The 121,896-nt window shown below is 43.9% G+C and overlaps 3 protein-coding genes across 4 annotated transcripts; all 3 read left to right on the forward strand.

Moving 5' to 3' along the window:
- Positions 1-44,973: 44,973 nt before the first annotated feature.
- On the forward strand, positions 44,974-79,065 carry LOC115168642 (RBBP8 N-terminal-like protein). 2 transcript variants are annotated; one of them, XM_029724098.1, is made up of 14 exons: positions 44,974-45,123; positions 66,819-66,963; positions 67,453-67,494; positions 69,593-69,688; positions 70,597-70,709; positions 71,892-71,967; positions 72,050-72,240; positions 72,366-72,418; positions 72,536-72,627; positions 72,726-73,542; positions 74,827-74,935; positions 75,039-75,097; positions 75,272-75,383; positions 78,776-79,065. In XM_029724098.1, the coding sequence occupies exons 4-14, from the start codon at positions 69,606-69,608 to the stop codon at positions 78,844-78,846; spliced, it is 1,776 nt and encodes a 591-aa protein (XP_029579958.1). In that variant the 5' UTR covers positions 44,974-45,123; positions 66,819-66,963; positions 67,453-67,494; positions 69,593-69,605; the 3' UTR covers positions 78,847-79,065. The 2 variants fall into 2 exon arrangements, with proteins under 2 accessions (XP_029579958.1, XP_029579959.1); XM_029724099.1 differs by lacking the exon at positions 75,272-75,383.
- Positions 79,066-85,261: 6,196 nt separating this feature from the next.
- On the forward strand, positions 85,262-99,969 carry LOC115168643 (tyrosine-protein kinase HCK). The gene is made up of 13 exons (XM_029724100.1): positions 85,262-85,562; positions 89,238-89,368; positions 90,579-90,618; positions 91,076-91,172; positions 91,404-91,499; positions 94,781-94,884; positions 94,971-95,120; positions 95,771-95,923; positions 96,325-96,507; positions 96,755-96,831; positions 98,214-98,367; positions 98,711-98,842; positions 98,986-99,969. Exons 2-13 carry the CDS (start codon positions 89,249-89,251, stop codon positions 99,186-99,188), a joined length of 1,509 nt encoding a protein of 502 aa, XP_029579960.1. The 5' UTR covers positions 85,262-85,562; positions 89,238-89,248; the 3' UTR covers positions 99,189-99,969.
- Positions 99,970-101,217: 1,248 nt separating this feature from the next.
- Positions 101,218-119,245, forward strand: LOC115168645 (transmembrane 9 superfamily member 4). The gene is made up of 17 exons (XM_029724101.1): positions 101,218-101,298; positions 103,815-103,928; positions 104,213-104,312; positions 104,515-104,671; positions 104,772-104,904; positions 106,753-106,876; positions 107,473-107,591; positions 107,915-108,097; positions 108,333-108,465; positions 108,654-108,735; positions 109,036-109,111; positions 109,217-109,300; positions 110,513-110,688; positions 110,848-110,911; positions 115,852-115,971; positions 116,180-116,269; positions 116,379-119,245. The coding sequence occupies exons 1-17, from the start codon at positions 101,263-101,265 to the stop codon at positions 116,526-116,528; spliced, it is 1,941 nt and encodes a 646-aa protein (XP_029579961.1). The 5' UTR covers positions 101,218-101,262; the 3' UTR covers positions 116,529-119,245.
- The last annotated feature ends 2,651 nt before the right edge of the window (positions 119,246-121,896 follow it).

Genomic DNA, 121,896 nt, shown 5'->3' on the forward strand with positions numbered 1-121,896 from the left:
CAACTCAACTACGCTAAACTCAACTATGCTAAACTCAACTATGCTAAACTCAACTCAACTATGCTAAACTCAACTATGCTAAACTCAACTCAACTATGCTAAACTCAACTATGCTAAACTCAACTATGCTAAACTCAACTCAACTACGCTAAACTCAACTATGCTAAACTCAACTCAACTACGCTAAACTCAACTCAACTACGCTAAACTAAACTAAGCTAAACTAAACTAAACTAAACTAAGCATTCACCAGGCATAATTTAAATTAAATTAAAACAGCCTGCCCCTCAAAAACAGAGATCAACTTTCGATGGAATAGTTGAAAAGCTCCATATTCCCTTGACATGGCCTTATTCTCTGTCAGGGCTCTCGTAAGGCCCCCCAACACTGTGACTGCTGCCCTGTCCTGCTGCCCCCCTGCCGCTAATGAAAACACAGACACACATGTTTGTGTTAGCAGCTCTAGGGGGCTCTCCTCTCCCTGTGACTCCCATTATGTTGTGATTTATAATTATATTCCCTGATGTGCTCCCTCCACGCCTCCGACCACATGGCTGCATGGGCATACATGTCTCAGCTCTATGGTTATTAAAGTTAGGACTTTAGAATCTTCAGTGATTGATAGTTGTATATTATCTTTGTTTAAAACAGTATAGATGCATTGTGTGTTTGATTGAGAGAGTGATATTAGTGCTTTTCATTCCGCCAGTTGATTTATTCCACAGTAGATCTCATTTCTTAACATCTCTGTGATCCTGCTCTTTGCTGTCATAGGTCAGCCAATGTTTCCTTAGTTGTGTACATTACTTATTAGTAAGTGTTTGTTTAGTCACTAGTGAGACATAAAACTATCCAATTGGAGTAGCTCTGGGGGGCGATGCACGCACCAGCAGCAACAGTACAACTGCTTGTGCCTTCAAGAACCCGAACTCGCCTTGCTAAAGGTCGAGGAACGTGCGGTGCAAGGGTCGTAATACAGCAAAGGCCCCATAAACCAAAGTGCATCTCCCCAAGGGGGCAATAACTGCACACGAGGCAAACACACACACACACACACACACACACACACACACACACACACACACACACACACACACACACACACACACACACACACACAGGTGCTTAGTCCTTGGACAGGTCCACTTCACAGACACTGAGTCTGATGCTTCAGTTGGCATTTATAGTGTTGATGTCAGTTATATGGTTACAATATGTGAGTTATATGGTTACAATATGGTCTATGCATACTATGAATACATTATTACATGTTATATTTCTAAAGCGAAATAGGTGTGGTATGTTGACAGGTCACTGTCACTCAGGTCACTGTAGATGACCCCTGGGATGGGTCATAGGGGTGTCTGATGTGACAGCTTCTCTGTCCTCCCACAGAGGTGAGCTTTTTCCTCTGCTTGACCGTGCTACCTCTCCCACCTCCTTCAACAGCCCACAAAACATACAGCTATCTCTAGAGTCAACACTAGTCACCTTGATACAGCAATACTGTATCAGCAGAAAATGCATCGAGAGAGAGATAGAGAGCAAGGGAGTGAGAAATAGAGAGAGAGAGGGCAAGGGAGAGAGAAAGAGAGAGAGAGCAAGGGAGCAAGAGAGAGAGCGAGAGAAAGAGAGAGAGAGAGCAAGGGAGCGAGAGAGAGCAAGGGAGTGAGAGAGAGAGCGAGAGAAAGAGAGAGAGAGCAAGGGAGCGAGAGAGAGAGAGAAACAAGGGAGAGAGAGAGAGAGAGAGAGCAAGGGAGCAAGAGAGAGAGAGTGAAAGAGAGAGAGAGAGCGAGGGAGCGAGAGAGAGAGAGAGCAAGAGAGTGAGAGAGAGCGAGAGAAAGAGAGAGAGAGCAAGGGAGCGAGAGAGAGAGAAACAAGGGAGAGAGAGAGAGAGAGAGCAAGGGAGCGAGAGAGAGAGAGAGAGAGAAAGAGAGAGAGAGAGCGAGGGAGCGAGAGAGAGAGCAAGGGAGTGAGAGAGAGAGCGAGAGAAAGAGAGAGAGAGAGAGCAAGGGAGCGAGAGAGAGAGAGAAAAAGAGAGAGAGAGAGCGAGGGAGCGAGAGAGAGAGAGCAAGGGAGTGAGAGCGAGAGAAAGAGAGAGAGAGAGAGCAAGGGAGCGATAGAGACAGAGAAAGGGAGATAAACAGAGAGAGAAAGAGAGAGAGGGAGCAGGTAGAGAGCATGTCCACACATGTTTCCTGTGAGCAAATGAATAATGTACTACGTTTATATTATTAGCAAACGACCAATTTAGTCCATTCAGCTATTTTCTCCATTTCTACAACACAAAACCCTCCAAACAACAGGACGTGCAGAGAAAGCACTAAAATAAGACAACTACGCTGTGATGGATGACACGGAGACATCTGGAACGATGACTTCCGTCACCACCGGTTTGATTGTTTCCTTGAGAGAAAAAGAACAGGAAAAAGAGGCCTCCCCCATCCCTCCCCAGCACTAGCTATCCTCCCCCATCCCTCCCCAGCACCAGCTATCCCTGTGTCCTAACCATGTCCCACACACACACACTCTGACACACTGGATGTATGTTCCCTGAGAGATTTGACTCACACCTTAAAACAGCTTAACATAGAATTAAAAACATAGAATTAAAAACGTTTTATCGGATATTATTAATCATGATCAGATAGGTTTTTTACATGGACGATACATTTACCTAACGTGCTACCTTGTCCCGGACCTGCTGTTTTCGACTCTCTCTCTACCGCACCTGCTGTCTCTAACTCTGAATAATCGGCAATGAAAAGCCAACTGACATTTACTCCAGGGGGGCTGACCTGTAGCACCCTCTACAACCACTGTGATTATTATTATCTGACCCTGCTGGTCATCTGTGAACATTTGAACATCTTGGCCATGTTCTGTTATAATCTCTACCCAACACAGCCAGAAGAGGACTGGCCACCCCTCATAGCCTGGTTCCTCTCTAGGTTTCTTCCTAGGTTCCTGCCTTTCTAGGGAGTTTTTCCTAGCCACCGTGCTTCTACATCTGTATAGTTTTCTGTTTAGGGTTTTAGGCTGGGTTTCTGTATAAGGACTTTGTGACATCAGCTGATGTAAAAAGGACTTTATAAATACATTTGATTGATTGATTGATTGATAATACAAGACAATTACTTGACACAACAGAACACTGAAACATCGAAGGAATCAGGCCCAGTCATTCATAGCAGATTTTGAAAAGGCCTTTGATAGAATTTATATATAAATGCCTCAACTATTTTAATTTTGAAGAATCTGTTATACAATGGTTTAAAGGTATATACAGCAACCACAGGTGTGAAATAGTAAATAATGGTTACTTCTCAGAAAATATTGAACTGTCAAAAATAGTTCAACAAGGTTCTCCACGGTCTCCACATAGCTATTTGTTATGGCCAGCTATTAAAATCAGATCCGACAATAATATCAAGGGGTTAGAAATAAAGTGACAACATATGCCAACGACTTAAGTTTCCTCTTAAGTCCGCAGTCTGTATCACTGCACAGTCTTGTTGAGGATCTAGATAATTTCTTCAGCCTCACTGAACTAAAACCTAGTTATAACAAGTATGAACTTTTACATTAACCTGACGTTTACCAATAAAATGGTACAGCATACTTGGTGTTCATATTCCTAAAGATATACAATGCATTTGGAAAGTATTCAGACCCATTGACTTTTTCCACATTTTGTTACGTTACAGCCGTATTCTAAAATTGATTAAATTGTAACAGGCGTCGTAAGGATCAGACCAAAACGCAGCGGGAACGTGTCATCTTCTATTTAATGTGAAGAAGGAAAAACAAACAAATCAAGTATACAAAACAAACGAACGACACTAACAGTCCTATCAGGTGCTCAGACACTAAACAGGAGACAACTACCCACAAATACCATAGAAAAAACACCCCTCTTAAATAAGACCTTCAATTAGAAGCAACGAGGAGCAGCTGCTTCCAATTGAAGGTCAACCCCATCAACTAAACATAGACATAGAACGACTAGAACTAACGTAGAAATAAACTAACAAGAACATAGCCCAAAAACCCCGGAACACTCTAAACAAACACCCCTCTTACATAATAACATAACCCAACAAACCCCGAACCACATAAAACAAACACCCCCTGCCACGTCCTGACCAAACTACAATAACAAATAACCCCTTACTGGTCAGAACATGACATAAATTCTTTTTTCTCATCAATCTACACAATACCCCATAATGACAAAGCAAAAACAGGTTTTATAATTTGCAAATGTACAAATATAAAAAAATAGAAAAACATTAATATAAGTATTCAGACCCTTTACTCAGTACTTTGTTGAAGCACTTTTGGCAGCGATTACAGGCTCAGGTCTTCTTGGGTATGACGCTATAAGCTTGGCAAACCTGTATTTAGGGAGTTTCTCCCATTCTTCTCTGCAGATCCTCTCAAGTTATATCAGGATAGATGAGAAGTGTCGCTGCACAGCTATTTTCTGGTTTCTCCAAAGATGCTAGATCGGGTTCAAGTCCGGCCTCTGGCTGGGCCACTCAAGGACATTCAGAGACTTGTTCCCGAAGCCACTCTTGCGTTGTCTTAGCTGTCTTGGCTGTGTCACTGTCCTGTTGGAAGGTGAACTTTCGCCCCAGTCTGAGGTCCTGAGCGCTCTGGAGCACGGTTACATCAAGGATCCCTCTGTACTTTGCTCCGTTCATCTTTCCCTTGATCCTGACTAGTCTCCCTGCTGCTGAAAAACATCCCCACAGCATGATGCTGCCACCACCATGCTTTACCATAGGGATGGTGACAGGTTTCCTCCAGACGTGACCCTTGGCATTCAGGCCAAAGAGTTGGTTTCATCAGACCAGAGAATTGTGTTTCTCATGGTCTGAAAGTCCTTTAGATGCCTTTGGCAAACTCCAAGTGGGCTGACATGTGCGTTTTACTGAGGAGTGGCTTTCGTCTAGCCACTCTACCATAAAATCCTGATTGGTGGAGTGCTGCAGAGGTGGTTGTCCTTCTGGAAGGTTCTCCCATCTCCACAGAGGAACTCTGGAGCTCTGTCAGAGTGACCATCGGTGTGACGATCGTCGTAAGGAGTAGACCAAGGTGCAGCGTGTTGAGTGCTCATGATAAATATTTATTTTTATACTCAGAACACTATACAAAAACAATAAACAAAGAAACACGAATGTCACGTTCTGCAGGCTTTACAGAGCAAAAACAAGATCCCACAAACCCAGGTGGGAAAAAACCCTACTTAAGTATGATCTCCAATTAGAGACAACAAGGCCTCTAATTGGAGATCATCCCAAACAAACCCAACATAGAAATAGAAAACTAGAACTTGAACATAGAAATACAAAACATAGAAAAACACCCCCTGTCACGCCCTGACCAGTCTACCATAGAAAATAACAGCTTACCATGGTCAGGACGTGACAATCGGGTTCTTGGTCACCTCCCTGACCAAAGCCCTTCTCCCCCGATTGCACAGTTTGGCCGGGCGGCCAGCTCTAGGAAGAGTCTTGGTGGTTCCAAACGTATTCCATTTAAGAATGATGGAGGCCACTGTGTTCTTGGGTACCTTCAATGCTGCAAAAAAAAAATTGGTACCCTTCCCCAGATCTGTGCCTCGACCCAATCCTGTCTCGGAGCGCTACGGACAATTATTTCGACCTAATGGCTTGGTTTTTGCTCTGACATGCACTGTCAACTGTGGGACCTTTATATAGACAGGTGTATGCCTTTTTAAATCACGTCCAATCCATTGAATTTACCACAGGTGGACTCCAATCAAGTTGTAGAAAGTTCATAGCAAAGGATCTGAATACTTATGTAAATGAGGTATTTCCGGTTTTTATCTTTAAGACATTTGCAAACATTTCTAAAAACCTGTTTTCACTAGATTGATGAGGGAACATTATTTAATCAATTTTGGGATAAGGCTGTAATATCACAAAATGTGAGAAAAGGGAAGGGGTCTGAATGCACTGTAATGCACAGAAGATCTTATCACAGTTTACTTATTACTTTAGACAAATGTTTTTTTTCAAAAGATAAGAGCAAAACAATATTTCACTTTATTTGGAAAGGTAAGACAGTCAAAATTAAACATGCTTATTTATATAATGAATAACTCTCACTAAACTCTTTAGTCAAAAGTTTATCTTTAAACAAAAGTTATACTTAAACCCTAACTGGTTATCCTGTAGATCTTGATTAGTAACAACGGCTCAACCTTTGTTCAAAAAAATAACTTTTTGCCTTCATCAGACTACTGTAACGAGCGCGCTGAGAGTCGGGAAGCAAGTTGAGGGAGTGAATATTTAATAAATGAACGGAATGTAATACAAAACAACGCACAGACATGAAACAGAAACAATAAGGCCTGGGGAAGGAACCAAAGGGAGTGACATATATAGGGAAGGTAATCAGGGAAGTGATGGAGCCCAGGTGAGTCTGATGACGCGCTGGTGTGTGTAACGATGGTGACAGGTGTGCGCCATAACGAGCAGCCTGGTGACCTAGAGCGCCTGACAATTACAACCTCTCATATTCTGTTCATTGAAAATGAAACCTTGTTTAAAGTATTACCTTTTTTAAAACAAGCCTTACAAAGCTGGTTACAATTCATCTTCCAGAAAAGACAGAACAAATATTACAAAAAGTTGTTAAACTCAAATATACGAATTCATTATTTATGGATTCTTTACCATTTATTTGTTAAATAAAATATTATAACATTTATAAATATTGTTTATTCATGATATTCTGAATATGGAGTTATGTCACACATGCAGCTATCAAACATAAATGGGAATGTCTGCTCTACCCAAAGTTACAACCAACAGATTGCAGCATTACTGCAGAAATGGAGGAGGCGAGTAGAAGGTGGAAAAGGTAAGGAACTTGTTTATCTGCCGTATAGTACAGCATCTGGTACAGCATCTGGTACAGCATCTGGTACAGCATCTGGTACAGCATCTGGTACGTCACAAGCTGCATCTCCTTGAGCTGTTCCTCTGTCCAGTGTCTGTGTTCTTTTGCCCATCTTAATCTTTTCTTTTTATTGGCCAGTCTGAGATATGTCTTTTTCTTTGCAACTCTTCCTAGAAGGCCAGCATCCCGGAGTCGCCTCTTCACTGTTGACGTTGAGACTGGTGTTTTGCAAGTACTATTTAATGAAGCTGCCAGTTGAAGACTTGTGAGGTGTCTGTTTCTCAAACTAGACACTCTAATGTACTTGTCCTCTTGCTCAGTTGTGCACCGGGGCCTCCCACTCCTCTTTCTATTCTGGTTAGAGCCAGTTTGCGCTGCTCTGTGAAGGGAGTAGTGCACAGCATTGTACAAGATTTTCTGTTTATTTGTGCTGCAATTTCTGAGGGTGGTAACCCTAATGAACTTAACCTCTGCAGCAGAGGAAATTCTGAGTCTTCCTTTCCTCTGGCGGTCCTCATGAGAGCCAGTTTCATCATAGCGCTTGATGGTTTTTGCGACTGCACTTGAAGAAACTTTCAAAGTTCTTGAAATGTTCCGTATTGACTGACCTTCATGTCTTAAAGTAATGATGGACTGTCATTTCTCTTTGATTATTTGAGCTGTTCTTGCCATAATATGGACTTGGTCTTTTACCAAATAGGGATATCTTCTGTATACCTCCCCTACCTTGTCACAACACAACTGATTGGCTCAAACGCATTAAGAAGGAAAGAAATTCCTCAAATTAACATTTAACAAGACACTCCTTTTAATTGAAATGCATTCCAGGTGACTACCTCATTATGCTGGTTGAGAGAATGCCAAGAGTGTGCAAAGCTGTCATCAAGGCATAGGGTGGCTAATTTGAAGAATCTCAAATATATAATATATTTTTATTTGTTTAACAATTCTTTGGTTACTACATGATTCCATATGTGTTATGTCATAGTTTTGATGTCCTCACTATTATTCTGCAACATAGAAAATAGTAAAAAATATATAATCCCTTGAAAGAGTAGGTGTGCCCAAACTTTTGAATGGTACTGTATTATATATACAGTATATACTGTAGAAGCTTTTAAGGAGCTGTAGGCTAGCTCCTACCACCAAGCCATAAGACTGATGAACAATGAATCAAATGGCCACCCGGGCTATTTACATTAACCCCCCCCCCCATGCATAGTCACTTTACCTCTACCTACATGTACAAATTACCTCGACTAACCTGTACCCCCACACATTGACTGGGTACCGGTACCGCCTGTATATAGCCTCGTTATTGTTAACTTATTGTGTTACTTTTAATTGTATTTTTTACTTTCGTATGTTTAGTAAATATTATTTTAACGGGCTTGTAAGCAAGCATTTCACGGTAAGGTCAACACCTGTTGTATTTGGCGCATGTGACAAATACAGTTTGATTTGGTGAGATATTACCCCACTCTTCCACCAAGGCACCTGCAAGTTCCCGGACATTTCTAGGGAGGAATGGCCCTAGCCCTTACCCTCTGATCCAACAGGTCCCAGACGTACTCAATGGGATTGAGATCCGGGCTCTTTGCTGGCCATGGCAGGACACTGACATTCCTGTCCTGCAGGAAATCACGCACAGAATGAGCAGTATGGCTGGTGGCATTGTCATGCGGGAGGGTCATGTCAGGATGAGCCTGCAGGAAGGGTACCACATGAGGGAGGAGGATGTCTTCCCTGTAATGCACAGCGTTGAGATTGCCTGCAATGACAACAAGCTCAGTCCAATGATGCTGACACACCGCCCCAAACCATGACGGACCCTCCACCTCCAAAACAATCCCGCTCCAGAGTACAGGCCTCGGTGTAACGCTCATTCCTTCGACGATAAACGGGAATCCGACCATCACCCCTGGTGAGACAAAACCGTGACTCGTCAGTGAAGAGCACTTTTTGCCAGTCCTGTCTGGTCCAGCGACGGTGGGTTTGTGCCCATAGGCAACGTTGTTGCCGGTGATGTCTGGTGAGGACCTGCCTTACAACAGGCTTACAAGCCTTCAGTCCAGCCTCTCTCAGCCTATTGCGGACAGTCTGGGCACTGATGGAGGGATTGTGTGTTCCTGGTGTAACTCGGGCAGTTATTGTTGTCATCCTGTACCTGTCCCGCAGGTGTGATGTTCAGCTGTACCGATCCTGTGCAGGTGTTGTTACACGTGGTCTGCCACTGCGAGGACGATCAGCTGTCCATCCTGTCTCCCTGTAGCGCTGTCTTAGGCGTCTCACAGTACGGACATTGCAATTTACAGCGGTCCTCATGCCTCCTTGCATCATGCCTAAGGCACATTCACACAGATGAGCAGGGACCCTGTGCATCTTTCTTTTGGTGTTTTTCAGAGTCAGTAGAAAGGCCTCTTTAGTGTCCTAAGTTTTCCTAACTGTGACCTTAATTGCCTACTGTCTGTAAGCTGTTAGTGTCTTAATGACCTTTCCACAGGTGCATGTTCATTAATTATTTATGGTTCATTGAACAAGCATGGGAAACAGTGTTTAAACCCTTTACAATGAGATCGGTGAAGCTATTTGAATTTTTACGAATTATCTTTGGAAAACAGGGTCCTGAAAAAGGGCTGTTTCCTTTTTTGCTGAGTTGATATATATATATATATATATTTCAACCGTTTACACTCATAGCTCAGTGGATGAGCGCTCACAGTGTGTATATTATACAAACAGTAGATGATATTTATTCAGGGCACGGTATGGCTTGTGGGAACTGCTCCTAGAATGCCTGAGAGAAAGATTCACGTTAACACTTTGGATTCTCACACTGCAATCCCGAGGTGAACGAGAAATCTGGAAAAATGTATTGAATTCTCTTTAATGTTTAATGTTCTGGATCTCTCTGCATGTGACTTGCATACGTCCAATCTACAACACGGTTTACAGCTGTTGAAAGGAGCACCTTAGCTCCGCTGTGGAGGCCCAGGCGAAAGTGATTGGTTGTATGTATTGAGCATTAATCTGCCACAGTTGGAATTGTTAAAAGGCACCCACCTCACCTTCCATTACATGATTTAATGCCTCGCGTTGCCAAGGCAGCACAGTCGGTGAGAGAGTGTGTATGTGGATGGGATAGGGGCTATCTGTGTGTGTGTGTGTGTGTGTATGTGTGTGCGTGGGTGCGTGCGTGCATGTGTGCGTGCGTGTGTGTGTGCGTGCCTCTCCATCTGTCATTAGGGTTTGGTGGAGAGGAGACTCCACGGAGCCCAGAAACCTGGGGTCATTCCAGGCTTTCTCAACCCCCGCATGCCGCCTCCCTCTCCATTAAACTCAGTGGAGGGACAGACAGACTGGGAGAGAGGGGGGATAGCAGGGGAAGAGGGGGAGGGGGGGAGATGGCAGAGAGAGAGAGAGAGAGGGAGAGAGAGAGGGAGTGAGGGAGTGAGGGAGAGAGAGAGAGGGGAGGAGAGAATGGAATGGGTGGTTGGGAGAGGAGAGGAGAGTCGGGGCAGTAAGAGGACAGTTGGGGCAGTGAGAGGACAGTCGGGGCAGTAAGAGGACAGTCAGGGCAGTGAGAGGACAGTAGGGGCAGTGAGAGGACAGTCGGGGCAGTGAGAGGACAGTCGGGGCAGTGAGAGGACAGTCGGGGCAGTGAGAGGACAGTCGGGGCAGTGAGAGGACAGTCGGGGCAGTGAGAGGACAGTCGGGGCAGTGAGAGGAGAGGAGGAGTGGTAAACACAGAGGGGAGCAAAAAGAGAAGCATCTTAAACTGAATGTTTGTGCTGTTTGCATCTTTTAGTCTTTTAAGTGCTAAACTCTCTCCTCCAAAAGAATGAGATGTTAACTAAACTCTCTCCTCCAACAGAATGAGATGTTAACTAAACTCTCTCCTCCAACAGAATGAGATGTTAACTAAACTCTCTCCTCCAACAGAATGAGATGTTAACTAAACTCTGTCCTCCAACAGAATGAGATGCTAACTAAACTCTCTCCTCCAACAGAATGAGATGCTAACTAAACTCTCTCCTCCAACAGAATGAGATGCTAACTAAACTCTCTCCTCCAACAGAATGAGATGCTAACTAAACTCTCTCCTCCAACAGAATGAGATGTTAACTAAACTCTCTCCTCCAACAGAATGAGATGTTAACGAAACTCTGTCCTCCAACAGAATGAGATGCTAACTAAACTCTCTCCTCCAACAGAATGAGATGCTAACTAAACTCTCTCCTCCAACAGAATGAGATGCTAACTAAACTCTGTCCTCTAACAGAATGAGATGCGAACTAAACTCCTGGGAAAGTGTTTAATCAGATGGTTAGGACAGGTCAGGATCATTGACCACACTGTGACTGGGACCTCAGACAAGTCATTGACCACACTGTGACTGGGACCACAGACAGGTCATTGACCACACTGTGACTGGGACCACAGACAGGTCATTGACCACACTGTGACTGGGACCACAGACAAGTCATTGACCACACTGTGACTGGGACCACAGACAGGTCATTGACCACACTGTGACTGGGACCACAGACAAGTCATTGGCCATACTGTGACTGGGACCACAGACAGGTCATTGACCACACTGTGACTGGGACCACAGACAGGTCATTGACCTCCCTGTGACTGGGACCCCCGACAGGTCATTGACCACACTGTGACTGGGACCACAGACAGGTCATTGACCACACTGTGACTGGGACCACAGACAAGTCATTGACCACACTGTGACTGGGACCACAGACAGGTCATTGGCCATACTGTGACTGGGACCACAGACAAGTCATTGGCCACACGGGGACTGGGACAACAGACAAGTCATTGACCACACTGTGACTGGGACCACAGACAGGTCATTGACCACACTGTGACTGGGACCACAGACAAGTCATTGGCCATACTGTGACTGGGACCACAGACAAGTCATTGGCCACACGGGGACTGGGACAACAGACAAGTCATTGACCACACTGTGACTGGGACCACAGACAGGTCATTGCCCTCAATGGGACTGGGTTGAACATGTGTTTGTTCTCTGACCACAGTGAGTAAATAGATCAAATAATGTACCTACCTGACCTCAGTGTGCCAAAGGTGTTATGTTCCCATCTCTCACTGCCCAGGGTCTGGTTTCCTCACCTCTCACTGCCCAGGGTCTGGTTTCCTCACCTCTCACTGCCCAGGGTCTGGTTTCCCCACCTCTCACTGCCCAGGGTCTGGTTTCCCCACCTCTCACTGCCCAGGGTCTGGTTTCCCCACCTCTCACTGCCCAGGGTCTGGTTTCCCCACCTCTCACTGCCCAGGGTCTGGTTTCCCCACCTCTCACTGCCCAGGGTCTAGTTTCCCCACCTCTCACTGCCCAGGGTCTGGTTTCCCCACCTCTCACTGCCCAGGGTCTGGTTTCCCCACCTCTCACTGCCCAGGGTCTGGTTTCCTCACCTCTCACTGCCCAGGGTCTGGTTTCCCCACCTCTCACTGCCCAGGGTCTGGTTTCCTCACCTCTCACTGTCCAGGGTCTGGTTTCCCCACCTCTCACTGCCCAGGGTCTGGTTTCCACACCTCTCACTGCCCAGGGTCTGGTTTCCCCACCTCTCACTGCCCAGGATCTAGTTTCCCCACCTCTCACTGCCCAGGGTCTGGTTTCCTCACCTCTCACTGTCCAGGGTCTGGTTTCCCCACCTCTCACTGCCCAGGGTCTGGTTTCCCCACCTCTCACTGCCCAGGGTCTGGTTTACCCACCTCTCACTGCCCAGGGTCTGGTTTCCCCACCTCTCACTGCCCAGGGTCTGGTTTACACATAGCCATGGAACTTGGGCTTACGAGTGTTTTAATGATGCATCTTTCCTACAAGGGATGTAAGATGTTATATTTGTGAAAATACCTGTTAGACATTGATTAACATCTGCTAACCACTTGTATGTGACCAATAAAATTTGATTTGATTTGAGATGTAACCTACCTTTCTCAAAACATCACACAGAAAGAGCAGTCGCTAAGTGCGTCGTTGGAGCATGTGTCGAATCTAATGGGATCGAAAGAAAGGGTTCGCTTTCTCCATTCAAATCTTCTTTCTCCATTCAAATCTTCTTTCTCCATTCAAATCTTCTTTCTCCATTCAAATCTTCTTTCTCCATTCAAATCTTCTTTCTCCATTCAAATCTTCTTTCTCCATTCAAATCTTCTTTCTCCATTCAAATCTTCTTTCTCCATTCAAATCTTTCCTTAACATTATAATTATTCCACAATACTGATGACGGATCAGCTCCTAGAGAGATGTTACCACCTACGGCTCCAAGTATTGAGGCGGCTTATTCTAATGCTTTACCCAATAAAAATGTTTGGCTACACATCGTGAAATATATTAAGACAAATTACAGACAGTTGCCTACAAGTAGAAAAATATAACTAATTTGATTGAACATTAAATGTGTTTTACTATAATTGAAATAGGCTTATTTTCTGTTGTTTATATTTTAATGCAGTCATCTGGGTTTTCATTTGAAGCAACTTTTAATACGCTGCTTGTTTGCATCAATTGCATAGACATTGGCAACTTTTGTATTGTAGTCAACTTTGTTCTGAAGTTATGTGTGTTCACAGAGAGACGGATAAACCGTGTGATTCTATGTTCAGTGGAGATCTTCTGTGTATAAAGTGACGCGGGAGGGCAAGGAACATCTAAAATCGCACTTAGCTGTTCTGCGAGTGGTCTAAGGGTGCCGATAAATCACAAGCGTTTTCAAGTGCAACGTTAATAAAGACACTTTTGGGAAACAGCTCGAAAATTTCACGATGCTCCTACTACAAAGGTTCTAACGATGAACATTGCCTTAACTATGCCTATGCTTTTGGGAAACAGCTCTGAGATTTAACGATGCTCCTACTAGAAAGGTTCTAACGATGAACATTGCCTATGCATTTTGGGAAACGGGGCCCAGGCCTGTGCATGGGGTGAATTTACCTTCTGTCATAGAAACACAGAGTGGAGGAACATGTTTGCTGACAGACACTTCTGCTTACAATGACGACCATTGCTATCGCACAAACCCCTTGCCTCATCATGTCATTGGAATAACCCACTGGCAGGCTCAGGAGGTTAGATCTGTACGTTGGGTATGTCTATAGTATATTACAGTCTGAATTACAGAGGAGGATGCCAGACGGGATTATAGGGGGGTCTTGTGGATGGATAGGGAGTGTGGGGGGGGTGTAGTTTTATCTGTTGAGCTGGAGACTCAGAGAAACAGCATCTCTGGTGGGTGGCTGAGGGAGGGAGGTGGGGGTTGGTGTGCGGGTGGGGGTGGGCGAGGGCGTGGGGGTGAAGGTGTGGAGTGATGGGTACCAGGTACTGGCTCCTGGAGAGGGCGGCTCCCTGGCTGCTTCATGGTGGTTAGACCCCCATCCAGGACAGGAGGAAATAGGGCGGAGAGTAGGCCCTAATACTCCTACCTACCTCCCAACTTTCTTCAACCCCCCGACTCTACCTCCATCCACTACCTCCTTCAAACCCCCATACTCTACCCCAATACCTCCTTCAAACCCCCCTACTCTATTCCCCATCCAATACCTCCTTCAAACCCCCCTACTCTATTCCCCATCCAATACCTCCTTCAAACCCCCCTACTCTATTCCCCATCCAATACCTCCTTCAAACCCCCCTACTCTATTCCCCATCCAATACCTCCTTTAAACCCCCCTACTCTATTCCCCATCCAATACCTCCTTCAAACCCCCCTACTCTATTCCCCATCCAATACCTCCTTCAAACCCCCCTACTCTATTCCCCATCCAATACCTCCTTCAAACCCCCCTGCTCTATTCCCCATCCAATACCTCCTTCAAACCCCCCTACTCTATTCCCCATCCAATACCTCCTTTAAACCCCCCTACTCTATTCCCCATCTAATACCTCCTTTAAACCCCCCTACTCTATTCCCCATCCAATACTTCCTTTAAAACCCCCCTACTCTATTCCCCATCCAATACCTCCTTCAAACCCCCCTACTCTATTCCCCATCCAATACCTCCTTCAAACCCCCCTACTCTATTCCCCATCCAATACCTCCTTCAAACCCCCCTACTCTATTCCCCATCCAATACCTCCTTCAGACCCCCCTACTCTATTCCCCATCCAATACCTCCTTTAAACCCCCCTACTCTATTCCCCATCCAATACCTCCTTCAAACCCCCCTACTTTATTCCCCATCCTATACCTCCTTTAAACCCCCCTACTCTATTCCCCATCCAATACCTCCTTTAAACCCCCCTACTCTATTCCCCATCCAATACCGCCTTCTCCATATCCACTATCTCTCCCTCTCCATTCCATTGTTCATTAGCTATCACCACACGTACACCACTATGCTCATCGGCTACCAATGACTCAATCTCAGTCTCACCATCTCCCCTCTTTAACCCCAAGATCACTGACTCATCAGGAATAATGTCCTCCACTACTCACACACACCAACACACACACACACACACACACACACACACACACACACACACACACACACACACACACACACACACACACACACACACACACACACACACACACACCAGGGTCATTACCAAGCTAATAAAAAAACTAAACTATCATTTACTTAAAACATATATGGAATGCAGAAATTCATTTCAACGAGAGCATTTTGTTCAAATATTAATTCAAGTCTGAATCATGAACAATGTTGTGCGCAATGGATGGTCCAACGGCCAGCCATGTACGTTAGATCTTCTACAATGGATGGCCCAACGGACAGCCACGTACGTTTGATTTTCTACAATGGATGGCCCAACGAACAGCCACGTACGTTTGATCTTCTACAATGGATGGCCCAACGGACAGCCACGTACGTTTGATCTTCTACAATGGATGGCCCAACGGACAGCCACGTACGTTTGATCTTCTACAATGGATGGCCCAACGGACAGCCACGTACGTTTGATCTTCTACAATGGATGGCCCAACGGACAGCCATGTACGTTTGATCTTCTACAATGGATGGCTCAACGGACAGCCACGTACGTTTGATCTTCTACAATGGATGGCTCAACGGACAGCCACGTACGTTTGATCTTCTACAATGGATGGCCCAACGGACAGCCACGTACGTTTGATCTTCTACAATGGATGGCCCAACGGACAGCCACGTACGTTTGATCTTCTACAATGGATGGCTCAACGGACAGCCACGTACGTTTGATCTTCTACAATGGATGGCCCAACGAACAGCCACGTACGTTTGATCTTCTGATGAAGCTCATCAGTAGTGATGTCATCCCCAGTACCTCCTCCCTGTACCCTAAGCACACCACTAAATAATGATCATTATGGCCATCATAAAGACTACAAGTGGAACTCGCTTTCATTCTCTGTCGTTATCTCTCCCTTCTTTCTTCTCTCTCCTCTGTCTCCTGTCAGGCTATCCCTCTCTTCAGATCTAAGTGTTCCTGTCCTTTCCTTGCCCTCTCTCTCTCTCTTTCTCGCTCTCTCTCATACACTTTCTATTTCTCTCTCTCCCCCTCTTTCTGTACTGCTCTCTCGCTTGATTCATCTCTGTCTCTCTCTCTCTCTCTCTTGCTTCATCTCTCTCTCTCCATCTCTGTCTCTCTCTCCCTCTTGCTTCATCTCTCTCTCTCTCTCTCTTCTCTCTTCTCTCTCTCTCTCTCTCTCTCTCTCTCTCTCTCTCTCTCTCTCTCTCTCGTCTGTGTGTCTGTGCCTCTGAACATGTACTTTGGATAAACCGGAGCCTCTCTTCTGTTTCCTGCACATGGACGCACCCTATCCATTTAACACTAAGAATGAGAGACCAGAGAGAGTCCAGACAGAGTCCAGAGAGAGCCCAGAGACAGACCAGAGAGAGTCCAGAGAAAGCCCAGAGAGCCCAGAGAGAGACCAGAGAGAGCCCAGAGAGAGTCCAGAGAGAGACCAGAGAGAGCCCAGAGAGAGCCCAGAGAGAGCCCTGAGAGAGACCAGAGAGAGCCCAGAGAGAGCCCAGACAGAGCCCAGAAAGAGCCCAAAGAGAGCCCAGAGAGAGCCCAGAGAGAGACCAGAGAGTGCCCAGAGAGAGCCCAGAGAGAGACCAGAGAGAGCCCAGAAAGAGTCCAGAGAGAGACCAGAGAGAAAAAAGAGAGAGACCAGAGAGAGCTCAGACAGAGCCCAGAAAGAGCCCAGAGAGAGCCCAGAGAGAGACCAGAGAGAGACCAGAGAGAGACGAAAAAGAAAAAAAACCTCTTCTCCATTGTGCTAAATCCAGCAGGGATTGCTGAAGGGTTACACCAGGGAAATAAGTGTGTGTGTGTGTGTGTGTGTGTGTGTGTGTGAGAGAGAGCCTCACAGATTTATAGATTCAACTTCAACATCCAGATCCTCCTCTGAGCCTTTTTAAATATTTGTAATCATGATTTGTTTGATTATATGGAGGAGTGAGCGGAGGAGAGCTGGAAGTATTTGATGTGACTTTTTCTCCTTTTTTCCCCCTTCCTTTTCCTCAGTCATCTTCCATTTGGGATCAAGAGTTCACAGAAGTGCTTTACTCAGCTCCTCTGACTGCAGTACTTTAGCCCCCCAACCCCCCCAGCCCCCCTCAGCCATCCGCCCAGCCTCCCTCAGCCATCCACCCCCAGCCCCAGTCCTCCCAGCCCCCCGCCCCCCCAGCCTCCCTCAGCCATCCACCCCCAGCCCCAGTCCTCCCAGCCCCCCAACCCCCCTCAGCCATTCGCCCCAGTCCCCCTCAGCCACCCACCAGTCCTCCTCAGCCACCCCCTCAGCCCCAGCCCCCCTCAGCCACACCCTCAGCCACCCCCCCACACCCCAGCCCCAAACCCCATCAGACAAAGGGTTAAGGCCTGTCTCATTATCCCAGGCAGTGGTGTAAAGTATTTAAGTTAAAACACTTTAAAGTAGTACTTATGTCATTTTTATGGGGGGTATCTGTACTTTTCTTTACTATTTATATTGTTGACAACTTTTACTTTACTACATATACTCACAGTTGACAGCCAGCAGGTTCCACTGACCAGAGAGAACCAGACCCAAATATATCACACAGTGAGGGCTTTTCCCTCCTCCTCCTAGCATCACACAGTGAGGGCTTTTCCCTCCTCCTCCTAGCATCACACAGTGAGGGCTTTTCCCTCCTCCTCCTAGCATCACACAGTGAGGGCTTTTCACTCCTCCTCCTAGCATCACACAGTGAGGGCTTTTCACTCCTCCTCCTAGCATCACACAGTGAGGGCTTTTCCCTCCTCCTCCTAGCATCACACAGTGAGGGCTTTTCCCTCCTCCTCCTAGCATCACACAGTGAGGGCTTTTCACTCCTCCTCCTAGCATCACACAGTGAGGGCTTTTCACTCCTCCTCCTAGCATCACACAGTGAGGGCTTTTCACTCCTCCTCCTAGCATCACACAGTGAGGGCTTTTCATTTGACATTTTAGTCATTTAGCAGACACTCTTATTCAGAGCAACTTACAGTAGTGAATGCATACATTTCATACATTTTTTCTCTCCATACTGGTCCCCCGTGGGAATCAAACCCACAACCCTGGCGTTGCAAACACCATGCTCTACCAACTGAGCCACACAGGACCATCCTCCTCCGAGCTTCACAGTGAGGGCTTTACCACCTCCTCATAGTTCAACTTCAGTCTTTCCCTCACCAATCTTTCTCTCTCGCTGTCTCTCTTTTCTGCTGTCTCTCTCTCTCCCTGGCTCTCTCTCTTACTGTCTCTCTCTCTTACTGTCTCTCTCTCTTACTGTCTCTCTGTCCTACGGTCTCTCTCTCTTACTGTCTCTCTGTCCTACTGCCTCTCTCTCTTACTGTCTCTCTATCTTACCATCTCTCTCTCTCTATTACTGTCTCTCTCTCTCTCTTGCTGTCTCTCTATCTTACCGTCTCTCTCTCTCCTGCTGTCTCTCTATCTTACCGTCTCTCTCTCTCTCTTACTGTCTCTCTCTCCTACTGTCTCTCTCTCTCTCTCTCTTACTGTCTTTCTCTCTTACTGTCTCTCTCTCTCTCTCTCTCTCTCTCTCTTACTGTCTCTCTCTCCTACTGTCTATCTCTCTCTCTTACTGTCTCTCTCTCTTACTGTCTTTCTCTCTTACTGTCTCTCTCCTACTCTCTCTGTCTCTCTATCTTACTGTCTCTCTCTCTCTCTTACTGTCTCTCTCTCCTACTGTCTCACTCTCTCTTACTGTCTCTCTCTCTCCTACTGTCTCTCTCTCTCTTACTGGCTCTCTCTCCTACTCTCTCTCTCTCTTACTGTCTCTCTCTCTTACTGTCTCTCTCTCCTACTGTCTCTCTCTCTCTCCTACTGTCTCTCTCTCCTACTGCATCTCTCTCTTACTGTCTCTCTCTCTCCTTCTGTCTCTCTCTCTTACTGTCTCTCTCTCTCACTATCTCTCTCCTTCTGTCTCTCTCTTATACTGTATCTCTCTCCTACTGTCTCTCTCTCTCTCTTGCTGTCTCTCTCTCTTACTGTCTCTCTCTCCTACTGTCTCTCTCTGTATCTCCTACTGTCTCTCTCTCCTACTGTCTCTCTCTCCTTCTGTCTCTCTCTCTTACTGTCTCTCTCTCTCACTGTCTCTCTCTCCTTCTGTCTCTCTCTCTTACTGTCTCTCTCTCCTACTGTCTCTCTCTCTCTCTTGCTGTCTCTCTCTCCTTCTGTCTCTCTCTTATACTGTATCTCTCTCCTACTGTCTCTCTCTCTCTCTTTCTGTCTCTCTCTCTTGCTCTCTTTCTGACTATACTCTGACTGTAAGTATGCACATGTGTGTGTTCCTGTGTGTTAGCCAGCAGGCAGGTTTGTGAAAGAGGTGGGAGGGTTGCGGGAGTAGGTTTGCCGTTCCAGCTGCTATCTTCAGCAGCAAAGACTAAAAGTCTGGCCAGGAAAGCACAGTCATTCCTATTTGCTTTAACGTCAACTGCAAGTTTTTCCATTCCGAACGAAAAGCTCACCGACAACACTGAGGTGTGGCTGTGTACCTACGTATGTCGCTGTATGTGTGTTTGCATGAGCGAGTGTGTGTGTGTTTGTGTGCCTGTGAGACTGGTTCTATTTCACATAGATTTATTTTAAAATTGAACCTTTATTTAACTAGGCAAGTCAGTTAAGAACAAATTCTTATTTACAATGACAGCATACCGGGGAACAGTGGGTAAACTGCCTTGTTTATGGGCAGAACGACAGATTTTTGTCTTGTCAGCTCGGGGATTTGATCCAGCAACCTTTCGGTTACTGGCCTCAACACTCTAACCACTAGGCTACTAATACTCTAAAATCATTTAAATGTTCATCCTAATATAAAAAAAATGCTGTCTCATATTGATCACCAGATTTTATTGAACAATAAGGTTCAATGCCAATAATGGCAGGTACTTCAGTATCTGTCATAAGGGCCATGTGACTCATTACATCATTCCAGGCAACTCAAATGGACCAACAGTCATGTTAAGAACACATTCTCTTCTTCTGTTGTTTATGGAAAACAGTATTTACTAAACCATACATGAGCCAGGTCTTCATGTCATTATTCCCTTGAACTACTTCTCCCACTTTCTCTCGTTCTTTCTCAATGCTTAATAACTGGTCCCACGACCCCCTGAGGTGTTATGTTAATGTAACTTGGTCATTTATACAGACTGTGGGCATTTCGGTATACAAACGGACGTTTCGTTTTTAAAACGAATTAGCCGCTTGGGTAAACAGTTCATTTAATCCTGCGGCAGAAATATAAGGCCGTCAAACAATTTACAAGCTCCCGATCTTTCACAGGGTCGACATAGCAATCAAACCTCCTGGCTGACGGCGCTACCAGGAAGGGGAGATGGGCCTATTACTGAGTCAACAAGCCCGAGATGTGAATCATTCAAGTTTCGGTGACTGACGGATGAATATTTTCCCCTCTTTTAAATTAAAGGGCAATTATCAAAAAGTCATAGAAGTTTATTATAAATTAAAGTCTACAGACCACATAGACACATCATTTATCTTCAAGAATATGAGGTCATCAAGTTTGGTTTACAATAACAGGATCATCACGTGCCTCTTTTCTACAATAGAGAGAAACAGAAGTAGACAGCTGCTTTAAAAACAATGACACCCACACAGGCCCTGGATATTACCCTCTCACCTCTACACACGTAGGAAGAAAATGGTGCTATCTAAAACTTAAAAGGGTTCATTGGCTGTTCCCATAGGGAAAACCCTTTGAAGAATCCTTTTGAGTTCCATCTAAAACCCTTTACACAGAGGGTTCTACCTGGAACCAAAAAAAAAGGGTTTTCCTGTGGGGACAGCCAAAGAACCCTTTCGGAACCTCATGTTCTAAGATTGTAGTCCTATAAACGCATAGGGCCTCTGACAGCATACTGGATCATCTCTGGCGTTGGAAATGAAAGCTATCTGAAACGCCATGCTAGTTTCCTCCCCAGTAGTCCTGCTCAGTGTCCCAGTGTCATGTCTTGATGTTAGTTATGTCATGGTCTCTGAAGTAAACTTATCTCCCTCTCTCTCCCCCTCTCTCTCCCCCCATGTAGGGCTAGCTTCCCAAGTCTCAGCCAGCCTGGCTCCTCCACAGCATCCAGACTGTGGCAGTGACTGACAGAGAGGGAGGGAGGACAGAGAGAGAGAGAGAGAGAGAGAGAGAGAGAGAGAGAGAGAGGAAGGACAGAGAGAGAGAGAGAGAGAGAGAGAGAGAGAGAGGAAGGACAGAGAGAGAGAGAGAGGGAGGGAGGTCAGTCGGAGATAGATAGAGGGAGAGAGAGAGTGTGTGTGTGCGTGCATGCATGCATGGTGTGTGTTTCCAGCAAGATCTCACGGTTTGACCAATTTGACTTCAGAGTCGGACGTTCGTTCACCTTTCTCCAAACGTCAAATTTCGAGGTCGTTCGAAACATGAAATTTCAAGGTGTTTTGGACAACCTGTGTTGCTCCTCCTGCTGGACCCTGGGTGGCAAGTTTAGGATAAGTTTAGACATTCATTCCAAATGGTTAAGGTCAAAACAACTGCCTTTCACTAGGATTAAACATGCAACCCTTGGAGCCAGAGCTCACAGCTTATGCCCATCTGCCATCCACATCCACAACTCTGTAGCAAAATCCAACCCTAATTGATGATAATAGCACTCACTGTTGCCTCTAGTGGCTGGTTTTCAAGCCTCTTCCGATGGCCTGGGTATCTGGACAGACGTCGGTTTGAGATGTAGATCTTGAGTGACCTGGCTGGTGTAACTGTGTGTGTGTGTGTGCGTGTGTGTGCGCACTTTGGAATCCATAAGGTGCTGTGATGTTGTTATAGCGTTATAGGTTTAGGAAGGTTAACAAATGTTTGTTTTTTTTACTAGGCAAGTCCGTTAAGAACAAATTCTTATTTACAATGACAGCCTACCCTGGCCAAACCCTAACAGCCCTGGGCCAATTGTGGGCCGCCCTATGGCACTCCCAATCACAGCCGGTTGTGATACAGCCTGGAGTCGAACACTACAGTCAGTAGTGACGCCTCTAGCACTGAGATTAAGTGTCTTAGACCGCTGCACCACTCGAGAGCCCTATATAGGGCAGGTTCAATCTCAAAGTGTGTTTCAGATGGTTTCAGATGGGTGGTTTGGTATGAAGTGATATACTGAGTGAGTTGTGTTCTATATAAGAAGATATTGAAAATGAGGGATGGTCTTGGTGACATCTGCTTTCAAATAACATCACGTATGCCAAGGTTTTAAATTTAAAGCCATTAGTGTGATAATATTTCCTTTGTTTCCAATCATTTAGACTTCTTGGATGGAGATAAACAAAGTTCAGTCAGAGCATAATTCCTCCTGTTAAATAAAGACACCCTCCTTTAAAAAGCCCCTCCACGGCCTTAACTCCCTTCACAGAATCTCCCTCTACGGTCCTTACCCTCTTCCCAGAATCTCACTCATTCCCATTCCTATTCCCAGAATCTCCCTCATCCCCACTCCTCTTCCCAGAATCTCTCTCATCTCCATTCCTATTCCCAGAATCTCCCTCATCTCCATTCCTATTCCCAGAATCTCCCTCATCCCCACTCCTCTTCCCAGAATCTCTCTCATCCCCATTCCTATTCCCAGAATCTCCCTAATCTCCATTCCTCTTCCCAGAATCTCCCTCATCCCCACTCCTCTTCCCAGAATCTCCCTCATCCCCACTCCTCTTCCCAGAATCTCTCTCATCCCCACTCCTCTTCCCAGAATCTCCCTCATCCCCACTCCTCTTCCCAGAATCTCCCTCATCCCCACTCCTCTTCCCAGAATCTCCCTCATCCCCACTCCTCTTCCCAGAATCTCCCTCATCCCCACTCCTCTTCCCAGAATCTCCCTCATCCCCACTCCTCTTCCCAGAATCTCCCTCATCCCCACTCCTCTTCCCAGAATCTCTCTCATCCCCATTCCTATTCCCAGAATCTCCCTCATCCCCACTCGTCTTCCCAGAATCTCTCTCATCCCCACTCCTCTTCCCAGAATCTCCCTCATCCCCACTCCTCTTCCCAGAATCTCCCTAATCTCCATTCCTCTTCCCAGAATCTCCCTCATCCCCATTCCTATTCCCAGAATCTCCCTAATCTCCATTCCTCTTCCCAGAATCTCCCTCATCCCCACTCCTCTTCCCATAATCTCCCTAATCTCCATTCCTCTTCTCAGTGTCTTCGGAGTGTGGTCTTTAATCTCCATTTTATAATTTTTCAGCGCTATCTGTTATCTGTCCATAAAGAGGCTAAGAAAACACTGAGATCCAGCTTTCCTAATATGCCCTCATGGACTAATAGCCCAATTGTTTTTTTTTCCTATTGGGGCTTCTGCTTTCTATCAGGAGCCCATAAACACTACAGAGATATTTGGAGCATCTTCCCTCAGTGTCGCTCTCCGAGCCCTTTCATTGGCTAAGCTGGCTAGGGGCTAGTGGTATCTCATTGGCTAAGCTGGCTAGGGGCTAGTGGTATCTCTCATTGGCTAAGCTGGCTAGGGGCTAGTGGTATCTCTCATTGAATCCTCTAAGGGTGAATGGCCTTGCTGACAGCTACTGGGGCCATAATCGGGTGGTGAGAGACAGTCAACCACATTTCTCTGTACTAATAAACTTTCTTGATGTCTCACTTGATGTCCCACAGATGTATTTGAGGGTATACTTGACGGAGGTATAGTCCACCGAGTCATGGCCTTATTTGATAACTAACTTTACCCCCAATCAAGAAGTTATCTTTTCAGTATGAAGGTGTGTAGCACTGATGACAAGAGTTTGATACCAGTGCATTATTTAACTGTATATTACAGGAGGCTGGTGGCACCTTAATTGGGGAGGATCGGCTGATGGTAAAGGCTGGAGCGAAATCAGTGGAATTATATCAAATAGATCATACACATGGTTTCCGTGTGATTCCATTCCATTTGCTCCGTTCCGGCCATTATTATGAGCTGACGTCCCGTCAGCAGCCTCCTGGAGTGTACCTATCTCTACTCTAGACCAGGGTGTGTATGAACGAGAGACAGAGGCTAAAGTAAGAGGGTGTATGTAATCCTTTATGTAAGAGGGTGAATGTAATCCTGTATGTAAGAGGGTGTATGTACTCCTGTATGTAAGAGGGTGAATGTAATCCTGTATGTAAGAGGGTGTATGTACTCCTGTATGTAGGAGGGTGTATGTAATCCTCTATGTAAGAGGGTGTATTTAGTCCTGTATGTAAAGGGGTGTTTGTAATCCTGTATGAAAGAGGGTGTATGTAATCCTGTATGTAGGAGGGTGTATGTAATCCTCAATGTAAGAGGGTGTATTTAGTCCTGTATGTAAGGGGGTGTATGTAATCCTGTAGGAAAGAGGGTGTACGTAATCCTGTATGTAAGAGGGTGTATTTAATCCTGTATGTAAGGGGGTGTATGTAATCCTGTATGTAAGAGGATGTATGTACTCCTGTATGTAACGGGGTGTATGTAATCATGTCTGTAGGAGGGTGCATTTAATCCTGTATGTAAGAGGGTGTATGTAATCCTGTATGTAAGAGGGTGTATGTAATCCTGTATGTAAAATGGGTGAATGTAATCCTGTATGTAGGAGGGTGTATTTAATCCTGTATGTAAGAGGGTGTATGTAATCCTCTATGTAAGAGGGTGTATGTAATCCTGTATGTAAGAGGGTGTATGTAATCCTCTATGTAAGAGGGTGTATGTAATCCTGTATGTAAGAGGGTGTATGTAATCCTGTATGTAAGAGGGTGTATGTAATCCTGTATGTAAGAGGGTGTATGTAATCCTGTATGTAAGAGGGTGAATGTAATCCTGTATGTAAGAGGGTGTATGTAATCCTGTATGTAACGGGGTGTATGTAATCATGTCTGTAGGAGGGTGTGTCACGTCCTGACCATAGAGAGCTTGTATTTTTCTATGGTAGAGTAGGTCAGGGCGTGACTGGGGGGTTTGGTCTAGTTTATTTATTTCTATGTTGGTTCTAGTTTCTTTTTTCTATGTTGGGTTTTTTGTCTAGTTTATATTTTCTATGTTGTGTTCTAGGTTATTTTTCTACGTTGGGGTTTTTGTCTAGTTTAAATGGACCTGGGAGGAGGTAATGGCAGGGGACAAGACCCTGCCATGGAAGCAGGCGGAGACAGCGAGAGAGGAACGGCGACAATACGAGGAACTAGCACGGCAACGACAGAAGCCCGAGAGGCAGCTCCCCAAAAAATTGGGAAGGGGGGCACACGGAGAGATTGGCGAAGTCAGGGTTGAGTCCTGAGCCAACTCCCCGTGCTTACCGTGGGGAGCATGTGACCAGACAGGCACCATGTTATGCAGTCGACGCGCACCGTATCTCCAGTGCGCATTCACAGCCCGGTGCGCTCGTTGACGGCCCCCCGCATTTGCCGGGCTAAAGTGAGCATTCAGCCAGGACGGGTTTTGCCGGCTCAATGCTCCTGGTCTCCGGTGCGTCTCCTCGGTCCAGGATATCCTGCACCAGCTCTACTCACTGTGTCGCCAGTGCGTCCTGTGCCAGCGCCCCGCACTTGCCGGGCTAAAGTGAGCATTCAGCCAGGAATGGTTGTGCCATCTCTACGCTCCAGACCTCCAGTGCGCCTTCACGGTCCAGTATATCCTGAACCAGTTCTACGCACCAGGTCTCCAGTGCGCCTCCACAGCCCAGTAAGTCCTGTGTCTGCTCCCCGCACTCTCCCTGAAGTGCGTGTTCCCAGTCAGGTATGTCTTGTGCCTCCTCCACGCACTATCCTAGAGGTGCGTGTCACTAGTCCTGTGCCACCTGTACCGGTCCCACGCATCAGGCCTCCAGGGCGCCTCCCCAGTCGAGTACGTCCTGTGCCTGCTCCTCGCACTCACCCTGAAGTGCGTGTCACCAGTCTGGTGCCACCTGTCCCGGCTCCACGCACTAGGCCTCCAGTGCGCCTGCCCAGTCCGGCGACAGTCACCAGTCCGGAGCTTCCGGCGACAGTTCCCAGTCCGGAGCTTCTGGCGACAGTCACTAGTCCGGAGCTTCCGGCGACAGTCACCAGTCCGGAGCTTCCGGCGACAGTCACCAGTCCGGAGCTTCCGGCGACAGTCACCAGTCCGGAGCTTCCGGCGACAGTTCCCAGTCCAGAGCTTCCGGCGACAGTTCCCAGTCAAGAGCTTCCGGCGACGTTTCACAGTCCAGAGCTTCCGGTGACGGTCCACAGTCCGGAACCTCCAACGACGGTCCACAGTCCGGAACCTCCAACGACGGTCCACAGTCCGGAACCTCCAACGACGGTCCACAGTCTGGAACCTCCAACGACGGTCCACAGTCCGAAGCCTCCTGAGACGGCCCACAGCCCGAGGCCTCCTGAGACGGCCCACAGCCCGAGGCCTCCTGAGACGGCCCACAGCCCGAGGCCTCCTGAGTCGGCCCACAGTCCAGAGCCTCCTGAGTCGGCCCACAGTCCGGAGCCTCCTGGGAGGGCCCACAGTCCGGAGCCTCTTGGGAGGGCCCACAGTCCGGAACCTCCTGGGAGGGCCCACAGTCCGGAACCTCTTGGGAGGGCCCACAGTCCGGAACCTCCTGGGAGGGCCCACAGTCCGGAACCTCCTGGGAGGGCCCACAGTCCAGAACCTCCTGGGAGGGCCCACAGTCCAGAACCTCCTGGGAGGGTCCACAGTCCAGAACCTCCTGGGAGGGCCCACAGTCCAGAACCTCCTGGGAGGGCCCACAGTCCAGAACCTCCTGGGAGGGCTCACAGTCCGGGGCCTCCAGGGACGGTCCCCGGTCTGGAGCCTCCAGCGACGGTCCGAGGTCCGGAGTCTCCAGCGACGGTCAGCGGTCCAGCACCTCCAGCGACGGTCTCCGGTCCTAGTTTATTTATTTCTATGTTGGGGTTTTTGTCTAGTTTAAATTTTCTATGTTGTGTTCTAGGTTCTTTTTTCTAAGTTGGGTTTTTTGTCTAGTTTACATTTTCTATGTTATTTTTTCTAGGTTGGGGTTTGCGTATGATTCCCAATTAGAGGCAGCAGGTCATCGTTGTCTCTAATTGGGGATCATATTTAAATTGTTGTTTTCCCACTAGTGTTTGTGGGAGATTATTTTGAGTTAGTGTATGTTGCACCTCTTCGTCACGCTTTGTTGTTTTTGTTTATTAGTTTATTGTATGTCTTGCATAGTTTCACAGTAAAATAAAGATGTGGAACGATACACACGCTGCCCTTTGGTCTCATCCATACGACGACCGTGACAGGGTGTATGTAATCCTGTATGTAAGAGGGTGTATGAAATTAATCTATGCCGTTCTCCCTCTCTCCTCTCCTCTCCTCTCCTCGCCTCTCCTCTCCTCTCCTCTCCTCTCATCTCCTCTCCTCTCCTCTCCTCGCCTCTCCTCTCCTCGCTTCGCCTCGCCTCTCCTCTCCTCTCCTCTACCCTCGACCAAGACGATCTGTCTACACTGTTACAACATTAGAATGAGAGTGAAGAACAGAGAGTGTTTGAGGAATAAAGGGTTGAACAGAAGGCAGAGAGAAAAGATACATCTATTTTCTTTTGAGTCACCTAAATATAGTCACCTAAATATAGTCTCCGGTTTTAAAGTCACCTAGATATAGTCTCCGATGGTAAAGTCACCTAAATATAGTCACCAGTTGCATGGAGAAACGTTGAATCATACGTGAGTGTGTGTGTGTGTGTGTGTGTGTGTGTGTGTGTGTGTGTGTGTGTGTGTGTGTGTGTGTGTGTGTGTGTGTGTGTGTGTGTGTGTGTGATTTATGGAGAAACAAGTGTAGTGGAGAGGAGGTCATTTTTAAGGAAGTACCATTTGACCGTAAATACATACTCATACCCGAGTCAGTCAGCCAGACTCACTGTATGATCAGCCAGCATGGTATCATTTAGTCTCTCCAGTGCAGTTGGAGGTGCAGTTGGAGGTGCAGTTGGAGGTGCAGTTGGAGGGGCAGTCGGAGGTGCAGTTGGAGGGCCACTGGTAGGCTGCTGATAGTAACTTACTTCACAGCTGCTTATCTGATTGTTATTATCATATTGAGTGTACTTCATTTTGCCTGTCAGTCACAGAAATGTGATAATGGTGACCGGAGTGAACATTCTATCTAGCATTTCAACTGATAGTGTGTGATACTGAAAGACTGTCTCACAGTATCCTCATGATATAGGATATACAGATGTCAGTTTTCACATGCACAGACACTACTTTCATATACAGACACAGTGCACGTTTAATCAGATGCCTCACTCTGAGGGGAAGCCAGTGCGTCCTGTTGTGGGGGGCACAGGAAACAGCATGGCACCGACAGGAAGTCCCCTGAATACACTTACCGTCAGCATCAGACAAACAAGTCAACAAATCAACAAGTATAGACACATGCCCCAAGATGCACGTAGTGACGACAGCAGCTTAGGGTTCACATGATGTGATCTTGGAGGGAGATGTTTGGTAAAGGCACTGGCATTGTTGTTACTAACTGCTATTAACATGTCCTTGGCAATATCATTGAATCTGCCCAGAGTCTGTGTGTGCGTGTGTGTGTGTGTGTGTGTGTGTGAGCGTGTGTGTGTGTGAGCGTGTGTGTGTGTGTGTGTGAGCGTGTGTGTGTGTGAGTGTGTGTGTGTGTGTGAGCGCGTGTGTGTGTGTGTGTGAGCGTGTGTGTGTGTGTGTGTGTGTGTGAGCGTGTGTGTGTGTGTGTGTGTGAGCGTGTGTGTGTATGAGCGTGAGTGCATGTGTGTCAGTACTGTAGGCCGTGTCTCTCCTGGCTGATAGAGGCCGTTCCAGTGTGTTAACGCTCGTGAAGTGGTGCCGGGGGGTGAGAGTGTGACTGGCCCACTTCAGCATAGGTAAACACTACGATCAGCCCTCAGGGAGATATCTCGAGCTTCTACATGAGTACAGCTATACAGCTACCCAGGGGAAATGCCAGACAGGGACAACTCTCAAAGGACTGCTTATGCTGTGACAACAGTTTCCCGATCACTGGGGCTTTCCTGGACATTGGATGTTGAAGGTGTACACATACACATCAGATGACACTAGGCCCTGTTGTACACTGTAATGTATTTCTCTAATATTCTCTCTCTCTCTCTCTCTCTCTCGCTCTCTCTCTCTCTCTCTCTCTCTCTCTCTCTCTCCCCCTCTCTCCACCTCTCTCTGTCTCTCTCTGTCTCTCTCTCCCCCCTCTCTCTCTCTCTCTCTCGCTCTCTCTCTCTCTCTCTCTCTCTCTCTCTCTCTCTCTCTTCTCTCTCTCTCTCCCCCCTCTCTCTCTCTGACTCTCTCTCGCTCTCTCAATTCAATTCACTTGACTTTATTGACATGGCAAGTTCATTATTACTTACATTGTCAAAGTATACAAATCGAAAAAAAAAAATATATATATATTTATATATAAATAAATGGTGGGACCAACAGCAATAATACTAGTAGTAGTGGACATGGGATTACCATTAACAACAACTACAACAACAATATTAATCAGAACAACAATACATTAAAGCGACGGTAGTAGACCAGTGTCAACATGACTGAGAAGACACATGACATGGTATGAAAGACAAAACAAAACAAGATGGGAAATATTATCCACATTACATTGCACTTTTCACTGGCTGTCCCTCAGGTTGTGGCAGGAGGACACATATTTGGCTGCCAAAACTGCACATTTTGGCTTTTCACCCAATAAAAATAAAAAATTTTCTTCATCTTTTGTAGTTTCAAATTCTTTGTATTTAATTATAATTTTGGGAAATAAATATTCTCTTAGGTCTGAGTATTTGTCACAGTGTAATAGGAAATGCAGCTCTGTCTCTACCTATCCCCTGGAGCAGAGTGAGCACAGCCTGTCCTCTCTGGGCAGCCAGGTTTGTCTGTGACGACCGGTCTCTATAGGCAGACTGTCCTCTCTGGGCAGCCAGGTTTGTCTGTGACGACCGGTCTCTATAGGCAGACTGTCCTCTCTGGGCAGCCAGGTTTGTCTGTGACGACCGGTCTCTATAGGCAGACTGTCCTCTCTGGACAGCCAGGTTTGTCTGTGACGACCGGTCTCTATAGGCAGACTGTCCTCTCTGGGCAGCCAGGTTTGTCTGTGACGACCGGTCTCTATAGCCAGACTGTCCTCTCTGGGCAGCCAGGTTTGTCTGTGACGACCGGTCTCTATAGGCAGACTGTCCTCTCTGGGCAGCCAGGTTTGTCTGTGATGACCGGTCTCTATAGGCAGACTGTCCTCTCTGGGCAGCCAGGTTTGTCTGTGACGACCGGTCTCTATAGCCAGACTGTCCTCTCTGGGCAGCCAGGTTTGTCTGTGACGACCGGTCTCTATAGGCAGACTGTCCTCTCTGGGCAGCCAGGTTTGTCTGTGACGACCGGTCTCTATAGGCAGACTGTCCTCTCTGGGCAGCCAGGTTTGTCTGTGACGACCGGTCTCTATAGCCAGACTGTCCTCTCTGGGCAGCCAGGTTTGTCTGTGACGACCGGTCTCTATAGGCAGACTGTCCTCTCTGGGCAGCCAGGTTTGTCTGTGACGACCGGTCTCTATAGCCAGACTGTCCTCTCTGGACAGCCAGGTTTGTCTGTGATGACCGGTCTCTATAGGCAGACTGTCCTCTCTGGGCAGGCAGGTTTGTCTGTGATGACCGGTCTCTATAGCCAGACTGTCCTCTCTGGGCAGCCAGGTTTGTCTGTGACGACCGGTCTCTATAGCCAGACTGTGCTCACTCAGTCTGTACCTAGTCAGTGTTTTCCTCAGTTTTCTATCAGTCACAGTGGTCAGATAGTACATGGTGGCAGACTGTCTGTTTAGAGCCAAATAGCATTGAAGTCTTTCCAATAGGTTATATATTTTTATTTTTGTTTGGTAATGATTTGGTTGGGCCAGATTTTCTGAGTGCTGTCCTGCGGCTCTATGGGGTTGGTTTGGGTTGGTGAACTGAGCCTCAGAACCAGCTGGCTGAAGGGACTCTTCTATTGTTTAATCTCTTGACATTGTAGAGCTGTGTAATGGAATGTTTAGGGGTCACTTGTTTTTAGATGGTTGTAAAAATTGATGGCTCTTTTTTTCTATTTGAATGAGGAGGGGGTATTGGCCCAATTCTGCTCTACATGAGTTATTTGGAGTTTTTCTTTGCACTTACAATACAGTCTTGCAAAACTCTGCATGCAGTTTTTCGATTAGATGTTTGTTCCATTTGGTAAATTCATTTTAGAGATTGGACCCCATACTTCACTGCCATATAGAGCAATTTGTTCTATAACTGATTGGAACATTTTGAACCACATTCTAATTGGAATTTCGATTTTGATGTTCCTTTAATGGCATAGAATGCTCTTCTTGCTTTGTCTCTCAGCTCATTCACAGCCATGCGAGAGCTACCTGTGTTAGTGATATTTAGTCCTAGATATGTGTAGTTTTTGGTGTGTTCTAATAGAACTGTGTCCAAATAGAATTTATATTTGTCATCCTGATTTCCGGACCTTTTTTGCAATATCATTATATTTGTTGTTTTTAGGTGAACAGTCAGAGCCCAGGTCTGACAGAACCTGTGAAGACGATCTAGGTGCTGCTGTAACCCCTCTTTAGTGGGAGACAGCAGGACCAGGTCATCTGCGTACAGCAGACCCTCTTTAGTGGGAGACAGCAGGACCAGGTCATCTGCGTACAGCAGACCCTCCTTAGTGGGAGACAGCAGCACCAGCTCATCTGCGTACAGCAGACACTTGATTTCAGTGTTGTGTAGGGTGATACCAGGTGCTGCCGATTCTTCTATTGTTTTTGCCTGTTCATTAATGTAGATGTTAAATAATCAAATCAAATCAAATTTATTTATATAGCCCTTCGTATATCAGCTGAAAACTCAAAGTGCTGTACAGAAACCCAGCCTAAAACCCCAAACAGCAAGCAATGCATGTGAAAGAGGCACGGTGGCTAGGAAAAACTCCCTAGGAAAAACTCCCTAGAAAGGCCAAAAACCTAGGAAGAAACCTAGAGAGGAACCAGGCTATGAGGGGTGGCCAGTCCTCTTCTGGCTGTGCCGGGTGGAGATTATAACAGCACATGGCCTAGATGTTAAAATGTTCATAAATGACCAGCATGGTCAAATAATAATAATCATTGTAGTTGTCGAGGGTGCAACAAGCACGTCCGGTGAACAGGTCAGGGTTCCGTAGCCGCAGGCAGAACAGTTGAAACTGGAGCAGCAGCATGGCCAGGTGGACTGGGTACAGCAAGGAGTCATCATGCCAGGTAGTCCCGAGGCATGGTCCTAGGGCTCAGGTCCTCCGAGAGAAAGAAAGAAAGAGAGAAAGAGAGAATTAGAGAGAGCATATTTAAATTCACACAGGACACCGGATAAGACAAGAGAATACTCCAGATGAAACAGACTGACCCTAGCCCCCCGGCACATAAACTACTGCAGCATAAATACTGGAGGCTGAGACAGGAGGGATCAGAAGACACTGTGGCCCCATCCGATGATACCCCCGGACACGGCCAAACAGGCAGGATATAACCCCACCCACTTTGCCAAAGCACAGCCCCCACACCACTAGAGGGATGTCTACAAACACCAACTTACCGTCCGAAGACAAGGCCGAGTATAGCCCACAAAAATCTCCGCCATGGCACAACCCAAGGGGGGGCGCCAACCCAGACAGGAAGACCACGTCAGTGACTCAACCCACTCAAGTGACGCACCCCTCCCATGGACGGCATGGAAGAACACCAGTAAGTCAGTGACTCAGCCCCTGTAATAAGGTTAGAGGCAGAGAATCCCAGTGGAAAGAGGGGAACCGGCAAGGCAGAGACAGCAAGGGCGGTTCGTTGCTCCAGCCTTTCCGTTCACCTTCACACTCCTGGGCCAGACTACACTTAATCATAGGACCAACTGAAGAGATAAGTCTTCAGTAAAGACTTAAAGGTTGAGACTGAGTCTGCGTCTCTCACATGGGTAGGCAGACTATTCCATAAAAATGGAGCTCTATAGGAGAAAGCCCTACCTCCAGCCGTTTGCTTAGAAATTCTAGGGACAATTAGGAGGCCTGCGTCTTGTGACCGTAGCGTACGTGTAGGTATGTACGGCAGGACCAAATCGGAAAGATAGGTAGGAGCAAGCCCATGTAATGCTTTGTAGGTTAGCAGTAAAACCTTGAAATCAGCCCTTGCCTTAACAGGAAGCCAGTGTAGGGAGGCTAGCACTGGAGTAATATGATAAATTTTTTTGGTTCTAGTCAGGATTCTAGCAGCCGTATTTAGCACTAACTGAAGTTTGTTTAGTGCATTATCCGGGTAGCCGGAAAGTAGAGCATTGCAGTAGTCCAGCCTAGAAGTAACAAAAGCATGGATTAATTTTTCTGCGCCATTTTTGGACAGAAAGTTTCTGATTTTTGCAATGTTACGTAGATGGAAAAAAGCTGTCCTTGAAACAGTCTTGATATGTTCTTCAAAAGAGAGATCAGGGTCCAGAGTAACACCGAGGTCCTTCACAGTTTTATTTGAGACGTCTGTACAACCATCCAGATAAATTTTCAGATTGAACAGAAGATCTCTTTGTTTCTTGGGACCTAGAACAAGCATCTCTGTTTTGTCCGAGTTTAAAAGTAGAAAGTTTGCAGCCATCCACTTCCTTATGTCTGAAACACAGGCTTCTAGCGAGGGCAATTTTGGAGCTTCACCATGTTTCATTGAAATGTACAGCTGTGTGTCATCCGTATAGCAGTGAAATTTAACATTATGTTTTCGAATGACATCCCCAAGAGGTAAAATATATAGTGAAAACAATAGTGGTCCTAAAACGGAACCTTGAGGAACACCGAAATTTACAATTGATTTGTCAGAGGACAAACCATTCACAGAGACAAACTGATATCTTTCCGACAGATAAGATCTAAACCAGGCCAGAACTTGTCCATGTAGACCAATTTGGGTTTCCAATCTCTCCAAAAGAATGTGGTGATCGATGGTATCAAAAGCGGCACTAAGATCTAGGAGCACGAGGACAGATGCAGAGCCTCGGTCTGACGTCATTAAAAGGTCATTTACCACCTTCACAAGTGCAGTCTCAGTGCTATGATTGGGTCTAAAACCAGACTGAAGCGTTTCGTATACATTGTTTGTCTTCAGGAAGGCAGTGAGTTGCTGTGCAACAGCTTTTTCTAAAATTTTTGAGAGGAATGGAAGATTCGATATAGGCCGATAGTTTTTTATAATTTCTGGGTCAAGATTCGGCTTTTTCAAGAGAGGCTTTATTACTGCCACTTTTAGTGAGCTTGGTACACATCCGGTGGATAGAGAGCCGTTTATTATGTTCAACATAGGAGGGCCAAGCACAGGAAGCAGCTCTTTCAGTAATTTAGTTGGAATAGGGTCCAGTATGCAGCTTGAGGGTTTGGAGGCCATGATTATTTTCATCATTGTGTCAAGAGATATAGTACTAAAACACTTTAGTATCTCCCTTGAGGCAAGGTCCTGTAGTGTTGGACTTATTGGGCAGCCCTGTTTCACTCCCCGACCCTGAGAGAAGAAGTCTGTTTGCTTGTTGCCAATTTTAACCGCACATTTGTTTTTAGTGTACATTGATTTAATAACATTGTCACATCCTGACCAGCAGAGGGAGCAATTAGATTACTTTTGGTCAGGATGTGGCAGGGTTTTTGTGTGTGTGAATGGTTGTGTTGGTGATTAGGACTCCCAATTGAAGGCAGATGTGTTTAGTTGCCTTTAATTGGGAGTCCTATATAGGAGTGTGTGTTTTTCTTTGGGGTTGTGGGAAATTGTTTCTTGTTTAGTGTGGTTGCACCTGACAGGACTGTTGGCTGTCAGTTTCCTTGTTTTTGTTCTTGTATAGTGTTCGTTCTAATTAAATTGAAGGATGAATACTAACTCTGCTGCATTTTGTTCCATTTCTGAAGACAGCTGTGACAAGCATCATATGTTTTCCCTCCAATACCACTTTCTATTAGTTTATAAAAAAGACCTTCTTGACAAATTTAATCAAAGGCTTTCTTGAAATCTACAAAACACGAATAGATTTTGCCTTTGTTTTGGTTTACTTGTTTGTCAATTAGAGTGTGGAGGGTGTAAATGTGGTCTGTTGTACGATCATTTTGTCCAATCTGGCTTCTGCTCAGGACGTTGTGTTCATCAAGGAAATGATGTAGTCTGCTATTTATAATACTGCTGAGAATTTTCCCCAAGTTGCTGTTAACGCAAATTCCTCTGTAATTATTTGGGTCAAATTTGTCTCCATTTTTATAGATTGGTGTGATCAATCCCTGGTTCCAAATATCGGGGAAAATACCTGCAGTGAGGATAATGTTGAAGAGTTTGAGTATAGCCAACTTGAATTTGTGGTCTGTATATTTGATCATTTCATTTAAAATACCATCAGCACCACAGGCCTTTTTGGGTTGGAGTGTGCATAGTTTTTCCAATAATTCTTCTTCTGTGATTGGGGTATCCACAGGATTCTGATAGTCTTTGACTGCTGATTCAAGGATTTGTAATTTTTCTTGTATATATTTTTGTTCTGGGTTCTTTGTTATATTGCTGTAGAGGTTTGCAAAGTGATTTCTCCACATATCCCCATTTTGGATAGCCAATTCCTCGTGATGAGGTTTGTTTAATTTATTCCAATTCTCTCAGAAGTGGTTTGATTCTATGGATTCTATGGATTCTATGGATTCCTCAATTCCTCCACTCTCTCTCTCTCTCTCTCTCTCTCTCTCTCTCTCTCTCTCTCTCTCTCTCTCTCTCTCTCTCTCTCAGCCTGGAATCGACCCAGGGTCTGTAGTGACGCCTCTAGCACTAAGATGCAGTGGCTTAGACCTGCTGCGCCACTCGGGAGCCCAATAGGTTTCCTTGTTAATGAAAGTGTGTGTTAGTAAATGCATATAACAATAGTGAGTTCATGGGCTGTTGTTCATGGCATTAGCCCCTTTCTTTGCTGATGTCATGTGGAAGGTTTGTAGTAATGAACGGCTAGCAGAGGGTTGGTTGAGTGTTAACTACCACCCCCTAGTGGTGGTTTGAAGGCGTTGCCAACATGTGAGAGAGAAGATGTGAAAGGTAGAAGTACAGTAAACGGGCAGTGGTTTCAGGGGCTACTCTCTGCTGGTAAACATGGGTACGTACAGGTCCAGCCGTCAGACAGACAGAGTACAGTATCAGCGCACCGCCTTCTCTCTCCTTTGTGTTTTACGTCGTCATGTCTGCGTCCATCCACCTTATCAGCAGACCAACACACTCAGAGGAGGTTTATGTATACATGCCCTTTAGGAGGTGCTTTCATCCAAAGCGACTAACACCTACACGTCTTTACATTGCATGCATATATATTTACCACTTCCCAGACAAGGTCAGAAAACCCACTGGGTTACAGGGGACCTACAGTCTGGGGGAAACATGGTGTATGGTGTCCATACAGGTTCTGTCCCCATATGCCACCTCTTTTAACAATTTTGGCTGATCACATTTAACATTGTTCTAAATGGGACTGCAATCATCATAGTGTGACTAACAGCCTCAGTGTATTAGAGTGACTAACAGCCTCAGTGTATTAGAGTGACTAACAGTGTCAGGGTATTAGATTGACTAACAGTGTAAGTATATTAGAGTGACTAACAGCCTCAGTGTATTAGAGTGACTAACAGCCTCAGTGTATTAGAGTGACTAACAGTGTCAGTGTATTAGAGTGACTATCAGCCTCAGTGTATTAGAGTGACTAACAGTGTCAGTGTATTAGAGTGACTAACAGCCTCAATGTATTAGAGTGACTAACTGTGTCAGTGTATTAGAGTGACTAACCGTGTCAGTATATTAGAGTGACTAACAGTCTCAGTGCACTAGAGTGACTAACCGCGTCAGTGTATTAGAGTGACTAACAGCCTCAGTGTATTAGAGTGACTAACCGTGTCAGTGTATTACAGTGACTAACAGCCTCAGTGTATTAGAGTGACTAACAGCCTCAGTGTATTAGAGTGACTAACAGCCTCAATGTATTAGAGTGACTAACAGCCTCAGTGTATTAGAGTGACTAACAGTGTCAGTGTATTAGAGTGACTAACAGCCTCAGTGTATTAGAGTGACTAACAGTCTCAGTGTACTAGAGTGACTAACCGTGTCAGTGTATTAGAGTGACTAACAGCCTCAGTGTATTAGAGTGACTAACCGTGTCAGTGTATTAGAGTGACTAACAGTGTCAGTATATTAGAGTGACTAACAGCCTCAGTGTATTAGAGTGACTAACCGTGTCAGTATATTCGAGTGACTAACAGTGTCAGTGTATTAGAGTGACTAACAGTCTCAGTGTATTAGAGTGACTAACAGCCTCAGTGTATTAGAGTGACTAACAGCCTCAGTGTATTAGAGTGACTAACAGCATCAGTGTATTAGAGTGACTAACAGAATCAGTATATTAGAGTGACTAACAGCCTCAGTGTATTAGAGTGACTAACAGCCTCAGTGTATTTGAGTGACTAACAGCGTCAGTATATTAGAGTGACTAACAGCCTCAGTGTATTAGAGTGACTAACAGCATCAGTATATTAGAGTGACTAACAGCCTAAGTGTATTAGAGTGACTAACAGCCTCAGTGTATTAGAGTGACTAACAGTCTCAGTGTATTAGAGTGACTAACAGTGTCAGGGTATTAGAGTGACTAACAGCCTCAGTGTATTAGAGTGACTAACAGTGTCAGTGTATTAGAGCGACTAACAGCCTCAGTGTATTAGAGTGACTAACAGTGTCAGTGTATTAGAGTGACTAACAGCCTCAGTGTATTAGAGTGACTGCCAGCCTCAGTGTATTAGAGTGACTAACAGTGTCAGTGTATTAGAGTGACTAACAGTGTCAGTGTATTAGAGTGACTAACAGCCTCAGTGTATTAGAGTGACTAACAGCCTCAGTGTATTAGAGTGACTAACAGCCTCAGTGTATTAGAGTGACTAACAGCCTCAGTGTATTAGAGTGACTAACAGTCTCAGTGTATTAGACTGACTAACAGCCTGCGTGTATTAGAGTGACTAACATTGTCAGTGTATTAGAGTGACTAACCGTGTCAGTATATTAGAGTGACTAACAGTGTCAGTGTATTAGAGTGACTAACAGCCTCAGTGTATTAGAGTGACTAACCGTGTCAGTGTATTAGAGTGACTAACAGTGTCAGTGTATCAGAGTGACTAACAGCCTCAGTGTATTAGAGTGACTAACAGTGTCATTGTAAGCCTCAGTGGAGATTTATGTTTAATATTTCCAAAGTGCAGCTGACAGTCCGGGTTAACCAGAACTGATTTTAACACGCCCATGAAAGTCCTTGTAGTGAAATAGAACTTGTTGATAGATTCATAGGTATCAATGAGTCTCCAGAGTGTCGAGTTCTGCACTGGGAGGCATGTTTTTCCACCCCCTTGTGCCTGACATAGATGATGTTGCGTAAACATTTCCTCAGCAGTATCTGAAAGGTCCTCTGTGGTTTCTTGTAAATCTGCCTTCTCCTCTGAACTCTTATCTATGCTCGGGAGTCTCTGGATGGGGTGTGCGTGTGTGTGTGTGTGTGTGTGTGTGTGTGTGTGCATTTGTTTGTGTGTGCGTGCATGTGTGTATGAGTGTGTGTATGCGTGTGTGTATGCGTGTGTGTGCGTGTATGCGTGTGTGTGCATTTGTTTGGGTGTGCGTGCGTGTGTGTATGCGTGTGTGTGCGTGTATGCGTGTGTGTGTTTGCGTGTGTGTGCTTTCGTGTGTGTGTTATATGTTTGTGCATGTCCACTGCTATAGCCATAGCTACAGTTCAGAGGTGGGGAGAGGAACGAGGAGTCCAGGAGTAGTATCCCTCCCACCAGTAATTTAAGCTGCAGAGGTGAGCTGTTCTCAGAGGGTGACTGTCTGACTTGGCACACTTAACCCTGTGATTTATTCCCTGGTCTGAGGACAACAAACCAGGCTTCACCAGCCAACCTGCAGATAGAAGACTGTTGGAAATGTATCTGAATCACCAGCCAACCTGCAGATAGAAGACTGTTGGAAATGTGTCTGAAATACCAGCCAACCTGCAGATAGAAGACTGTTGGAAATGTGTCTGAATCACCAGCCAACCTGCAGATAGAAGACTGTTGGAAATGTGTTTCTATTCATGTCAGATTGTTGTTCTCTCTTTATCTCACAAAGGAGTTAGATAGGTGAAAATGACCATGTCCATAGCATTGATTAGAGTAACTCCTTCACATGGACGTTTAACCTGCTCTGTGTACTGTACGTCTAATCAGACTGATCTGAGATCTGGTCCTGGATGTAAAACAGTCAGTTTGTGTGATTTATGACCGTGTGAATGTTTTAATGACACATACGTAGGTCAAGGTGATGATCGTATATAACGTGTGAGAGGGAGAGGACATTCATTTTAGTTTAACATCACAAAAGATTTTGAGGACTGCGTGGGTTTTAAATTACTAGAGGTCACAAATGTTGTAATTCTTCTCAAAATTCAGGAAAAAGTTTATTGAAGGAACTGATTCAGACAGACTGACAGAGGCAGACAGTCCACTACTTTGCAGGGTATGGTCTCTGCTCTCTGTTGTTTTAACATAGGAAACCCTTGAGACAGACTCACCCTGTAAAACACACTTATTCTAATATGATTGTGAAGGTTGTACCTCTGTTTAGTCGTGTTACTCATATCCCTCATTGACTGCACGTCCCGTTTAACCGTGAGTACAAAGGACAAGGATTCTGTCAAGGTAAAGGTATCAGTGCAATAGCCAAGGCACTTGATTTGGTGAGTCACTTCACATTCTACCCTGTGTGTTATCACGGGGAAGAATGTTATCAGGCCCTCATACAGGGCTGTGAAAAGTATTTGCCCCCCTTTTTCCATTTTCTCTATTTTTTTATTAGTATTTTATTTTTATATTTTTGCACATTGTTTTAAACTGACGTATCAGATCTTCAACCAAAAACTAATATTAAATAAAGGGAAGCTGAGTTTACAAATACTACAAAAATATATGTATACTTTATTTCTTTATTTAATTAATTAACAAAGTTATGCAATGTATTTGCCTGTCACGTCCTGACAAGTATAGGGGTTATTTGTGATTGTAGTTTGGTCAGGACGTGGCAGAGGGTATTTGTTTTATGTGGTTCGGGGTGGTGGTTTGTTTAGAAGGGTGTTTGATTTAGTATTTTCCGGGTTTTGGGTTATGGGTTATGTTCTATGTTTTTGTATTTCTATGTTCTTTCTAGTTTAGTATTTTCTATGTTAGGTAATTGGGTGTTGGACTCTCAATTGAAGGCAGGTGTTTGTAGTTGCCTTTGATTGAGAGTCCTATATATAGGGATGTGTTTTTTTTTTTTTTTTTTTGCATTGTGTTGGTATAGCATGCAAAACTGTTTCCTGTTGTCGTTTTGGGTGTTCACATTCAATATATATAATGATGAGCAGGCAACCCGCTGCGCCTTGGTCCTCTCTTCATGAAGACAGTCGTTACATTGCCCTCACACTCAATTACTGGTTGTGGAACCTTTAGCTGTAATGACTGCAACCAAACACTTCCTGTAGTTGTTGATCAGTCTCACATGTCGCAGTGGAGGAATTTTGTCCCTCTCTTGCATGTTGAACTGCTTTAACTCAGCGATATTTGCGGGTTTTCAAGCATGAACTGCCCATTTCAAATCATGCCACAACATCATCAATTGGGATTAGGTCTGGAGTTTGACTAGGCCATTCCAAAACTTCAAATTTGTTGCTTTTTCATTTTTTTTACATTAAGTATCAAAAACATGCAAAAGTTCAGAAAATTATAATCTTATTAAGTGTTTCCTATAACTCTGAAAGAAACATCTCACAGCATGCAAGAGAGGGGGAGGGCAGAGAGAAAAGAGAGAGGAGAGAGGGAGAGAGAGAGAGAAAGAGAGAGAAAGAAAAAGAGAGAGAGAGAAAAAGAAAAAGAGAGAGAGAGAGAGAAAGAAAAAAAGAGAGAGAGCCAGCAGTAGATTGCATGCTTGACCTACGACCTTTGGATCAGTCTACACAGGACAAGAGGTAACTGGGTCGTTATTCCAGGCCTGGTCAGAAAGAGTAGGCCCATTCATCCCAAACACACACATCTTCCTCTCTTCTCTCTCTCTCTCTCTTTTACCCTCTCTATCTCTCCTCCCCTCTCTCTCTCCCTCTCTTCTCTCTCCCCATCTCTATTTTACCCTCTCTATCTCTCCTCCCCTCTCTCTCTCCCTCTCTTCTCTCTCCCCATCTCTCTTTTACCCTCTCTATCTCTCCTCCCCTCTCTCTCTCTCTCTCCCTCTCTTCTCTCTCCCCATCTCTCTTTTACCCTCTCTATCTCTCCTCCCCTCTCTATCTCTCTCTCCCTCTCTTCTGTCTCCCCATCTCTATTTTACCCTCTCTATCTCTCCTCCCCTCTCTCTCTCCCTCTCTTCTCTCTCTCTCTCTCTTTTACCCTCTATCTCTCCTCCCCTCTCTCTCTCTCTTCTCTCTCCCCATCTCTCTTTTACCCTCTCTATCTCTCCTCCCCTCTCTATCTCTCTTTCTCTCTCCTCTCAATCTCTCCTCCCCTCTCTCTCTCCTCCCCTCTCTCTCTCCTCTCTATCTCTCCCTCTCTTCTCTATCTCTCTCCTCTCTCTCCTCTCTATCTCTCTCTCTCTCTCTCTCTGTGTCTGTTATGTGTAAAGAGGTCAGACTTGGACCTCTAGTGGAGAGTTGAAGTGTTGAAGTGCCTCGCTCACTGGACTCTTGACATCTTTGTGTCCATTATCAGAGATGAGCTGATCTCTGATCAGGATCCTTTTCTTGATTATCAATAAGCAATTAACAGAATAGTTATGGATAACAGTGCACGTTCCAGTGGCTATGAGGACCTAGATACTCTCATGAATGTATTTGATGATTACTTGCAGTAGATGGCTCCAGTCAGAGACAACATTACAGAGATAAAACATTATCAAGGATAAAAACACAAGGCTTATTTCCATTATGCTACTGTAAGTCACATGAGGTGTGTATTTGTCATATGTGATGGTCATAGATCTATCTTAGAGGGTTGGTCAATGTCAAACAGACACATTAAGGAGGAGTATTGGCACCATGCAGTCTTCCCATCAGTTCAATATCTAGAAACGACATTAATTCAACCAGTTTGTGCCCGGTGGGTTTTGATCATTCCTATCACTCTCTTGTTGAGTTTCTGTGTGTCTGCAGTATCCATCAGGGTGGAGAACGACTGACAAAAGGGACGGACAAGCAGACGGAAGTGTTAGGTTGTACAACCCGTTCTGTCCAGTGTTCAAGAAGTTCAGGAATCAGGAAACTCTCTGTTGTTTTGTGGCCCAGCAACATTGTAGGGCTAAGAGACAGGGGTGTCATTGTGTTCCCTATCATATTCCCAGGTAATAAACGTACATAGCTGCTGCTGTCCGGCAGTGCGCTCGACGTCCCAACCTCTTGTCACAACCCAACCCTCACACATCCCTGTTTAAACCCCATGACCACAGCCACAGTCAAATTAGTTGAGATGACATAAAGTTGTGAATTTCTCATAATATTGCGAGCAAAGTGTCATGTTTTTTCCAATCAGAAAATCTACAGTACCAGTCAAAAGTTTGGACATACCTACTCATTACAGGGTTTTTATTTATTTTTACTATATATTTCTACATTGTCGAATCTATGAAATAACACATATGGAATCATGTAGTAACCAAAAAAGTGTTAAACAAATCCAGATATATGTTATATTTGAGATTCTTCAAAACAGCCACCGTTTGCCTTGAAGACAGCTTTGCACACACTTGGCATTCTCTCAACCACCTTCATGAGGAAGTCACCTGGAATGCATTTCAATTAACCATGTGTGTCTTGTTAAAAAGTCATTTGTGGATTATCTTTCCTTCTTAATGTGTTTGAGCCAATCAGTTGTGTTGTGACAAGGTAGGGGTGGCATACAGAAGATAGCCCTATTTGGTAAAAGACCAAGTCCATATTATGGCAAAAACAGCTCGCATAAGCAAAGAGAAACAACAGTCCATCATTACTTTCAATCCTGAAAATGTCAAGAACTTTGAAAGTTTCTTCAATAAGAATAAGAGACTTGCTTGGGCCAAGAAACACGAGCAATGGACATTAGACCGGTGGAAATCTGTCCTTTGGTCTGATGAGTCCAAATTTTTGATTTTTGGTTCCAACCACCATGTCTTTGTGAGACGCGGAGTAGGTGAACAGATGATCTTAGCATGTGTGGTTTCCACTTTGAAGCATGGAGGAGGAGGTGTGATGTGTGGGGTTGCTTTTCTGGTGACACTGTCAGTGATTTATTTAGAATTCAAGGCACACTTAGCCAGCATGGCTACCACAGCATTCTGCAGCGATACACCATCCCATTTGATTTGCACTTAGTGGGACTATCATTTGTTTTTCAACAGGACAATGACCCAACACACCTCCAGGCAGTGTAAGGGCTATTTGACCAAGGAAAGTGATGGAGTGCTGCATCAGATGACCTGGCCTCCACAATCACCCGACCTCAACCCAATTGAGATGGTTTGGGATGAGTTGGACTGCAGAGTGAAGGAAAAGCAGCCAACAAGTGCTCAGCATATGTGGGAACTCCTTCAAGACTGTTGGAAAAGCATTCCTCATGAAGCTGGTTGAGAGAATGCCAAGAGTGTTCAAAGTCATCAAGGCAAAGTGTGACTACTTTTGAAGAATCACAAATATAAAATATATTTTGATTTTGATTCCATATGTGTTATTTCATAGTTTTGATGCCTTCACTATTATTGACAATGTAGAAAATAGTAAAAATCAAGAAAAACCCTTGAATGAGTAGGTTTGTCCAAGCTTTTGTCTGGTACTGTATGTCCTACAGCAATCACTGTAATTGTGACTGGCAATGTTTTATCACACGATTCTGATTCATAGTTCATGTCACGTAGAGCTAGGAGGGAAACTGGATCATTTTGTCCACACTCCACCCCATTTGTAAATAAAAGAGTAATACCCGGTATGATTACAAAACATTTGGAGAAATGCCCAATCAGCATACTCGTCTTTAAAACCTGAAAATACCTTTTTCACCTTCTGAGCAAGTTTGCTAATTCTCTCAAATTATGAGATTACTTGATACGGGTATAAAAAGTAACACAAATCATTATTTATTTAGTGGTATTCTATAGTTTCGCAATCATAACTCAATGTTTATAGACCCTGATTCATGTCATTTTGTGTGTTTTAATATGATTTTTTTTTATCTCTGCCTCTTTTTACGTCTGAAACGTAAGAGTGAAAAGTTCATTGCATGGCATTGTTGTGTTTGACTTAACCTATCGCTTCTGTCTGCTCTCTAAAGGTTAATAAATCTGGTTGGTCCGGTTTTTGCTGGATTTCTGCAGAACCGGAATATCCAGGGAGAACTGGCCTGGGCATCCGTGTTTGTGTTCTCTAGAACCGCTCAGACCTGTTTCCCCTGGGGTGGAGATGGGGAGGGGGTCTTTCCCTTGCGTCTTTTTCCTCCCTCTCTCTCTCTCTCTCTCTCTCTCTCTCTCTCTCTCTCTCTCTCTCTTTCTCTCTCTGTTACTCTATCCATCTCTATCTCTGGCACTGACCAACCAGCTCACCAGGGCTAAGGAGGAGAAGAGACAGACTGCAAGTGATTGACAGACAGAAGGACAGACAGACAGAGTGACGAGTCTTCGGTGGGGACCTGGAAAAGGTGAGTGTGCCTGTTGACAGTGTGTGGTGGGGAGCTGGGGCCTGTAAAGTTGGGACGGGTTGCTGGGTGGGCCGGTGCCAGGAGGCATGCTGGGCAGGAGAGTCTATTCATTAGCATACAGGAAAGGACTGTTTCCTTAAGCGTCCTTCTCATTGAATCCTCATTAGAACAGGGAATAAATAGACAATGGATGGAAATGAAGATTCATCTGTATAGTAAAGGACAGGATGATATTATTTACAGTTGTATATATTAATGGTTCATGTTATCTTCTTCCTGACTGCGTCTTGTATGATCATTGATTGAACCACATGGGTTTTTTCCTGAATAACAAAACAGTAATAGTGAAGTGTACATTTGTTCACGTTGAATTTGTCAGATGATGTGATAATGGTTTGTGGATTAACTGTGAGCTATTGATCTGTGTGTTGAGTAGGTGACAGAACAGGAAGGGAACAGTTATGTACTGTGTAGCCTGTGCATTTTCACAGAGCACAGATATTTAACGTGTTGTGACAATAACCTACTGTTGGGTCCTATGTCTATTTCCCAACACCGTGTTGTACAGGATTGCAGGATTAAAAGGGGCAATCTGGGATCGCTACATCAAATCATATCAAATCAAATCAAATGTATTTATATAGCCCTTCGTACATCAGCTGAAATCTCAAAGTGCTGCACAGAAACCCAGCCTAAAACCCCAAACAGCAAGCAATGCATGTGAAAGAAGCACGTACATCCATTTGTACGTGGATAAAACTTGGTAAAACTTTTCATGCTGATCTAACGGAGGGCAGTCCTTACATCGATAGCTCTGTCGATAAATATAGGAGTAGTTCAACTTCTCTTCCCCATCCCCCAACTGCTTACCAAAGAAATGCGGGATGTCCAATCAGTTGTATTTCGATTCCTGGATTTCCCTTTTTTTAACGGCAGGAACCATATCACTGAATCTATATGTCTATTTCTATAGAAAATGTAGCCTTGTCACTTGCTGTCATTGCATAGCATGACTGTCTGTCTGTCATTGCATAGAATGACTGTCTCTCTGTCATTGTCTCATTTTGGCAAATATGTTCTAAATCTGTGATGGATCAGGCTTCATTCACACAGTGTGCAAAAGACTGTGGTTGTAATTGTGTGTCACAGATACTTCAGCCACCTCCCTGTATCCGTTCATACGACAGCCTTCCCTTTTCTCAGTGTGTTGAGCTCTGCATCTCCTATTTTCTTGTTCAAACATAGTTATGCAGTGCACAGCTTCACAGATATACAGCTACACAGCTATACACCTACACAGCTACACAGCTATACAGCTATACACCCACACAGCTATACAGCTACACACCTATACAGCTACACAGCTATACAGCTATACACCTACACAGCTACACAGCTATACAGCAATACACCTACACAGCTATACACCCACACAGCTATACAGCTATACAGCTATACAGCTACACAGCTATACAGCTATACACCCACACAGCTATACAGCTACACACCTATACAGCTACACAGCTATACAGCTACACAGCTACACAGCTATACACCTACACAGCTATACACCCACACAGCTACACAGCTATACAGCTATACACCCACACAGCTATACAGCTACACACCTATACAGCTACACACCTATACAGCTGCACAGCTATACAGCTACACAGCTATACAGCTATACACCTACACAGCTACACAGCTATACAGCAATACACCTACACAGCTATACACCCACACAGCTATACAGCTATACAGCTATACAGCTACACAGCTATACAGCTATACACCCACACAGCTATACAGCTACACACCTATACAGCTACACAGCTATACAGCTACACAGCTACACAGCTATACAGCTATACACCTACACAGCTATACACCCACACAGCTACACAGCTATACAGCTATACACCCACACAGCTATACAGCTACACACCTATACAGCTACACAGCTATACAGCTACACAGCTACACAGCTATACAGCTATACACCTACACAGCTATACACCCACACAGCTATACAGCTATACAGCTACACAGCTACACAGCTATACACCCACACAGCTATACAGCTACACACCTACACAGCTACACAGCTATACAGCTACACACCTACACAGCTACACAGCTATACAGCTACACAGCTATACAGCTACACAGCTATACAGCTACACACCTACACAGCTACACAGCTATACAGCTACACAGCTATACAGCTACACACCTACACAGCTATACAGCTACACACCTATACAGCTACACAACTACACAACTATACAGTTACACAGCTACAAAGATATACAGCTACACAGCTACACAGCTACACAACAACACAACTTCACAACTATACAGCTATACAGCTATACAGTTACACAGCTACAAAGATATACAGCTACACACCTACACAGCTACACAGCTATACAGCTATACACACACACAGCTATACAGCTACACACCTATACAGCTACACAGCTATACAGCTATACACCTACACAGCTACACAGCTATACAGCAATACACCTACACAGCTATACACCCACACAGCTATACAGCTATACAGCTATACAGCTACACAGCTATACAGCTATACACCCACACAGCTATACAGCTACACACCTATACAGCTACACAGCTATACAGCTACACAGCTACACAGCTATACAGCTATACACCCACACAGCTGTACAGCTACACACCTATACAGCTACACAGCTATACAGCTACACAGCTATACAGCTATACACCTACACAGCTACACAGCTATACAGCAATACACCTACACAGCTATACACCCACACAGCTATACAGCTATACAGCTATACAGCTATACAGCTATACAGCTACACAGCTATACAGCTATACACCCACACAGCTATACAGCTACACACCTATACAGCTACACAGCTATACAGCTATACACCTACACAGCTATACACCCACACAGCTACACAGCTATACAGCTATACACCCACACAGCTATACAGCTACACACCTATACAGCTACACAGCTATACAGCTACACAGCTACACAGCTATACAGCTATACACCTACACAGCTATACACCCACACAGCTATACAGCTATACAGCTACACAGCTACACAGCTATACACCCACACAGCTATACAGCTACACACCTACACAGCTACACACCTACACAGCTACACAGCTATACAGCTACACAGCTATACAGCTACACAGCTATACAGCTACACACCTACACAGCTACACAGCTATACAGCTACACAGCTATACAGCTACACACCTACACAGCTATACAGCTACACACCTATACAGCTACACAACTACACAACTATACAGTTACACAGCTACAAAGATATACAGCTACACAGCTACACAACTACACAACTTCACAACTATAAAGCTATACAGCTATACAGTTACACAGCTACAAAGATATACAGCTACACAGCTGCACAACTACACAACTGTACAGCTATACAGCTATACAGTTACACAGCTACAAAGATATACAGCTACACAGATATACAGCTACACAACTACACAGCTACACAGTTACACAGATATACAGCTACACAGCTACACAGATATACAGCTACACAGCTACACAGATATACAGCTACACAGCTACACATATATACAGCTACACAGCTACACAGCTACACAACTACACAGATATACAGCTATACAGTTACACAGCTACAAAGATATACAGCTACACAGATATACAGCTACACAACTACACAGCTACACAGCTACACAGATATACAGCTACACAGATATACAGCTACACAGCTACACAGATATACAGCTACACAGCAACACAGCTACACAGATACACAGATATACGGCTACACAGCTACACAGATATACAGCTACACAGCAACACAGCTACACAGCTACACAGATACACAGATATACGGCTACACAGCTACACAGATATACAGCTACACAGCAACACAGCTACACAGCTACACAGATACACAGATAGTACCCATTTCTGTTCTATAGGTGTACATACATGTAGACACTAGGACAGATATAGCACAGACACAATGATTTGGACATAAGTAATTCAGGTCTATTGATCTGTGAACTCTTAAAAAAAAAGGGGGGTAAATTATTGATAACTAAAAATGGACCTTCACCTCGATCAATCTGTCAAAAGCCTAGTGTGTGTTATATCTCATATGTCTACATTGTAAATGTATGTAATACGTGTGTGTATGTCACGGTTTGAACTGAGAGCCTGTTAAGCAACACTCTGTGAGCAGGGAAAGGCAGACCGTTGGACAGACAGGTCTTCTCTTGCTTTGCTACAACATTTAGGACAGTTAAGACAACGTATCCCAACATGCTGCTTTTGAGAACAGCTCAGATCAAAGAATGCTTCACGTTGTTTAGAGTGTGTTGACACACCCTCTCACCCTCCCCTTCTTATTGGGATTCACACAAAGACAAATAAGAATAATGAAATAGAGAAGAAGGTTTAAGTCAAAACAAATATTTAATATTATATTGATGTGTGTGACTTCAGAGTTGTTCCCGCATTAGTATCTCAATGACAGCTCACCGAGCCCTGTGAATGTCCATGGAAAAGTCAAGTGCATTGATCCTCACAGAACATACGGTACTGCTCCACTGCTCTGGACATGTTATAGTCTACTGTACTGCTCCTCTCCTCTGGACATGTTATAGTCTACTGTACTGCTCCTCTAGACATGTTGTAGTCTACTGTACGGCTCCTCTACACATGTTATAGTCTACTGTACTGCTCCACTGCTCTGGACATGTTATAGTCTACTGTACTGCTCCTCTAGACATGTTATAGTCTACTGTACTGCTCCTCTCCTCTAGACATGTTATAGTCTACTGTACTGCTCCACTAGACATGTTATAGTCTACTGTACTGCTCCTCTAGACATGTTATAGTCTACTGTACTGCTCCACTAGACATGTTATAGTCTACTGTACTGCTCCACTAGACATGTTATAGTCTACTGTACTGCTCCTCTCCTATAGACATGTTATAGTCTACTGTACTGCTCCACTTCTCTGGACATGTTATAGTCTACTGTACTGCTCCTCTAGACATGTTATAGTCTACTGTACTGCTCCCCTAGACATGTTATAGTCTACTGTACTGCTCCTCTCCTCTGGACATGTTATAGTCTACTGTACTGCTCCTCTCCTCTAGACATGTGATAGTCTACTGTACTGCTCCACTAGACATGTTATAGTCTACTGTACTGCTCCTCTCCTCTAGACATGTTATAGTCTACTGTACTGCTCCTCTAGACATGTTATAGTCTACTCTACTGCTCCTCTCCTCTGGACATGTTATAGTCTAATGTACTGCTCCTCTAGACATGTTATAGTCTACTGTACTGCTCCTCTAGACATGTTATAGTCTACTGTACTGCTCCTCTCCTCTAGACATGTTATAGTCTACAGTACTGCTCCACTCCTCTGGACATGTTATAGTCTACTGTACTGCTCCACTCCTCTGGACATGTTATAGTCTACTGTACTGCTCCTCTCCTCTAGACATGTTATAGTCTACTGTACTGCTCCACTCCTCTGGACATGTTATAGTCTACTGTACTGCTCCACTCCTCTAGACATGTTATAGTCTACTGTACTGCTCCACTCCTCTGGACATGTTATAGTCTACTGTACTGCTCCTCTCCTCTAGACATGTTATAGTCTACTGTACTGCTCCACTCCTCTAGACATGTTATAGTCTACTGTACTGCTCCTCTAGACATGTTTTAGTCTACTGTACTGCTCCTCTATACATGTTATAGTCTACTGTACTGCTCCACTAGACATGTTATAGTCTACTATGCTGCTCATCTAGACATGTTATAGTCTACTGTACTGCTCCACTAGACATGTTATAGTCTACTATGCTGCTCCTCTAGACATGTTATAGTCTACTGTACTGCTCCACTCCTCTAGACATGTTGTAGTCTACTGTACTGCTCCTCTAGACATGTTATAGTCTACTATGCTGCTCCTCTAGACATGTTATAGTCTACTGTACTGCTCCTCTAGACATGTTATAGTATACTGTACTGCTCCACTAGACATGTTATAGTCTACTATGCTGCTCCTCTAGACATGTTATAGTCTACTGTACTGCTCCTCTCCTCTAGACATGTTATAGTCTACTGTACTGCTCCACTCCTCTAGACATGTTATAGTCTACTGTACTGCTCCTGTACACATGTTATAGTCTACTATGCTGCTCCTCTAGACATGTTATAGTCTACTGTACTGCTCCACTAGACATGTTATAGTCTACTATGCTGCTCCTCTAGACATGTTATAGTCTACTGTACTGCTCCTCTCCTCTGGACATGTTATAGTCTACTGTACTGCTCCTCTAGAAATGTTATAGTCTACTGTACTGCTCCACTCCTCTAGACATGTTATAGTGTACTGTACTGCTCCACTCCTCTAGACATGTTATAGTCTACTGTACTGCTCCACTAGACATGTTATAGTCTACTGTACTGCTCCTCTAGACATGTTATAGTCTACTGTACTGCTCCACTAGACATGTTATAGTCTACTGTACTGCTCCACTTCTCTGGACATGTTATAGTCCACTGTACTGCTCCTCTAGACATGTTATAGTCTAAAGTACTGCTCCCCTAGACATGTTACAGTCTACTGTACTGCTCCTCTAGACATGTTATAGTCTACTGTACTGCTCCACTAGACATGTTATAGTCTACTATGCTGCTCCTCTAGACATGTTATAGTCTACTGTACTACTCCACTCCTCTGGACATGTTATAGTCTACTGTACTGCTCCTCTCCTCTAGACATGTTATAGTCTACTGTACTGCTCCACTAGACATGTTATAGTCTACTATGCTGCTCCTCTAGACATGTTATAGTCTACTGTACTGCTCCACTAAATGTTATAGTCTACTGTACTGCTCCTCTCCTCTAGACATGTTATAGTCCACTGTACTGCTCCACTCCTCTAGACATGTTATAGTCTACTGTACTGCTCCTCTAGACATGTTATAGTCTACTGTACTGCTCCTCTATACATGTTATAGTCTACTGTACTGCTCCACTAGACATGTTATAGTCTACTATGCTGCTCATCTAGACATGTTATAGTCTACTGTACTGCTCCACTAGACATGTTATAGTCTACTATGCTGCTCCTCTAGACATGTTATAGTCTACTGTACTGCTCCAATCCTCTAGACATGTTGTAGTCTACTGTACTGCTCCTCTAGACATGTTATAGTCTACTATGCTGCTCCTCTAGACATGTTAGAGTCTACTGTACTGCTCCACTAGACATCTTATAGTCTACTACCCTGCTCCTCTAGACATGTTATAGTCTACTGTACTGCTCCACTCCTCTGGACATGTTATAGTCTACTGTACTGCTCCTCTAGACATGTTATAGTCTACTGTACTGCTCCACTCCTCTAGACATGTTATAGTCTACTGTACTGCTCCACTAGACATGTTATAGTCTACTGGACTGCTCCTCTAGACATGTTATAGTCTACTGTACTCCTCCTCTGGACACGTTCTAGTCTACTGTACTGCTCCTCTAGACATGTTATAGTCTACTGTACTGCTCCACTCCTCTGGACATGTTATAGTCTACTGTACTGCTCCTCTCCTCTAGACATGTTATAGTCTACCGTACTGCTCCTCTAGACATGTTATAGTCTACTGTACTGCTCCACTCCTCTGGACATGTTATAGTCTACTGTACTGCTCCCCTAGACATGTTATAGTCTACTGTACTGCTCCTCTAGACATGTTATAGTCTACTGTACTGCTCCTCTCCTCTAGACATGTTATAGTCTACTGTACTGCTCCTCTAGACATGTTATAGTCTACTCTACTGCTCCTCTCCTCTGGACATGTTATAGTCTACTGTACTGCTCCTCTAGACATGTTATAGTCTACTGTACTGCTCCTCTCCTCTAGACATGTTATAGTCTACAGTACTGCTCCACTCCTCTGGACATGTTATAGTCTACTGTACTGCTCCACTCCTCTGGACATGTTATAGTCTACTGTACTGCTCCTCTCCTCTAGACATGTTATAGTCTACTGTACTGCTCCACTCCTCTGGACATGTTATAGTCTACTGTACTGCTCCACTCCTCTAGACATGTTATAGTCTACTGTACTGCTCCACTCCTCTGGACATGTTATAGTCTACTGTACTGCTCCTCTCCTCTAGACATGTTATAGTCTACTGTACTGCTCCACTCCTCTAGACATGTTATAGTCTACTGTACTGCTCCTCTAGACATGTTTTAGTCTACTGTACTGCTCCTCTATACATGTTATAGTCTACTGTACTGCTCCACTAGACATGTTATAGTCTACTATGCTGCTCCTCTAGACATGTTATAGTCTACTGTACTGCTCCTCTAGACATGTTATAGTATACTGTACTGCTCCACTAGACATGTTATAGTCTACTATGCTGCTCCTCTAGACATGTTATAGTCTACTGTACTGCTCCTCTCCTCTAGACATGTTATAGTCTACTGTACTGCTCCACTCCTCTAGACATGTTATAGTCTACTGTACTGCTCCTGTACACATGTTATAGTCTACTATGCTGCTCCTCTAGACATGTTATAGTCTACTGTACTGCTCCACTAGACATGTTATAGTCTACTATGCTGCTCCTCTAGACATGTTATAGTCTACTGTACTGCTCCTCTCCTCTGGACATGTTATAGTCTACTGTACTGCTCCTCTAGAAATGTTATAGTCTACTGTACTGCTCCACTCCTCTAGACATGTTATAGTGTACTGTACTGCTCCACTCCTCTAGACATGTTATAGTCTACTATACTGCTCCACTAGACATGTTATAGTCTACTGTACTGCTCCTCTAGACATGTTATAGTCTACTGTACTGCTCCACTAGACATGTTATAGTCTACTGTACTGCTCCACTTCTCTGGACATGTTATAGTCCACTGTACTGCTCCTCTAGACATGTTATAGTCTAAAGTACTGCTCCCCTAGACATGTTACAGTCTACTGTACTGCTCCTCTAGACATGTTATAGTCTACTGTACTGCTCCACTAGACATGTTATAGTCTACTATGCTGCTCCTCTAGACATGTTATAGTCTACTGTACTACTCCACTCCTCTGGACATGTTATAGTCTACTGTACTGCTCCTCTCCTCTAGACATGTTATAGTCTACTGTACTGCTCCACTAGACATGTTATAGTCTACTATGCTGCTCCTCTAGACATGTTATAGTCTACTGTACTGCTCCACTAAATGTTATAGTCTACTGTACTGCTCCTCTCCTCTAGACATGTTATAGTCCACTGTACTGCTCCACTCCTCTAGACATGTTATAGTCTACTGTACTGCTCCTCTAGACATGTTATAGTCTACTGTACTGCTCCTCTATACATGTTATAGTCTACTGTACTGCTCCACTAGACATGTTATAGTCTACTATGCTGCTCATCTAGACATGTTATAGTCTACTGTACTGCTCCACTAGACATGTTATAGTCTACTATGCTGCTCCTCTAGACATGTTATAGTCTACTGTACTGCTCCAATCCTCTAGACATGTTGTAGTCTACTGTACTGCTCCTCTAGACATGTTATAGTCTACTATGCTGCTCCTCTAGACATGTTATAGTCTACTGTACTGCTCCACTAGACATCTTATAGTCTACTACCCTGCTCCTCTAGACATGTTATAGTCTACTGTACTGCTCCACTCCTCTGGACATGTTATAGTCTACTGTACTGCTCCTCTAGACATGTTATAGTCTACTGTACTGCTCCACTCCTCTAGACATGTTATAGTCTACTGTACTGCTCCACTAGACATGTTATAGTCTACTGGACTGCTCCTCTAGACATGTTATAGTCTACTGTACTCCTCCTCTGGACACGTTCTAGTCTACTGTACTGCTCCTCTAGACATGTTATAGTCTACTGTACTGCTCCACTCCTCTGGACATGTTATAGTCTACTGTACTGCTCCTCTCCTCTAGACATGTTATAGTCTACCGTACTGCTCCTCTAGACATGTTATAGTCTACTGTACTGCTCCACTCCTCTGGACATGTTATAGTCTACTGTACTGCTCCCCTAGACATGTTATAGTCTACTGTACTGCTCCTCTAGACATGTTATAGTCTACTGTACTGCTCCTCTCCTCTAGACATGTTATAGTCTACTGTACTGCTCCTCTAGACATGTTATAGTCTACTCTACTGCTCCTCTCCTCTGGACATGTTATAGTCTACTGTACTGCTCCTCTAGACATGTTATAGTCTACTGTACTGCTCCTCTAGACATGTTATAGTCTACTGTACTGCTCCTCTCCTCTAGACATGTTATAGTCTACAGTACTGCTCCACTCCTCTGGACATGTTATAGTCTACTGTACTGCTCCACTCCTCTGGACATGTTATAGTCTACTGTACTGCTCCTCTCCTCTAGACATGTTATAGTCTACTGTACTGCTCCACTCCTCTGGACATGTTATAGTCTACTGTACTGCTCCACTCCTCTAGACATGTTATAGTCTACTGTACTGCTCCACTCCTCTGGACATGTTATAGTCTACTGTACTGCTCCTCTCCTCTAGACATGTTATAGTCTACTGTACTGCTCCACTCCTCTAGACATGTTATAGTCTACTGTACTGCTCCTCTAGACATGTTTTAGTCTACTGTACTGCTCCTCTATACATGTTATAGTCTACTGTACTGCTCCACTAGACATGTTATAGTCTACTATGCTGCTCATCTAGACATGTTATAGTCTACTGTACTGCTCCACTAGACATGTTATAGTCTACTATGCTGCTCCTCTAGACATGTTATAGTCTACTGTACTGCTCCACTCCTCTAGACATGTTGTAGTCTACTGTACTGCTCCTCTAGACATGTTATAGTCTACTATGCTGCTCCTCTAGACATGTTATAGTCTACTGTACTGCTCCTCTAGACATGTTATAGTATACTGTACTGCTCCACTAGACATGTTATAGTCTACTATGCTGCTCCTCTAGACATGTTATAGTCTACTGTACTGCTCCTCTCCTCTAGACATGTTATAGTCTACTGTACTGCTCCACTCCTCTAGACATGTTATAGTCTACTGTACTGCTCCTGTACACATGTTATAGTCTACTATGCTGCTCCTCTAGACATGTTATAGTCTACTGTACTGCTCCACTAGACATGTTATAGTCTACTATGCTGCTCCTCTAGACATGTTATAGTCTACTGTACTGCTCCTCTCCTCTGGACATGTTATAGTCTACTGTACTGCTCCTCTAGAAATGTTATAGTCTACTGTACTGCTCCACTCCTCTAGACATGTTATAGTGTACTGTACTGCTCCACTCCTCTAGACATGTTATAGTCTACTGTACTGCTCCACTAGACATGTTATAGTCTACTGTACTGCTCCTCTAGACATGTTATAGTCTACTGTACTGCTCCACTAGACATGTTATAGTCTACTGTACTGCTCCACTTCTCTGGACATGTTATAGTCCACTGTACTGCTCCTCTAGACATGTTATAGTCTAAAGTACTGCTCCCCTAGACATGTTACAGTCTACTGTACTGCTCCTCTAGACATGTTATAGTCTACTGTACTGCTCCACTAGACATGTTATAGTCTACTATGCTGCTCCTCTAGACATGTTATAGTCTACTGTACTACTCCACTCCTCTGGACATGTTATAGTCTACTGTACTGCTCCTCTCCTCTAGACATGTTATAGTCTACTGTACTGCTCCACTAGACATGTTATAGTCTACTATGCTGCTCCTCTAGACATGTTATAGTCTACTGTACTGCTCCACTAAATGTTATAGTCTACTGTACTGCTCCTCTCCTCTAGACATGTTATAGTCCACTGTACTGCTCCACTCCTCTAGACATGTTATAGTCTACTGTACTGCTCCTCTAGACATGTTATAGTCTACTGTACTGCTCCTCTATACATGTTATAGTCTACTGTACTGCTCCACTAGACATGTTATAGTCTACTATGCTGCTCATCTAGACATGTTATAGTCTACTGTACTGCTCCACTAGACATGTTATAGTCTACTATGCTGCTCCTCTAGACATGTTATAGTCTACTGTACTGCTCCACTCCTCTAGACATGTTGTAGTCTACTGTACTGCTCCTCTAGACATGTTATAGTCTACTATGCTGCTCCTCTAGACATGTTATAGTCTACTGTACTGCTCCACTAGACATCTTATAGTCTACTACCCTGCTCCTCTAGACATGTTATAGTCTACTGTACTGCTCCACTCCTCTGGACATGTTATAGTCTACTGTACTGCTCCTCTAGACATGTTATAGTCTACTGTACTGCTCCACTCCTCTAGACATGTTATAGTCTACTGTACTGCTCCACTAGACATGTTATAGTCTACTGGACTGCTCCTCTAGACATGTTATAGTCTACTGTACTCCTCCTCTGGACACGTTCTAGTCTACTGTACTGCTCCTCTAGACATGTTATAGTCTACTGTACTGCTCCACTCCTCTGGACATGTTATAGTCTACTGTACTGCTCCTCTCCTCTAGACATGTTATAGTCTACCGTACTGCTCCTCTAGACATGTTATAGTCTACTGTACTGCTCCACTCCTCTGGACATGTTATAGTCTACTGTACTGCTCCCCTAGACATGTTATAGTCTACTGTACTGCTCCTCTAGACATGTTATAGTCTACTGTACTGCTCCTCCAGACATGTTATAGTCTACTGTACTGCTCCTCTCCTCTAGACATGTTATAGTCTACTGTACTGCTCCACTCCTCTAGACATGTTATAGTCTACTGTACTGCTCCTCTCCTCTAGACATGTTATAGTCTACTGTACTGATCCTCTAGACATGTTATAGTCTACTGTACTGCTCCACTAGACATGTTATAGTCTACTATGCTGCTCCTCTAGACATGTTATAGTCTACTGCACTGCTCCACTAGACATGCTATAGTCTACTATGCTGCTCCTCTAGACATGTTATAGTCTACTGTACTGCTCCACTCCTCTAGACATGTTATAGTCTACAGTACTGCTCCTCTAGACATGTTATAGTCTACTGTACTGCTTCTGTAGACATGTTATAGTCTACTGTACTGCTCCTCTAGACATGTTATAGTCTACTGTACTGCTCCCCTAGACATGTTATAGTCTACTGTACTGCTCCTCTAGACATGTTATAGTCTACTGTACTGCTCCTCTCCTCTAGACATGTTATAGTCTACTGTACTGCTCCACTCCTCTAGACATGTTATAGTCTACTGTACTGCTCCTCTAGACATGTTATAGTCTACTGTACTGCTCCACTAGACATGTTAAAGTCTACTATGCTGCTCCTCTAGACATGTTATAGTATACTGTACTGCTCCACTAGACATGTTATAGTCTACTATGCTGCTCCTCTAGACATGTTATAGTCTACTGTACTGCTCCTCTCCTCTAGACATGTTATAGTCTACTGTACTGCTCCACTCCTCTAGACATGTTATAGTCTACTGTACTGCTCCTGTACACATGTTATAGTCTACTATGCTGCTCCTCTAGACATGTTATAGTCTACTGTACTGCTCCACTAGACATGTTATAGTCTACTATGCTGCTCCTATAGACATGTTATAGTCTACTGTACTGCTCCTCTCCTCTGGACATGTTATAGTCTACTGTACTGCTCCTCTAGAAATGTTATAGTCTACTGTACTGCTCCACTCCTCTAGACATGTTATAGTGTACTGTACTGCTCCACTCCTCTAGACATGTTATAGTCTACTGTACTGCTCCACTAGACATGTTATAGTCTACTGTACTGCTCCTCTAGACATGTTATAGTCTACTGTACTGCTCCACTAGACATGTTATAGTCTACTGTACTGCTCCACTCCTCTAGACATGTTGTAGTCTACTGTACTGCTCCTCTAGACATGTTATAGTCTACTGTACTGCTCCTCTAGACATGTTATAGTCTACTATGCTGCTCATCTAGAAATGTTATAGTCTACTGTACTGCTCCACTAGACATGTTATAGTCTACTATGCTGCTCCTCTAGACATGTTATAGTCTACTGTACTGCTCCACTCCTCTAGACATGTTATAGTCTACTGTACTGCTCCACTCCTCTAGACATGTTATAGTCTACTGTACTGCTCCTCTAGACATGTTATAGTCTACTATGCTGCTCCTCTAGACATGTTATAGTCTACTGTACTGCTCCACTAGACATGTTATAGTCTACTATGCTGCTCCTCTAGACATGTTATAGTCTACTGTACTGCTCCACTCCTCTAGACATGTTATAGTCTACTGTACTGCTCCACTCCTCTAGACATGTTATAGTCTACTGTACTGCTCGACTAGACCTGTTATAGTCTACTGTACTGCTCCTCTAGACATGTTATAGTCTACTGTACTGCTCCACTAGACATGTTATAGTCTACTGTACTGCTCCTCTAGACATGTTATAGTCTACTGTACTGCTCCTCTCCTCTAGACATGTTATAGTCTACTGTACTGCTCCACTCCTCTAGACATGTTATAGTCTACTGTACTGCTCCTCTAGACATGTTATAGTCTACTGTACTGCTCCTCTAGACATGTTATAGTCTACTGTACTGCTCCACTAGACATGTTATAGTCTACTATGCTGCTCGTCTAGACATGTTATAGTATACTGTACTGCTCCACTAGACATGTTATAGTCTACTATGCTGCTCCTCTAGACATGTTATAGTCTACTGTACTGCTCCACTCCTCTGGACATGTTATAGTCTACTGTACTGCTCCTCTCCTCTAGACATGTTATAGTCTACTGTACTGCTCCACTCCTCTAGACATGTTATAGTCTACTGTACTGCTCCTCTACACATGTTATAGTCTACTGTGCTGCTCCTCTCCTCTAGACATGTTATAGTCTACTGTACTGCTCCACTAGACATGTTATAGTCTACTGTACTGCTCCTCTCGTCTGGACATGTTATAGTCTACTGTACTGCTCCTCTCCTCTAGACATGTTATAGTCTACTGTACTGCTCCACTAGACATGTTATAGTCTACTGTACTGCTCCACTCCTCTAGACATGTTATAGTCTACTGTACTGCTCCTCTAGACATGTTATAGTCTACTGTACTTCTCCTCTAGACATGTTATAGTCTACTATGCAGCTCATCTAGACATGTTATAGTCTACTGTACTGCTCCACTAGACATGTTATAGTCTACTATGCTGCTCCTCTAGACATGTTATAGTCTACTGTACTGCTCCACTCCTCTAGACATGTTATAGTCTACTGTACTGCTCCACTCCTCTAGACATGTTATAGTCTACTGTACTGCTCCTCTAGACATGTTATAGTCTACTATGCTGCTCCTCTAGACATGTTATAGTCTACTGTACTGCTCCACTAGACATGTTATAGTCTACTATGCTGCTCCTCTAGACATGTTATAGTCTACTGTACTGCTCCTCTCCTCTGGACATGTTATAGTCTACTGTACTGCACCTCTAGACATGTTATAGTCTACTGTACTGCTCCACTCCTCTAGACATGTTATAGTCTACTGTACTGCTCCACTCCTCTAGACATGTTATAGTCTACTGTACTGCTCCACTAGACATGTTATAGTCTACTGTACTGCTCCTCTAGACATGTTATAGTCTACTGTACTGCTCCACTAGACATGTTATAGTCTACTGTACTGCTCCACTTCACTGGACATGTTATAGTCCACTGTACTGCTCCTCTAGACATGTTATAGTCTACTGTACTGCTCCCCTAGACATGTTATAGTCTACTGTACTGCTCCTCTCCTCTGGACATGTTATAGTCTACTGTACTGCTCCTCTCCTCTGTACATGTTATAGTCTACTGTCCTGCTCCTCTAGACATGTTATAGTCTACTGTACTGCTCCTCTAGACATGTTATAGTCTACTGTACTGCTCCTCTAGACATGTTATAGTCTACTGTACTGCTCCTCTCCTCTAGAAATGTTATAGTCTACTGTACTGCTCCACTCCTCTAGAGATGTTACAGTCTACTGTACTGCTCCTCTAGACATGTTATAGTCTACTGTACTGCTCCACTCCTCTAGACATGTTATAGTCTACTGTACTGCTCCACTCCTCTAGACATGTTATAGTCTACTGTACTGCTCCTCTAGACATGTTATAGTCTACTGTACTGCTCCTCTCCTCTAGACATGTTATAGTCTACTGCACTGCTCCACTCCTCTAGACATGTTATAGTCTACTGTACTGCTCCTCTGGACATGTTATAGTCTACTGTACTGCTCCCCTAGACATGTTATAGTCTACTGTACTGCTCCTCTAGACATGTTATAGTCTACTGTACTGCTCAACTAGACATGTTATAGTCTACTATGCTGCTCCTGTAGGCATATTATAGTCTACTGTACTGCTCCACTAGACATGTTATAGTCTACTATGCTGCTCCTCTAGACATGTTATAGTCTACTGTACTGCTCCACTCCTCTGGACATGTTATAGTCTACTGTACTGCTCCTCTCCTCTAGACATTTTATAATCTACTGTACTGCTCCTCTCCTCTAGACATGTTATAGTCTACTGTACTGCTCCTCTACACATGTTATAGTCTACTGTACTGCTCCTCTAGACATGTTACAGTCTACTGTACTGCTCCTCTCCTCTGGACATGTTATAGTCTACTGTACTGCTCCTCTCCTCTAGACATGTTATAGTCTACTGTACTGCTCCACTAGACATGTTGTAGTCTACTGTACTGCTCCTCTAGACATGTTATAGTCTACTGTACTGCTCCCCTCCTCTAGACATGTTATAGTCTACTGTACTGCTCCACTAGACATGTTTTAGTCTACATTGCTGCTCCTCTAGACATGTTATAGTCTACTGTACTGCTCCTCTCCTCTAGACTTGTTATAGTCTACTGTACTGCTCCACTCCTCTAGACATGTTATAGTCTACTGTACTCCTCCTCTAGACATGTTATAGTCTACTGTACTGCTCCACTCCACTAGACATGTTATAGTCTACTGTACTGCTCCACTCCTCTGGATTTGTTATAGTCTACTGTACTGCTCCTCTCCTCTAGACATGTTATAGTCTACTGTACTGCTCCTCTAGACATGTTATAGTCTACTGTACTGCTCCTCTAGACATGTTATAGTCTACTGTACTGCTCCTCTCCTCTAGACATGTTATAGTCTACTGTACTGCTCCACTAGACATGTTATAGTCTACTGTACTGCTCCTCTAGACATATTATAGTCTACTGTACTACTCCACTAGACATGTTATAGTCTACTATGCTGCTCCTCTAGAGATGTTATAGTCTACTGTACTGCTCCATTCCTCTGGACATGTTATAGTCTACTGTACTGCTCCTCTCCTCTAGACATGTTATAGTCTACTGTACTGCTCCACTCCTCTGGACATGTTATAGTCTACTGTACTGCTCCTCTACACATGTTATAGTCTACTATGCTGCTCCTCTAGACATGTTATAGTCTACTGTACTGCTCCACTAGACATGTTATAGTCTACTATCCTGCTCCTCTAGACATGTTATAGTCTACTGTACTGCTCCACTCCTCTGGACATGTTATAGTCTACTGTACTGCTCCTCTAGACATGTTATAGTCTACTGTACTGCTCCACTCCTCTAGACATGTTATAGTCTACTGTACTGCTCCACTCCTCTAGACATGTTATAGTCTACTGTACTGCTCCACTAGACATGTTATAGTCTACTGTACTGCTCCTCTAGACATGTTATAGTCTACTGTACTGCTCCACTCCTCTGGACATGTTAAGGTCTACTGTACTGCTCCTCTAGACATGTTATAGTCTACTGTACTGCTCCACTCCTCTAGACATGTTATAGTCTACTGTACTGCTCCACTCCTCTAGACATGTTATAGTCTACTGTACTGCTCCTCTAGACATGTTATAGTCTACTGTACTGCTCCTCTAGACATGTTATATTCTACTGTACTGCTCCTCTACACATGTTATAGTCTACTGTACTGCTCCTCTCCTATAGACATGTTATAGTCTACTGTACTGCTCCTCTAGACATGTTATAGTCTACTGTACTGCTCCACTCCTCTGGACATGTTATAGTCTACTGTACTGCTCCCCTAGACATGTTATAGTCTACTGTACTGCTCCACTCCTCTGGACATGTTATAGTCTACTGTACTGCTCCTCTAGACATGTTATAGTCTACTATGCTGCTCCTCTAGACATGTTATAGTCTACTATGCTGCTCCACTAGACATGTTATAGTCTACTGTACTGCTCCACTCCTCTAGACATGTTATAGTCTACTGTACTGCTCCACTCTTCTAGACATGTTATAGTCTACTGTACTGCTCCACTCCTCTAGACATGTTATAGTCTACTGTACTGCTCCACTAGACATGTTATAGTCTACTGTACTGCTCCTCTAGACATGTTATAGTCTACTGTACTCCTCCTCTGGACACGTTCTAGTCTACTGTACTGCTCCTCTAGACATGTTATAGTCTACTGTACTGCTCCACTCCTCTGGACATGTTATAGTCTACTGTACTGCTCCTCTAGACATGTTATAGTCTACTGTACTGCTCCACTAGACATGTTATTGTCTACTGTACTGCTCCTCTCCTCTAGACATGTTATAGTCTACTGTACTGCTCCTCTAGACATGTTATAGACTACTGTACTGCTCCACTCCTCTAGATATGTTATAGTCTACTGTACTGCTCCACTAGACATGTTATAGTCTACTGTACTGCTCCACTCCTCTGGACATGTTATAGTCTACTGTACTGCTCCACTCCTCTAGACATGTTATAGTCTACTGTACTGCTCCTCTAGACATGTTATAGTCTACTGTACTGCTCCTCTCCTCTAGACATGTTATAGTCTACTGTACTGCTCCACTCCTCTAGACATGTTATAGTCTACTGTACTGCTCCTCTAGACATGTTATAGTCTACTGTACTGATCCTCTAGACATGTTATAGTCTACTGTACTGCTCCTCTAGACATGTTATAGTGTACTGTACTGCTCCTCTAGACATGTTATAGTCTACTGTACTGCTCCTCTCCACTAGACATGTTATAGTCTACTGTACTGCTCCTCTAGACATGTTATAGTCTACTGTACTGCCCCTGTAGACATGCTGTGTTTCATGGCCTTTTTGTAAGGACATCACATGACAGGACTGCAGTGTCATCTTACAGCAAATTCTGGAGATTTCACCAACAATGTTCCATGTTCTATGATTTATATGTAGACCTGTTGAACCATTTCTCCTTCTCCCAAATCCATTCAGCTGATGTTCTGAAAGAGCTGCAAAATCTGGACCCCTACAAATCAGCTGGGCTTGACAATCTGGACCCTTTCTTTCTAAAATTATCTGCCGAAATTATTGCAACCCCTATTACTAGCCTGTTCAACCTCTCTTTCGTGTCGTCTGAGATTCCCATAGATTGGAAAGCAGCTGCTGTCATCCCCCTCTTCAAAGGAGGTGACACTCTTGACCCAAATTGCTACAGACCTATATCCATCCTACCCTGCCTTTCTAAGGTCTTCGAAAGCCAAGTCAACAAACAGATTACCGACTATTTTGAATCCCACCGCACCCTCTCCGCTATGCAATCTGGTTTCAGAGCTGGTCATGGGTGCACCTCAGCCACGCTCAAGGTCCTAAACGACATCGTAACCGCCATCGATAAGAAACATTACTGTGCTGCCGTATTCATTGACCTGGCCAAAGCTTTTGACTCTGTTAATCACCACATCCTCATCGGCAGACTTAGTAGCCTTAGTTTCTCAAACGATTGCGTCGCCTGGTTCACCAACTACTTCTCTGACAGAGTTCAGTGTGTCAAATCGGAGGGCCTACTGTCTGGACCTCTGGCAGTCTCTATGGGGGTACCACAGGGTTCAATTCTTGGGCCAACTCTTTTCTCTGTATACATAAATGATGTCGCTCTTGCTGCTGGTGAATCTCTGATCCACCTCTACGCAGACGACACCATTCTGTATACTTCTGGCCCTTCTTTGGACACTGTGTTAACAACCCTCCAGACGAGCTTCAATGCCATTCAACTCTCCTTCCGTGGTCTCCAACTGCTCCTAAACACAAGTAAAACTAAATGCATGCTCTTCGACCAATCGCAGCCTGCACCTGCCCGCCCATCCAGCATAACTTCTCTGGACGGTTCTAGCTTAGAATTTGTGGACAACTACAAATACCTAGGTGTCTGGTTAGACTGTAAACTCTCCTTCCAGACTCACATCAATCATCTCCAATCCAAAGTGAAATCTAGAATTGGCTTCCTATTTCGCAACAAAGCATCCTTCACTCATGCTGCCAAACATACCCTCGTAAAACTGACCATCCTACCAATCCTCGACTTCGGCGATGTCATTTACAAAATAGCCTCCAATACCCTACTCAACAAGCTGGATGCAGTCTATCACAGTGCCATCCGTTTTGTCACCAAAGCCCCATATACAACCCACCACTGCGACCTGTATGCTCTCGTTGGCTGGCCTTCACTTCATAATCGTCGCCAAACACATTGGCTCCAGGTCATCTACAAGACCCTGCTAGGTAAAGTCCCCCCTTATCTCCGCTCACTGGTCACCATAGCAGCACCCACCTGTAGCACGCGCTCCAGCAGGCATATCTCTCTGGTCACCCCTAAAGCCAACTCCTCCTTTGGTCGTCTCTCCTTCCAGTTCTCAGCTGCCAATGACTGGAACGAACTACAAAAATCTCTAAAACTGGAAACACTTATCTCCCTCACTAGCTTTAAGCACCAGCTGTCAGAGCAGCTCACAGATCTCTGCACCTGTACATAGCCCATCTTTAATTGAGCCCAAACTACTACCTTTTCCCCTACTGTATTTATTTATTTTATTTATTTTGCTCCTTTGCACCATATTATTTATATTTTAACTTTTAACTTTCTTCAAACTACAAATCTACCTTTCCAGTGTTTTTCTTGCCATACTTTATTTACTCTGCCACCATGGCATTTTTTTGCCTTTACCTCCATTATCTCACATCATTTGCTCACATTGTATATAGTCTTGTTTTTTTTCTACTGCATCATTGATTGTATGTTGTTTTACTCCATGTGTAACTCTGTGTTTTTGTATGTTGTCGAACTGCTTTGCTTTATCTTGGCCAGGTCGCAATTGTAAATGAGAACTTGTTCTCAACTTGCCTTCCTGGTTAAATAAAGGTGAAATAAAAAAATTAAAAAAATAAGATAAGGGAAGTCTGCTAACAGGTCTCAGGTGATTCTCTCTCTCTCTCACACACACACACACACACACACACACACACACACACACACACACACACACACACACACACACACACACACACACACACACACACACACACACACACACATACACACACACACATACACATAGTAGACACAAATTGAGGCCTTTGGCGCAGACCTTAAAAAATGTGTAGTTATCATTTTCCAAGTTGTTTTCATATCCAATATCTCTGAATAAGTTTGCCTCCTATTTGTGGAAGTTAAGGCCTTAAGGTCTGCTGCGCTCTGGCATGCTCTTGTGGAAACCTGAACCTACAGTAGTATGCTTTGGTTGGTTTTCTTCCCCAGTTGAGGACATTTCTGTAGTGGATGACGGCTGAGAGAGAGGGGTCCTGTGTAAAGGTCAGCTGTGACAACAGTGTTTCCATGGCTCTGGATGGTTTCAACAATCTCCTCCACAAACTGAGGGAGTCCCATGACCAAGAGGTCCAAAGTGAGTGATCAATTCTTCTGCCGTGTTGCTGATGATCTGAGATATGAGCGTGGTACCACACAAGACAATACTGTAGAATTAATATTCTAACATGATCTAACTATCTATCAATCCATCTACAATCTCTCTCTCTCTCCCTCTCCCTCTCTCTCCCTCTCCCTCTCTCTCTCTCTCTCGCTCTCCCTCTCTCTCTCTCTCTCTCTCTCTCTCTCTTTCTCTCACTCTCTTTCCCTCTCTCTCTCGCTCTCCATCTCTCTCTCTCACTCTCTTTCTCTCTCTCACTCTCTTTCCCTCTCTTTCTCTCGCTCTCCATCTCTCTCTATCTCTCTCACTCTCCATCTCTCTCTCCATATCTCTCTCTCTCTCTCTCTCTCTCTCTCTCTCTCTCTCTCGCTCTCTCGCTCGCTCTCTCTCTCTCTCTCACTCTCTTTCCCTCTCTCTCTCTCTCTCTCTCTCTCTCTCTCTCTCTCTCCCTCTCTCTCTCTGTAGAATGGCAAGAGAAATTGCAGGAGCTAACCAATAAAAGGGCTGGTGAGTAAATGTCCATTTCAAAGCACATTACTAAAGTGTGATATATTGATATGTGGAAGATGTAGTGATACCAGGTGGTGAAGGTAGGCAACAACACCTCTGTCACACTGATCCTCAACACGGGGGCCCCACAGGGGTGCGTGATCAGCACCCTCTTGTACTCCCTGTTCACCCATGACTGCGTGGCCACACACGTCTCTAACTCAATCATCAAGTTTGCAGACGACACAACAGTAGTAGGCCTGATTACCAACAATAACGAGACTGCCTACTGAGAGGTGGTGAGGGCCCTGGCAGTGTGCTGCCAGGAAAACAACCTCTCACTCAATGTTGACAAAACAAAGGAGCTGATCTTGGACTACAGGAGATGGCAGAGAGCTCGCCCCCCCATCCACATCTTCACAGTGGAGAGGGTTAAAAACTTTAAGTTCCTCGGCGTGCACATCACTGAGGACCTAAAATGGTCCTTCCAGACCAACAGTGTGGTGAAGAAGGCGCAACATCGCCTCTTCAAGACCAGGAGACTGAAGAAATTTGGCTTGGCCCTAAGACCCTCACAAACTTCTACAGATACACCATCGAGAGCATTCTGTCGGGAGCCACCGCATGGCTCTCCAGAGGGCAGTCAGCCCAACGCATCACCAGGGGCACACTGCCTGCCCTCCAGAACATCTACAGGAAGGCCACATCACATCATTAAGGACCTCAGCCACCCGAGTCATGGCCTGTTCCCTTTGCTACCATCTAGAAGGCGGGTACAGGTGCATCAAAGCTGGGACCGAAAGCTAATAAATAGCTTCTATCTTCAGACCATCAGACTGCTAAATAGTCACCACTAGCCGGCCTCCTCCCAGTACCCAGCCCTGAACCTTAGTCACTGCTACTAGCCAGCCTCCTCCCAGTACCCAGCCCTGAACCTTAGTCACTGCTACTAGCCAGCCTCCTCCCAGTACCCAGCCCTGAACCTTAGTCACTGCTACTAGCCAGCCTCCTCCCAGTACTTTACTCTGCACTTTAGAGACTGCTACTAGCCAGCATCCTCCCAGTACCCAGCCCTGAACCTTAGTCACTGCTACTAGCCAGCCTCCTCCCAGTACTTTACTCTGCACTTTAGAGACTGCTACTAGCCAGCCTCCTCCCAGTACCCAGCCCTGAACCTTAGTCACTGCTACTAGCCAGCCTCCTCCCAGTACTTTACTCTGCACTTTAGAGACTGCTACTAGCCAGCCTCCTCCCAGTACCCAGCCCTGAACCTTAGTCACTGCTACTAGCCGGCCTCCTCCCAGTACTCTACTCTCCACTTTAGAGACTGCTACTAGCCAGCCTCCTCCCAGTACTTTACTCTCCACTTTAGAGACTGCTACTAGCCAGCATCCTCCCAGTACCCAGCCCTGAACCTTAGTCACTGCTACTAGCCAGCCTCCTCCCAGTACTTTACTCTGCACTTTAGAGACTGCTACTAGCCAGCCTCCTCCCAGTACCCAGCCCTGAACCTTAGTCACTGCTACTAGCCAGCCTCCTCCCAGTACTCTACTCTCCACTTTAGAGACTGCTACTAGCCAGCCTCCTCCCAGTACCCAGCCCTGAACCTTAGTCACTGCTACTAGCCAGCCTCCTCCCAGTACTTTACTCTGCACTTTAGAGACTGCTACTAGCCAGCCTCCTCCCAGTACTTTACTCTGCACTTTAGAGACTGCTACTAGCCAGCCTCCTCCCAGTACCCAGCCCTGAACCTTAGTCACTGCTACTAGCCGGCCTCCTCCCAGTACTCTACTCTCCACTTTAGAGACTGCTACTAGCCAGCCTCCTCCCAGTACCCAGCCCTACTCTCCACTTTAGAGACTGCTGCACTACGTACATAGTCATGGAACACTGGTTACTTTAATAATGTTATAATAGCTCGTTCTGTTACTTCTTAATTCCTTTCTCTTTTTACTTTTTGGGGATTATGTGTATATTGTGGTGTATTGCTACGTATTACTGCACCGTTGAATCTAGAAACGACAGTTACACCTGTGATTTGATTCAGTAAAGGGGGATATGTTGATGTGTGGGAGACGTATTGATACAGCACTTGTTGGTGTGATGGTCTAAGCAGTGATACAAAGAGAATGGAGGAGCTGTTCAACAGGAACCAACAGCTGAGAGAGCAGCAGAGGTTACTCACAGACAACATCAAACAACTGGAAAACAGGTGAGTGTGTGTGTGTGTGTGTGTGTGTGTGTGTGTGTGTGTGTGTGTGGGGGGGGGGGGTGTGTGGGTGTGTGGGTGTGTGTGTGTGTGTGTGTGTGTGTGTGTGTGTGTGTGTGTGTGTGTGTGTGTGTGTGTGTGTGTGTGTGTGTGTGTCTACTGTATGGGCATGTAGCAATGTGTCTGTCTGTGTTTGGGGTATTTTATGTAGCTCAGCATGGCATTTGTAATGGCAAAATAGTGGGTTGGATTCCCGGGACCACCCATATGTAAAATGTATGCACGAATGACTGATAAATCATCTGCTAAATGGCATGTATATTACAGTGTTCTATGATTTTTTTGTGCCACCAATGTGTGTGTATCTGTGTGTATGCTGTTTTAAAGTAACTGTCCAGTGAAAATATCACGTTTAAAAGTTTATATTCTGTTAACCCATACCCAAGTAATGTTCTTGAAAAAAATCTCAAACAGACCGTTTCAAAAATGCTTGCTATTTATTTCTATTTTTAACTCTTCATTGTTGAGAAAGGGCTAGTAAGTATCCACGGTAAAGTCTACAAGTGTGGTATTCGGTGCATGTGACAAATTCAATTTTATTTGATTTGATTGGATATTTCCTCAAAGAGAGAATGATGTCATCCTGCCTCATTGGCTGAGCTGGCCAATCAGCGGTCTACTCGTATGAATATATTTAATGACCGGTAGGCTCCCACAACATTCTGTTATCGTGGGTATAGCCACACCATTTCTAACACAGAAAAGCTGCTTTTTAACATATTTAATTCCCTTTTTTGTTTATAAGAAAAGTATTTCACTCAAGTATTTCACTGGACAGTTACTTTAACACCAGTCTGCCTCTAGCTCAATGTTCGTCAGTGTTTGACCCCCCGCCGACCTCTGTGCTTTAGGTTGAGGGCGGGGCTGTGTGACAGGTGTACTGTGACTCAGGATGTAGCCAAGCGCCAGCAGCAGGAGTATGAGACCTCTCAGATCCAGAGCCTACAGCACATCTCCATCCTGGGTAGCTAACAGCTAACACATCACATCAACCCCATTTAGAGTGCCAATTATACTGTGACATTCGGAGAATCTGTTCTTTTTTGAAGGGACCTCCCATGTCACCCAAAATGTTTATGAGCTTCTAATAGTAAAGGTGTCATTTAATGGTATATTTATTTATTTATTAGTTTATTAATGAATGAATGAATGAATTAATTAATTATTTTATTGATTTGTTTATTTTTTTATTTTTTTATTTTTATTTGTTAGTTTATTTATTTATTTATTATTTATTTATTAGTTTATTTATTATTTATTTATTGTTTATTTTTTTTATTTTTTTATTTTATTCTAATGACCTTTCAATTTGGCATGATCAAAACCAATCATGACGTCAACCAAATCACTTGAAGAAAGGAGACTACCTGCGTATGTTCATCCGATCCAAAACACCTCCAGTATCCAAACAAAGCACTGTGGACTAACACCACTTGATGATTGGAAAGAGACAAATGTTACAAAATACAAAAAAGTGTAATGACATTTGGCAATTGTCATTGGGTCTACATTCTTGTAGCCTGAATTAATTGATGTCTTTCTGAAAAAAATAACCTTTTTTTGTAAAAAGAAAAGTTGGTACACCTGAAAAGAGGCTGTCCCGGGATGATAAGTGCAGCCATATGTGGAAAAACAATTGTTTAAACCATGACACAGAGGTGGGGATGTTCGTTTAATTCGGAAATAAGCATTTATTTTCATCTTTACCACTGTACAAATTGCAAATTGCCTAGTGGTTAGGACGTTGGGCTGGTAGCTGGTTCAAATACCTGAGCAGACAAGGTGAAAAGTCTGTCCTTGAGCAAGGCACTTAACCCTTGTTCTCTCCAACAATGCCGTACTACTATGGCTGACCCTGTAAAACTGCACCTATCTGGTGTTTGACAATCAAACAACTTTTTTTGTTGTTGCACAAATTAGAGAACCCCCCGCCCCCCATTGCATTTAGGAGGACTCATGTCACATTTTAGGGTGTCATGAGACCCCCCCTGTGCCCCCTGTAATTGGCACTCTGAGGTCCCCTTCTCCACATGCCTCTCTAGCATTGTGTAAAGATCCAATTAGGCTCCCTGTTTTGTAGCTACAGTGCAGTGTTTTAACATTAACCATGGTCTGGAGATTATTTTCAGTATTTTGTATTTTGTAGCTGGAGAGATGAACACGATGAAAAAGGAGAACCAGAGGCTGCGAGAGGAAGTCAGGCATCTGAGAGTGGCACTAGAGTAAGTTCTGTATGTTTTACAACATGTGAGTCTGTGTTCCTGTCTTGAGTGTTGCTTGAGTGTAACATGCTTGTCGTTTCAGAGGTCAGAGTGGACATTCCTCCTCCCAGAATGCAATTCCAGAGGTCAGACAGTCGGCTGACCTTTCACCTTCTGCTATGCCACACATCCTCACCGCCATCAGGTCTATTAACCAGCCATCAGAGGGCGCCACTGCAGGGCTGTCCATAGTGAAGACTGAGACAGACCACAGCCTCTCTTTTAGAGTTGACGGTGAGAGTAAAGAAAACACTTTTCCTCATGAACCTAAAGGATTTACAGTCATTTAATGATGACTCGTCATCATCACCAGTATAATCATCAGGATATATTTTCTTCTTGCCTTTACGACAAAACAGAGACACTACCTGAACGCAGAGATGTGAGGGGTTTGAATGGAAAACAATCCTATGTAAGCATATTTTGTTTGTCTATAACAAATCGTTAACTAAAAATATCTAGGAATATATCACAGGTCAAAATGTCCTTGTCCTCTCTCAGCCACCATCTCTCTTTTTATCTCACAAAGGAATCTCATAAGCCCCTATCCATGTCCACTCCCATCCCACAAGCACTGAGGCCAGAGCACAGTACAGCCAGAGGGAACACTGGGCAGAAGAGGTGAGCAAGTGAGGTAATAACAGCAAATAGAGAAAAGGGAAACACATTCACATTCAAAATGTCCCCCTCTTTCTCCTCTTCCCCCATCCCTCTCTTAGAGCCAATAGTGCGGAGATGGTTGGTCAGCAGCGCTCCCCTGTCGCTCCCACCATTCCACACCCCCTACTTGTCCAGAAAGACAGGCCTCTCTCCTCTTCATCCTCCTTCTCATCCTCCTTATCCACCTCTTCCTCTCTACCTGGAGATGAGAAGCACAGCCGTCACCTGGTCCATGCTCCGGTCCCTTACTGGCCGCGCCCCATCAAAAGTGCTCGTCTCTCCCTCCCCTGGCCCCTGCCGGAGCACTCCGACTGGGTCACCGTGGCCACCTCTGTGGACGACGGCTTGGTGTCCCAATCCAAACATAACCTCAACCTACCACGCTTCCCCAATCTACAGACCTACGTCCAGCAGAACAGCAGCCTTGGGAAGGCCTGGCTCAAGCCCAGCCACCCTCCCCAGGCCAGCCTGACCAGGAGTCTGTCCACTGAGCACGGGGAGAGACCAACAGCATGGGTACAGGACCGTGACAGGCGGGTGGCGCCACACTCGTGGAGGGAGGCAGTGGTGCAGGCAGAGATGGTTTTCGGGGAGAGTCTGAAAGAGGCTGACTCTCCTCTGGACCTGTCTGATCCTGGGAGGTCCAAAAGCATTAAGTCACCACAGGACAGCAAGGCCAGCCCCACGCTACAGGACGTGTACATAGAAGGGGAGACATCTAACAGGACCACCAGGACAGACTCCTCGCCACAGAGCCAGGCCTGTCCCCCCTCTTCCTCATCCTCCTCTTCCTCCACACCTGCTCTTCCTTCATCATCCTCTTCTACACATCCCACCAGCCAACAGAGTCAAAGCCCCAACAACCACAACCTTAAGGTGCTCTACTTGATCCTACATACACTACCGTTCAAAAGTTTGGGGTCTGGAAACGGCAGATTTTTTATGGAATATCTACATAGGTGTACAGAGGCCCATTAACAGCAACCATCACTCCTGTGTTCCAATACCACGTTGTGTTAGCTAATCCAAGTTTATCGTTTTAAAAGGCTAATTGATCATTAGAAAACCCTTTTGCAATTATGTTATCACAGCTGAAAACTGTTCTTCTGATTAAAGAAGCAATAAAACTGGCCTTCTTTAGACTAGTTGAGTGTCTGTTTGCATCAGCATTTGTGGGTTAGATTACAGGCTCAAAATGGCCAGAAACAAAGAACTTTCTTCTGAAACTCAGCGTTAACAGTGAAGAGGCAACTCCGGGATGCTGGCCTTCTAGGCATAGTTCCTCTGTCCAGAGTTCCTCTGGCTTTTTCTATGCAACTCGGCCTAGAAAGCCAGCATCCCAGAGTCGCCTCTTCACTGTTGACGTTGAGTCTGGTGTTTTGCGGGTACTGTTTAATGAAGCTGCCAGTTGAGGACTTGTGAGATGTCTGTTTCTCAAACTAGACACTCTAATGTACTTGTCCTCTTGCTCAGTTGTGCACCGGGGCCTCCCACTCCTCTTTCTATTCTGGTTAGAGCCAGTTTGCGCTGTTCTGTGAAGGGAGTAGTACACAGCGTTGTACGAGATCTTCAGTTTCTTGGCAATTTCTCGCATGGAATAGCCTTCATTTCTCAGAACAAGAATAGACTGACGAGTTTCAGAAGAAAGGTTTTTGTTTCTGGCCATTTTGAGCCTGTAATGGAACCCACAAATGCTGATTCTCCAGATACTCAACTAGTCTAAAGAAGGCCAGTTTTATTGCTTCTTTAATTAGGACGACCATTTTCAGCTATGCTAACAGAATTGCAAAAGGGTTTTCTAATGATCAATTAGCCTTTTTAAAATGATAAACTTGAATTAGCTAACACAACGTGCCATTGGAACACAGGAGTGATGGTTGTTGATAATGGGCCTCTGTACGACTATGTAGATATTCCATAAATAATCTGCCGTTTCCAGCTACAATAGTCATTTACAACATTAACAATGTCTACACTGTATTTCTGATCAATTTGATGTTATTTTAATGGACAAAAACGTGCTTTTCTTTCAAAAACAAGGACATTTCTAAGTGACCACAAACTTTTGAACGGTAGTGTATATCAATTAGCATGTGAAATAGACATACACACACACACACACGTGATTTAGTCATGTGATATGTCTAACCCCATCCACAGGAGGAAGAGCAGCCAGAGAAGGAGGAAGCTGAGGGGAAAGTAGATCAAAAGACAGGAAAGGACTCTGAGGACAGGAAGGTCCCTGTTCTGACCATCTCATTGCGCCCAGGTACAGGACAGCGCGACAAGGCTACGTGTTCATGTACAAGCGCATGTACAGCTGTGTCCATACCTGTGGTAGTATGTTCATTGATGTTTCTCTGTAATTACAGTGGTGCTCCTTGAGGCTCTGAATTCTGGATTGCAGAAGCAACTTTTCTCCAACGGCAAGGCAAGCATCTACTCTTCCTATATGTTCGCAGTGTATAAAATGTAACTGATCTGAGGTCATTTACAGTTAGTGTCATGTCATTGTTTGTTCTTCCTATATGTTCACAGTGTATAAAATGTAACTGATCTGAGGTCATTTTACAGTTAGTGTCATGTCATTGTTTGACATTTACAGTCAGGGAGCAGATCAGACCACCAGGAAGTGGAAGGCAGTCTGTCTGAGTCAGAGAGCAGCCAGAGATCCAAGAGGACTGGGCTGGACACAGACACAGACACAGACACAGAGGGTAAGGATGGATAGATGGAGGGAGAGACAGGAGACATAGAAAGCGAGAGAGAGAGAGAGAGAGAGAGAGAGAGAGAGAGAGAGAGAGAGAGAGAGAGAGAGAGAAGCTGAGACAGGGAGAGAGAGAGAGAGAGAGAGAGAGAAGCTGAGACAGGGAGAGAGGGAGAGAGAGAGAGAGAGAGAGAGAGAGAGAGAAGCTGAGACAGAGAGAGAGGAAGAGAGAGAGATTACTGTGAGACTTTAAAACTCTATAAACGTACACTCAGAACCAAAAAAGCACAGTACAACAGCAAGCAGCTGATACTAATTGAGGAGTCCAAAAACACAAACAACTTCTAGCAAAATTGGAAAAAACGAAAAAAATCGAAACAAGAGGAATTAGCGATACAAAATGGCGACACATGGACAACCCATTTTAAAACACTCTACAACACTGTTCAAATTGACACAAACGCAGAACAACGCCAAATTCATGAGAAGTTGAATGGATTAGAAAAAACTATAAAGGACAATCAAAATCCATTGGACTCCCCAATTACTGACCAGGAGCTCTATAAGAAATTTCAGGCTCTCAAATTTAAAAAAGCATGGGGACCTGATGGCATCCTAAATGAGATGCTCAAACTCACTAATGCAAAATTTCAATTGGCTATATTAAAACTGTTTAATTTGATCCTGAGTGTAGGTTATTTCCCTGACATCTGGAATCAAGGACTCATAACCCCAATCTTTAAAAACGGAGACAAATTTGACCCTAACAATTACAGAGGCATTTGTGTGAACAGTAACCTGGGGAAGGTTTTCTGTAGTATTATCAATGTAAGAGTTCTAAACTTCCTTAATAAGCACAATGTCTTGAGTAAAAGCCAAATTGGATTTATACCAAAACATCGCACAACTGATCATATTTACACCTTACACACCCTGATAGATAAACATATCCACCAAAATAATATCAAAATATACGCTTGCTTTATCGACTTCCTGTCATGGCTGTTTAAAGGATCGGACCAAGACGCAGCGTGTTTGTAGTTCCACATATTTATTATTATCATGAAACGTTGCAATACACCAAATACTTGAAATAACAAAACAACAAAACCGTGACGCAGAGAGAATACACACTACTCACAAATTAACAAACACAAGTGGAAAAGCCCCTACATAAATATGATCTCCAATTAGAGACAACGAGAACCGGCTGCCTCTAATTGGAGATCATCCCAACAACCCCAACATAGAAATAGAAACCCACATAGAAACAGATAACCAGAAAACCACCCAAAAACACCCCCTGTCACACCCTGACCTACTCTACTATAGAAAATGACATCTTACAAGGGTCAGGACGTGACACTTCCAAAAGGCATTTGATTCGATTTGGCATACAGGACTGTTCTACAAAGTTATTGAAAGTGGTGTAGAGGGTAAAACATATGACATAATTAAATCAATGTATACTGGCAATACGTGCAGCATTAAAATTGGCAAGAAAAGAACAGAATTCTTTAACCAGGGGCGGTGCCTTCGCCAGGGTTGCAATCTCAGCCCTGCACTCTTCAATATTTACATTAACGAATTAGCCACTATTCTAGAAAAATCCTCAGCCCCTGGTGTTAGTCTCCACAATTCAGAAGTTAAATGCCTGCTCTTCGCAGATTACCTATGCCTGCTGTCACCCGCAGCACATGGCCTACAGCAGAGCCTGGACCTGCTAGAGCAGTACTGCCAGACCTGGGCCCTGGCAGTATCCCCAAAAAGACTAAAATAATGATTTTCCAGAGAAGATCCAGATCTCAGGGAATTAGACCAAAGTTCTCAATTGGTACAAAATATATAGAGTACTGTACACACTACAATTACTTAGGTTTAAAAATAAGCTCAACTGGACACCTTAATGAGGCAGTGAATGAACTGAGAGAGAAAGCACGCAGGGCATTCTACACCATTAAAAAGCAAATTCAAATTGAAATACCTATTAAAATTTGGCTAAAACGAATTGAATATGTCATTGAACCAATTGCACTTTATGGCAGCGAGGTGTGGGGTCCACTTGCAAAACATGATTTCATCAAATGGGACAAACACCTAATTGAAACCCTACATGCAGAGTTCTGTAAGATTCTCCTACATGTCCAGAGGAAAACTACCAACAATGCATGCAGGGCAGAATTAGGCCAGTATCCACTAATAATAAAAACTCAAAAAAGAGCAATTAAGTTTTGGAAACATCTAAAATACAGTGACCCCCTCTCATATCATTACCAAGCCCTGCAATGCCAAGAGCTGAGCAAAGAAAAGAGTCCCCTCATCCAGCTTGTCTTGGGGCTGAGTTCCCAAACCTGTTCTACTAACACACTGAAACCTCAGGACCAGAACATCCAATCAATCAGAATAAACCAAATTACAACACAATCAAAACAAAACTACATTGCTTATCGGGAAACACAAGCACAAACACAAAGCAAAATGCAGTGCTATCTGGCCCTAAATCGACAGTACACCGTGGCTAAATATTTGACCATGGTTACTGATCAAAACCTTAGAAAAACCTTGACAAAGTACAGGCTCAGTGAGCACAGCCTTTCCATTGAGAAGGGTAGACACAGGAAAACCTGGCTCCCTGTAGAGGAAAGGCTGTGCAACCACTGCACAAGAGCAGAACCTGAGACGGAGCTGCATTTCCTGACAAAATGTCAAAAATATTAAACAATTAGAGAATGTAATTTTCCCAAATTTGAAACCCTTATTCAAGGTTTCAAAGACCTCTCTGATGAGGATAGGCTATCCGTCCTGTTGGGGGAGGACGCAGAGAGCTGTGTGTTGGCAGCGCACTACATTGCTGCCTGCCATAAAATGAGGGACAGTGTCTGACAGACCAATAAACCTGCACATGTCCTCTACTGTATGATTATTGTTATTGTTGAATGTATGGTTATTTTGACCCTTGGTTATTTTTGTTACTGTTGTCCCGTTGACAATTTTGATTATCATTTTATTTATTTTTATATTGTAAATATCCAAAATAAGCTTTGGCAATATGTACATTGTTATGTCATGCCAATAAAGCAAATTGAGAGAGAGAGAGAGAGAGAGAGAGAGAGAGGCTGCATTTCCTGACAAAATGTCCAAAATATAAAGCAAATAGAGCTAGAGCAATTCGTTCCATTTCGACAAATTTAAAACCATCATTAAAGGTTTTCAAGACCTCTGAAGAGAAAAGGCTGTGAGTTGGCATAAGTGTCAATAGATTGTGTCACTTTCACAGGAAATGTCTCTCACTTTAGAAAAGAGAGAGAGAGCGAGAGAGAGGATGGGGTAGAAAAACAAGAAAACCCATTGACAGCTAAACCCCTTTTCTGTTGTTGTGCCTCTTCCCTCATCCATGTTAAGTTCGATGTAAGAAAGAGGAACAAGGCATCGTGGTCCCCAGGAGGACCTCTCTCAGCTGTGTTCCACCCTGACTGCAATAGAGATGACGCCCTCACGGGGACTGGAACAGAGGGGCAGCCAGTGCCAAAGACTTGAACAGAACGTCTTCCATCTGACTGTTGTCCTCATGGTTCTAGCTAGTGGGCTTTATTAATTTCAATGGAATAACCTTGATAGTGACTAACTAGATAACAGCATTGTGATAAATATTGAATCCTCCTCCAGCTGATAAAGAATGTATTTCACACTGACTTCCCAGCATTGCTGTTGTCTCTGAAGGCCACGCAGGGGGAGTAATTCTGCTGCAGCACCTACTTTATTTATCTCTTTCTTTCTCCATCTCTCTCCATATTTCTCTCCCTCTCTCTCTCTCCTCTCTCTCCCTCTCTCTCCATATCTCTCTCCCTCGCTCTCCCTCTTTCTCCATCTCTCTCTCGCTCTTCCTCACTCTCTCTCTCTCTCTCTCTCTCCCTCTCTCTCTTTCCCTCTCCCTCTTTCTCGATCTCTCTCTCTCCCTCTCTCTCTCTCTCTCTCTCTCTCTCTCTCTACCTCCCTCTCCCTCTCTCTCTCCCTCTTTCTCCATCTCTCTTCCTCTCTTTCTCTCTCTCTCACTCACTCTCTCTCCCTCTCTCTCCATATCTCTCTCCCTCGCTCTCCCTCTTTCTCCATCTCTCTCTCGCTCTTCCTCACTCTCTCTCTCTCTCTCTCCCTCTCTCTCTCTCCCTCTCCCTCTTTCTCGATCTCTCTCTCTCCCTCTCTCTCTCTCTCTCTCTCTCTCTTCCTCTCTCTCTCACTCTCTCTACCTCCCTCTCCCTCTCTCTCTCCCTCTTTCTCCATCTCTCTTCCTCTCTTTCTCTCTCTCTCACTCACTCTCTCTCCCTCTCTCTCCATATCTCTCTCCCTCTCTCTCCCTCTCTCTCCATATATCTCTCCCTCTCTCTCTCTCCCTCTCCCTCTCTCCCCCTATCGCTCTCCTTCTCTCTCTGTCTCCCTCTCTCCCTCCCTCCCTCTCTCTCTGTCTCTCTCCCTCTCTCTCTCTCTCTCTCTCTCTCTCTCTGTCTCTCTCTCCCTCTCTCTCTCTCAATTCAATTCAATTCAAGGGGCTTTATTGGCATGGGAAACATATGTTAACATTGCCAAAGCAAGTGAGGTAGATAATATAGAAACATTCTGTCTCTCTCTCTCTCTCCCTCTCTCTCTCTCTCTCTCTCTCTCTCTCTCTCTCTCTCAGTCTCTTTAACCCCCATGTATACTTCTCACTCACACTATTATTGTGCGCTCATCTAACATACTCATAAATGTCTCCTTCCTGGCAGAACTGTCTTTTCCGTCTGGCTATTTTTGTTACAACTTCTCACCCAAATGAGCCCGCCCCAAAATATATATAAAAAAAAAGGTTCTTCTTCTTCTTTCTGGTTTTCAGAAAACATATGTTGCAAGTCTTAACTTTCCACTTGCAGCTGCTACACACTGTGTGTTAATGTGGTGGTGTAATGTAAGGGGTTAGAGGAGGGGGGGGGGGTATGAAACGGGAACAACACTGATAGCTTTGAAGCCATTATTAACTCTCTCATTGATCTCTGCTGTTTCACTAATGTTATCCAAGTCGATTATATTCATGGTCAGTGGACAACATGTGAAATTAGTGCAGCAGAGTGTTTCAGAGTGCTATTCTCTACCATGTTTCACTCTGTGTAAAAATCTGACTTTGAAATATTTTGTGCTTATGCGAAGGTGTGGTTAACTTTTCTTTTTGTAACGAAGGCTAAGAATCTTCAAGCGTTTAAACACTTGTGTGGCTATATGAAATAAATATTGAATGTGACAAGACTATTAATGTTGCATTGACAGTTTGTTCTCCTGTAGTTTGAACTTACAGTATATGCTACCAATGGGATGATAAATAAGACATGATCATTTTAATGTTAAAAACTGCCTGGAAACTTTTCTTTGGTCTAGGATGTTATGCAAGGTGACCATGTTGTCATGTGACTACACCTCAGATTATGCTGTGATCACCCCAGCCCAGTCACAAGAAGTCAAAACCGCAGTGAACGCACAGATGGGACTCTGTGAGAATTATTACTATTCCATCATCTATCACTGAAGTTCTTTTGAAATCAATACACTGCCTTCGAAAAGAATTCAGACCCCTTGACTTTTTCCACATTTTATTACGTTACAGCTTTATTCTAAAATTGATTAAATTGTTTTGTTCCCTGAATGCACACAACACCCCATAATGTCATCACAACACCCTATAATGACATCACAATACCCCACAATGACATCACAATACCCCGTAATGACATCACAATACCCCATAATGACATCACAATACCCCATAATGACATCACAATACCCCGTAATGACATCACAATACCCCATAATGACATCACAATACCCCATAATGACATCACAATACCACATAATAACATCACAATACCCCATAATGACAAAGCAAAAACAGGTTATTAGACATTTTTGCTCATTTATATTATAAAAAAAGAAATAATATCACAATTACATAAGCATTCAGACCCTTTACTCAGTACTTTGTTGAAGCACCTTTGGCAGCGATTACAACCTCACGTCTTCTTGGGTATGACGCTACAAGCTTGGCACGCCTGTATTTGGGGAGTTTTTCCCATTCTTCTCTGCAGATCCTCTCAAGCTCTGTCAGGTTGGATGGGGAGTGTCGCTGCACAGCTATTTTCACGTCTCTCCAGAGATGTTCGATCGGGTTCAAGTCCAGACTCTGGCTGGAACACTCAAGGACATTCAGAGACTTGTCCCGAAGGCACTCCTGCATTGTCTTGGCTCGGGTGATTGACACCAAACCACCCGAGCCACTCTCTGTTCTGTGCAAAGCTGTCATCAAGGCAAAGGCTACTTTGAATAATCCAAAATATAAAATATATTTTGATTTGTTTAACACTTTTTTGGTTACTACAGGATTCCATATGTGTTATTTCAATATAGAAAATAGTAAAAATAAAGAAAAACCTTTGAATGAGTAGGTGTGTCCAAACTCTTGACTGCTACTGTAGAATTATAGATATACAACTGAAGTGTCACGGTTGTCGTCGGTGAAGGAGGACCAAAACGCAGCAGGTACGTGTAGGCTCATCTTGACATTTATTTATTTTCAAAATGAACATACAAAAATAACAAAACGAAATACGATCGATAAAAACAGTCTGGCTAGGCATAAGGCTAAGCACAGAACAATCACCCACAAATAACAACCACAAACACACCCTAATATATGGGACTCTCAATCAAAGGCAGATAGACAACACCTGCCTTCAACTGAGAGTCCCAACCCCAATTAACCAAACATAGAAACAGACATACTAGACTAAACATAGAATACCTGAAAACCAAACAGTGCCCAAAAACCCCGGAATACTTAAACCAAATGCCCCTTCAACAAAACACACCACCCCGAACCACATAAAACGAATACCCTCTGCCACGTCCTGACCAAACTACAATACTAATTAACCCTTATACTGGCCAGGACGTGACATGAAGGGCTTTCAATATCCCATAAACAAGGAGATCAGAGATCATAGATGTCCAAGATTACCCCTGGTGTTTCTCAACCAGCCCACGTTCCGTCTTCTGTGATCCCAAAGTTGACAAGGGAAGAATCACCTTTGGCGTTACTTGATTTGTATACAGGCAGCCACACACATAATTGCATGAGTAATTATTAAAGGTATATCTGTATCACACAGGTGAAGTTCCTCGTTCTCCAGTCTGGTTTGCATATGGAGGGCCCACGCTGGCAAGCAGCTTCTGTATTGAAAGAAAAGACTCATTGTGTTACTGTCAAGTGGACAGTACTGAGCCGTTTTAATTTTCTCTGTTACCATCCTCATCCTAGCAGGAATGTCTGTAAGTAGATGTGTTATACTGAGACTATAAAGAGTCAAGAAGAAGGGGGAGGGAGATTAATAAAATCAAGAAGAGAAAGCTACAGGATAGAGAAAGAGAGTGTGTTTTTTCGCATTGTTTGTAACTTGTTTTGTACATAATGTTGCTGCTACCGTCTCTTATGACCTAAATGAGCTTCTGGATATCAGAACAGCGATTGCTCACCTCGAACTGGACAAAGATTTTTTCTTTAAGGAGTCTGGCGCGAAGGATATACTGCTTCTCCGAGACCAGGCCCAAATCCCCATCATTCGCATGAAAAGACGGAAATACAGGGGGTGGAGATCGGGGTGCCTTGTGAGAATTCGTCGGTGAGTGGGTAACCCACCTCTACCATCCGTACTATTGGCCAATGTGCAATCACTGGAGAATAAACTGGATGATCTCCGTCCGAGACTATCCTACCAACTGGAGATTAATAACTATAATATTTGATCTTTCACCGAGTCGTGGCTGAACAAGATCAGAGACCTGGCAGTGAGCAAGACAAAGGAGCTGATCGTGGACTACAGGAAAAGGAGGGACGAACACACCCACATTCACAGACAGGGCTGTAGTGGAAAGAGTCGAGAGTTTCAAGTTCCTTGGTGTCCACATCACCTACACACTATCATGGTCCAAACACACCAAGACAGTGGTGAAGAGGGCTGTCTTGGCCCTAAAAGGATTTGGCATGGGTCCCCAGATCCTCAAAAAGTTCTGCAGTTGCACCATCGAGAGCATCCTGACCGGTTGCATCATCGCCTGGTATGGCAACTGCTTTGAATCCGACCGTAAGGCGCTACAGAGGGTAGTGCGAACGGCCCAGTACATCACTGGGGCCAAGCTTCCTGCCATCCAGGACCTATATACTAGGCGGTGTCAGAGGAAGGCCCAAATTGTCAAAGACTCCACTTACTTATAGACTGTTCTCTCTGCTACCGGTACTGTTTGCACGGCAAGCGGTACCGGAGCGCCAAGTCTGGGTTAAAAGACTCCTTAATTAACAGCTTCTACCCCCAAACCATAAGACTGCTGAACAATTAATCAAATGGCCACCCGAATAATTAATCTAATGCCCCACCCCCCGCCCTCCCCTCTTGTTTTTACGCTGCTGCTTACGAACCGGCTCTGAGTTCGCAACAAAAGGAAGACAACGTGGAGACAAGGAGTATCAAAATACATATTTATTAAATAAAGTAATTAACAATGGTATGTGTGTGATCAGTAATCAGTAGTGTAAGTGAGTGTTTTGCATAAATGTAATAATGCAGGGTGTTGAAAGGTGCCAAAGCAAACAACCAAAAAGCCACAACTAGCACAACAGTACAAATAAAATGTGCAACAACACACATGGTGCACTTTGGTCCGCTCATTCCTACAACATCCGTGACAGCCTTGTTATTGCTATTTTATTGTGTTACTTTTTATTTGATTTTTTTACCTTAGTTTATTTAGTAAATATTTTATTAATTCTATTTCTTGAACTGCATTGTTGTTTAAGGGCTTGTAAGTAAGAATTTTGCGGTAAGGTCTACACCTGTTGTATTTGGCGCTTGTGATAAATAACATTTGATTTGAGTGAAAGATAGATGAGATAAAAGTGAAGCCAGAACAGTTAGTAGTGTTGTGTAGGTCTTTATCAGGTTAGAAAGGGATTTCGTTTAAACATTGACAAGATTTACTCAAGCAGAAAAACCTGTCCAGGCTCCTAGCAATCCCAACATTTAGTTTAGTTAAGGTTAGTTGTATTTTATATACATGTCAGCTAAAAGCTGTTTAATAAAGCTGTTTTATTGTATAAAGAACAACAAATCAGTACATTTAAGGGAGTGGAAGGGATGGTGTGTGATCAGGGAGTTGAAGCAGATCTGAGCACATTGAGACTGCAGGAAGTGTTGATGGAGATGATCAGATGAGTATGAGCATTCACTCCTACATTTCTGACGCCAGAGCCTTGCCCCATCTAAGACCCTCCTTTTCCCTCTCTTTTTCAAGCTGTTGCTCAGAGGACATTGGTCTTTAATCCTGACATTTGATTAAGGATTAGTTCAAGAGCCAGAGGATTTTTTTAATGTCCTGACCTAGCCCGATGCGCCTCCACCACCCTGCTCCATCCATGCCCTCAATGACTGTGGGATGTTGTCTGTGAGACTCCAGTTGAGCATGCTGCTAGGGCTAAAGGCTAATAAAACGCTGTCCACATGTCATTCGGGATCTCATTTCAGCATATATATATCCCATTTTTTTGTTTACAAAGATTAAGGTTATTGAGAATTAATACAGCAGTTATGTGCGATTTCTTACAGCATATACCAAAACAAGCTGTCGAAATGTAGAGTCACTTTAATAATCAAGACAACTTTTCCAATTCAAAGCACAAAAATAGTTTCATAGACAGAGATAATCTATAAGCTACAGTATATTTTAAATTGAATTTATTTGTGTGTATTTGTAACTGTCCATATTCAGACCATCTGTAGGCTTACTTTACTCCGCTACTTTCCGGAAGAGTTAAAAAAAAAAGAAAAGAAAAACTGCCCTCAAAAATATCCGTGTGTTCATTGATGTGACAGTGCCCGTGACAGAGTCAGAGAGAAAGTTCCTCATCTACATTTAGATGCGAGCCGACGCACTAACTTCCTCGTATACAACTAAAACGCACACTTCAGGACTTTCTATCGGAATTGTTATCACGAGTCGGGATGGAGGAGCGGACATAAAATTAAAATAAAAAAAAGTGCTTTCTAAAGAATACAAACAACTCAGGGTTAGAAGACCAAATAGCCATATAGAGGCCAAGAATTATACAGCTGGTTGGAACGAGGTAATTCCCTCTCATTTTTTCTTCTTCTAGGTCACGAAGGTGGATATTTATTACCTATTCACTGACATTCAGAGACAATATGCATTTCTTAAAGAATAAAATGAGAGGACGAACAGATGGATGTTTTCTTAAACGGTTCCCATCTGGGTCATTCAGTGGTATTATGAAAATTGCGCATTAAAGGGATTTATGACCGTGTTATTATGTAGACTATATTACGGTGTTTGCTATTGGTTTATGTATGTAATCCCTACACTGATGATAGTTGAGAAACTACAGAATTATAATGTTCACATGAATGGTGGTAAAGGTGAAATGTATTTTAACTGTTTCTTAATTTAATATATATGTCTTTACCGTCTATCCATTTTAGCTCAGAAATGTTGAGACGTAGCTTATTTATGTTCCATTTTGCTGAGCCCTCTGTCTCTCGCTTCTTTTTTGCCTAGGCTAATGTAAAGAGGAACCAAAAGTTATTGCTTATCCTACTGATTCAACACCGCATACAATATTCACATTGTGTATTCACAGGTGCAACACCTATTCATGGCTTGTAATCTATTTATTAAGGGAAAACACAATCTGAGAAAAAAATGGGGTTTGAAAAGGGTTAATCGGCTGTCCCCCATAGGAGAACCCTTTTTGGTTCCAGGTAGAACCATTTTTGGTTCCAGGTAGAACTCTTTTTGTTTCCATGTAGAACCATTTGTGTAAAGGGTTCTAAATGAAAATCAGAAAGGGTTCTACCTGGAAACAAAGCAGTTTTACTTGGAACCAAAAAGGGTTCCTCAAAGGGTTCTCCTATGGGGACAGCGGAAGAACCCTTTTAGGATATTTTTTCTAAGAGTGTATTAATGGTGATTTTTTTTATTTTTTAAACCAAGTAAACACCATAATAATTGATTAACCTACTATTTTTTATCAACGCTAATCTTGCATGGATATCTGATGAGTCAATCTACTCAATATGTAAGACCCAATTTGCTTCATAGCAAATTATGATTGCATCAACTTGTGCTGGAAATCCTCACATTTCCTCACATTTACGCTGACGATAGTTCCTATAGTTCTATCAGTGTTTCATCAGGTCAAGTATTTCTCTAGTTTCTACTTCAGGAAACAGGAAGTCAATACTTAATGTTGGAGAAGCCTATCAGAGAACCTCATGCCATACCGCCACTCTCCTAATTGCAGAGACAAATCCTCCCAATGCAAAGCGTCCTGTGTGTCGGGTGCTTGGGGACATGGCATTGCAGTGTGTGTGTGTGCGTGCGAGGTGAGCAGGGGAGGTGGAGCAGTGCAGTTTTTCCTTTTCACATGGTGTCCAGTCCCAGGTTCTGCCGCCCGCCGCCTGCCCTGCATCAGATGCCATGATAGCAGTTAGGGCCAGAGACACCCATGCCACAGGGCTTCCACAGCTCACTAGATTTACATCTGTGGGTAATATGTTGTGTTGGACAGACATGCAGACAGACAGACACTCCCAGAGACCTGAGGAGGATGGTTGAAGGTGGTATTTAGGGGCTGATTTGTTCAAGAGACTGCAGGAGATGGATGGAGAGGACAAGGATAAGCGTGTATGGTCTGGGCTTCACCTCCAGTTAACTTCCTCTGTACAGGAAGTGCATGCCATGTGTGTCATGGCTTGATTAGATTAATGGAGGATGAAGTGGTCGATATGAGTCTGAGACGAAATGTCTTCTCCTGAGATTCAGGGCTGTGGCTTCCGATAGGCTACCTGTAATTTGGGAAAAGTAGCATGGAGAAGCATAATGATAAACGCAACCTTTTCCATTCACAATAACCAGACACATTCTTGTGTTTTATTTTTGTATTTTTTTTTTGTGGTGGGGGTGGTGTTTGAGTGTACTATGTAAGTGAAACATTTTGGAGTATAGGAAATCAGTTTTCATTTTGTCTCCAGCATCTTCACTAATCAGTTTTTGGGGTGTGCGTTATCTGCGTATGAACTAATGGAAATGAAAACTGTGTAAGCATAAACAGGTTTACTGGAAGTTAAACTTGAACTGATCCTCCTGTAAAAGCTAACAGATCAAGCGAAGAGGAACACTGTTTAAATGGAAAAGGGAAGTGAATATTTACACCATTATTTTTGATCAACTGGTCGTATGCAGATAGATACAGCCATTTTTATTTTACCAGTTAAGTTCACTAAAGAACGTGCTCCTTTACAGCCAACTCCCTGAGAAATAGCTACCAAGGGAAAGGAGAGGCGGATGAAATAGCCAATTGGTAGCTTTGCGTAACTGTTTAAAGTGAAACATTCTCCATGACTATGTCATGAGATATATGGCTGTAATCCAGCAGCACTCCTCCACATGCTAAAAGACTGAGTGCAGTAAAATGTGTTCAGGGCCCATATTCACAAAGTGTCTCAGAGCACTGATCTAGGGTCAGTTTTCTCTTTTAGATCATACTGAATATGATTATATGGACACGGGGAGACATGATCCTAGATCAGCTCTCTACGAGAACCTAACCTCTATGATGACTTCAGTCACATTTTCTTCTGTTAGGTTACAGTAATAGCTCTCAGATGCTTTCTCTCTCTCTGTCTGTCTCTGTCTTTCTCTCTCTCTGTGTCTCTCTCTCTCCCTCTCCTCGCTCTCTCTCTCTCTCTCTGTCTCTGATAAATATCACTTCTTTCTCTCATCAGTTTTAAAAGAAGAATTTTGAAAGTTTTCTATGAATGTTTGTGTTAGTCACAGTGCAGTAATTCATGCCAGATTTTTCCTATAAGGTGTCAATGACACACACCCAGTCATCCATGGTAATATAACGGCAGTGCTTCCGTCCCTCTCCTCGTCCCAACCTGGGATCGAACCAGCAACCCTCTGAACACATCAATAACTGCCTCCCACTTAGCATCGTTACATATCGCTCCACGAAAGCCTCAAGCTACTTCAAGGTCCTAGAGCGATTGACGTCAACTGATTGAAACGCTACTAGCGCCCACCACTAACTACAGCAGCTAGCCTTTCAACACCGGTTACACTCACTTTGTGGTGAAGGTCTGTTCCCACTGTAACTTAAAGGTCTCTCTATCTCTCAATCTCTCTGCCTCTCTCTCCTACTCTCACTTTGAATACTCCAGTTCCTCTGTTTATGTTAACACAGATGAACCAGACAGTCCTGTCTCTCTCACACAGACAAATCTCTGTTCAATCAGAAGAAGTCCCCCTCTCTCTGATGTCCTTTTTTAAAATATTTTACACAGACCATATTGACTCCACCCACAGATCATATTGACTCCACCCACAGATCATATTGACTCCACCCACAGATCATATTGACTCCACCCTCAGACCATATTGACTCCACCCACAGACCATATTGACTCCACCCACAGACCATATTGACTCAACCCACAGATCATATGACTCCACCTACTAAGTTATTGTTTAATTTGAAAAACAAACAGTTCTTCCTGCCACCTCTGCTGTCCCACAGGCGTGGCTGGGTGTCGCTAGTTTGGTGTCGCTCTGGTGATTAGGAAGACTTCTAGAATTGTTTTGCTTCCATAAAGCTGTGTAACATGTAGACCTGTGTGGGAAACCGTTGCTCTTAAGATGTAATGAAATTAAACCCAAACAGTAGTTTACAGTAAATGACATTGTATTCTGACTGATATTTTTTGAAATAACAAATTGTTAGGTTCTTCCACCATGGGCTGCGTGGGGTCCAAGGAGCAGCAGGATCCCAGCAGCAAAGGAGTGAATGATGACGCTCTGAGCCGGACTCAGCCAGCCCACTATGTCAAAGACCCCACCACTGGAACCAAGGCTGTGAGTGAAAACCTGGGCGTGATGATGGTGATGGTGATGATGATGATGATGATAATGGGGGTGATGATGATGATAATGGTGGTGATGATGATGATGGTTATGATGATAATGGTGGTGATGGTGGTGATGATGATGATGATGATAATGGTGGTGATGGTGATAATGGTGGTGATGGTGGTGATGATGATGAGGGTGATGATGATGATAATGGTGGTGATGGTGGTGATGATGATGATGATGATGATAATGGTGGTGATGGTGGAGATGATGATGATAATGGTGGTGATGGTGGTGATGGTGGTGGTGATGATGATAATGGTGGTGATGGTGGTGATGATAATGATGTTGATGGTAATGATGGTGATGATGGTGGTGATGGTGGTGATGATGGTGGGGATGGTGATGATGGTGATGAGAAATCGAAAAACGATCAGTAGGGGACATGGTCATTGAAAGGGAAATTCTAATGAGTTATATTTGTCATTGTCACTGAGACAACATAGTGAAAGTAACGTGTTAGCCTCCCTACAATATGACTATGCACAGAGTATTGATATGTGAGGTGCATTACCAAAATAAGTCATGTTCTAACTAGTTGTTGCTTTGCATAACTGCTAGACTCTCCTCTGCTGCCAAATGCACAGTAAGCGACTGATCTGTAAGTCGGTTTCCTTGAGTGTCTGGGGTGGTCAATACTTCCTGTGTGTTTACAGTAAAGCGACTGTAAGCGCTGAATGAGGAAGGGGAAGTAACATCCAATGAATGCAGAAATTCATTTTGTGATCATTGTTTGAACAGACATTGAATTTGCATGTACATTTCAGTCATTTACAGTCCCTCTCATCCAGAGTGACTTGCAGTTAATGCGTCCATAGCTAGGTGAGGACAACCACATATCACACTCATAGTAAGGAAATGTTTTCCTCAATAAAGCAGCTCTCAGAGAAGTCAGTGCTAGTGAGAAAAGACAAGTGTGAGCGTTAGTGCAACAAAGGCAAGGATGTTGTTTTAAAAAAATTATTAGAATATTTTCGGGGAAGGTGTCTCTCTTTCTGTTTCTACATTCCTATTTTCTATCCGTCCATCTCACTTTTACTTCATCTGTCATTTGACCAGTCATTTTCTTCTCTGTTTTGTTCACTTCCTCCCAGCTTCTATACTACATTTCCTATGGTTCTCCTCGACTTCAATCTCTTTCTGTCTTTCACAGAATAGAACCATATCCACTGGCCCTTCAGTCCCCTCTGATGGTGAGTATGACACAGAAAAGTTACAGTTGCTCACTTGAATTTGTGATGTAGGAACTATCACAGTGCTCAGCTTATCACACTGTATTTCTAGCAGCACACTACATACTGTCAACGTAAACTGGCAAACTGTTTGTTGTCATGTAGTTATCGACTATGGCTGAGGCCACATATGAAAGTGAAAGAGGGGACAGCGTGTAGGTTGAGATAGCCCCCACTCAGTGTTTCACCACACGAGACAGCAGATGATGTCTCCACTGCTATACCAGAAAAGCAGCCAGACAGGAAGTGACCTAGGCAAAGCCCTATTGTTGATTTTAAACATGTACGAATTGCACTTGATGGCACCCACAAACACAAAGCCTCTCTTTGTCATATGTGTGCATGCATTTAATTTATTTTTATTTTTACATACACACACACACACACACGCTTACATTCTCTGCCCCTCCCCCTCCAGGTCCTGAGAGCATTGCTATTGCACTGTATGACTATGAGGGTATAAATGAAGGAGACCTGGGCTTCAAGAAGGGAGACAAGCTTAAAATCTTACAGGAGTGAGTGTCTCTGACAATTATACATAAACATGATGCATTCATACCCCATACAGAGCACTGTACACAATACCTATAATACCTATTCCCCCACCTCTCACAATCTGTCTGTCTGTCTGTCTGTCTGTCTGTCTGTCTGTCTGTCTGTCTGTCTGTCTGTCTGTCTGTCTGTCTGTCTGTCTGTCTGTCTCTCTCTGTCCGTCTCTCTCTCTCCATCTCTCTCTCTTTCTGTAGGTCTGGAGAATGGTGGAGAGCCCAGTCAATCAGCACAGGCCAGGAAGGCTTCATCCCCAGTAACTATGTAGCCATAGACAGCCTTGAAACCGAAGAGTAAGTATGTTCAAATCAAGCAAATTAAATCAAACTTTATTAGTCAAAATGCGCTGAATACAGCAGGTGTAGACCTTACAGTAAAATGCTTACTTACGAGCCCCTTAACCAACTATTCAGTTTAAAAAAAAATATGGTTAAGAATAAGAAATAAAAGTAATTAAAGAGCAGCAGTAAAATAACAATAGCGAGACTATATACAGAGTCAATGTGCGGTGGCACCGGTTAGTTGAGGTAATATGTACATGTAGGTAGAGTTATTAAAGTGACTATGCAGATGATGATAACAACAGAGAGTAGTAGCGGTGTAAAAGAAGGGGGGTAACGCAAATAGTCTGGGTAGCCATTTGACAAGGTGTTCAGGAGTCTTATGGCTTGAGGGTAAAAGCTGTTTAGAAGACTCTTGGACCTAGACTTGGCGCTCCGGTACTGCTTGCCGTGCGGTAGCAGAGAGAACAGTCTATGACTAGGGTGGCTGGAGTCTTTGACAATTTTTAGGGCCTTCCTCTGACACCGCCTGGTATAGAGGTCCTGGAAGGCAGGAAGCTTGGCCCCAGTGATGTACTGGGCCGTTCGCACTACCCTCTGTAGTGCCTTGCGGTCAGAGGCCAAGCAGTTGCCATACCAGGCAGTGATGCAACCAGTCAGGATGCTCTCGATGGTGCAGCTGTAGAACCGTTTGAGGATCTGAGGACCCATGCCAAAACTTTTCAGTCTTCTGAGGGGTAATAGGTTTTGTCGTGCCCTCTTCACAACTGTCTTGGTGTGCTTGGACCATGTTAGTTTGTTGGTGAATTGGACACCAAGGAATTTGAAAGCTCTCAACCTGCTCCACTGCAGCCCCATCGATGAGAATGGGGGCCTGTTCGGTCCTCTTTTTCCTGTAGTCCACAATCATCTCTTTTATCTTGATCACGCTGAGGGATAGGTAGTTATTCTGTCACCACCCGGCCAGGTCTCTGACCTCCCTATAGGCTGTCTCATCGTTGTCAGTGATCACTGTTGTCTCATCGATAAACTTAATGATGGTGTTGGAGATGTGCCTGGCCGTGCAGTCATGAGTGAACAGGGAGTACAAGAGGGTACTGAGCACGCACACCTGAGGGGCCCCTGTGTTGAGGATCAGTGTGGCGGATGTGTTGTTACCTACCTTTACCAACTGGGGGCGGCACATCAGGAAGTCCAGGATCCAGTTGCACAGGGAGGTGTTTAGTCCCAGGGTCCTAAGCTTATTGATGAGCTTTGAGGGCAATATTGTGTTGAACTCTGAGCTGTAGTCAATGAATAACATTTTCACATAGGTGTTCCTTTTATCCGGGTGGGAAAGGGCGTGCAATAGAGATTGCATCATCTGTGGATCTGTTGGGGCGGTTTCAGGGATAAAGGTGTTGATGTGAGCCATGACCAGTCTTTCGAAGCACTTCATGGCTACAGACGTGAGTGCTACGGGTCGGTAGTCATTTAGGCATATTACCTTAGTGTTCATGGGCACAGGCACTATGGTGGTCTGCTTAAAACATTTTGGTATTACAGACTCGGACAGGGAGAGGTTGAAAATGTCAGTGAAGACACTTGCCAGTTGGTCAGCGCATGCTCGCAGTACACGTCCTGGTTATCCGTCTGTCCCTGCGGCCTTGTGAATGTTGACCTGTTTAAAGGTCTTACTCACATCGGCTGCAGAGAGCGCGATCACTCAGTCTTCCAGAACAGCTGGTGCTCTCATGCATGTTTCAGTGTTATTTGCCTCGAAGCGAGCATAGAAGTAGTTTAGCTCGTCTGGTAGGCTTGTGTCACTTGGCAGCTCTCGGCTGTGCTTCCCTTTGTAGTCTGTAATGGTTTGCAAGCCCTGCCACATCTGACGAGCGTCAGAGCCGGTGTAGTACGATTTGATCTTAGTCCTGTATTGACGCTTTGCCTGTTTGATGGTTCGTCAGAGGGCATAGCGGGATTTCTTATAAGCTTCCGGGTTAGTGTCCCGCTCCTTTAGTGCAGATGTTTCCTGTTATCCATGGCTCTGGTTGGGGTATGTACGTACGGTCACTGTGGATACGACGTCATCTATGCACTTATTGATGAAGCCAATGACTGATGTGGTGTACTCCTCAATGCCATCAGAGGAATCCCGGAACATATTCCTGTGCTAGCAAAACAGACCTGTAGCTTAGCATCTGCTTCATCTGACCACTTTTTTATTGATCTAGTCACTGGTGCTTCCTGCTTTAATTTTTGCTTGTAAGCAGAAATCGGGAGGATAGAATTATAGTCAGATTTGCCAAATGGAGGGCGAGGGAGAGCTTTGTATGCATCTCTGTGTGTGGAGTAAAGGTGGTCTAGAGTTTTTTCCCTCTGGTTGCACATTTACATGCTGATAGAAATAGGATAAAACGGATTTAAGTTTCCCTGCATTAAAGTCCCAGGCTACTAGGAGCGCCGCCTCTGGGTGAGCGTTTTCTTGTTTGCTTTTGGTGGAATATAGCTCATTCAATGCTGTCTTAGTGGCAGCCTCTGACTGTCGATGGTATGTAAAGAGCTACGAAAAAATACAGATGAAAACTCTCTAGGTAGGTAGTATGGAGTATCATGAGATACTCTACCTCAGGTGAGCAATAGCTCAAGATTTCCTTAGATATCATGCACCAGCTGTTATTTACAAAAAGACATAGTCCGCTGCCCCTTGTCTTACCAGACGCCGCTGTTCTATCCTGCCGGTACAGCGTATAACCAGCCAGCTGTATGTTGTTCGTGTCGTCGTTCAGCCACGTCTCCATGAAGCATAAGATATTACAGTTTTGAATGTCCCGTTGGTAGTTTAATCTTCCGCTTAGGTCATCTATTTTATTGTCCAAAGATTGCACATTTGCTAGCAGAATGGAAGGAAGTGGGGGTTTATTCGATCACCTACGAATTCTCATAAGGCAGCCCCGCCCTCCGGCCCCTGTTTTCTCCACCTCCTCTTCACACAAATAACGGGGATCTGGGCCTGTTCCCGAGAAAGCAGTATATCGTTCGCGTCGGCCTCGTCAGACTCGTTAAAGGAAAAAAAGGATTCTGTTAGTCCGTGGAGAGTAATCGCAGTCCTGATGTCCAGAAGTTATTTTCGTTCATAAGAGACGGTAGCGGCAAAATTATGTACAAAATAAGTTAAAAAACAACGCAAATAAACAAACAAAAAAACACAATCGGTTGGGGGCACATAAAATGTTCTCCAGTGTACTGTGTGAGTAGTTTGTGAGGAGAGCTGCTCAAAGGAATCAGTCTGATTTAACTTTCCCCTCCTTCAGGTGGTTCTTTAAAGGAGTGAGCAGGAAAGATGCAGAGAGGCAGCTGCTGGCATCGGGAAACAAAATGGGATCGTTTATGATCCGTGACAGTGAGACCACCAAGGGTGAGCAAGTTCAAAAGCTCTTATACATACACATTATACAAGCGCAATTTTAGACTTTAGCAAGCCGTGTCTCCTTCCTGCTATAGGCAGTTACTCCCTCTCCGTGAGGGACAGTGATTCCCAATCAGGAGACACAGTCAAGCATTACAAGATCCGTACGCTGGACAACGGTGGCTTCTACATCTCCCCACGCATCACCTTCACCACTCTGCAGGAACTGGTCAGCCACTATAAGAGTGAGTGCCAACAGCACAGCCTTCCACAACACACTAGAGAATGGCTATTTCAATCTTATTAACCTAAGACAGTGTTTCCAAATCCTGGTCCTGGGGACCCCAAGGTGTGCACATTTTAGTTTTTGCCCTAGCACTACACAGCTGATTCAAATAATCAACATATCATCAAGCTTTGATTATTTGAGTCAGGTGTGTAATGCTAGGAAAAACCTCCAAAAGGTTCACCCCTTGAGGTCCCCAGGACCAGGATGAATAAACACTGCCCTACGAGGTCCGGAGTACTGCTGGTTTTCTGTTCTACATGATAATTACTTGCACCCACCTGGTGTCCCAGGTCAAAATCAGTCTCCGATTAGAGGCAGAAGAGTGAAACTGGCTCTGAGGTCCAGACTTGAATGTGAAGGCACTAGTGTTAACTACTACTAAAGTTGATAGTGGATATTGGAAATAACAGCCCCCTCTGCTGGCTGTCTGTTCTGAATATGGACACATTGTGTATTTGACCTCCAGCAGTACTGACTTCCAATGGGTTTTATTCATGTGTGTTATGTACATTTCAATGATACATTCAGCTAATGGTATTTCATGTCCTGTATGATTCAGAACTTTGTGTGTGAATGTCTTACTGGATGTGTATGTTTTTACTACAGAGCTGGGAGACGGTCTGTGTCAGGCCTTGACCAGCCCCTGCCTCAGTCCCAAGCCCCAGAAGCCCTGGGAGAAGGATGCCTGGGAGATTCCTCGGGAGTCCCTCAAACTGGACAGGAGGCTCGGGGCTGGCCAGTTTGGAGAAGTCTGGATGGGTGAGCTCCGTGTCATTTAAAGCTTCTATTCTGTCATTCTGAGAAGGTTATGTTTGGACCAGTACTGGGAGATCAGTATGAGTTTTTATGTTGTTTTTTTTAACCTTTATTTAACTAGGCAAGTCAGTTAAGAACAAATTCTTATATTACAATGACGGCCTACCCGGGACAACGCTGGGCCAATTGTGCACCTCCCTTTGGGACTCCCAATCACAGCCGGATTTGATGCAGCCTGGATTCAAACCAGGGACTGTAGTAACACCTCTTACATGGAGATGCAGTGCCTTAGACCACTGCCACTCGGGAGTTGTATATGTATTCTGAAAACATTCTTGCTTTGTGAAGCATTGAACTGAGGTAACATAGGTAATGTGGTTTTGTCTTTGTGTCTTTTGCTGTAGCTACATACAACAAGCACACCAAGGTGGCAGTGAAGACCATGAAGCCTGGTACAATGTCGGTGGAGGCTTTCCTGGACGAGGCCAACCTGATGAAGGCCCTGCAGCACGACAAGCTAGTCCGTCTGAACGCTGTGGTTACCAAAGAAGAACCGATCTACATCATCACAGAGTTCATGGAAAAGGGTTTGTGTACACCACAGTTTGACATTTTGCCTACATTTACATAACCACACGTCAGTGTATTTCTGTCACTGACTGTTTTTTGTGTGTGCATTTCTGTGTTTGTGCTTGTGTTTGTGCTTGTGTTTGTGCTTGTGTGTGTGCATTTCTGTGTTTGTGTGTGTGTTTGTGTTTGTGCTTGTGCTTGTGTGTGTGTGTGCGCGTGTGTGTGTGCGCGTGTGCGTGTGTGTGCACGTGTGTGTGTGTTCAGGCAGTTTGCTGGACTTCTTGAAGAGTGATGAAGGGAACCGTGTGCAGCTCCCCAAACTCATCGATTTCTCAGCGCAGGTGAGATTCAGTTATGTCAAAGTTAAACTGTCAGACTGGATTTTTTTTCTCGAATTGTATGGTTTTATATTCTTCCAGTCTTCTACTGTGGTAGAAGGGAAACGAGAACCAAAGAAAAGGGAGGGTGCTTTGGTCTTGTTATACACAGTTACTGACAATATCAAGCCACTCATTTGAATACTCTTCTGTTTCATGCCTTTGTTCTAGAGTACATGTTTTTCCTATTGTGGGCAGCATTTCAATATTCAAATCCTGTCTTTAGCTTGGCAGAAGAAGGTGTGTGGCAGAATGTGTTTGTAAACCAAATTCTTCATGCCAATGTTTGCTGTTCTACAATATTGTGATGTGAAATTATTTTGACAGTATTAGACACAACACTATCCAACATTTCAATTTGAAACCTGACCATACAGTATTTCCATTTGTACACCTGTTGCTACAGATATCGAGAAGCAATGAGGAACTTATGAACAGAAAAGCAGAACTTATGAACGCATGTGCATGTTTATACCATCTGTTGTATGTAGATGAAGTGAAGTGAAGTGTGAGACTAAAACAAAATGGAAAGATATTGAAATGGAATATGAGGAGTTGAGAGAGAGGATCATTGAAAGAGAAGGGAACAGGAAGACAGATTGTTCTGTTCAGATTTACATCTACTATGATAGATTTAGTTATGTTCATTTATTCCACTGAGATTGGTACACAGATAAGGCTTATCTAGTTGCGATAGAAATGTAAAGGTCATTTGAGATTGAGCTGACATATATCCAGTGTTTACCGTGAATGCAGTCTCCGTGAATGCAGTCTCCGTGAATGCAGTCTCCGTGAATGCAGTCTCCGTGAATGCCGGAACATTGCCTTTAAATTTCAATAGCTTTATAGCGCTGAACTTTAGCGATTTGGATTGAATATGTCAGTCAGTTTGTGTCTATATACATGTGTGAGAGAGATTCATAAATAAAGAACAATCGAAGGAGTGAGAGAGAGAGAGGGGATGAGAGGTGAAAGATAAAGCCTGATGGTAGTTGTAAGTTTAAAATGGGCCCAGATGGTCCCAGTATGGAAGGGAAATATTGTCCCAGTTGAGTTGGTATCAGAGTAATCAGTGGTCGTAAATGACACAATTGACAAATTGAAAGTACTTTATCGTTATTACTATAGCTATCATTATTTTAAGTTTTAATGACTGATTATTTTATTATCCTGTAACAGAACCTAAAGGGAGGCTTTAGAAACTATACTTGAAAACAATAGATATATTGCACAATAAATCATTGAGAACACTTGGGACATGAATTAATAGAAGCACCCATACTCCTGCTTCTGGTGTGCTGCCTTTCCTATTGTCTGTGGACATCCAACCATGTCTTTGTCCATAGATTGCAGAAGGTATGGCCTACATTGAGCAGAGGAACTATATCCACCGGGACCTGCGAGCCGCCAACATACTGGTGTCCAAGGCTCTGGTGTGCAAGATCGCTGACTTTGGCCTCGCCCGAATCATTGAGGACAATGAGTACACAGCCAGGGAGGGTAAGATCAGCATCTAGTAGTATCCCCTTGGGGGATATGTATCTGTGTCACATAAGGGGATTCAACTGACTGTGACATGACAGCTGAGTTAACCAATAATAGTACGGTAGAGTACAGTGGTTTGGAATTAGAATTAGAGAACGAGGGAAGTCAGAGTTGGAACAAGGAACTGTGAGATACTGTATCAGAGGGAGAGATATCATTGTGTCAGAGGGAAGTGTGAATGAGTGGCATGGTTTGAATAGAAAACACTATGTTGAGACAAGCTGCTGTAATATCTTTTCAGCGACAGCAGGGTGCAGCAGACGTACAGTAAGAAAGCACTACTGTTGTTCCCTAACAGGTGCAAAGTTCCCCATCAAGTGGACGGCCCCAGAGGCAATCAACTACGGCTCCTTCACCATCAAATCAGACGTCTGGTCCTTTGGCATCCTACTGACTGAGATCATCAGCTATGGACGCACACCATATCCAGGTCTGAGGACCTGAATGAGAACATGCCCTCTGCTGTACTGTGCTGTACTGTATGTTTATTGAATGATGAATGAAATTAATAAAGTGTAAAGTTCACCCTCTTGCCCTATAATGATGTGCTTCTGTGCTGGCTCTGTCATCTAGGTATGACGAACCCAGAAGTGATCCGCTCCCTGGAGAGAGGCTACCGAATGCAGCGCACCGACAGCTGTCCCCAGGAGCTCTATGACGTCATGTTGGAGTGCTGGAAGAACAAGCCTGAGGACCGTCCAACCTTTGAGTATCTTCAGAGTGTCCTGGAGGATTTCTACACCGCAACAGAGAGCCAGTACCAGCAGCAGCCTTGAGCCAGACAGAAAGATCCAGGCAGATACATAGCATCCTCTCATACTTCTAGTAGCCTACAGACAAACCTACAGAGAAAAACATGTTTTTAGATGGTTCCTTATGAAATATGGCATTTGCTGTAGCTTTATGAATGATGACCTAACAAATTAATTACAGTGATTCATGACATGGCTGACCGTGATGGGTTTCAGAATTATACTTTATTTAAATATATGAGTGGCCAGAAATAAAAACAACTAGCAAAATTGTAGCCTTTATTATTGTGAATTTCCTATGTATATGCCCAGTTCATATATTGGAAAAGGCCATTTATATTCTGCCATATACCATTGAAACTATAATTCACTGAAAAAGCACTGGAGTGCAACAGTATAATCTAGAATAATTCACTTATAAAAAATATTTTTGCCTATGTGGTAAGGGTCTTAATTTATTTTATCGGAGAGTAGCCTACTTGTTTGTCAATCCTCTATACTATATCTATATGTATGCCACACAAGGGAATAATGTGATGTGACATTTTTACACAAGTAGAATTAGCTGTTGTTGCTTGCATGTTTTTTTCTATGTAGGCCACTGTCATCATTTGTCTAACATGGCTGAATAATCTGTGCATTGAGGTAACAATTGACTGCACAGACATTGAATGTTGAATACAGGATATATGTTTTCATATGAATAATGCATTTCTGAACCAAATGCTTTTTGATATTTTCTTATAGATGCTTGTAAGTGCAATGACTTAAAGGTTGTGTTGAATAAAATGAATGAATAAAATCATATTGTGGTTTATCATATTGTCATTCTAGCCTACATCAAATTTAACATGATGATCTGCAATTTTTTGTAAGAGTAAAGACAAAATCTGTCAGATTTTTCACTGTATGAATGACAACATGAAAGAGATTTTATCTGTTTTTCAACAACCTGCTTGAAGTCAAACAAGCATGACTTTTACAAAACAATCTACATACAAACACATTTTGAACAGATGTATACTGAACAAAAATATAAACACAACATGTAAAGTGTTGATCCCATGTTTCATGAGCTGAAATAAAAGATCCCAGAAATGTTCCATATGTATAAAAAGCTTATTTCTCTCAATTTAAAAAGTGTGTTTACATCCCTGTTAATGAGCATTTCTCCTTTGCCAATATAATGGTATGGGCAGGCATAAACTACAGAAAACGAACACAATTACATTTTAACAATGGCAATTTGAATGCACAGAGATACTGTGACGAGATCCTGAGGCCCATTGTAGCCTAGTGGTTAGAGGTGACAGGTAGCCTAATGGTTAGATCATTTGGCCAGTAACCGAAAGGTTGCTAGATTGAATCCCTGAGCTGACAAGGTAAAAATCTGTCGTTCTGCCCCTGAACAAGGCAGTTAACCCACTGTTCCTAGGCCGTCATTGTAATTAAAAATTTGTTCTTAACTGACTTGCCTAGTTAAATAAATAAAATTGTCATGCCATTCATCCGCCACCATAACCTCATGTTCCACCATGATAATGCAAGGATCTGTACACATTTCCTGAAAGCTAAAAATGTCCCAGTTCTTCCATGGCCTGCATACACCAGACATGTCACCCATTGAGCATGTTTGGGATGCTCTGGATCAACATGTACGACAGCGTGTTCCACTTCCAGCTAATATCCAGTGACTTTTCACAGTCATTAAAGAGGAGTGGGACAACATTCCACAGGCCACAGCCTGATCTACTCTATGCAAAGGAGATGTGTCGTGCTGCATGAGGCAGATGGTGGTCTCACCAGATACTTACTGGATTTCTGATCAACTCTACTTTTTTTTAATAAAGGTGTCTGTGACCAACAGATGCATATCTGTATTCCCAGTCATGTGAAACACATAGATTAGGGCCTAATGCATGTATTTCAATTGACTGATTTCCTTATATGAACTGTAACTCAGTAAAATCTTTGAAATTGTTGTATGCTGCGTTAATATTTTGTTCAGTATAAATTGCTGTCGCTAGATGACACTAGCACTAACAACACATTGTGTTGCTGATGGGGGGGTACAATTTTTGTTCACGTGACGTAACGAATGACACGTGTATTCAAGATGGCGGCCGCGGCGATGGTAAGTGGACAGGAAAAAAAAAATATTATATTCTTCCAACATCTGTCCGCTATCTACCTTCAAATAGAAGCATGTGGTTGTGTTAATATACCACTCTACTTTACCACGTGAAATTTAGAGTCATGATTTAACGATATTTATATGAGCTGTCTATCTACATTGGTTTGTCAATGGTGCAGCGAGCAGGGGATGTTGACCGCGCTAGCCAGCCAAAACAACTTGTCAGCTACTGCTAGCTAGTTAGATGTCAGCTTAGCCAAAATATAGAATGTGCCTAACTAGCTGGTTACCTAGTTCGTACTCTGTATATGGGTCAAACATGACATTTATTTCAATTGCAGTTAGACAGCTAATTAATGAAGCTATCTCATTGTGACAGCGTAGTAGCCCTTTGGTGTAGCTAGGCTAACGTTAGCTGGCTTTGCCAACAACACAACTATCGTTCTCTAACTTGCCTAGCTACGTATACGCTTGCTAAAAGTTGTACTGGAAATGCGAAGCATAGGTAGCTTGCTAGTTAGTTTTTATGTGGCAGCTAGCTAGTTCGAGGACCAGAGCCCAGACAAAAGGGGGGCAGTTGTCTAGGTAACGTTAGCTAGATGGTTAATGTTAGCTAACTAGTATGTGGCTGGCAACTAGCTAGCTATGCATTTCCGGGTTGATTTATGTATTCTATAAGCTTAACCAAAGAGTATATCCTTAGAGTAACTATCTAGCTGCTGTTGCTTAGTCGACATGTCTCAACCATATATTTTATATAACTGCTGTTATCCGTGTGGCGATGTTTTCATGCACTCATTCGTATACAGAGGTCATTATTAATTTGAGACGAGACTGATATGATGCATTGGGTTTTTAAAGTTTGTTTTTGTTTTCATCATCAACTCGGGCTCCCGAGTGGCGCAGCGGTCTAAGGCACTGCATATAATAATTTGTTCTTAACTGACTTGTCTAGTTAAATAAAAGTTACATTAAAAAAAATCTACATTTACCTTTTCACTGTGTTAATGTTTCACTGTCTATCACATAATGCTCACCCCTCCCAGACCAGTGCAATATGTATGGTTTTGGTCATACATTCATGGCTAGTGGTTGTGTAAACACGCATTCCACACAGGAAAGGAAAATCGGGCTTGACTGGTCTGACATTAGTTTAGTGGAAGGGCCTGCTAAATGTTGTATTCTCTGTAAGTGAAAGGGTGATGTCAGGCTCTCTCTGTACTAATATTTGGCATGCAGTTTTGTTAATGTAACACCCTTAAGCATACAGTAACTATTCCAGAAGATCCTGTTCAAACATGAGGGGTGTTCCTATACAGTCATTGGGATGTGTAAACATAGTCTTTCATTTGTGACTGGTTAGATGTAGTCCTATGTAAAGTATAGTCTCAAAGTTTTGTCTAAGTCATCAAGCCATCTTGGATTGTACTGTGTGTGCCCAGAAGGCTAGTAAATTTGGATTTGATTAAGATCATGGCCTTGCTCTCTCTCTCTCAGGTTGAAACATTAGTCCGACCTTTACATATCCCTCTCTCAGGTTGAAACATTAGTCCCACCTTTACATATCTCTCTCTCAGGTTGAAACATTAGTCCCACCTTTACATATCTCTCTCTCTCAGGTTGAAACATTAGTCCCACCTTTACATATCTCTCTCTCTCAGGTTGAAACATTAGTCCCACCTTTACATATCTCTCTCTCAGGTTGAAACATTAGTCCCACCTTTACATATCTCTCTCTCTCAGGTTGAAACATTAGTCCCACCTTTACATATCTCTCTCTCTCAGGTTGAAACATTAGTCCCACCTTTACATATCTCTCTCTCTCAGGTTGAAACATTAGTCCCACCTTTACATATCTCTCTCTCTCAGGTTGAAACATTAGTCCCACCTTTACATATCTCTCTCTCTCAGGTTGAAACATTAGTCCCACCTTTACATATCTCTCTCTCTCAGGTTGAAACATTAGTCCCACCTTTACATATCTCTCTCTCTCAGGTTGAAACATTAGTCCCACCTTTACATATCTCTCTCTCTCAGGTTGAAACATTAGTCCCACCTTTACATATCTCTCTCTCTCAGGTTGAAACATTAGTCCCACCTTTACATATCTCTCTCTCTCTCAGGTTGAAACATTAGTCCCACCTTTACATATCTCTCTCTCTCTCAGGTTGAAACATTAGTCCCACCTTTACATATCTCTCTCTCTCAGGTTGAAACATTAGTCCCACCTTTACATATCTCTCTCTCTCAGGTTGAAACATTAGTCCCACCTTTACATATCCCAAAGGCATCTCCATACCATTGATTTTCTTAATGTCTAAAGCAGCTATGTGGCAACAGGGTCGTTCAATATCAATTCAAATGAGTAAACTCTATCTGCTGAGTGTGTTGGTATTCAGGTCCAAAAAGTCACCTTCTGACCTCCTTCTGCCAGGGGTCAAACATTTTAGTTCTAATCAAAAGGGTCTTCTGTATAGATTGGCCAACTAGTCCATTGACTGTTTGTTGTGTTGAAGGAGACGTGGTTGGCCCTGCTGCTGTTGTCCATGTTGCCTGGAGGGGTCCAGCCCTTTTACGTGCCTGGAGTTGCTCCAATGAACTTCCACCAGAACAGTGTTGTAGAGATTAAGGTAAGTTAAACAACCAAACCTTTTTTAGCCTAGTTCTAGCCCTCTTATGTATGCTTCATCGGGTATATAGTACTCTATTCTGCCATGGCTTGTTGTGGTTTCACTAAGTTAGTTAGCATTGTTTTTTTTTGTTTTTCTGGGTATGATGAACTGTGTTATTGTCTAAGCTTGTTAGCTCCAAGGCTTTCCAAGGCAGGCTGAGGTGGATACTAGTATTGGTTGTGTAGCCTATTGGCAGGTCAGGCAGTCACTCAATTGAATGGGCACATTGACCTCCCCCCCAGGCCGTGAAGCTGACCAGCTCCCGGACTCAGCTTCCCTATGAATACTACTCCCTGCCCTTCTGTCAGCCTGATAAAGTGGTCTACAAAGCAGAGAACCTGGGTAAGTAAGCAGCTCTCTCTGTTCTCCTCACATATAGAAGTGTTGATCTGTGTGTTTTGTCGTTGTTTGGAAGGTTTAATGTGTATCCTTGTGTACAGTGTTCTAAAGCATTGATTTGTGTTGTCTTTGTATGGGATTCATGATAATCTGTTACGCATAAAGACCCACACCATGAACTCCTACTAACTGTGTGCGTGCGCAGGGGAGGTGTTACGCGGGGATCGTATTGTGAACACCCCCTACTCGGTACTCATGACCCAGGACAGGAAGTGTAAGGTGGTTTGTGCCAAGCTGAAACTCAACGTGCAGCAGAGCAAACTGGTGGCTGAGCGCATCCAGGAAGAGTACTATGTTCACCTGTGAGTACCCTTCCTTCCTCATTACTCGGTCCAGTAATCAGGTGACTGTGTACAATGCTGCTGTAGGCTCCATGTTAATCCAGTCTATAAACTCCCTCAGCATTGCAGACAACCTCCCAGTGGCCACGCGACTGGAGTTCTACCCCAACAAAGAGGCAGAGGAGGAGAAGGATTTGGTGAAGGATGTTCAGTTTGAACACGGCTACAGACTGGGCTTCACTGAGAACAGCAAGGTACAGAACCTCCTTGCCAGGGCCTCGTTAAAGCATGGAGAGAGAGTATGGACACATCCGTATGAGATTAGGGTAGTGGGAACTCTGAATTTTGCTTGTCTATTATAGAACAGCTCGTGTTGTCCAGTAGAGTTATCTTTAGTGTGTGAACCTTTACATTCTGTAGTCTCTCTACTATAGTTCTACCTACATACAGTTGAAGTTAGAAGTTTACATACACTTAGGTTGGAGTCATTAACTTGTTTTTCAACCACTCCACAAATTTCTTGTTAACAAACTGTAGTTTTGGCATGTCGGTTAGGACATCTACTTTGTGCATGACACAAGTCATTTTTCCAACAAATGTTTACAGACAGATTATTTCACTTATAATTCACTGTATCACAATTCCAGTGGGTCAGAAGTTTACATACACTAAGTTGACTGTGCCTTTAAACAGCTTGGAAAATTCCAGAAATTGATGTCATGGCTTTAGAAGCTTCTGATAATTGACATCATTTGAGTGAATTGGAGGTGTACCTGTGGATGTATTTCAAGGCCTACCTTCAAACTCAGTGCCTCTTTGCTTGACATCATGGGAAAATCAAAAGAAATCAGCCAAGACCTCAGAAAAACAATTGTAGACCTCCACAAATTTCGTTCATCCTTGGGAGCAATTTCCAAATGCCTGAAGGTACCACGTTCATCTGTACAAGCAATAGTACGCAAGTATAAACACCATGGGACCACGCAGCCGTCATACCTCTCAGGAAGGAGACGCGTTCTGTCTCCTAGAGATGAACGTACTGTGGTGCGAAAAGTCCAAATCAATCCCAGAACAACAGCAACAGACCTTGTGAAGATGCTGGAGGAAACAAGTACAAAAGTATCTATATCCACAGTAAACGAGTCCTATATCGACATAACCTGAAAGACCGCTCAGCAAGGAAGAAGCTACTGCTCCAAAACCGCCATAAAAAAAAGCCAGACTACGGTTTGCAACTGCACATGGGGACAAAGATTGTACTTTTTGGAGAAATGTCCTCTGGTCTGATGAAACAAAAATGCAATTGTTTGGCCATAATGACCATTATGTTTGGAGGAAAAAGGGGGACGCTTGCAAGCCGAAGAACACCATCCCAACCGGGAAGCACGGGGGTGGCAGCATCATGTTGTGGGGGTGCTTTGCTGCATGAGGGACTGGTGCAATTCACAAAATAGATTGCATCATGAGGTAGGAAAACTGTGAATATATTGAAGCAACATCTGAAGACATCAGTCAGGAAGTTAAAGCTTGGTTGCAAATGGGTCTTCCAAATGGACAATGACCCCAAGCATACTTCCAAAGTTGTGGCAAAACGGCTTAAGGACAACAAAGTCAAGGTATTGGAGTGGCCATCACAAAGCCCTGACTTCAATCCCATAGAAAATATGTGGGCAGAACTGAAAAAGCATGTGTGAGCAAGTAGGCCTACAAACCTGACTCAGTTACACCAGCTCTGTCAGGAGGAATGGGCCAAGATTCACCTGACTTATTGTGGGAAGCTTGTGGAAGGCTACCCAAAACATTTGACCCAAGTTAAACAATTTAAAGGCAATGTTACCGAATACTAATTGAGTGTATGTAAACTTCTGACCCACTGGGGATGTGATGAAAGAAATAAAAACTGAAGTAAATAATTTTCTCTATTATTCTGATATTTCACATTCTTAAAATAAAGTGGTGATCCTAACTGACCTAAGACAGGGAATTTTTACTAGGATTAAATGTCAGGTATTGTGAAACTGAGTTTAAATGTATTTGGCTAAGGTGTATGTAAACTTCCGACTTCAACTGTAACCACCTGTCCTTCATTCTGTTGTCTATAGTTCTACCTACACAACCACCTGTCCTTCATCATCTACTACCACAAGGAGAAAGTGGAGGAGGAGGAAGAGCACAACTACAGAGTTGTACGTTTTGAGGTGGTTCCCCAGAGTGTCAAGGTGGAGGGTAAGTTGAGCTGGTTTTCCACAGGGTGGAGGGTAAGTTGAGCTGGTTTTCCACAGGGTGGAGGGTAAGTTGAGCTGGTTTTCCACAGGGTGGAGGGTAAGTTGAGCTGGTTTTCCACAGGGTGGAGGGTAAGTTGAGCTGGTTTTCCACAGGGTGGAGGGTAAGTTGAGCTGGTTTTCCACAGGGTGGAGGGTAAGTTGAGCTGGTTTTCCACAGGGTGGAGGGTAAGTTGAGCTGGTTTTCCACAGGGTGGAGGGTAAGTTGAGCTGGTTTTCCACAGGGTGGAGGGTAAGTTGAGCTGGTTTTCCACAGGGTGGAGGGTAAGTTGAGCTGGTTTTCCACAGGGTGGAGGGTAAGTTGAGCTGGTTTTCCACAGGGTGGAGGGTAAGTTGAGCTGGTTTTCCACAGGGTGGAGGTGGAGGGTAAGTTGAGCTGGTTTTCCACAGGGTGAAGGTGAAGTTACACAGCGTCCTGTCTGAGGTACGAACGGTTTATTCCAGCTCAATAAACACAGAGACAAGCGTTAGATAATACAGCCTTTGTTTCAATCCTTCCCCTCCTATTTGTTAATTGTCTCTGTCTGGATCCTTCTGCAGACCTGAAGGCTGACGATAAGGGGCTGTGTAACCTGCCCGAGGCCACTAACTCAGCTCCTCAGGAGATTGACCCGTCCAAGGAGAATGACCTTCTCTTCACCTATTCCGTCCGCTGGGAGGTAAGTGGCACAGCCCTTCTCTTTACATTCTATCTTTAGGTCCCAGAGTCTGAGCAACAGTGAAGATTTAGAATTGTTATCTGTAAAGTGTTGAGACGTTGGATACACTTGAGGGGTCCTCTTCACTGAGGAATGTGCTTATTTATGAAGGGTCTTTGGTATATTTTTCTTTGTGTTTTCTAGACTCCTGCCTTGATTTATGTAATTGCTTGTCTTCTAATGGAAGGTTCTCTAGACAAAGATACCTTGGTCTCATTGGGACTCTGCCTAAAGAAATGTCAATGGCCTGACTTGACCCCCTGTTTGTCTCTCCCTCCCTGTAGGAGAGCCAGGTGAAATGGGCATCTCGCTGGGACACCTACCTGACCATGAGTGACGTGCAGATCCACTGGTTCTCCATCGTCAACTCCGTGGTGGTGGTCTTCTTCCTCTCTGGGATCCTCAGTATGATCATCATCAGGACCCTGAGGAAGGACATCGCCAACTACAACAGAGAGGATGACATTGTAAGAGACCCCACTTACTCTGCTAAATATGACATGGCTTTGGCAGCACTTTGTGTGCATGTGTGGCTGCAGCTGCAGGGAGAGTCTCGGTTAAATAATTGTGAGACTGAAGAGATTAGGATTTAAAATGTGCCATATGTCTACCCTCTGAAGACGAGTGTTTTACTTCCTGTTGTGTGAATTAATGTGGGTAGTGTGTCACTAAAATATCTTGACCAATGCCTATCTTCGCTAGGAGGACACCATGGAGGAGTCAGGCTGGAAGAACGTCCATGGTGACGTGTTCAGACCTCCACAGTATCCCATGATCCTCAGCTCTCTGCTGGGCTCAGGCATACAGCTCTTCTGCATGATCCTCATCGTCATCTGTGAGTGTGCTGTAAACAGACTTCCAGAACCTCGTTTCAAAAGCACTCTTATCTACCAACTGCCATTTTCATCGAGGAATTGTAATCCCTGGATATGGTCCATCCACCACAACTGGAGATGAAAGTGTGGTAGCCTGTGTGTCTCTGTGACGTGGAGCTGAAGCTGTTGTGTTTTATCTGTCCTGTAGTCGTGGCCATGTTGGGGATGCTGTCTCCTTCCAGTAGAGGGGCCTTGATGACGACTTCCTGCTTCCTGTTCATGTTCATGGGGTAAGACGAGAGTCACCCTCCTTATGTCTCAGGCCGAATCCCAAATGGACCCCTATGCACTTGTGGAGATTTGATTGGTATAAGCGATATGGTGAAACTTCCACCTAGCCTATCAGAGATGCGGCATGGTTGAGCGATTTACCATATTGCTTACACCGAACACATCCTCTCAGATCTCCACAAGGTAACAGGGCCTAGGGGTCTGTTTGTGATTGGGCCTCTGGCTGTGCTCTGTTGGCTGTGCTCTGTGTGCTGTCTATACACTGGGAGAGGCATCAATAGGACTGTTTTCTCTTCCAGTGTGTTCGGTGGATACTTTGCTGGCAGACTCTACCGCACGTTGAAAGGTCATCGGTGGAAGAAGGGAGCTTTCTGTGTGAGTATTTCAAATGAACACTATCAATGACTAATGGCATATTATTTCTAATCAAACTTAGTGTCCGGTTGCCCTACTATTCATGTGTTTCTGCTCTGCCTGCAGACGGCCACTCTGTACCCCGCCGTGGTCTTCTGCATCTGCTTCGTCCTCAACTGTTTCATCTGGGGAGAGCACTCGTCTGGAGCCGTGAGCTAGCTAGTCTCCTACATACAGGCCCACTGTCTATAGGCCCACTGTATAGCAATGCATTCACTGTCTATAGGCCCACTGTATAGCAATGCATTCACTGTCTATAGGCCCACTGTATAGCAACGCATTCACTGTCTATAGGACCACTGTATAGCTACGCATTCACTGTCTATAGGACCACTGTATAGCTACGCATTCACTGTCTATAGGACCACTGTATAGCTACGCATTCACTGTCTATAGGACCACTGTATAGCTACGCATTCACTGTCTATAGGACCACTGTATAGCAACGCATTCACTGTCTATAGGACCACTGTATAGCAACGCATTCACTGTCTATAGGACCACTGTATAGCAACGCATTCACTGTCTATAGGACCACTGTATAGCAACGCATTCACTGTCTATAGGACCACTGTATAGCAACGCATTCACTGTCTATAGGACCACTGTATAGCAACGCATTCACTGTCTATAGGACCACTGTATAGCAACGCATTCACTGTCTATAGGACCACTGTATAGCAACGCATTCACTGTCTATAGGACCACTGTATAGCAACGCATTCACTGTCTATAGGACCACTGTATAGCAACGCATTCACTGTCTATAGGACCACTGTATAGCAACGCATTCACTGTCTATAGGACCACTGTATAGCAACGCATTCACTGTCTATAGGACCACTGTATAGCAACGCATTCACTGTCTATAGGACCACTGTATAGCAACGCATTCACTGTCTATAGGACCACTGTATAGCAACGCATTCACTGTCTATAGGACCACTGTATAGCAACGCATTCACTGTCTATAGGACCACTGTATAGCAACGCATTCACTGTCTATAGGACCACTGTATAGCAACGCATTCACTGTCTATAGGACCACTGTATAGCAACGCATTCACTGTCTATAGGACCACTGTATAGCAACGCATTCACTGTCTATAGGACCACTGTATAGCAACGCATTCACTGTCTATAGGACCACTGTATAGCAACGCATTCACTGTCTATAGGACCACTGTATAGCAACGCATTCACTGTCTATAGGACCACTGTATAGCAACGCATTCACTGTCTATAGGACCACTGTATAGCAACACATTCACAATAGCATCAACACATTGTCTATCACCCTCAGAACAAGGACAGATGTTGGTGTGGACTATATCAACCTGTGACATTTTCTTCCCTCCTCAGGTCCCCTTCACCACCATGCTGGCTCTACTCTGCATGTGGTTCGGTATCTCCATGCCACTGGTCTACTTGGGCTACTACTTTGGCTTCCGCAAGCAGCCTTACGATAACCCCGTCCGCACCAATCAGATCCCTCGCCAGGTGCCTGAGCAGCGCTGGTACATGAACAAGTTTGTGGGGTGAGTTTCCTGTCAAGCCTACCTACTGATCTGCAACAATCCATGTATTTTCGTGTAGACCGTCTTCTCATATTCAGTCGTAGAAGTTCATTAAACAATTGTTTGGATTAAGTGTTTTTTTTTTTTGTTTAACACATTTTCTCTTTTCCCTTCTCAAAGAATTCTGATGGCTGGGATTCTACCCTTTGGTGCCATGTTCATTGAACTCTTCTTCATTTTCAGTGTGAGTAGAAGTCCTCTCCTATTATTAGCCTGTTGGAATATGAATTTCCGCCGTTTAGCTGTAGCAGATACATTTTGTTTCTGCTATCATTTCTTATGACTGACAAGAACTTTTGAACATCACGTCAGCAGTTACTAACCTCAATTCCGACTTTGACTCATCTGCCCCGGGTTCTTTGTGTACCGCTGGCCCAGTCTTTGGGCCACCCAAGAGGAGAAACGGGCGGGAAAAAAGGCAGGAGAGCGGTATCCTGTTGAGACTAAGACGAAGTAAAACGGGCCACCGCTGTGTTCAGTCACTTGATAATAAAATGGATGACCTCCGATCATGGATCTGCTAACAACAGGACTCTCATAACAGCAATATGTTTTTCTGAAGATAGCCAGGAGGTATCCAAGTCGATGGATTCTCCATTCACCGAGCAGACAGGAGATTGGATTCCGGGAAATCCAGAGGGGAAGTCTCTTCAACAACAAATGATGTGTTCTAGAGCTGCACCATTGAGAGCATGTTGACTGGCTGCATCACCGCTTGGTATGGCAACTGCTTGGCGCCTGTCTGCAAGGCGCTACAGAGGGTAGTGCGTGCAGCGCAGTACATCACTGGGGCTGAGTTCCCTGCCATCCAGGACATCTGTACCAGGTGGTGTAAGAGGAAGGCCCTAAAAATTGTCAGACTCCAGCCAACCAAGTTCCAATGGCACGTTGTTAGCTAATCCAAGTTTATCATTTTAAAAGGCTAATTGATAATTAGAAAACACTTTTGCAATTATGTTAGCATAGCTGAAAATTGTTGTTCTGATTGAAGAAGCAATAAAACTGGCCTTTAGACTAGTTGAGTATCTGGAGCATCAGCATGGCCATAAACAAAGAACTTTCTTCTGAAACTCAGCAGTCTATTCTTGTTCTGAGAAATGAAGGCTATTCCATGCGAGAAATTGCCAAGAAACTGAAGATCTCGTACTACGCTGTGTACTACTCCATTCACAGAACAGCGCAAAGTGGCCCTAACCAGAATAGAAAGAGTGGGAGGCCCCGATGCACAACTGAGCAAGATGACAAGTACATTAGTTTAGTTTGAGAAACACACGCCCTCAACTGGCAGCTTCATTAACTAGTACATGCAAAACACCAACGTCAACAGTGAAGAGGCGACTCCGGGATGCTGGCCTTCTAGGCAGAGTTGCAAAGAAAAAGCCATATCTCAGACTGGCCAATAAAAATAAAATATTAAGATGGGCAAAAGAACACACACTGGACAGAGGAACTCTGCCTAGAAGGCCAGCATCCCGGAGTCGCCTCTTCACTGTTGACGTTGAGACTGGTGTTTTGCGGGTACTATTTAATGAAGCTGCCAGTTGAGGACTTGTGAGGCGTCTGTTTCTCAAACTAAACACTAATGTACTTGTCCTCTTGCTCAGTTGTGCACCGGGGCCTCCCACTCTTTTTATTCTGATTAGAGCCAGTTTGCGCTGTTCTGTGAAGGGAGTAGTACACCGCGTAGTATGAGATCTTGAGTTTCTTGGCAATTTCTCTTCTTCATTTCTCAGAACAAGAATAAACTGAGTTTCAAAAGAAAGGTTTGTTTCTGGCCGTTTTGAGCCTGTAATCGAACTCACAAATGCTGATTCTCCAGATACTCAACTAGTCTAAAGAAGGCCAGTTTTATTGCTTCTTTAATTAGGACAACCATTTTCAGCTATGCTAACAGAATTGCAGAAGGGTTTTCTAATGATCAATTAGCCTTTTTAAAATGATAAACTTGGATTAGCTAACACAACGTGCCATTGGAACACAGGAGTGATGGTTGCTGTTAATGGGCCTCTCCGCCTATGTAGATATTCCATAAATAATCTGCCGTTTCCAGCTACAATAGTAATTTACAACATTAACAATGTCTACACTGTATTTCTGATCAATTTGATGTTATTTTACTGGACAAAAAAATGTGCTTTTCTTTCAAAAACAAGGACATTTCTAAGTGACCCCAAACTTTTGAACGGTAGTGTACATATCTACCTCAATGACCTCGTACCCCTGCACATGGACTCAACTGGTACCCCGTGTATATAGCCAAGTTATCGTTAATCATTGTGTATTCATTATTGCTTTTACTATTATTTCTCTTCGTTATTTTCTTTCTCTCTGCATTGTTGGGAAGGTCCTGTAAGTAAGCATTTCACTGTTAGTCTACACCTGTTTGTGAAGCATGTGATGTTTAAGATTTGTTTTGTGTGTGGACTTGTGCAGTGGAAGTCTCAACCTATTGTTCACTCCTCTTGGAATACCTGATGGTCAAATGCCGACCCTTCTACCTCCTGAGTTTTTAAAAAATCTGTTATCGTAACTGCTGTATATATTACACCTCACGACAACAACAACAAGCTGGCACTTAACAAACTGTACAATACTATAAACAAGCAGGAAAGCATGCACCCGGAGGCTGCTTTTTTGTCTTGTTGCCTGTGATTTATTTTTATGTTTTATTCCACCTCACTAAAACACTTTATGCCCAACTTCTACAGTGCATTCGGATAGAGTTCAGACCCCTTGACTTTTTCCATATTTTGTTACATTAAAGCCTATTGATTTTAATTTGTTTTTTTTTCCTTAATCTACACACACTACCCCATAATGACAAAGCAAAAACTGAAATCACATTTACATAAGTATTCAGACCCTTTACTCAGTACTTTGTTGAAGCACCTTTTGGCAGTGGATTACAGCCTCGAGTCTTCTTGGGTGTGACGCTACAAGCTTGGCAGACCTGTATTTGGGGAGTTTCTCCCATTCTTCTCTGCAGATCCTCTCAAGCTCAGTCAGGTTGGATGGGGAGCGTCACTGCACAGCTATTTTCAGGTCTGTCCAGAGATGTTCGTTCGGGTTTAACCTTCGCCCCCAGTATGAGGTCTTGAGCGCACTGGAGCAGGTTTTCATCAAGGATCTCGCTGTACTTCGCTCCGTTCATCTTTCCCTCGATCCTGACTAGTCTCCCAGTCCCTGCCGTTTAAAAACATCCCCACAGGATGATGCTGCTACCACCATGCTTCACCGTAGGGATAGTGCCAGGTCTCCTCCAGACGTGATGCTTGGCATTCAGGCCAAAGATTGCTCAGGTTGGCTGGGCGGCCAGCTCCAGGAAGAGTCTTGGTGGTTCCAAACGTATTCCAGTTAAAAATGATGGAGACCACTGGAACCTTCAATGCTGCAGAAATGTTTTGCTACCCTTCCCCAGATCTGTGCCTCGACACAATCCTGTCTCAGAGCTCTACGGACAATTCCTTCGACCTCATGGCTTGGTTTTTTTCTCTGACATGCACTGTCAACTGTGGGACCTTATATAGACAGGTGTGTGCCTTTCCAAATCATGTCCAATCAATTGAATTTACCACAGGTGGACTCTAATCAAGTTGTAGAAACATCTCAAGGATGATTAATGGAAACAACAGGATGCACCTGAGCTCAATTTCGAGTCGCATAGCAAAGGGTTTGAATAGTTATGTAAATAAGGTATTTATGTTTAAAAAAAAAAAAAAAAATTCTAAAAACCTGTTTTCTCTCTGTCATTGTGTGTGTGTGTAGATTGAGGATACTTCTATTTTACATATTTTAGAATAAGGCTGTAACGTAACAAAAGAGTTGTGGAAAAAGTCAAGGGGTCTAAATACTTGCCGAATGAACTGTATCAACACGTCTCTTTTGCCAGTAAGGGCTATAAAGTCCTAGACCACTGTTACTCAACCCACAAACAAGCATACGAGGCCCTCCCCCGTTCCCCTTTCTGCAAATCAGATCATGACTCGGCAGGTAGACTAGCAAAGGGTTTGGGCCAGTAACCAAAAGATTGCCGGTTCAAATCTCTGAGCCAACTAGGTGAAAAATATGTCTGCCCTTGAGCAAGGCACTTAACCCTAATTGCTCCTGTAAATCCCTCTGGATGACATTGCCTGTTAAATTATTATTTAAAAAATGTATCTGGTCAACACTCAAGACCATGGGACTGGATGGTATTCCAGGGTGCGTTCTCAGAGCATGCTCAGACCAGCTGGCAGGCATCTTCAGTCATTTTCAACCTCTCCTTTTTCCCCCACAAGTTCACCACCATCATTCCTGTCCCCAAGAACTCTAAGGCTACAATGACTACCACCCTGTAGCACTCACTTCTGTAATCATGAAGTGCTTTGAGAGGCTGGTTATGGCACCCTAGACACAACAGATGATGCCATCTCAATTGCCCTCCACTGCGCTCTACTACCTGGACAAAAGGAACACCTATGTGAGAATGCTGTTCATCGACTACAGCTCAGCGTTCAACACCATAGTGCCCTCCAAGTTCATCACTGAGCTCAGGACCCTGGGACTGAACACCTCCCTCTGCAACTGGATCCTGGACTTCGTCATGGGCTGACCCCAGGTTGTGAAAGTAGGCAACAACAATTCCGCCACGCTGACCCTCAACACGGGGGCCCTTCAGCGGTTCGTACTTAGCCCCCTCCCTGTGTGGCCAAGCACCACTCCAACTCCCCAAGTTTGCTGACGACACTGCAGTGGTAGGCCTGGTCACCAACGGCGACAAGACAGCCTACAGGGAGGAGACTTGGCAGTGTAGTGCCACGACAATAACCTCTCCCTTTTAGCAAGAAAGACCAAGGAGTTGATCGTGGACCACAGGAAACACCTCCATCCACATTGATGGGCCGCAGCAGAAGAATAACCAATCAGATCTATACATGATATTTCTATGTTTGCATACTGTACGTGGGTTTGATCCGCTGTACGTGTTCTGAGTCTAACCCATGTTGTCTCTGCTGTACGTGGCCCTGGTATAACCCATGTTGTCTCTGCTGTACGTGGCCCTGGTCTAACCCATGTTGTCTCTGCTGTACGTGGCCCTGGTCTACGAGGTGTTTTGTCTGACTGTAAGCTGTTCTCCCTCTGCAGGCCATCTGGGAGAACCAGTTCTACTACCTGTTTGGTTTCCTCTTCCTGGTGTTCATCATCCTGGTGGTGTCCTGCTCCCAGATTAGTATCGTCATGGTCTACTTCCAGCTCTGTGCGGAGGTGAGACGGGGCCCTGCTGTGTGGCTGCCGTGTGGGTGTATAGATAGTAAAAGCATTGTGTGTGTGTGTGTGTGTGTTCAGAGACATTAAGTTCTCAACCGCAGTGGAACTGGATAAAGAAGACAGGTGGTATAGTAGTATGATGAGTGGGTCGCTCCACTAGTTGTGACGTCACAGAGTTACCAACTGTCTTGTCTGTCTCCTGCAGGACTACCGGTGGTGGTGGAGGACCTTCCTGGTATCAGGGGGCTCAGCCTTCTACGTTCTTGTTTACGCCATTTTCTACTTTGTCAACAAGGTAAACGACGTATTGAGATGACGTTTTTGAAAGCTTTTTTTTTTTTCATGCTTAAATTGGGTGGTAGCTGTCTAACAACAAGTTTACATTGTGTGTTTCTCTCTTCCAGCTGGACATTGTGGAGTTTATCCCTTCCCTGTTATACTTTGGTTACACAGCTCTCATGGTCCTGTCCTTCTGGCTCCTTACAGGGACAATCGGCTTTTACGCAGCATACGTGTTCATACGGAAGATCTACGCTGCCGTCAAAATCGACTGAGTTTGTTTTTGCTGCTGTTTTTTGCCACATTTTCTTGTTCCGTTTTAATTTTTGTATTCTTCATGTCCAGCAAACACTGACTTCTGTGAATGGAAGGAAGGAAGGAAGGAAGGAAGGAAGCATGAGGTGGGTATTGTGGAACAGTGCCACCCACAGGCATAGGGAGAGAACAGCAAGATGACGCTGCCTGCTAGCTCAACGCTCCCCCTCCCTCCGTTATTGGTGTCCACAGAGACAGAGTTCCTCTGGGACAGTCCATGTTTTTCTGTGTTTCTCCTTGGACACAACATGGGCCAAAGCATGTCAATTGAAAGTCTCTGTATGTTTTAGTGTCTGCTTTTGGAGTTGGACAATCAATGAAGTGCATTGGTTCAGAACTTCACTTTGTTTTTAAAATCAGTTCTCTGTAAGATGTTTTAGTCTGACCTTTTTGTCTCTGTTTCTCTTTCTCGCTCTCTTTCGGTCTCTCTTCTGTCGATCTGTGTGTGTGTCTCTGTCTCAGTGTGTTAGTTTATTTGAGTTTATAATCTTTATTCCAGATGGTTGGGAGGTCACACGGTGGTAATGGCACTAAGAATAATTTTGTTTAGCTGGGAAATGTAACATTGGAACAAGGATATTATAATGTTCTGTTTTTTTTATTTTTTTTATTGTGGTTTCCATGTCCTGGTGTGACCATTTCAACCACAACTAAAATCAGAATCTAAATGTTTTTCCTGGAGAGAAAAAATCTCTCACATTGAGGTAACCGATTGTGTAAAATGAAATTCTCCTCTGCAAATACTACTTCCATGAGTAATTCATCTGATGTGCTAGGGAAGTCAAGTTGGCTTAAGGCGGTTGAAATATTAAATGATATGGAACAAAAAAGTAAATTGTTGATGGAAAAGTAGTATTTCTCATCTTCAAATCACTGTTCTAGTTTATGAGCTTTAGCCTAGGGGGAAAAACGACTTTTTAAAAAATGGTTGACTCGTAATGTAATGGTGTCCAATGTAAACAGCTCCATGGTCTCACTGAACTATGCATTTTTTTTTGGGGGGGGGAGGATGAGGTTGATCTTTTGTTTTGATTTTAACACCCAGTTCAGTGAGACCTGCTATTCTAACAGAAGTTATCTATCGGTGTCGACTATCCCTGAGCATCAATGTCTCTACTAGGATCGCCTTAGCAACACAGGGTTCTGTCAATGAGCCTCTGAATGGAGTACAGTTGCTTCGTATAAACAACCTCTAAAATGGAGTACAGTTGTTTCCCATAAACAACCTGTAAATTAAGGACTGTTGTATTTCCCATAAACAACAGGCCCAATCAGTGCTGTACGAGGTTGACGGTGTTTTTAGATTCAGTGGATAGGAATGAGCTGGTCCTTCACTGGGTTTACTCTATCTGGCTGTCTTTACACAAGTAGCCCACTTCTGATATTATTGGCAAAAGAGCTGATCTGATTGGTCAAAATGCCAATTATTGACAAAAGAGCTGATCTGATTGGTCAAAATGCCAATTATTGACAAAAGAGCTGATCTGATTGGTCAAAATACCAATTATTGGTAAAAGAGCTGAACTGGACTGCTGGGGAAACACTGGCTCTGTTACCCGGAGTTATAATTTCCTGCTGGGGGTTCACACCGTCTTGTAGCTGGAGTTCCTATGAAGGCTGAGACTGAAATGCTGAAGATCCTGCATGTTGAAACACTGGCCCTACACAACGGATAGAATGTTCCATTGGGGTGTTGGGGACTAAAAACATTAAAGACCTTTCTATCTTGGACACATTTTACTTTATGGCTCTGATTACACCGGCAGCCCAATTCTTTTAAATCTAAGATGATCTGATTGGTCAAAAGAGAAATTAGTGAGAGGGAAAAAAATCAGAATTGAGCTGCCTGTGTAAACGAAGGCTATAAAACGTTATTCTAAGTGCCAGTTTCCCAGGCCCAGATTAAGCCTAGTCCTGCACCAAAAATGATGATCCATGGACCCTTTTAAGTCCAGGAAAATGTTTAAATACATTTGAGAGCTGAGCTTTCAGAAACATAACCTTCAGGTCAACATTACTACCCCACTAGATCCTTCACCTGTTTTTTTTTGTTGATTAAAGAGCATAGAAACAGACAGTCTGGTAGAGGTGGGATCTCGCACAGCAGATGGTATTGGGATTGAACTGCACTGGAAGAGGGAACCGATGCTGAGAGGGAATTACTCCATTCTGGGTGAATGATAATACAGTGAACCACTGAATGAATCATACCTCTCTCTGCCCCCTGTCTCCACTCTCCCTTAACAGTTTCTCTCTGCATCTCTCTCACCTCCACATTATCCCATCAGTCTTTTCCTTCCCTCTGCTAGTGTCTGAAAGTGTTCCTGATCCACAGGCAGACTTCCTCACCTGGGCCCAACAAACAAAATTCCAGGAGACATTTTCTACAGATGTGCTTTTGATTGGCATGAGCTGTGTATGTGTGTGAATGACTGTCTACTATGTATGTAAATGCAACGCGTTGTATTGTTTTTCCTGTTGTGGGGTTGTGACTGTATGTATAAAGATCATGTCATTGTTTTAGCCAAAAGCATGGTTTTTAAGAACCCCCCCCCCCATTTCTTTACAGAATGTCCAGTTATATAATGTATGAAACAATTAAAGTGCTAATTCGTGGGAATTTGAATAAGTCTCCTTTTATGTATTCATTTATGCCATAAATGGTTGTCTGCTGGGATTTTGTGCGTGTTCATTTTACATTCACTAGATAAAGCCAGAGTAATGCTGAAGTGCCATTGTCGTGTTGTCTCTATGCTGTGTGTCTTGGGGGTTGGTATCAGATTACACATTGTGTATCAAAACCATTTTTGAGGTGCATTTAAAAAAAATCTATAGCACAGTCTGTATCCTGTAAAGGTAATAGAGAGTGTTCCTATTAGTGTAGGTATACATAAACTCAGCAAAACAAAAAAAGAAACGTCCTCTCACTGTCAACTGCGTTTTATTTTCAGCAAATTTAACATGTGTAAATATTTGTATGAACACAACAAGATTCAACAACTGAGACATAAACTGAACAAGTTCCACAGACATGTGACTAACAGAAATGGAATAATGTGTCCCTGAACAAAGGGGGGGTCAAAATCAAAAGTAACAGTCAGTATCTGATGTGGCCACCAGCTGCGTTAAGTACTGCAGTGTATCTCCTCCTCATGGACTGCACCAGATTAGCCAGTTCTTGCTGTGAGATATTACCCCACTCTTCCACCAAGGCACCTGCAAGTTCCCGGACATTAATGGGGGGGAATAGCCCTAGCCCTTACCCTCTGATCCAACAGGTCCCAGACATGCTCAATGGGATTGAGATCCGGGCTCTTCGCTGGCCATGGCAGAACACTGACATTCCTGTCTAGCAGGAAATCACACACAGAACGAGCAGTATGGCTGGTGCCATTATCATGCTGGAGGGTCATGTCAGGATGAGCCTGCAGGAAGGGTACCACATAGGGAAAGAGGATGTCTCCCCTGTAACGTACAGCATTGAGATCGCCTGCAATGACAACAAGCTCAGTCCATTGATGCTGTGACACACCGCCCCAGACCATGACGGACCCTCCACCTCGAATTCGATCCCGCTCCAGAGTACAGGCCTCGGTGTAGCGCTCATTCTTTCGACGATAAACGCGAATCCGACCACCACCCCTGGTGAGACAAAACCACGACTCGTCAGTGAAGAGCACTTTTTGCCAGTCCTGTCTGGTCCAGCGATGGTGGGTTTGTGCCCATAGGTGACGTTGTTGCCGGTGATGTCTGGTGAGGACCTGCCTTACAACAGGCCTACAAGCCCTCAGTCCAGCCTCTCAGCCTATTGCGGAAAGTGTGAGCACTAATGGAGGGATTGTGCATTCCTGGTGTAACTCGGGCAGTTGTTGTTGCCATCCTGTACCTGTCCTGCAGGTGTGATGTTCGGATGTACCGATCCTGTGCAGGTGTTGTTACGTGGTCTGCCACTGCGAGGACGATCAGCTGTCCGTCCTATCTCCCTGTAGCGCTGTCCTAGGCGTCTCACAGTACAGACAATGCAATTTATTGCCCTGGCCATATCTGCAGTCCTCATGCCTCCTTGCAGCATGCCTAAGGCACGTTCACGCAGATGAGCAGGGAACCTGAGCATCTTTCTTTTGGTGTTTTTCAGAGTCAGTAGAAAGGCCTCTTTAGTGTCCTAAGTTTTCATAACTGTTACCTTAATTGCCTACTGTTTGTAAGCTGTTAGTGTCTTAACGACCGTTCCACAGGTGCATGTTCATTAATTGTTTATGGTTCATTTAACAAGCATGGGAAACAGTGTTTAAACCCTTTACAATGAAGATCTGTGAAGTTATTTGGATTTTTACGAATTATCTTTGAAAGACAGGGTCCTGAAAAAGGGCAGTTTTTTGTTGTTGCTGAGTTTATATGTAGGTTAGCTGCATATATGTAGGTTAGCTGTATGACATCATACTGTAATTAGGGTGTTCAATGGCTTAACTCTAGTAACAAGACGCTTAGCTGTGTCCAGTCCGTCAGATCATCTGTGTAGAGCAGTGTGGTGTTCTGATCTCTAGGAATGTACAGAGCCTTCAGAAAGTATTCATACCCATTATTCCACATTTTGTTGTGTCACAGCCTGAATTGAAAATTGATCAAATATATTTTTTCTAAATATACCCCATAATGACAAACTGAAAACATGTATTTAGAAATGTTTGCAAATGTAAATACAGAAATATCTCATTTACATAAGTATCAATACCTTGTAGAAGCACCTTTGCCAGTGATTACTGCTGTGAGTCTTTCTGGGTAAGTCTCTAAGAGCTTTGCACACCTGGATTGTACAATATTTGCACATTATTCTTGAAAAAATTCTTAAGGGTTTTGTCAAGTTGGTTGCTAGACTGCCATTTTCATGTCTTGCCATAGATTTTCAAGACAATTTAAGTCAAAAACGAACTACCCCTCTCAATGTCATCTTGGTAAGCAACTCCAGTGTATATTTGGCCATGTGTTTTATGTTATTGTCCTGCTGAAAGCTAAATTTGTCTCCCAGTGTCTGTTAGAAAGCAGACTGAACCAGGTTTTCCTCTAGGATTTTGCCTGTGCTTAGCACTATTCCGTTTCTTTTTACCCTAAAAATAAGAGAGTCCTTGACGGTGACAAGCATGCCCATAACATGATGCAGCCACCACCATACTTGAACATATAAAGAGTGGTACTCAATGGTGTTGTGTTTGGATTTGCCCCCAAACACAACGCTTTTAACATTGTTCATTTCTTTGCCACATTTTTTGCAGTTTTACTTTAGTGCCTTGTTGCAAACAAGATACATGTTTTGGAATATTTGTATTCTGT

This window comes from Salmo trutta, chromosome 30 (genome assembly GCF_901001165.1).
Source record: "Salmo trutta chromosome 30, fSalTru1.1, whole genome shotgun sequence".
Classification (NCBI taxonomy): Eukaryota; Metazoa; Chordata; class Actinopteri; order Salmoniformes; family Salmonidae; genus Salmo; species Salmo trutta.

What these genes read in the sequence shown, in the direction of transcription:
- LOC115168642 (XM_029724098.1), top strand. Translation starts at nt 69,606, where the DNA reads ATGGAGGAGCTGTTCAACAGGAACCAACAGCTGAGAGAGCAGCAGAGG. An exon ending in ACAGCACATCTCCATCCTGG is followed by an intron (nt 70,710 to 71,891) that starts GTAGCTAACAGC and finishes TGTATTTTGTAG; the next exon opens with CTGGAGAGATGAACACGATG. An exon ending in AACTTTTCTCCAACGGCAAG is followed by an intron (nt 75,098 to 75,271) that starts GCAAGCATCTAC and finishes TGACATTTACAG; the next exon opens with TCAGGGAGCAGATCAGACCA.
- LOC115168643 (XM_029724100.1), top strand. Translation starts at nt 89,249, where the DNA reads ATGGGCTGCGTGGGGTCCAAGGAGCAGCAGGATCCCAGCAGCAAAGGA. An exon ending in ACTGGTCAGCCACTATAAGA is followed by an intron (nt 95,121 to 95,770) that starts GTGAGTGCCAAC and finishes TTTTTACTACAG; the next exon opens with AGCTGGGAGACGGTCTGTGT. An exon ending in TGAGTACACAGCCAGGGAGG is followed by an intron (nt 98,368 to 98,710) that starts GTAAGATCAGCA and finishes GTTCCCTAACAG; the next exon opens with GTGCAAAGTTCCCCATCAAG.
- LOC115168645 (XM_029724101.1), top strand. Translation starts at nt 101,263, where the DNA reads ATGACACGTGTATTCAAGATGGCGGCCGCGGCGATG. An exon ending in ACAGTGTTGTAGAGATTAAG is followed by an intron (nt 103,929 to 104,212) that starts GTAAGTTAAACA and finishes CCTCCCCCCCAG; the next exon opens with GCCGTGAAGCTGACCAGCTC. An exon ending in CCAGAGTGTCAAGGTGGAGG is followed by an intron (nt 106,877 to 107,472) that starts GTAAGTTGAGCT and finishes ATCCTTCTGCAG; the next exon opens with ACCTGAAGGCTGACGATAAG.